The 144,179-nt window shown below is 48.5% G+C and overlaps 1 protein-coding gene across 1 annotated transcript; it reads right to left on the bottom strand.

The window, feature by feature from the left end:
• Positions 1-65,651: 65,651 nt before the first annotated feature.
• On the bottom strand, positions 65,652-142,759 carry ZMYND15 (zinc finger MYND-type containing 15). Its single transcript, XM_086946633.1, has 13 exons — positions 142,405-142,759; positions 139,198-139,420; positions 134,189-134,344; positions 133,178-133,338; positions 128,402-128,536; positions 128,106-128,198; positions 120,541-120,657; positions 114,254-114,342; positions 109,011-109,112; positions 96,122-96,251; positions 91,777-91,835; positions 79,034-79,194; positions 65,652-65,926 (listed from the first exon to the last, which is right to left on the bottom strand). Exons 1-13 carry the CDS (start codon positions 142,757-142,759, stop codon positions 65,743-65,745), a joined length of 1,965 nt encoding a protein of 654 aa, XP_086802759.1. The 3' UTR covers positions 65,652-65,742.
• Positions 142,760-144,179: the final 1,420 nt, after the last annotated feature.

Genomic DNA, 144,179 nt, shown 5'->3' with positions numbered 1-144,179 from the left:
ATGTCTTGATAACGCGACACCGAAGTTACCGATGTGGTACGCGTTATCATGGAACAGCCATTGGGTCTTTTCTCCGCAAGCTGCAACCGGCTCGGCTCGGGCCAGAACCCAGTTCACGCGAGCCCATGCACTCTGCCTTCAGGATTGTCAAGGCCTGCCATAGGAGTGACTGATAGGAACTCGGGTGTCCATTGTATGGTTAGATATAGAGCTACTATACCTAAAGCAAAGGGTGATTACACGACTTCGCCCCAGCTGTCATGCAGCCAGTTGTGTCAAATTTAGGAGGCCAGCCAGGGGTGGCATAATACATGCTGCAGCCCCTGGCGGCCCTGGGTACACCTATGCCCTGCGTTACGGGGTCTGATAAGGTGGCCCAGTACCAATTGGTAAATGCACCTAGGGTACATCTCGTAATTTAGAAAGAGAACAGCCAGGCTGTGGGTCTGATTGGCAGGCCCACAGCCAGAGAAAGTCGTAAACCAGTGAAACAAAAGCAAAAAATCTGGGTGATCATAGGATTGCAGACCCTACTCTCCTACAGGGAGCGCATGTGGAGTGATGAAGTCCGTGATGTCTTCACTGAATTTTGCGCGGGGTCCTGGTGGTCTGTAGAGGAGGGTGCCTCTGAGTGTGGTTTTGGGGTCGATGTGGATCTGGAAGTGAAGGTGTTCGGAGTTGGCGAGGTTGGCGTCAGAGCTGGTTGAGATGCGGATTGATTTCTTATGGACGATAGCGATTCCTCCTCCTGTGTGGCTGCTACGGTCTTTGCGAGTGATCTTATAGTCTTCAGGGATGGCAATGGTGATGTCTGGTGCGGAGGAAGCATTCATCCATGTTTCCGTTAGGAAGGCGATGTCTGGGGAAATGGTGTCTAGTAGATTCCATAGGTCAATGGTGTGCCTGTGGACTGATCGGGTGTTGAGAAGGATGCATTGTAGGTAGTTGGGGTCGGGAATCTGTGGTGTGGCCGTAGCGGGGGTGTTGTCGGTGCCGCTGAATTTGCAGGAGTAGCAAGAGAAAGGTCCATGGGTGTGTCCAGGGGCGGCTTGGACGCAGTTGGGGGCGCGGCCGGGGTTAAGGGCTAGGAGGGTGGCGGCATCGTAGGTAATGCGGGAGGGCTGGGCAGCGCGAGGGGCAGGGGGTATGGCGCTGGGCGCGGTCCAGGCGCGGACGGGCGTAGACGGGCTTACCTTTGGCGCACCTTCGGCGTGTACGTAGCGCGTGGACGCTGCGCGTTGGGACATCAGTCTTAAATGGAAGGTGGAGGGGGAGGGGGCGGGGGAGGGACAGCTGGGAGGCCGAGGGCGGGGTGTATGTCCGAGCAGGGAGGCGCCACAACAAACGTGATGAAGCAAATGGCTGCTAGCAGAGTAGCAGACTAACCAGGTAGGAATGGCCAGTACTACTGAAAGCAATGCGAGGCACAAACTTAAGATGCAGGCGCTACGATGTCAGAGCACTAGAGGTGGCACAGTTACAAAATATGAGCAATGCGAGGCACAAACAATTGATTAATGCAGGCGCTGCGATGCCAGAGCGCTACAAGCAGCACAGTTACAGCTAATCAGCAATGCGAGGCACAAATCAGTCTGCAGCCCAAGCGCTACGATACCACTGCAGGCGGGTGAGGAGATGCGTGGGGGAGCGGCCGTCTCAGGAGGATGAGGAGAAATGTGAATTGCAGAATAGAAGTGTGGACACACAAGAAGTGAGTGAGAGCCAAAGGGGAGGGCTTCTGTTAGAACAAAGGGGAGATGTGAAAGATGAATGGGGGACTGGAGATGTGTACAATACAAATAGACAAACAGTGGAATGGAGAGACGAGGTGAATTAGAAGTGCTGAGGGGCACAGGAGGTGATGGGACCAGAGAGGCCATGAGATAAATGTGAGAGACTTTTCAAGATGAGGGCAGTGAAAAGACAAAATGGCAAGAGGTGATTAAAGGTGAAGTGAGAGGTTGAATGGGGAGAGTTCAGATGTTGTAAAAAGGGGTGAAAAAAATGGCCTGCAAAGTGAGAGATATGGGGTTGGGAGAGAAGAGGAGAGAGGGATGGAAGGGAGGTGGTGAGAGGAAAGCTGCATGGGTAAACTGCTTAACTCTGCACAAAACCGCCAGGTTTTTAAGGGACCCCTGCTTCTCCTGGCCAGGGCCAGGTGAGCTTCTAATGTGGCAGCACGTATTCCTGCGGAGTGGAAGGCCCTTCTCAAAGGTTGACTAGAAATCTTTCTGATGTTAATTGCTGTATTTTGATTATAACAGGTACTGATGGGGTGAAACCTTTCCTCAGTGTTACTGTGTGTAAAAAATGTCAAAATAATGAAGCAATGCTATCCCAAAATGCGTGGCATCACATAACATCACTTACATTTTCTTCACACACAATTTAGTCAAGCCTGTCGCGTAATTTGGTCCTCACCTGCCTCATAATTCTAGTAGCCGTGCCTACAGGTTTAGAATTTTTTATCAGGAAGGGGTCCTTACGCCTCAAAATGTTGACAGGGGGGTCTCAGCATCCAAAAGTTTGAAGATCTCTGGTGTAAACTAACCCTGGGCGGAGTTCGCAGAGTTGCACTACGTGAAGCCACAGGAAGTGCAATAAAACCTCTGTCCGACTACGTGGAGCTCCGCAAGGGGCGGAGTACAGTAGAAAAATGCTGTTGCGGGGATTGCACAGTGCCGGATGCTTGTCCCCACTGTGCAATCATTGCGAACAGCACTATGCACAGCGCACGCTTACCTTTTCTGCCGCTCGAGTAGATTTTTACTCGAGCAGCAGCTTTCTCAACGCGAACGGGCAGTTTCTCAACGCGAGCGGCCGCAAGCATGGGCGACCACTCGCAATGATAAACCTGACCCCACGTATTGAGAAATCTTGCCGGGAGGTTTATTTTCCACGCTCGCACTTGTCAACTTGATGTTGGCGATTGCGAACGAGGAAAAATCTCGCCAGGAGGGAGATTTTCCTCACTCGCCAACTTGATGTTGGTGAAGGCAAGCGAGGAAAAAAAGTCTGCTCTGCTGCGTGAAGTGGAGTTTTTCGGAACTCCGCGAGCTCTGCGTAACGCGGAGTGCGGGGAACTCTGCAAACTCCGCGAGTGGAGCAGAGTTCACCGCCCAGGGTTAGTGTAAACCTTTGTGCTACTGACCGTCTGTATTAACTATGTTTAATCACTCCCTAATGCACTCACTGCAAGGTTGGAATCCCAAATTGTGCTACATTTTATTGTAGCGGCTCCATTGTTCTTTGCACATGGCCTAACTGACTCCGCCTCTGTCCTACCAGCCCTTCCTAGGTACAAGATGGACCTATGTCAGACACTGCCCTTTCCCTTCTTGCTTATGAAGAACACCGCCTGACAAGTTGACTGACCCTGCCACAGCCCTATTGTTGTGAAGTGCCCCCTATTACCATACACAGAGCCCACCGCTGCCCCCTGCAGCAGCAAAGCCCTTATTCCAGATCCCCAAACATCTCATTGGAGGGGCCCCTCCGTGGGGCCACACCCGGAAGCACTGGTCAGTTTGTCCTTTCTTTGCTGCATATGGATGGCAAAGACAACCCACGGATGACTGGGGCAAATGCTCATATCATGGGGCAGAAATCTGATGCTGCTAAACTTACCCTGCGCCCACTCCTGCTGGAACACGCCTCCCAAAAAACAAGCATTGGTATGTGGTATTAAATAAATGGTTTGTGGTGCTCCAGGGCTCCACTGGACCCTCTGAGGGGCGCTGAGCATTGTGAACTATCTGAGCAGATATGGAAGGTCCACTTTATTCTTAACATTAATAGTCTTCTTTCAATTAAAAAAAATAAACACTTCCTATACATTATATGTATTGTGAGGGGAGTACATGCTATCTGAGCCTAAGCATTCTACCCCACAGCCAGCCTCCAAGAGTAAGTCTTCCCTGCTTGACGTCACTTCCGCTTGGATGTCACAGTCCAAAGAGGTGGGAGATATTATGGATGTCCTTATCGGAGCCCTTGTCCAGGTGCAACGAAACTCCCATAGAAAAGCTTGTCAGTGTCACGAGGTCAGAAGTATCACTATGCCCCCTCTTACCCCCGCCCACTTCCTTTCTCACTTGGTTTTACTCCTCACACTCATCTGGTTGACCACAATCCGTCTGGACCGTGGCCCGTATCCTCGCCTTGGTCACCACTGGACCAATTTATAACGTGCACGAATCACCCCAAGAGGGGTATCTTGGGACAGCACCAGGTCACAGGCAAGAGGAGGCTGCTAAGTTAGAACAGTGTTGTCTTGAGTGCTTTCCACTTCTCGTCTCTGTCACCTTCCTTCTCGCGGTGCGAGTCTTTGAACGTTGACGCTTCGCTCCTCCTGCTCAATTCTCTGGGTTTATGTCCTCTTCCCTCTCTCACATCTACTCTTCTATCGCCCGCTGATATTGCTTTTCTCCTCCTTCCTCTCTGACCCCTTTCTCTTTATATAAGTAGCCCTTGTTCAGTTTTCCTTCTCTTCTTCCTCTTTGTTCCCATTGATGTGTCCTCTTTTTATTTCTATCTTCTCCAGACCGTGGAAGACTTCGGCTGCATGGGGTCGTCAGCTCGTGGGTATCTCTTCCCCGGATGTGCCCCCTACAATGGGCTGATAATCCCCTGCTGTTGAGAAGCCTTTGCTTTCATTTGTTCATCACAGCCGCTTTCAGAAGGTGTTCCAGATTCAAATATGTTTGAGATTGGATTCTAAAGCGATCGCTGAAGGGATGCTGTGTGCCGTTCTTCCTTTATTTGACAATCAACCTTCACGCATACTTACCGACGTGCTATGGTTGTGGAAACCCCATTGAGCATTTATTGATGACCGTTGATCTGGAATCTGCGTCCCTGAGTGGAAGAAACGGCGCAGCTATCAACAGGGTTGGATTGGGATAACAAATTGGCCTGGACACCCAAACAAAGTGACCCACAATTGCAGAGCGCAACCTTTCATGAATCATTGTGCGGTTAGCATTGGGACCTTATCTCGTGGAGAAATTTATGGTGAATTATGCTTTTTGAAGTTTCAAAGGCCAGTAGCATCATCCGAGACTAGAAACACCATTATTCCATTACAGATCACCTGTCTTCTAACACATACCTTCAGGTCAATTGAGCTCTCACCCTCAGGTCCCTGAACGGGTTTCGTAGATCCCCAAGCCCTTTCTCACCCTCGGATCTCTGGATCCCCTGTCAGGACCAAAAACTTCCAGTCATTCTTAGGGATTCTCAGTTACTTCTAAGCAACATGGCCCCAGAGGTTCACACTCATCCTCAAGTCTTGTGCTCAGCTCAGGGACCCATGGGTTCTGTGCATCTTGAGGACTTGAGGCCAATCCATTGGTGCCTAAATTACTCACTTACCAATAGGACCCTTGAGCTCATTTCCAATCTTTGGTCCCCTGAGGATCCTGCTCAGGCTCAGATCTCCAAGACTCCAGCTCTGAAACATCCTTTACCCCGCAGTCTTTACAACAAGCAGCCTTTACAATGAAGTCAGTAACCCGCATGGCACGTTATCAAGAGTCTCTTTACTACGCATGTCATTACATCGACTTGCTGTAGGGAGCGCTGTTGGACCAGTGTTGGATTCTTAAGTCCAACACCTCCCGCCGTACTGTTGCCTAGACTGGAGTTGGAATAGTCATTTTATACTATTCCAAAGTTCAGCTCCCCCTAAAGCAAGTCGTTATAATGACTTACGTGCTAAAGTAACGGGTGGTAATTTTGCACGTGGGGTACTGACTGCGTTGTAAAGGTGCGCAGGGTAAATGCCTGGGGCCCCGTCATGCAACCCTCACACTCACGTGCCTTTGGATAACAGCCCATCCTCTGCTCACCTGAGTTCCCTGTTCACCCTTAGAGTCAGTCGCTCTTGCTCACTCATACTTAATAGCTTCAGGATACCTCAGGTCACCGAAAACCATGTTCACCAGGAGATGTTGGAAAGTTTACATTGCCTCGTACTTCCCTTGCTGCTTGGCAGGTAGTCACCACCAGCTCTCTGAAGCTGCTCCTTACTCTCGGTGGGCATTGGGGGTGGGGTACTGTTTCACTTAGGTCCTTGAGCCTGCAGCTCACCCTCAGCTGCCTGGGGATTGTGCTCACTCTCAGGTTTTAAAGGCCCCTGAATGCACCAATGGTTCCTGCGCACCGAACTGTACCTTTACTGGTGGCTCCTTACCCTACTCAGGGGCCCTAAAGTTTCTTCTCGGGGACATTGATCTTCAAAGCTCCAGATAAACACGGCCCCTGAGATTCCTGCTCATCTCCAGGCCATTAAAAGTCTTCCTCAATTCCACATCCAAACGTTCTTGATACCTTCTGAACACGGAGGAGCAGATTTACAAGCCCATTGCGTGGCTTTTGCGCTGCCGTTGCATCACTTTTGTGATGCAGCCGCGGCGTAAATGTTGCGGCCCTTTTACAACATGACACATCTAGGGAGATGGGTCATGTTGTACAGCCCTGCATTCCATTATACTTGCAACAGGTATAATGTATGCAGGGTGGGCGTTCCCTCGCAAAAAGTCATGTAGAACTGCCGTAGTGAAATCTACAAGATTTCACTGGGTCACTCTACGCCTTCACTGTGTCAAAATCGCTACGCCTGCTCAGATCAGGCGTAAGGAATGACGCAGGGCTTTTTGACTGGGTTTCACCCATCTTTTGTGGCGAATTGCTGGAGTTGCGTCACTTCCATGTGCAACTCCAGCAAAGCGCCACTTTTGCGCAACAGATGCGTCAGAATTTCTGACGCATCTGTTAATCCTTGCGCCATGGAGCACTGTATTGTAAATACAGCGCATCCATGGTGGTGCAAGGACATTCAGCACTAATGCAAGGAAACTGACATATCTATGCAGATGCCTTAATAAGCAAAAATATGTCCTTTTTACATAAAAAAAAAAACATTGTTGCAAAAGCACAGTCACTGAGTTTCGCCTACAGAACACTTCAAAAGAAACTGCAATGCCTGTCACATGACCATCTTCTAAAAGTAATGGCAGCCCAAGTATTACCATCTCTTTCCTATGGGCTAGAGATATGGCACGGGAAAGAAACTGACATTTTAAACACAATCCAGACAAAAATATATAAATCAGTGTTTAACCTTTACAAAGGATCAGCTCCAGCACAAATAAGATTGGAATTTGGCTTGCAAAATCAAATATATCAAAGGAAAGCGGTCCTAGCGAAATGGTGCTGGAAGCTTAGATTAGCAGAATTAGGATCACTAAATAACCTATGTTGGCTAGAAATCAAAAAACAATATGATCAACAAGAACCCAATTCTTGGGGTGGCGACTTGCGCACATCCTTAGAAACCCTCAAAATAGAGGAGATCTGGAACAGCCAACTGGAAGAAGCATCCTTTAAAAAGATTTGCAAACTAAATGCAAAAGCTCTATCGCTGATAGAAGACAAAAAGACTCTGGCAAAACATAGACACTCATGGACTGTATTAAATTCGTATAAACGATTAAAACCGCAACCTTACCTCGTGGCACGCTTTCGGCTATCTTTAAAAATGAAATTCATGGCTTTTAGACTGGGCGACCATTTTTCCAAAGACTTGATTCCGTCATGGAAAGATACACACCAGGGACCAAGATGTAGACTATGCGGGTACCATACGGAAACATTGTGTCACCTACTGTGCATGTGCGAGTCAATAAAAGACGGGAGAAGAACTTTGTTGAAACCAGTCCTAAATATGTTTCAGATCCGCACCTGCAGGCAGGCTGTTATCAGCTGGATGGGAGCGGGTTCGAACATTTTAATATGTCGCGGGGTAAAATTTATGAAAATAGTAGAGACTTTGTTTTTAAAAGCTGAAACAACCTAAAAATGGGGTCTGGAAAATAATGTTTTACTTTTTAAAGAATCAGAAAATGTATTTTAAGAAAATGAATTTTATCCTTTTTCTATTAAATTGTAATTTGTATATGTATACTTTATGGTTGTGATAAACCAAATAAAGTTAATTTGTGACTGACTGACTGACTATCAGATGCCTCAGTTCCTTGTAAATTTGCCCCTGACTTTCCTGGTCACTCTGAGGTCCCCTGAGGCTGCCAATGCTTAGGTGGTCAGAAAACTCCCTGCTAAACTTGCTGCATTGATGGCTGTACTTGTCTAAGGCTTTCATCAACCCCCTTGGTTGTCACGTGGAGGCCTGTCACCAGGCGTAATCTTGGGGGTGTAGGACAGTTCGGTACTTGATGACTTTCATGATGTGAGAAGAGTCCTGAGCTGAATCTGCTACGGGAAATCACTCCAAATGGGACCTTCCATTGTATTCTCTGTGTATTATCTCTCACTTTCACTGATGCACACATTCAAACAGTCTTTCTCTCCTTTTTCTTGTACTCATCCCTCCCTCCCCCTTCTTTTCTCCTTCATATCTCCTCCACTCTTTCATTCCCACCTGGTGCATCTATTGGATTTCCTGCTTGTGTCTCTCCAGCTATAATACCGACGGTTCATTCTCTGTCTCCCTCCCACACCTCACACTCATTCCCTTCCATCCATGTTACTCTCTCCTTTATCATTCTCCCACTCTTATCCTCACTCTCACTTTCCATCTCATTTTTCCTTTTCTCTCTCTTTCTTCTACTCTTTCATTTATCCTTTTCCCTTAACCAATAACGTTCTTTCTCTGTTAAAAATCTCCCTTCTCTCTCACTCATCTGTCTACCATGTATCTTTCCTTTCATTCTTTTTCTCACTCCAATGTCTTTATTCCCCACTGTAGGAAGGTGGATACCTGACTATGGTTACCCCAGATTTTTTGCCTGGTGTTTAGCTGGTTTTTTATCTTAGTTGGCCTGGGATCCTGCTAATCAGGGCCCCAGGCTATCTGCTCTCTGTAAAATGGACTCCATGTACCCTAGGTACATCTCCAATTGGATATTGGGTCACCTTGTGAGCCCCTGTATAGTGTACCATAGGTACCCAGGGCATAGGTGCATCCAAGGCCTACCAGGGGCTGCAGCATGTATTATGCCACCCCTGGCTGGCCATCCACATTGACACAACTGGCTGATCACTCAGCTGGGGCAAGGACGTGTAATCACCCCTTGCTTAGGTATAGTATCCCTATACCTACCATTACATATAGACACATATACTCCTATAAGTCACTCCTATGGCAGGCCTTTACAATCCTGAAGGCAGAGTGCTTGGTTTTGTGTGAGATGGTGCTTTAGCATGAGTTGAGCCTGTTTGCAGCTTTCGGAACCATGTCCTTATAGCTGTTCTATGATATAGCCATACCATATACTCTTAAATGCATTATAATCCTCGCTGTTAATGCTAACTTTGGTTTGGCTTTATCAAAACATGTCGTGTAAGGTGTCATACACTTTGAAATACTACCCCCCCCCCCCGTTCAGTCCTGGTGGCAGGGGTAGCATTCCAACCTTCTAGAGGGAGAAGACATGTAGTTGTAGCTTTACCTGGTTAAAGTTAAACAGAGCCTCAGCATCACAAAATGGATGCTGCTGCTACAGACACGAGTCTGACTTCCTGCTGCTGGACGAAACTCCGGCAGGGGATGCCTGGACAATAGGTTTCCTGCCTTGGGAGGTGCTAGCACCTCGCCAGACAGGCTATAATGTATTGGGGCAGGGTGGGTTGAAAGAAATGAGACACTGCTCGGGCACACAAGGTGCTCCATGCATAGCCCGGTTCAAACCAGTTGCTGGGGCACTCCAGCCCCAGCTCTGGTGCAAAACTGGACACAGGGAAAGGGGTGTAACCACCCCCTTCCCAGGTTCCACCCATAGTAGGGACCTAGCAGGTAAACCAGCCCCTTAGATTAGTATAAAGCTAGGAGCTGTGTCTAGAGATATTAGATTATCCTGAACTGAAACTCTGAAACAAAACTCTGGACCTTCGACATTCTACTGCAACTAGAAGACTGAAGAATCTCCCTTGTGGTCAAGGAGTGACCACCCTGTGCAAACAGGCACCATCAGTGACTTGCCGGTTTGCCTTATTGACGCTCCCGCCAGAATTTGAAGACTTAGCGACACAGCCTCTGGACTTCCAGACTTCTCTGACTTCGACCCACATCCACAGCAAAGCTGAGACCCGTGGCGGACACGAGAGATGCGGTACTGGACTACCTGCAGTACCTGCTTTTTGCTAACTTTGCAGCTTCTGAGGCATCCTCAAAGTTGTGCATTGGGACTTGAGAAGCCCCAAGCCCGAGCCGTAAGTGCACCGAAGCTCATCCCTCCACACTCCACGAGTGCCGCGTGGGGTCTGTGCCTGAATTTCTCCTTGATGCGTCTTCGCAGTTGCTAGCCTGTTGGCTAGTGGCCCTCCTGAAGACATCCTTGTGAATCAACGCTGCTTGCCTGGTTGCTCTGGGCTTGCTCCTGCTTTCCTGTAAAGGGGAAGCTCCTCAGACCTTGCTGGTCTGAACAAGAAGCCGATCTTCCTTCCTGCTTGGATTGCCTTTGCTAAGGCTTGTTGACTCCAATCCGGAAGTCGACACGGCCAACAGTGAGATCCTTTGTGGGACAGTCCATATCCAGCTCCTGGTTGTCGTCGATGCCTCCTGGTCTACGTGGCTGCAGAGACAAGATTTGCTTCTTTACCTGATTGCAACTCGACATCGCCTGGTTCCTTCCTGGTTCCTTCCTGGGCACTGGCTAGTGACCCAGACTCTGTCCCCTCTGCTTTCAGGTTCTTTACTGCTCCGATCCACCCTTGGATCCATCCGGACATCCTCCTCCTGGTCGCCTGCAGCATCTTTGTGCAGCTCTCCACAGGATTCGACGACGAAACCCGACACGAAAGAGCACCTATAAACCCGACTTCCCTGGGTGAGGTAACTCGAGTTCTCCGGTGCACCCGTGGGTAACAACTTACCAAGTCTCCTAGTTTAACTGGATTTTCCCGTAGTCCATCCGAAAGTGCCCGAAATCAACTACTTTGTAACTTTTACATTCCCATTGAAAGTCTACGGTAACTCGCGTGTGTGTTTAGACACTGCACACGCATCCTGTGGGACTCCTACTTCCTACCCTTTGGTTGTCTAGTGTAGACCCAGCGATTCTCTAGGCCCTAGGCCTATTCACCTTTCCTGAAGTGGTTCTTATACCACTTACTTAGTATATGGTTCGTGAGGCCCCTAGGGCAGAATTGTATTTGTGCAACTTATAGTATGCTTAATGAGTAACTTGTGCTGTATCTCGAACTCTGACCTCATTAAGAGTGCAGAGGGGCTGTGTTAGTAATAAATACATATATATTTTATATATACCGTGTGTGGTGTCCTTTCATTTGGTATTCAAGGGGTTATTATTGGTAAAACAGCTGGCTTCACATGCTGTCTGAAGTGTTAGTCTAAGACTGCTTTGTCCATGCTACCCCTAGGATAGCTGGTCTATAAAGTTGACTTTACAGCCATCACCATAAGGGTTGTTTGGACTGATACAGGGTGCCCACTAGAATAGTGGACATCACATATCAGACCAACTTCTCACACCCACACTCTCCAATTCTTGCTCCACTTTGAGATTCACTCAATTTTCTATCTTACAAATTCTCCCTTCCTTCTGCTGTACTTTTCTGTGTCACTCACACTCATTTACATCCATTCCTTGAGGACCCTTCTGCCCTTTACTACACCTAATGTTGTATTCTGTTGTGTTCAGTTTATTTTCTGGCAGCAGTCTGCAGACCTCAACATTTGCAGAGTCTCACCATTCTCCATAGACATTCAATGGCTTTTGGTCCTTTTGGTCCTTGTGAGCACTTTGAGTTCTGCGGTCTTCCAAAGGTGATGTGGGAAGTGGAGGGGGCTTTTGTTAGCTCTGGGAGTGGATAGACCCAGAGCCTGATTTCGAGGTGGGTGGTAGTGGAAAAGCCACCCTAGTTCTGGAGGACGTGTTGAACCCAGAGGAGAATCGACTGGTGTTACCTTTACAATACTACTTGTGTTTGTGCAAGTAAACGTCATTGGGGGTTCCACTGAAGAGTCAGCACTTCCTCCAGGTGAAGAGTCGGCACTTCCTCCAGGTGAAGATTCAGCACTTCCTCCAGGTGAAGAGTCAGCCCTTCCTCCAGATGAAGTCAGCACTTCCTCCAGATGAAGAGTCAGCACTTCCTCCAGATGAAGAGTCAGCACTTCCTCCAGGTGAAGAGTCAGCACTTCCTCCAGGTGAAGAGTCAGCATTTTCTCCAGGTGAAGAGTCAAAACTTCTTCCAGGTGAAGAGTCAGCACTTCGTCCAGGTGAAGAGTCGGCACTTCCTCCAGGTGAAGAGCCGGCACTTCCTCCAGGTGAAGAGTCAGCACTTATTCCAGGTGAAGAGTCAGCACTTCCTCCAGGTGAAGAGTCGGCACTTCCTCCAGGTGAAGGGTCGGCACTTCCTCCAGGTGAAGAGTCGGCACTTCCTCCAGGTGAAGAGTCGGCACTTCCTCCAGGTGAAGAGTCGGCACCTCCTCCAGGTGAAGAGTCGGCACTTCCTCCAGGGGAAGAGTCGGCACTTCCTCCAGGTGAAGAGTCGGAACTTCCTCCAGATGAAGGGTCAGCATTTCCTCCAGGTGAAGAGTCGGCACTTCCCCCAGATGAAGAGTCAGCATTTGCTCCAGGTGAAAGTCAGCACTTCTTCCAGGTGAAGAGTCAGCACTTCCTCCAGGTGTCCGCCAACTTCTAAATCAAGCCATACACAAATCAACCACCAGGGAACTAAGGAGTGAGTATGAGGCCCTTATCCACCTGCTCCTCATCCTCACTGACCAGGACACTTCTAACATCCTCTCCTCCATCCATGCTTTGTTTCATCATTCGCTGTTCACTCTTTTCCTCCCTGGCCATCTCCTTTCTTTCCAGTTTTGTTCCCCAGCCTTCACTCTCTCTCTTTACCAGTCTATCATTCAACCCCTCTTTCCACCCAATCTTTCCTCTCCCCCTCTGTTTGTCTCTCCGTACCACCCTCTGTCTCTTTTTAGGTCTCGCTTAGTGATGCAGCGCATGCGCTGCTCGCCTTGGCGAGATCTATTGTCGATTTCTTTGCCGGAGGGGGACAGGACATGTGCACGCGTACGGAGGACAGGTGATGTGCACGCATAAGGCTGGCTGCATTAGCACAACTCCTGCTCTCTTGCTCGCTCCCTCCCTGTGTCTCGTGAAGAGACAGAACAACGTGTTGCTAACATAGAACTTCACACCACGCTCATTCCACATCACAGCCCGAGGAAGCAATCCTAGCGATTTGCCCAGAATGATGGGGAAGAGAAGGCCCACCGCAGGTACCAGCGCCTCGTTCCAGGTAAGCAGTCACTCAGCGCCTTCATAGGGTTCAACCTGCTCTCATAGCGCTGTAGGAGAACCCACACATAGTAGCACTAGAAGTCCCCATGGCTGATCACTCAGGAGCTGTGCAGGACATAAGCATGATCCGACCGGATCCTGAAGCTATTAGTGAAATGGATCCAGGCCGACACCAGTCATTTTACTCCCACCTTGGAGGCAGATTCGGAATGGACTCTTCCCCTATGTATAAGAGCTATGCATGCGTTGTAAGAATGTCAGCAATAGCTGCCTGCGTGAGTACTCACACCAAAAACAATATAAATAGAACGTATTCTTCGGGCAACTTCTATTATTGCGCTAATCATCCCAATGCTGCTTTGTCGTGGAGCTTTATAGCACACATGCGATAGTAAAAGTACGCACCCCCTATACTTTAAATGCTAAATAAGACAATAAGGGTTAGGTGTAGGAGTCACACAGCATCCTTACAAAGAGGCACTATATGCTAACAGCTTGGACTCGATAAAAGTCTGAACTCAAAGCATAACGCAGTGGCGGGGATTGCGTGCACTAATCAAACGTTATCCCTACCCACTGGAACCTTTTTTGTAGCAATAAAGGAGGGGAAAAAACCAAAAGGGTTCTAAACCCATGCCTAGAAGTGTGCACGAGGCTTCTTGGAGCTGCTGCTCACTTTGCTTTATTAGAAGGACTGCCGATTAGTAAGTGCGAGTAACAAAAGGTTCTCTGTGCCAAAAGCAGTAACCCGCGGAGCTATCCACATCAAATACAACTCTGTGACGCAAGCTACACTTTGTGCTTCACAGGAGGCCCATTGACCCTCTGTGCTACTTTACGATGAGCTAATACAGAGGGGCAGATTTACAAGCCCCTTGCGATACTTTTGCGTCACATTTAACATGAGAAAAGTGACTCAAAACGACGCCAGGGGCTTGTAAATCTGCCCCAGGGTCTTTTACTAAAAAAACACACATATCCGGGTGAACTCCATCAATCTCCTTTCAGCTGTGAGTTCTCATCCACCCCCTGAGCTGCTGGGCTCACAGATCTCTGCCGCAGGAGTGCAAACCCCACAAGACATTTTAGTTTTACAACCCAGCCTTACTTCCTGCAAACAAAAGCGGTTCCTCTTATCTCCTGGGGTTTCTTCTCTTAACAGAAATTCTTCTTTCTCAGCCCCAACCACAAACCAAACACTTGTACGAGAAACACAACTTGAAAAAAGCGTTTTCTGGAAAGCATAAGTGTGTGAAAAGGGAAGGGCCGTGAGTTCCCAGCTGCCGAGCAGCCGAGAGGCTGCGACTGACTGCGGGGAGGCCCTGACAGCACAGATTCGGTGTAAGTCAAAGGAATTTCCAGCCATGAGAACCCCAAAGCAGGTTTCTTCAATGCCCTCACTCCACTGCAACCATCTCTGCCTGTGCCCATCTACATACTCAAGGGGGCAATCCTTGCAACCAATAAGGTCTAGTTTCTATTTAAAGTTCCGGGTAAAACATTACAAAAATGCTCCTGGAGAGTAAAAACAACAAGCATTTGCAATGCAATAGGTCTCGCATTTGTGAAACTTTGAGCTACTGGCATTGTAAATAACAAACCTTTTATATATGTGTTGGTTTTGAAAACATATCAATAAAAGGCATTGTATGCCAATCGCTTAAAATTTCTCAAATGCAAGACCTTTTGCATTGCAAATGCTTGTTGCCTTTTGTCTCCCTCTCGTTTCCTTTTTCCTGTCTCCTCTCCCCTTTCGCCCCAGGATGGAGGGTGAATGAAGTTTTTATTTGAATTTTATTTTTTTATAGCAGCACTGCTGAAAAAGGTGTTTTTTCATGCATTTCTATTCTGATTTTTTTCTGTGCAAAGTTATTTAAAACTTTTGTGGTTCTTTGTATTTTTTCTCTCATTTCATTGCACAGTATTTGAATGAAACTCCCAAACTCAGTCAGAGAAAAGAAACTGTCAGCAGGCACCAGCGGCTGGTCAGCCCAATCCTTGCGACCGGATGTGGAGGACAAAGCCCCTCCCTTCACCGAACGCTTGTTAATTGCACTGCTCAAAAGACGCCCTTCCCTCAAAGGCTCACTGCCACCTTCTGGGACCCAGGAGGGAAGGATGAGGGGCACCACATGATGTGCCTTCTCCAGCCCCCCAATTGTCATTCACAAAGGATGAGTAACAGGCCTCATATGTGGCTGCTCGACCCCCGCATAATTTTTAAGAGACACAAGCAGCAACCGCAGGAGTCCATTGACAGTTCTTTAGCAGAAGTGAAGATTTGGCGACTATGATATAAAACTTCACAAGCATTTATGTGATCAGCTGGTGGCCAATTGTTTTGATAGTAAGAAACAAGAAAGACTATTGTGCTGCAAAATCCCTGCTTCTGAAGATGCTCTGGAGGTTCACTTATAACGAAGAAGGGAAGAGGGTCAAAGGATTTATACAACTCCACCAACCCAAACCCCCAAGGCAAAGTATACACACAGAAAAGGGGTGGAGAGATAAGTGTACATATTGCCCCTCCCTTATGCTCCGCCCTGAGTGTGGCTACACCTGGGTGTTTTGTAAGCAGACCCGATGATGAAGCATGTCACACACTTCGGTGTGTGAGTGAGGCCAGTTTTTCAAAACAGATGTTTTTTTCTGTTTTGTGTTGTTATAGATGCTCTGGAGGTTGCCAGGGGCAGGAGGGATCTCTGATTGCCTCAAAAGAATTGACAAAATCGAAGCACAAAGGACAATGGAGAGTGTGGGCGCCTATGCTTTCAAGAACACCGCGCACTCTGCCAACGAAAACAAAGAAATTGAAAAAATGAGTGAATAGCATTGGACCACGTGACACCTGTGGATCGCGAAGTCATGTGGACAGTTCTTGTATTCCCTGGCAGCTGGAAAGACACTCTTGAAATGCAAGAAGATTGGGCACTTTTCCAGAGTGTGTAGTGACTCGTGATACATAAAGAGTAGTTCTAGTCAGCGAACAGCGGACTGAGCATCTAGCTAGCGAGAGTGAGGAGCGAAGGAGTAACAGAGTAGAGCTGTCAGTTCAGATCATGGAGACACAGAACTCGGGGGCATGAAAATGTGATCCAATCTGTGGCTTACAAATTCAAGAGGGGGAATTGGGTACCATTGTCGACTCAGGTTCAGCAAGTACCATTGTCGACTCAGGTTCAGCAAATACCACTGTCGAATCAGGTTCAGCAAATACCATTGTCGAATCAGGTTCAGCAAATACCATTGTCAACTCAGGTTCAGCAAATACCATTGTCGACTCAGGTTTAGCAAGTACCACTGTTGACTCAGGTTCAGCAAATACAACTGTCGACTCAGGTTCAGCAAATACTGTTGTCGAATCAGGTTCAGCAAATACCATTGTAAACTCAGGTTCAGCAAATATCATTGTCGACTCAGGTTCAGCAAATACATTGCCGACTCAGGCTCAGCAAGTACCACTGTTGACTCAGGTTCAGCAAATACATTGTCGACTCAGGTTCAGCAAATACCACTGTTGACTCAGGTTCAGCAAATACCACTGTTGACTCAGGTTCAGCAAATACCATTGTCGACTCAGGGTCAGCAAATACATTGCCGACTCAGGTTCAGCAAGTACCACTGTTGACTCAGGTTCAGCAAATACATTGTCGACTCAGGTTCAGCAAATACCACTGTTGACTCAGGTTCAGCAAATACCACTGTCAAATCAGGTTCAGCAAATACCATTGTTGAATCAGGTTCAGCAAATACCATTGTCAACTCAGGTTCAGCAAATACATTGTCGACTCAGGTTCAGCAAATACCACTGTTGACTCAGGTTCAGCAAATACCACTGTCAAATCAGGTTCAGCAAATACCATTGGAAACTCAGGTTCAGCAAATACCATTGTCGACTCAGGTTCAGCAAATACATTGTCGACTCAGGTTCAGCAAGTACCACTGTTGACTCAGGTTCAGCAAATAAATTGTCAACTCAGGTTCAGCAAATACCACTGTTGACTCAGGTTCAGCAAATACCACTGTTGACTCAGGTTCAGCAAATACCATTGTCGACTCAGGTTCAGCAAATACATTGTCGACTCAGGTTCAGCAAGTACCACTGTTGACTCACGTTCAGCAAACACATTGTCGACTCAGGTTCAGCAAATACCATTGTCGACTCAAGTTCAGCAAATACCATTGTCGAATCAGGTTCAGCAAATACCATTGTCAACTCAGGTTCAGCAAATACCATTGTCGACTCAGGTTCAGCAAGTACCACTGTTGACTCAGGTTCAGCAAATACAACTGTCAACTCAGGTTCAGCAAATACTATTGTCGAATCAGGGTCAGCAAATACCATTGTAAACTCAGGTTCAGCAAATATCATTGTCGACTCAGGTTCAGCAAATACCATTGTAAACTCAGGTTCAGCAAATACCACTGTTGACTCAGGTTCAGCAAATACCACTGTCGAATCAGGTTCAGCAAATACATTGTCGACTCAGGTTCAGCAAATACCATTGTCGAATCAGGTTCAGCAAATATCATTGTCAACTCAGGTTCAGCAAATACCATTGCCGACTCAGGTTCAGCAAATACATTGTCGACTCAGGTTCAGCAAGTACCACTGTTGACTCAGGTTCAGCAAATACATTGTCGACTCAGGTTCAGCAAGTACCACTGTTGACTCAGGTTCAGCAAATACCATTGTCAACTCAGGTTCAGCAAATACCATTGTTGACTCAAGTTCAGCAAATACCATTGTGGACTCAGGTTCAGCAAATACCATTATGACCAATAAGTTGTATATGTAAAAATGGGCTCATAAGGATTTATTGCCAATGGATAGTCCCATGTTGGCCTTTTTAGCTTTCGCCTGCTGTGAAATCTATTGTAATTGATTTATCTTAAAAGGGGCTTATATCCTGCCTTCTATTCTTATTTGTCTGTGGCTTGTCACTTTAGTTTCCCTTGTTTCTATTGGTTGAGCATTGTATTTCCTTCATCAATGCTTGTTTTTGTTGGTGTGCTTCTCTTATCAGTTTTTCACGGCTTGATTAGTCATACTCATCCACCTCTCATCGGCTTTGATGGCTGGAACTACTTTCGCTGAGGGATATGAAAAATTCTTTTTGTGGCAGCATGCCTGCCTACATTCCTCCTACATTTTCATTTATGACTTAACTTTCCCTAGCTGAACACTGAACTTTCCCTAGCTCCAACGCCCGGGACTCCATTTAGCTTTTTTTTGCAATGAATTTACCAATGCTTGGCAAAAACTATTGCATTTAGCGGGGCACTGCAGGATGTTTCATGGCCAGTGCCATCGAGGTGCAGAGGTCCACACCTAGACAGGAGCGTTGGCGCAGAGGGCCACCCCTCACCACACCAGCGCCTGTAGAGAGCATGGACACAGTGAGCATAGGTCACCACACCAGTGTCAGTAGCACAGGTCACATGGGCACAGAGGGGGCACACCTCACCACACCAGTGTCAGTAGCACAGGACACATGGGCACAGAGGGGGCACACCAGTGTCAGTAGCACAGGACACATGGGCACAGAGGGCCACACCTCACCACACCAGTCTCAGCAGCACAGGACAAATGGGCACAGAGGAGGCACACCTCACCACATTAGTGTCAGTAGCACAGAGCACATGGGCACAGAGGGGGCACACCTCACCACAGCAGTGTCAGTAGCACAGGACACATGGGCACAGAGGGGGCACACCATACCAGTGTCAGTAGCACAGGACACATGGGCACAGAGGGGGCACACCCCACCACATTAGTGTCAGTAGCACAGGACACATGGGCACAGAGGAGGCACACCTCCCCACACCAGTGTATGGAGCACAGGACACATGGGCACAGAGGGGGCACACCAGTGTCAGTAGCACAGGACACATGGACACAGAGGGCCACACCTCACCACACCAGTGTCAGCAGCACAGGACAAATGGGCACAGAGGAGGCACACCTCACCACATTAGTGTCAGTAGCACAGAGCACATGGGCACAGAGGGGGCACACCTCACCACAGCAGTGTCAGTAGCACAGGACACATGGGCACAGAGGGGGCACACCATACCAGTGTCAGTAGCACAGGACACATGGGCACACCCCACCACATTAGTGTCAGTAGCACAGGACACATGGGCACAGAGGGCCACACCTCACCACACCAGTGTCAGTAGCACAGGACACATGGGCACAGAGGAGGCACACCTCCCCACACCAGTGTATGGAGCACAGGACACATGGGCACAGTGGGGGCACACCAGTGTCAGTAGCACAGGACACATGGACACAGAGGGCCACACCTCACCACACCAGTGTCAGCAGCACAGGACAAATGGGCACAGAGGAGGCACACCTCACCACATTAGTGTCAGTAGCACAGAACACATGGGCACAGAGGGGACACACCTCACCACACCAGTGTCAGCAGCACAGGACAAATGGGCACAGAGGAGGCACACCTCACCACATTAGTGTCAGTAGCACAGGACACATGGGCACATAGGGGGCACACCAGTGTCAGTAGCACAGGACAAATGGGCACAGAGGAGGCACACCTCACCACATTAGTGTCAGTAGCACAGGACACATGGGCACAGAGGGCCACACCTCACCAGGGTCAGTAGCACAGGACACATGGACACAGAGGGGGCACATCTCACCACACCAATGTCAGTAGCACAAGACACATGGGCACAGAGGGGGCACACCTCACCACACCAGTGTCAGTAGCACAGGACACATGGGCACAGAGGGCCACACCTCACCAGGGTCAGTAGCACAGGACACATGGGCACAGAGGGGGCACACCATACCAGTGTCAGTAGCACAGGGCACATGGGCACAGAGGGGGCACACCCCACCACATTAGTGTCAGTAGCACAGGACACATGGGCACAGAGGGCCACACCTCACCAGGGTCAGTAGCACAGGACACATGGGCACAGAGGGGACACAACATACCAGTGTCAGTAGCACAGGACACATGGGCACAGAGGGGGCACACCCCACCACATTAGTGTCAGTAGCACAGGACACATGGGCACAGAGGGGGCACACCTCACCACATTAGTGTCAGTAGCACAGGAAACATGGGCACAGAGGGGGCACACCATACCAGTGTCAGTAGAACAGGACACATGGGCACAGAGGGGGCACACCCCACCACATTAGTGTCAGTAGCACAGGACACATGGGCACAGAGGGGGCACACCCCACCACATTAGTGTCAGTAGCACAGGACACATGGGCACAGAGGGGGCACACCTCACCACATTAGTGTCAGTAGCACAGGACACATGGGCACAGAGGGGGCACACCATACCAGTGTCAGTAGCACAGGACACATGGGCACAGAGGGGGCACACCCCACCACATTAGTGTCAGTAGCACAGGACACATGGGCACAGAGGGGGCACACCTCACCACATTAGTGTCAGTAGCACAGGACACATGGACACAGAGGGCCACACCCCACCACATTAGTGTCAGTAGCACAGGACACATGGGCACAGAGGGGGCACACCTCACCACATTAGTGTCAGTAGCATAGGACACATGGGCACAGAGGGGGCACACCCCACCACACCAGTGTATGGAGCACAGGACACATGGGCACAGAGGGGGCACACCCCACCACACCAGTGTATGGAGCACAGGACACATGGACACAGAGGGCCACACCTCACCAGGGTGAGTAGCACAGGACACATGGGCACAGAGGGGGCACACCACACCAGTGTCGGCAATCACCATGGGCACAGAGGGGGCACACCTCTCTGGAAGCATGCACCATGGGTGAGCAGAAGTGCCAGCTTCTTTACCCACACCTGTTTATCAAAAGGCAGCAACAGGCCTATAAGCACAACGTGTGCGTTCACAATCACTAATATCTGTAAGTGATTCTGAAAGCACACGTCGAGCGTCTGGACTTGCTGCATGCCTTTGCCTGCGGGCAGATTGTGAGCATTTTTAAAAGTATTTGTGTTAATTGCAGCAGCTGTCATGATGTCTGTACACGACGCAGCAATGAACACGTCTGCTCTCAAGAATGCACACAATCTGCCCGCAGCCGCGCTCTACTGACACAAGGCAGTGGCAGGGCCCAGAGCACGACGCGTGCTCCAGACTCACTGACATACATTAGTGATTCTGGAAGCACTGGTGGTGGCTTCGCTGGACATGCTGCCCCCTCTGCATCCAGGGAACCATCTTCAGAGCTGATAAGTGAACTCATGATTATCAGATCTGAAAGGTTTAGTGACCCCCCCCCCCCCCCCCCCCACCCCCCAGCTCTATTCTGCAGAGAGTCCTGTCCTGATGACCTTGAATAATTCTTGAACAGATTGTTGCAGGTCGCATTTTCCTTCCATTTGTTTTTAATCTGGGTAATGTGTGAGTCTGTTGCAGACAGAGGTGTTTTTGTTTCTTGTAACACCCACAAAAATGTTTCTTATAATTCCAAACAGGATCCCAGATATGGGAAATGGGAGGAAGCCACAGTGATTCAAAGCTGATCCGCACTTGGCCCCCAAAATCCATTTGGCCCAGGGCCCTCAAAGCCCTTAAGATGCCTTGATCCGCTGCTGTGTAGTTAGTTAAGAAAGCAGAGGTTCACTGGCGCCGTGGAATGAGTCGGGTGGCCGCGGTTTCCTAATATATATATATATATATATATATATATATATATATATATATATATATATATATATATATATATATATATATATATATATATATATATGTCGTGGACTCAGACGCTCTGCACTACACCTGTTCATTTCCAACATGACACAACCAGTGGACGCCAGTCACCAACAAGAAGGCCTGCTCCAGGGCCGGACTGGCCACAGCAGGCATCGGGCGTTTGCCCGGAAGGCTGGAAGGCAGGGGGACAGTTTTGGAGCAGTGGGGGCAGGTTTTGTTACTAGGGGGCAGTTTAGCAGTGATGCTAAAGTATCGGCCCCCACTAATAAAAGCAGCAGTGCTGGGGACCGGTTTTGTTAAGCAGTAGTTCTTGACACCTGCCCTTAAGCTGCACAACACTCACATCACACCCAAATTCACATCACTGAGCTGCAGTGACCCCACATTAACACGCAGACAACACAATCTGCACCATTAGTGTATTGTACACAGCATGGCACAAAGGGGCACTGCCCCACAACAAACCACCGCCAAAACATAGCAGCATTAGCATCTTGTGCACAGCATGGCACAAAGGGGCACCGCCCCACAACACACCACCGCCAAAACATAGCAGCATTAGCATCTTGTGCACAGCATGGCATGTAGGGGCACCGCCCCACAACACACCACCGCCAAAACATAGCAGCATTAGCATCTTGTGCACAGCATGGCATGTAGGGGCACCACCCCACAACACACCACCGCCAAAACATAGCAGCATTAGCATCTTGTGCACAGCATGGCATGTAGGGGCACCGCCCCACAACACACCACCGCCAAAACATAGCAGCATTAGCATCCTGTGCACAGCATGGCACATAGGGACACCGCCCCACAACAAACCACCGTCAAAACATAGCAGCATTAGCATCTTGTGCACAGCATAGCACGTAGTGGCACCGCCCCACAACAAACCACCGCCAAAACATAGCAGCATTAGCATCTTGTGCACAGAATGGCACGTTGGGGCACCGCCCCACAACAAACCACCGCTAAAACATAGCAGCATTAGCATCCTGTGCACAGCATGGCACATAGGTGCACCGCCCCACAACAAACCACCGCCAAAACATAACAGCATTAGCATCCTGTGCACAGCATGGCACAAAGGTGCACCGCCTCACAACAAACCACCGCCAAAACATAGCAGCATTAGCATCCTCTGCACAGCATGGCACGTAGGGGCACTGCCCCACAACACACCACCGCTAAAACATAGCAGCATTAGCATCCTGTGCACAGCATGTCAAAAAGGGGCACCGCCCCACAACAAACCACCGCCAAAACATAGCAGCATTAGCACCCTCTGCACAGCATGGCACGTAGGGGCACCGCCCACAACACACCACCCCCAAAACATAGCAGCATTAGCTTTCAGTGAACAGCATGGCACGTAGGGGCAACGCCCCACAACAAGCCACCGCTAAAACATAGCAGCATTAGCATCCTGTGCACAGCATGGCACATAGGTGCACCGCCCCACAACAAACCACCGCCAAAACATAGCAGCATTAGCATCCTGTGCACAGCATGGCACATAGGTGCACCACCCGACAACAAACCACCGCCAAAACATAGCAGCATTAGCATCCTGTGCACAGCATGGCACAAAGGGGCACCGCCCCACAACAAACCACCGCCAAAACATAGCAGCATTAGCATCCTCTGCACAGCATGACACGTACGAGCACTGCCCCACAACACACCACCGCTAAAACATAGCAGCATTAGCATCCTGTGCACAGCATAGTAAAAAGGGGCACCACCCCACAACAAACCACCGCCAAAACATAGCAGCATTAGCATCCTCTGCACAGCATGGCACGTAGGGGCACCGCCCCACAACAAGCCACCGCTAAAACATAGCAGCATTAGCATCTTGTGCACAGCATGGCACATAGGGGCACCGCCCCACAACACACCACCGCCAAAACATAGCAGCATTAGCATCCTGTGCACAGCATGGCACAAAGGGGCAACGCCCGACAACAAACTACCGCCAAAACATAGCAGCATTAGCATCCTCTGCACAGCATGGCACGTAGGGGCACTGCCCCACAACACACCACCGCTAAAACATAGCAGCATTAACATCCTGTGCACAGCATGGCAAAAAGGGGCACCGCCCCACAACAAGCCACCGCCAAAACATAGCAGCATTAGCATCCTGTGCACAGCATGACACGTAGGGGCACCGCCCCACAACACACCACCACCAAAACATAGCAGCATTAGCATCCTGTGCACAGCATGGCACATAGGGGCACCGCCCCACAACACACCACTGCCAAAACATAGCAGCATTAGTATCCTGTGCACAGCATGGCACAAAGGGGCACCGCCCCACAACAAACCACCACCAAAACATAGCAGCATTAGCATCCTCTGCACAGCATGGCACGTAAAGGCACTGCCCCACAACACACCACCGCTAAAACATAGCAGCATTAGCATCCTGCGCACAGCATGGCAAAAAGGGGCACCGCCCCACAACAAACCACCGCCAAAACATAGCAGCATTAGCACCCTCTGCACAGCATGGCACGTAGGTGCACCGCCCCACAACAAACCACCGCCAAAACATAGCAGCATTAGCATCCTCTGCACAGCATGGCATGTAGGGGCACTGCCACAAAACACACCACCGCTAAAACATAGCAGCATTAGCATCCTGTGCACAGCATGGCAAAAAGGGGCACCGCCCCACAACAAACCACCGCCAAAACATAGCAGCATTAGCATCCTCTGCACAGCATGGCACGTAGGGGCACTGCTCACAACACACCACCGACAAAACATAGCAGCATTAGCTTTCAGTGCACAGCATGGCACGTAGGGGCACCACCCCACAACAAGCCACCGCTAAAACATAGCAGCATTAGCATCCTGTGCACAGCGTGGCACATAGGTGCACCGCCCCACAACAAACCACCGCCAAAACATAGCAGCATTAGCATCCTGTGCACAGCATGGCACATAGGTGCACCGCCCGACAACAAACCACCGCCAAAACATAGCAGCATTAGCATCCTGTGCACAGCATGGCACAAAGGGGCACCGCCCCACAACAAACCACCGCCAAAACATAGCAGCATCAGCATCCTCTGCACAGCATGGCACGTAGGGGCACTGCCCCAAAACACACCACCGCTAAAACATAGCAGCATTAGCATCCTGTGCACAGCATGGCAAAAAGGGGCACCGCCCCACAACAAACCACCGCCAAAACATAGCAGCATTAGCATCCTCTGCACAGCATGGCACGTAGGGGCACTGCTCACAACACACCACCGACAAAACATAGCAGCATTAGCTTTCAGTGCACAGCATGGCACGTAGGGGCACCGCCCCACAACAAGCCACCGCTAAAACTAGCAGCATTAGCATCCTGTGCACAGCATGGCACGTAGGGGCACCGCCCCACAACACACCACCACCAAAACATAGCAGCATTAGCATCCTGTGCACAGCATGGCACATAGGCGCACCACCCCACAACAAACCACCGCCAAAACATAGCAGCATTAGCATCTTGTGCACAGCATTGCACAAAGGGGCACTGTTCCACAACACACCATCGCCAAAACATAGCAGCATTAGCTTTCAGTGCACAGCATGGCACAAAGGGGCACCGCGCCACAACACACCACCGCCAAAACATAGCAGCATTAGCATCTTGTGCACAGAATGGCACGTAGGAGCACGACCCCACAACAAACCACCGCCAAAACATAGCAGCATTAGCATCTTGTGCACAGCATTGCACAAAGGGGCACGTTCCACAACACACCACCGCCAAAACATATCAGCATTAGCTTTCAGTGCACCGTATGGCACAAAGGGGCACCGCGCCACAACACACCACCGCAAAAACATAGCAGCATTAGCATCCTGTGCACAGCATGGCAAAAAGGGGCACCGCCCCACAACAAGCCACCGCCAAAACATAGCAGCATTAGCATCCTGTGCACAGCATGGCATGTAGGGGCACCGCCCCACAACACACCACCACCAAAACATAGCAGCATTAGCTTTCAGTGCACAGCATGGCACGTAGGGACACCGCCCCACAACAAGCCACCGCCAAAACATAGCAGCGTTAGCATCCTGTGCACAGCATGGCATGTAGGGGCACCGCCCCACAACACATCACCGCCAAAACATAGCAGCATTAGCATCTTGTGCACAGCATGGCATGTAGGGGCACCGCCCCACAACACACCACCACCAAAACATAGCAGTATTAGCATCTTGTGCACAGCATGGCATGTAGGGGCACCACCCCACAACACACCACCGCCAAAACATAGCAGCATTAGCATCTTGTGCACAGCATGGCATGTAGGGGCACCGCCCCACAACACACCACCGCCAAAACATAGCAGCATTAGCATCCTGTGCACAGCATGGCACATAGGGACACCGCCCCACAACAAACCACCGTCAAAACATAGCAGCATTAGCATCTTGTGCATAGCATTGCACGTAGTGGCACTGCCCCACAACAAACCACCGCCAAAACATAGCAGCATTAGCATCTTGTGCACAGCATGGCACGTTGGGGCACCGCCCCACAACAAACCACCGCTAAAACATAGCAGCATTAGCATCCTGTGCACAGCATGGCACATAGGTGCACCGCCCCACAACAAACCACCGCCAAAACATAGCAGCATTAGCATCCTGTGCACAGCATGGCACAAAGGGGCACCGCCCCACAACAAACCACCGCCAAAACATAGCAGCATTAGCATCCTCTGCACAGCATGGCACGTAGGGGCACTGCCCCACAACACACCACCGCTAAAACATAGCAGCATTAGCATCCTGTGCACAGCATGTCAAAAAGGGGCACAGCCCCACAACAAACCACCGCCAAAACATAGCAGCATTAGCACCCTCTGCACAGCATGGCACGTAGGGGCACCGCCCACAACACACCACCGCCAAAACATAGCAGCATTAGCTTTCAGTGAACAGCATGGCATGTAGGGGCACCACCCCACAGCAAGCCACCGCTAAAACATAGCAGCATTAGCATCCTGTGCACAGCATGGCACATAGGTGCACCGCCCCACAACAAACCACCGCTAAAACATAGCAGCATTAGCATCCTCTGCACAGCATGGCACGTAGAGGCACTGCCCCACAACACACCACCGCGAAAACATAGCAGCATTAGCATCCTGTGCACAGCATGGCAAAAAGGGGCACCGCCCCACAACAAACCACCGCCAAAACATAGCAGCATTAGCACCCTCTGCACAGCATGGCACGTAGGGGCACCGCCCACAACACACCACCGCCAAAACATAGCAGCATTAGCTTTCAGTGCACAGCATGGCAGGTAGGGGCATCGCCCACAACACACCACCGCCAAAACATAGCAGCATTAGCATCCTGTGCACAGCATGGCACATAGGTGCACCACCCCACAACATACCACCGCCAAAACATAGCAGCATTAGCATCCTGTGAACAGCCTGGCACATAGGTGCACCGCCCGACAACAAACCACCGCCAAAACATAGCAGCATTAGCATCCTGTGCACAGCATGGCACAAAGGGGCAACGCCCCACAACAAACCACCGCCAAAACATAGCAGCATTAGCATCCTCTGCACAGCATGGCACGTAGGGGCACTGCCCCACAACACACCACCGCTAAAACATAGCAGCATTAGCATCCTGTGCACAGCATGGCAAAAAGGGGCACCGCCCCACATCAAACCACCGACAAAACATAGCAGCATTAGCTTTCAGTGCACAGCATGGCACGTAGGGGCACCACCCCACAACAAGCCACCGCTAAAACTAGCAGCATTAGCATCCTGTGCACAGCATGGCACGTAGGGGCACCGCCCCACAACACACCACCACCAAAACATAGCAGCATTAGCATCCTGTGCACAGCATGGCACATAGGGGCACCGCCCCACAACAAACCACCGCCAAAACATAGCAGCATTAGCATCTTGTGCACAGCATGGCACAAAGGGGCACTGTTCCACAACACACCACTGCCAAAACATAGCAGCATTAGCTTTCAGTGCATAGCATGGCACAAAGGGGCACCGCGCCACAACACACCACCGCCAAAACATAGCAGCATTAGCATCTTGTGCACAGAATGGCACGTAGGGGCACGAGCCCACAACAAACCACCGCCAAAACATAGCAGCATTAGCATCTTGTGCACAGCATTGCACAAAGGGGCACCGTTCCACAACACACCACCGCCAAAACATATCAGCATTAGCTTTCAGTGCACCGTATGGCACAAATGGGCACCGCGCCACAACACACCACCACAAAAACATAGCAGCATTAGCATCCTGTGCACAGCATGGCAAAAAGGGGCACCGCCCCACAACAATCCACCGCCAAAACATAGCAGCATTAGCATCCTGTGCACAGCATGGCACGTAGGGGCACCGTCCCACAATACACCACCGCCAAAACATAGCAGCATTAGCATCCCGTGCACAGCATGGCACGTAAGGGCACCGCCCCACAACGCAGCTATGGCCATTACCACATTTCAGGGGATGGTAGAGCATGGCTCAGAATGATACCACAGTCTGAAGGGACAGCAGCTCATCCATGGCCATTACCGCGTGCTCCAGGGGGGACAGCGACTCGCAGCAGGAGGGGGAGCAGCTTAGGCTCTTTCTCAACAATAAATGTTGAGTGATAGTCAAGCATCACTTACAGAGGGGAGTGTACCAGAGCCCGGCCCAGCATTACCTTTGTAGGGCAGAGCGATTCCGCCTTCCCTCCATAGGAGCACACCTTTCAGAGGAGAGCCCAACATTAGTTACTGATGGGAGAAAACATCTCACACCCATTGTCAACATCTGGCAGGGATAGGCGAAGACCCCACTGCTACTATCATTCCTTTGGAAGAAAACACTCTGGAAACCAGCATCACATGCAGAGAGGAGGCTAACACACTGTCAGGATCACTGTCAGGCTCAGTGGACTAATGCATCCACTGCAGGGGCCTGTGTTTGACCTCATGGTCACAGGTTCAAATCCTGGCAGGTCCACTCAGCCTTTCATCCATCTGAGGTCGATAAAATGAGTACCATTGAGTTGGGTAACAACAAACATCTGTTATTTAGCGCCAAGATACCCGTAGTGGTGGACGTGCGCTTTACAAATACACATGTTATGTTATCACCCCTCATAGGAGAGACAGTCTCACACCCCATCTCTGTGGCCTTTCATGTGTAATATCACATGCAGAGGTGGCCACCTTACAGCCCACATCATTGTATCAAGGAAGGGCAACCCACCAACCTCTAAGATCTCACACAACCACCATCACCCACAGATGGAGAACAGACCACCTCATCCCACCTCACACTCAACATCACCTGGTGACGGGAGGCCCCTTTTCTCTCCTCCCTCGAAACCAGTCTCTGACTTGCTAAAGGGTCCTAGCTCCCGACCCTCATTTCTACTGAAGTCGGAGTGTGTGGTAGATACAGCCTCATAGTCAAAATCCGCTGGAGGTACCATTTGAGGGAAGAGCTCCGCAAGGGAACCATACCCACTTTGGAACAGGATCTTGCACTCAACGACACCCGCACACAATGGAATGGTCGCTACTCAAAAGTCGGCATCACTAACGCGACACCTCACCCATCCACGCTCTTCCTGGAGAGAACCTCACGGGCACATCACCTACTGATGGGAAAGCGCCTCATAACTAACAAATTCTGATGAAAATGCTTTTCATGATCAGTCACTTTCAGAGAGGGGATCACCCCACAGGACGTCAAACCTGGGCGGAGCTTGTGGTCTTGTACCCTGCGGAATTTCATGGAGTTTTAGGAAAACTCTGTGAAATTCTAGAGTTCCATGGCCTGGCGGAGTTACTTTCACCATTGATTGCCCCCCCCCCAGTGCTCTCTGCACCCCCCTGCTCTCCTGCACCCCATGTAGTAAGGCCTGACCTTACCTGCCATGAGCCTCCTCCTTGGTGGGTGGGCATGGCGCTGCCGGCTGTCCAAGACAGTGCATCCCGGCCGCCAAGGTCCTAGCCGCCACTGCCTTCCTTCCTGGTTCCTGCTCCTGCTGCTGGCTGCACTCTGCCTCCATTGCTCTGGCTCAGAGAATTCAATTAACAGCAAGAACTGCAGTGCGCATGTCGTATTGCGTGAAGGCATGCCTGACCCGATGAAATCCCATGATAAATTCAGGCAAGCCTGACCCGATGAAATCCCATGATAGGGTCAGGCATGCCTGACTGATGAAATCCCATGATAGGATTAGGCATGCTTGCCTGACCGATGAAATCCCATGATAGGGTCAGGCATGCCTGACTGATGAAATCCCATGATAGGGTTAGGCATACCTCCCTGACCGATAAAATCCCATGATAGGGTCAGGCATGGCTTCACACAATATGCCATGTGCACTGCAGTTCTTCCTGTTAATTGAATTCTCCGAGACGGTGTAGCGGAAGTGGAGTGCAGCCAGCAGCAGGAGCAGGACACCATTTGGGAGGTAAGTCCTAGACTCTTCAGCACCGGTAAACTCCGCTCCGCTGCAAGTGCAGAGTTTTTGTAAACTTCACACTCCAAACTGATTGCAAAGTTCTAAAACTCTGCAAACTCCGCTGGCGAAGCGGAGTTCACCACCCACCTTTAGACCTCATGCCTGACCATTTTCAGGGACCAAAAGTCACCTGTGCCATGTCCCTGTCGTTCTCCTGCGAGGTGACATGCCCTCAATGAATGTGACACGCCTTGAACGGCCCGAACTGTGACGTGAAGCTCTTTAATTCTTGGAACCAATATGGCCTCACCTCACTTTCATAATAGAACCATTAGTGCCCTTCCATTTCTGGTGCTTTGCAGCAGTTTTAAGTTCTTCTTAGAGTTTCTTGTTGCTCAAATGTGTGTCATTTCTGATACTTATGTGTCTCTTGTCTTTATTGCTTGATTTTTGCTCACGAGAAAGTGTCACTCATAGTCGTTGAATGTCGCTCATAATTACACTGAAATGATGAAAATGTCACACATAAGCAATCTGAAACCTTGGCAGCTATGTTCAATCAAAAGCCACAGATAGTTCTCTTCTTGTGGTCAAACTTACCACGCCGGTGGTGAAACATGAAGTAGAGAGCAGGTAGCACTGGTGGGGAACCGAAGGAGGCAGAGGTCACCGCTGTACTCCAGCTGCCCCACCTCGAAGTGACCGGTCCACTCGCGAAGCCAAGAGAAGCACAACCTTATATCCGATGTAGGCAACGACCCAAGACTTTCACAGTGAGTGCTTCGCGCAGCACATGCGCTAGCACTGAGGGGTCAGCTGTTTGTTTTTATAGATGTGGACGGTATGTTACACTGTCCACTCCTGCTGCTGTCCCCTGCTTTTGCTCTAACCAAGAGGCTTGAAATGCATCAAGCGGGCATCTGATTTTCACAATATTATGCTTTCTGAAAAGTGTATCTGGTCCCCCTGTCTGAAAGCCACTTTAGTTATCGCTCTGTTCCTTTTCTTAACCATCTCGAAGGAAGGATCATTGGATGTACCTCAAACGTCACTTACTCTCCCCGTGCCATCCCCCTCCCCCACCAGAATTGATAACTGCTTTCATTTCCCTGTATTGTTTACTTTGAAATTCGGACACATGGTTCTAAGTCTGGCTTCACCACTTTCATACAATGTGTGGTCTTGGTCCAATCTTTATATTGCACAACTGTTCAATGAGCTAAAACATAATAAAATATATATATTATTAGGCAAACCTAATGCATTTACCAATGTTTGTTGAGTTTTGACTAGACATGAAATTGTGAAATACAAGGAAAGAGGAAGGAGGAAGTCTATGCATTCATAAAGGTATGAGGGGCCATATTATCAAGAACGGCGATAACATTACATGGGCTTCTATGGGAATTCCCAAGGGCATATTATCAAGCCCATTATCGCGTTTTAGCGGCAGTTTTGTGCCGCTAAAACGGCCATAATGTTATCGCCGTTCTTGATGATATGGCCCAAAGTACTCTAGGATGGTGGAACCAGAGTGCTTCTGGGATTGTGTTGAGGGCAGGCATGTGAATGTCTCTTCCCTTCAGTTTGGTTTGCTGAAGGAACTTTTTTGGTCCCCATAGGATTAGTGGTTCTCAAACTTTTTGGGCACGCGGCTCCCTTGACCTATTGACCGCAGATCCCCATTATGTTACTTTTTTTTGACTGGTGGGTGGATGTAAGCCTGGCCTCTGGAGCTCGTCCATTTTTCTCCCTGAAAATGATTGGGATGAAGCTGGTGAAGGTTTTATAATCATAAATGTAATCCCGCCCTATCCACAGCGGCACCCCGGGCAGTGTCAACGCCTGATTGGAGGGACACAAGGTTCTCAGAGAGGTAAGGTCATGTAAAATACTTATGTTTTAGAGCCACAATGAACATGGGAGCAGCATTGCTTTCAACTTATGGGTAGAAATCTGTGCAGATACCGCCCGGAAATGGAAATTCCGGTCACCGGGAATCTCTGCACATATTTCCCCTCAGTTGTAATCAGGGTCTGAGAGTGAAACTGGCCTTGTCTGCTGAATGATAGGATTACTAAATAGGGAAGGGTAGAGTAAAGCATTGTAGATGTGTAAACTGGTAGGGACTATGTCTGGTGTGAAGGAGCTGACACTCTCCAACATGGTGCTGACACTCTCCAACATGGCGCTGACACTCTCCAACATGGCGCTGACACTCTCCAACATGGCGCTGACACTCTCCAACATGGCGCTGACACTCTCCAACATGGTGCCGACACTCTCCAACATGGCGCTGACACTCTCCAACATGGCGCTGACACTCTCCAACATGGCGCTGACACTCTCCAACATGGTGCCGACACTCTCCAACATGGTGCTGACACTCTCCAACATGGCGCCGACACTCTCCAACATGGCGCTGACACTCTCCAACATGGCGCTGACACTCTCCAACATGGTGCCGACACTCTCCAACATAGTGCCGACACTCTCCAAAATGGCGCTGACACTCACCAACATGGCGTCGACACTCACCAACATGGTGCCGACACTCACCAACATGGTGCCGACACTCTCCAACATGGCGCCGACACTCTCCAACATGGCGCCGACACTCACCAACATGGCGCCGACACTCTCCAACATGGTGCCGACACTCTCCAACATGGCGCTGACACTCTCCAACATGGCGCTGACACTCTCCAACATGGTGCCGACGCTCTCCAACATGGTGCCGACGCTCTCCAACATGGCGCCGACACTCACCAACATGGTGCCGACACTCACCAACATGGTGCCGACACTCTCCAACATGGCGCCGACACTCTCCAACATGGCGCCGACACTCTCCAACATGGCGCCGACACTCACCAACATGGCGCCGACACTCTCCAACATGGCACCGACACTCTCCAACATGGCACCGACACTCTCCAGCATGACGCCCCATGGTGCCATTTCACGGCCCGCCATTGTGTGGCCACTTTCATCACATGCTCTTATCAACACAACATAAATACACATCTGCGTTTTCTGTTCTTTGAATCCCCAAAGCTGACTGGGACTCCTCTTTGTGGTGAAAGCACACGGAAAGGCTTTTGAATACACGCAAGAACAAGCATTGGCATAGCCAACAGGTCTCGCCTTTTGGACCTTATAAGTGTGAAGCCATGCAGCATGTTAACCAGGTTTAGAAGGAGTTTGAATAGCGTACTGTAAGTAGTCACACTCCTGTGACAGGTTATGTGACACCTTCGAACAGTCCTGGCTTTTTAGCCAAAAGAACAATTGGATTCTGTGACTTGTAGTTTTGGTCTGCTCGTTCTAGGTATGACCCCCCCTTAAATCCCAGTATGCTGAGTGTTAGCTAAAACTACTGGCTGGGCTGGCTCATGCTGCATTGGAGGAGTCACAAGCGAGAACCCCTCGTTTCCGCAAGCGCTATGAAGCCGCCGAGCAGTGGCAGCAAGCACTATGAATAACCAATAGGAAGAAGCTTGTACCAGCTAATGCTTGACCAGTGCCATGAAAGTCCACCCAGCCATACTCCGGTGAGACTCCTGTGAGTGTGGGCTTTATTGGGGATCCGCGCCAGCTCTGCAGTTTACAGAAGAGTTTATTCCTGTGTGTGATAGTGAAGGGAAGCCTGTCCTAATGCCAGCCGGCAGCCGCCCAAACCCTGAGAGGTCAGGCAATCATATACAGCATTCCTGCTTGCTATAGGTACAGCTGTGCTGGCGTTGTTGCAGAGAATCCTTTCAGAAGGACATTTGGGCTCCTTTTGAACAGACCTCTGCTGCAGGATGAGGGTCCTGCTCACTAAAAAAGGTGCCCCTGTCGGTCTCAGGGCATGGGGTGCTGTGGGGTAGGGTTCTTTCTGTGGCACAGACAGGTGGGGTAAACACCTTGTCACCTGTGGGCTGTCCCGGCTGTGAACTGCTGGGATCGCCTCTGGAGCTCAGGTAGGTCAGGGTGTGTGGGAAGGGGTTCCACGGCATTAGCAGCCTTATTCATGAAGCCGAAATCGGCTCGCAAAGGGCCAGATTCTGAGAATCTGGCCCTTTCCGAGTGCGATTTTTGCATTTGGGATTCAGCATCCCAAATGCAAAAATCGCTAATTGCGATCTCGCAATTTTGCGAGGAATTACATTTAAGGAATCTCTATTTGAGATTCCTTAAATGCAATTCATCATCCAATTTTTTTTTGCAAATTCGCAATTTCTGGCCGCAATTTACCGTGAGGTCAGACCTCGTGGTAAATTGCGAAAACTCAGAAAAATGCTTTTATATGCATTTTTCTGAGTTGCATGTTACACACACACATGTCCTTTGGACATGTGTGTGTGCAACACCTGTGTAAAATTTCATTTGAGGGGTGCTACAGGGTGTCCTTTGGACACCCCTGGCACCCTTGAAATCGCTATCTTATTTGCGATTAGCAATTTGCTAATCGCAAATAAGGAATATGTAGGAATCTCATTTCTTTATGCAATTTCTACATGAATCCCGTTTTGCGAGCCCTTAATAGCGATTCGCTATGAATCGCTATTAGGGGCTCGCAAAACGGGAGAATGATGAATCAGGCTGTAGGGGCCTAACACAGCCGGCGCAGAACATAGGGACACGACAACTTCTTAGCTCGTCCGTGCTGCCAGGTGATGTGCCCCTGACGTCACATTTATTTATACTCTCCCGGTCCGCGCCGGGCCCAGGGAGTTGTGTGCTACAAATTATAGTAGGGGCCGTGTGGCTCACTACATCACATCTCACCAATGGGCAAACAACACAATAAACTAATATAATTACCTAACGTAACAAACGGGCAAAACCCCATGGAGAAAAGTTTACAGCCTGACAGCCGCTGTTTCCAGCTTGTTAGTCCTTTAGCATACGAAGTCCTTCAGTCTGGTGCTAGGCTGGGGGTTGCTTCTTCGCTGGTGCCGTTGTCCTCCTCGAGGTTCAAGGCTCTCATCTGGTCCTATCTCTGTTCCCGCGCTTGTCAGATCTTCGAGTTCTTCACTCCTCTCCACACTTGATGCTGCTCATGTTGCTCTGGGACTGCTGGGTTATGCTGGCTCTGGCTCCTCGCGGTTTCTCTCATCTCTTCTACCTCTGGCGCGACCACTGGAGCGGGAACCTTTTTGAACCACACCGCATTCCTCACCAACTGGTGCGGGCCTCTTTTTGCTGTGATTATGGTACCTTTCACGTAGGTCACTTCCCACGGCTCTTGTTCAAACGGGGTTTGAAACTTGGACTTTGGGTGTCGATCCTTAACGACAACATACTCTCCCCGACAGATCCTCGTGGGCCGGGCTCTCTGCTTCTGGCTTGCCTTGACATTGGTGCGTTGTCGTTTGTCTTGAGTCCTCACGGGGTCCATTTCGGCGGGCGTCAATCCTTCACTGGTGGGAATGACATCCCTCGCGCCCGCTGCATGAGTAGGTCACTAGGTTAGCACAGGTCGCACAGTGTGGAGTTTGGCGATCGGCTCGCAGAAACCGGTGTAAACGCCCTTCAAGGTCTTCAGCCTGACCCACTCCAATCCTCAGAGCTTTGTTGAGAGTCCTCCTGAACCTTTCCGCATCCCCGTTGTCTTGAGGCCATTGGGGAGTTATTCGGCGATGGTGGATGTTATACAGGGTCATGTATTTGCGGAACTCCTGTCCTTGGAACGGAGAGCCATTATCGGTGCATATTTCCGTGGCCATTCCTAGAAGTGCAAACGTCTTCTCTAGGACTGGCTTGATGCTCTCAAATGCAGTTGACGCCACCACCTCCACCACTGCAAATTTAGAATGACTGTCTACCGTCACCACCGTGTGTCTTCCGTCCGTGGTTCCATGGTATCAGACTGGGTGCTTCGGTGAAGATCGGCGTGGGGTGCGCTTCAGCCCCAGTAATCAGACATGCATGACATCCTCGGACCTTTTCTTCTACCATGCGATCCATCCCTGGAAACCAGACTTTCGCCCTTAGTCGTGCCTTGGTTTTCTCAACTCTTTCATGGCCTTGGTGGGGCAGATCCACCGTCCTCTTCCATAGTTTGGCCGGAATTACCAACTTGGTACCCCAGAGCAGGACACCCTCACATCCTTCGCTCAGTTCCTCGCGGCGCCTCCACAGCACTTGTCGGTACCCTTTCTCAGCTTCGGTGAATCCGCCTGACCCCTGAAGGAACAGCTTCCACTGATGATTGCGTAAGGCTTGTGTCTCCGCTTGCAGACAAGTCAACAAAGAGAGGGACAGCTAGGGCTTAATAGAGGTCCAACGTACTTGCACTAAGTTAAGCTAGAAGACAAAGAAAGGTACGGAGTTCCTCGGTGGCAAGTTGGCCACCTGGTGTGTGCTCAAGATAGTGAGGAGGTGGGGGCTACCTCCTGTCGGAACTAGGACCCTCACACACCCACAAGCTAGGTGTCATGCTTCATCATATGGGTCTGCTCCTCGTCGCGCCGGTGCTGCAATGCTCGACGGGCACCCGTAAAGGGGCTCTCTATCGGAGATCTTTTGTTCCTTGCTGTATAGGTGTCGTGGGTGTGAGGGGCCTAGGGACGTGTAGATGTGGTGTGTGGATTAAAACAGGTAAGGGAATCCTTTGTGATTATTTTTATTCTGAAAAGGTCCCAACCTGGTTAAAAAGGGAAAGGGGGGGGCGACTATTTTGTTTTAATGTGACAAAAAAATTCTCTCTACCCCAGATGGTCAACATGTTTGACTTAAAATCCAAGGATTCACAAAGTACGGAGAATATTTTTGTTCACTTCTTTAATGTTTACATTTAACATAAATATCCTACATTAAAATATATAAGAATGTACAATATTAAAAAAAGAAATCCTTCAACAAAGTCCTCCGTTAGTAAACACAGGAGCCTCTCGAGAGACTGCGCCTGCCTGTCGTCCATGTTTTAAACTTTGTGGACTTGAACCCCCAGCTGCCCCCCCCCCCCCCCCCTCCTCCCTCGGGGATGCCAGGAATCTGAACACGTGTCCGTTCATGTCCAGGGTTGTCAGAGAACGGGTGTTTCTTTCCATCGCCCACACGGCTGGCTGCAGACAGGCACTGTTCCTGGAATGCACCTCGAGTTTCTTGGGGTGCTGCATGGAGGCTTTAATAGCTGACAACACGCAGGAGGAAGTGACGTCAGTCATACGTGATCAGCACTTGTGTGCCTGCTATAGGGCACAATTCACATAAGGTATCATCTACAAGTGTAACATCGAATAACGCACTTTCCACCATCTAACGAGTTCTTCACCCGTGACGTCATGCACTGGTGTAGGAATGAGAACAAACTTCAGAATGTGCTTGAGCGCCTCCCACATCCGGTGCTGCGGACTGAGGTCCCTCCCACGCTCACTCTTCACACCAGGATCACAAGAGCAGAGTGGTGCATCGACGTGGGTGGCCCCGGGAAGGACCACAGGGAACAGAGTGGACATTTGGGGGTGCGAAAGGGAGGGCCGGGACACTTAACAGGGACTGACTCCCTCTGAATGGGGCCGGAGTCCACGTCAACATGCAGTGTGATGCGCTTGGTGCAGGAAGTGTAATGCATGCAGTGTGATGCGCTGGGTGCAGGAAGTGTAATGCGCGCAGTGTGATGCGCTGGGTGCAGAAAGTGTAATGCGCACATTGCATGCAGTGTGATGCGCTTGGTGCAGGAAGTGTAATGCATGCAGTGTGATGCGCTGGGTGCAGGAAGTGTAATGCGCACAGTGCATGCAGTGTGATGCGCTGGGTGCAGGAAGTGTAATGCATGCAGTGTGATGCGCTGGGTGCAGGAAGTGTAATGCGCACAGTGCATGCAGTGTGATGCGCTGGGTGCAGGAAGTGTAATGTGCTGGGTGAAGGAAGTGTAATGCGCACAGTGCATGCAGTGTGATGAGCTGGGTGAAGGAAGTGTAATGCGCACAGTGCATGCAGTGTGATGAGCTGGGTGAAGGAAGTGTAATGCGCACATTGCATGCAGTGTGATGCGCTTGGTGCAGGAAGTGTAATGCATGCAGTGTGATGCGCTGGGTGCAGGAAGTGTAATGCGCACAGTGCATGCAGTGTGATGCGCTGGGTGCAGGAAGTGTAATGCATGCAGTGTGATGCGCTGGGTGCAGGAAGTGTAATGCGCACAGTGCATGCAGTGTGATGCGCTGGGTGCAGGAAGTGTAATGTGCTGGGTGAAGGAAGTGTAATGCGCACAGTGCATGCAGTGTGATGAGCTGGGTGCAGGAAGTGTAATGCGCACAGTGCATGCAGTGTAATGCGCTGGGTGCAGGAAGTGTAATGCGCTGGGTGCAGGAAGTGTAATGCGCTGGGTGCAGAAAGTGTATTGCGGTGGGTGCAGGAAGTGTAATGCGCTGGGTGCAGAAAGTGTAATGCGCTGGGTGCAGGAAGTGTAATGCGCTGGGTGCAGAAAGTGTAATGCGCTGGGTGCAGGAAGTGTAATGCGCTGGGTGCAGGAAGTGTAATGCGCTGGGTGCAGAAAGTGTAATGCGCTGGGTGCAGGAAGTGTAATGCGCACAGTGCATGCAGTGTGATGCGCTGGGTGCAGGAAGTGTAATGCGCTGGCTGCAGAAAGTGTAATGCGCACAGTGCAGAAAGTGTAATGGGCACAGTGCATGCAGTGTAATGCACAGGGTGCATGCAGTGTAATGCACAGGGTGCATGCAGTGTAATGGGCACAGTGCATGCAGTGTAATGTGCAGGGTGCGTGCAGTGTAATGGGCAGGGTGCATTGAATGTAATGCGCACAGTGCATGCAGTGTAATGGGCACAGTGCATGCAGTGTAATGCGCATGGTGCATGCGGTGTAATACGCACAGTGCATGCAGTGTAATGGGCAGGGTGCATGCAATGTAATGCGCACAGTGCATGAAGTGTAATGCGCAGGGTGCATGCACTGTAGTGGTCATGGTGCATGCAGTGTAATGTGCAGGGTGCGTGCACTGTAATGGTCATGGTGCATGCAGTGTAATGAGCACAGTGCATGCAGTGTAATGCGCATGGTGCATTGAATGTAATGTGCACTGTGCATGAAGTGTAATGCGCAAGGTTCATGCAGTCTAATTCGCAGGGTGCATGAAGTGTGATGTGCTGGGTGCATGCAGTGTAATGCGCATGGTGCATGCAGTGTAATGGCAGGGTACGTGCAGTGTAATGTGCAGGGTGCATGCAGTGTAATGCACAGGGTGCATTGTGTTCAGCCAAGCAGAGAGGGCAGCTACAGCCCCTGTGAAGACATCTGCCAACATATCATCACCCTGCACCGGTAGAGAGATATTGATATAGTCGAGGGGTCTTCTATATGAATAACACTTTTGAAGAAAGAAAACACGCGTTTTACGTGATGAAGGACGGATGTAGTTTTAAACTGTAGATTTATTCACCATTCAAAGGCATAGGCGGCCATCTCGGAATTATTGTTATTGTTCTTCGTAACAAAAGCCAAGACCAAGCATGCACAGGTATTCTAATGCACCTGTAGATATTTTACAATTTTATTTGGCAATGCATTATTAATTTACTGTTTTGAGATGACAGACAGCAATTTTCAAATAGTACATCAAGAGATTAATTATGCATTGAATGCCGCTGATAAGTATGGAAGTGAGCGGTTCAGTGGCTGTGTGTAGCTTTCAGACCGTCGCGCAAAATAACAAGCCCAAGCTGCCAGTCAAGGGGACAATGGTAGCAAATGCAAAGTGGATGCCCCGCTGTTTCCCGCCACAGCAGTCAGGCCCGCGTGCCTGGAACCGGAGTAGCCATGAGTCACTGCTCGTTCTGAAACATAACCCCTGTGCTAATGCCATGCAGTCAGAGGCTGAGAGACGCCAGCCAGCCCCTCGTACAGGGGCTTACTGGCGGCCCACTTCACTCCTCAATGCATCACTGCTACTATGGGTGCAGCCCCAGCTTGCCTGCCGAAGGCTGCTCCCAGTGCAGCCACTGCTCCCCTTTACCCCAGTGGACTGCAGCACCCCGCTGGTACGAGCCCAGGCAGCCAGACAAGGTGACAGAGGCAGCACAAGCAAACCGCGCATCCCGCGCAGCAGCCAGTACAGCACCAGAGCCACCGCATTGCTGCTCGTTCTAAATTTAAAAAAACGTTCCAAAGACACAAAATTCAATACCAAAAGAAGACGCAGACAAAGCCTGTTGCAATACTCCATGGGAGTTAACTTTTGAGAACAAGGTGGGACATGCAACAACCATCAGCCATTTGGAGGCTACAGTTTTTGAATGACACAGACAAAAGTCAATCCAAAGCAGAGGGCGGGCTCCAAGCTCATAGAGTGAATACAGCATGTCTCGAAGAGACAGTGCAAGCGCTGCCTAGGCTCGACCTAAAAATAAATAAAGGAGCAACCCAGGCCGGTGTTTGTGTCTACGTGCATTTTGTAATAAACAGCACAAAGTGTTTCTCTATTTAAGCAAACCATGGGTGCCTTGCATTGAGTTTAGATTGCGAAACAACCACTACCGCAGTAACAGATGTAGCATGTAACAAGGATTTGTACTCCTTGGACGGACAGTTGTATGCATTGCACTTGCCTTATTACAACTTCCTGTTCATTGACTCAACTGTCTTTAATCTAGAACAGGGATCTGTAGGAATATTTCGAAGTGATTATATATTCCAAACTCATTATCGGGCCTTTCTGTTGATAAAGTGATCCCGGCCAGTCGGGTTCATGTCGACAGATGAAGAAATGCAGGCAATGAACACGTTTGCTTTACAGGGCAAACAAAAACAGCTCAGCTTTTCCGCATATTAAACTCAGAATGATGTCCTCTATCCTGTAGATACAGATTTGACGCTAATTATCTTCCCTTTGTCTCCGTCAAAGTCAAAGCCGGGTGGGGGGTGTTCTGCATGATATGCGCACGCGCAAGAGTTCAGAACGTTGACAGGATTTTCGACGCTCCTGCAAAATAGAAATTTGCCATACTTTTTTTAAAATGCCATTTTTGAGCTTTGCTTTATTTTTCTACCAATACTAAATTGAGCCCTACCTCTCCTGTGGAAGCGCATTGCACGTGGGTCTGTAATTGTGTGCTTGTTAGGATCTGTGTATATATTTGTGTATCAGTGGTTCCCAAACTGTGTGCTTGGTGCGCGGCGCCCCTGGCTAGTTTTGGCAGCGCCCAGGGGTGCCGTAGCGCACAGATTGGGAACCACTGCCATACAACTATATTTGAGGATAGGTTAGGAACTGTAAAGGGCTTAAAACACAAGATTGTCTTAAAACCTGATGCTATTCTGATGGTACATAAAGTGTGGAACATTCCTTTGAGAGTTAGGGGTCAATTACAAGAACATTTAGAGAAGCTACATATGGAGAAAGAGTAGACTCCTCACTATAGATCTCCTTGATTATTGTAGTGAAAAAGAAAACAGGCGAGCTGAGATTGCCTGTGGACCTTAGATCACCAAACAAACACATTCTGGTAAATTGTTTTCTGCACCTAAAAATCGTTGGCGTAGTTGGGACAGCAAAGGTATTTCTAAACATAGATCTGAGGGCAGCTTATTAGGTGGAGCTGAGTGAGTATTCAAGGTCATTAACTGTTTTCAATCCTCCTTTTGGAGCCTACAGAGTCATCCATATACCTATTGACATCGCGACAGCAGCATCAGCGTTCCAAACAATAATGAACCACCTGTAGTGGAACATAAATGGGGCAAACGCATATCAGGATGATGTCCTAATATTTATGAAAACTATTAAAGAACATTATGATATATATATATATTTTTTAAACATGTTTATTGAGTTGTTGCATACAAAAAACATTACAATCTATTAAACCCACACACACAGCGCACCAAGTCAATTCCACGGATAGCAGAACTCTACACTGAACATGACACAGCCATGATGCCCCTGCGCACAACTCTGAGGAGACCAAGAGGTCTGATTCAATAAATCCAATGATCAACAATGGTATATGTCACACAAGTGTTATCTTCTTTCCAGATTTATTAGAATATCTTTATCTTGATATCTTCTTAAGAATAATACATCTCAGGCTTTGTATCCAAAACAACGTGCATGATTGTAGGTGTGTTCATTATCACACAACCCAATGCATTTCGGGCGGAGCCCATCGTCAGGGGGATACTCTACAACGAAAACAGAATGACTGTCTGTAATCAATAAGTCAAAACGGAGGTAACAAAAAGAAATGACTGCATGCAGCAGAATGGTGAAGTAACAGGCTGAAAAATGCCGAAAATCGGGCGTGACTATAAACCAAAGTAAATGTGTATGACTTCAAATAGGGTAACGGTGGAAAAACGAAAAGAAAGAAGTATAGTGGATGCAAACATGCAAGTGCCTCCACTACGAGACACGGAAGTGAAAAATAAGGATGCACCGGGTGAAAGTCAGGCGTGTGGCTCCATGCTCGCCAAAGTATGAAAAACAATTGCCAGTTACACCGCGAGTGAGCGCGAAGATAACAATCCCAATAGCATGTACTTACTAGTGTGATAGATGCATGCAGACTCCGAGGAGTTCCGAGAAAGTTTGCAACTCGGCGGGAGAAAGGGAGGTGGTCTAATAGCGGGTCATGAAAAGTGACAAGGGACTGAAAAAAGGAATAGAGAGTCCGGAGGGACAGAGTGTAAAAAAGTGTGGGCGCCATATTGTAACGTGCATAGGGTGTAAATAACGGATAGAACCATGGTAAATGCGAAGAGTGCAAGTGTAAACGAAAAAAACAGGCAATGTAAAGTAGAAGCAAATATGGCAACAGCAGGTGTGAAAACAACAGCAATGATTATAGATAACACAAAAATTCAATACGGTCATTGAGCCCCAAGGGCGCCATCGTTGACAAGAAACGGATCCAGAAGTTCTCCCTTTTGAGTAAAAGGGTCTTATTGTTCAATGTAATAGGTACTTGTTCCAATATCTGATATTTGAGTTGGGCCACTGAATGTCTGTTTTCCAAGAAATGGGTAGCTACGGTGGATTTAAGATTACCAGTGCGAATGTTACTTTTGTGTTCTAAGATCCTAGTGCGGATCTTTCTCTCTGTGTGCCCCACGTAGCATTTGCCACATGGGCATTTCAGGACATATATAACATTTTTGCTATTGCATGTAGCGTTGACTCTCAATTTTATGGCGTGGCCTTTCATGGGGTGGTTGATTTGACTCCCTTGGATGCAGTTGCTGCAATTGCTGCAGTTGTGACAGAGTTTGAGTCCAGAATACATGACCTTGGTTTTTGGTCCGCTGGGATCGCTCAGAATCTCTTTAAGGTTTTTGCCCCTGGTGAATGCAAAGATAGGGGGTTCTGAGAATAATCCTTTAAAATCTGCTTCCATTGTCAAGATTGGCCAGTGTTTACGGATGATTTTTTGGAATTGAGTGGATGCTTTAGAGTACTTGGAAACCACCACTATGCGTTCCGAGGGTGTCTTCTGTTTAGGTAGGAGCAAAGTGGCTCTGGTACATTTGTCACTCCTCTGAATGGCCAAATCAAGTATGGGTGTGGGATATCCTCGAGCTCTCAAACGCTCCAAAACTGTGTGAATTTGGGCTTTGCTTTCATCCGGTTTAGAGACTATTCTTTTTACCCGCAAGATCTGGGCATAAGGTAGGTTGTTTTTTAATCCCATGCGATGGAAGCTCTGGTAGTGTAGGGTTGAATTTCTGTCGGTCGGTTTTCTGAAGATGGTCGTAGACCAATCTCCGGGTTCTCTCAGTATTTTGACGTCCAGATAGTGGACGCAGGTTGTGCTGTAGTCCCATGTGAATTGGATCCGTTGTGTCACTTGGTTCCAGGTGTTGAGAAAGGTGACAAGGGTTTCGGATGAGCCTCCCCATAAAAGGAAAATGTCATCTATGTACCTGAGGTATAGGCGGCCGTGTTCAAGCCAATTCTCTTTGCTCAGTATGTGTGTTTCTTCAAATATTCGCATGAAAATATTGGCGTAGCAAGGAGCCGCCGAATTTCCCATGGCCGTCCCGTTGAGTTGTAAGAACCATTTGTCAAAGATGGTAAAATAACTGTGGTATAATGTGAAAATAGTAAGTTCCATCAGGAATATTTTTAGATCATGGTCAATGTCTGATTGAGCCAGTATTTTTTCGATGGCCTCAATCCCTTGATCGTGAGGGATTGAAGTGTAAAGGGAGCTGACGTCCACAGTACACATGATGAGGTTGGAGTCCTTGAGTTGATTCATGATCGGTTCCAATTTGAGTAAAAAATCGGTTGTATCTTTTACAAAGGAATCTGAGGTTGAAACAAAAGGTTGAAAGTATTTGTCCAAGAATTTCCCTACGTTTTCATGCATGCTGGTTCTTGTCGACACTATGGGTCGCATGGAGCCACACGCCTGACTTTCACCCGGTGCATCCTTATTTTTCACTTCCGTGTCTCGTAGTGGAGGCACTTGCATGTTTGCATCCACTATACTTCTTTCTTTTCGTTTTTCCACCGTTACCCTATTTGAAGTCATACACATTTACTTTGGTTTATAGTCACGCCCGATTTTCGGCATTTTTCAGCCTGTTACTTCACCATTCTGCTGCATGCAGTCATTTCTTTTTGTTACCTCCGTTTTGACTTATTGATTACAGACAGTCATTCTGTTTTCGTTGTAGAGTATCCCCCTGACGATGGGCTCCGCCCGAAATGCATTGGGTTGTGTGATAATGAACACACCTACAATCATGCACGTTGTTTTGGATACAAAGCCTGAGATGTATTATTCTTAAGAAGATATCAAGATAAAGATATTCTAATAAATCTGGAAAGAAGATAACACTTGTGTGACATATACCATTGTTGATCATTGGATTTATTGAATCAGACCTCTTGGTCTCCTCAGAGTTGTGCGCAGGGGTGTTCTCTCCCTAGGCGGGAGAGCTATTTCTTAGTGTGCACTTACTACACTGGCCGGCCAGACAGTGTTTCCCCAGCTGCACACTACAACTCTTTAAAAAACACCACCATTTGAATTATACTAGCTGTGCGAGTTCCCTCATATACATACATTTCTCTTCGCCTGTCCACGGACCTCGGCACGCTTTTTACAATGAATTTTGAATCGGTCTCCAGCATGACCGATCAAAAAGCCAGCACTTTTGCTTACACCACAGATGATGCTGACAAGATTTACGGCATGATACAGGAAGAGGTTACTTCCACGAGCAACACTCGCAGTGCAGAGAGCAATCTTCGCCAGTTACTCTACCTACTCAAAAAACAATCCAACCAAAAACTGCATGCCAGCACCCTCATCCGGTACCATCGTGTCCAACGGATCCCCCGTGGCCTACGGGTCCCTTTAAAACCACTCCTCTGCAAGAATAATACTAAATTTGTAGAACGTTGGTACTCCATTCTTAATAAGTGTTCCCTTGATCTGATTTTATTGATCGTGGAAGAACTGGCCAAAACTCTAGAAGAACTTACCCAAGAAATCACTTGCGTGAGAAAGGAACTTGACGATGCCCTGACCGCAGAAGAACTTACGCAAATGCTAGAGGATGTTAACACACAATTGGATAAACATGTACGTGAAACCCAGGAGAGAAAACTGAGAAAGTTCAAGAGAGACACCATTGACTATAAACTTGGGGAGGTGTACACTTGGGCCGAGGTCTATGCCCGCCGTCGCACCAACAAACCGTACAATCCTTACTCATCTAACGAAACCTCTTCATCTGAAGATGATCAAAGAACACGACCTACAACGGATAAACCAAGCACTGATGTCCAAACTCCGAGCACCTCAACCGATCCTGCGGTTCCTTTTTTAGATTTAGGTACCAACCTACAAAAAGATCCCGGGGGGGAAAAACCCGCCGAGGTACCAGAAAAAACTCCGCCTCCAAAAAACAAGAAAACGAAAGGCAGACGATGATCAGCAATGAGAATTTGGTTATCAACATTTCTTCTACAACCTTGTCAACAGAAGAAATTAACATCTTACAAAAAGGACAATCATTCGTTCCTACTACTGGTACCAATACCTTGGAACTCGAAGTGAGTATGTTCAAATTAACCCGCAACATCCGCTTGAAACATTACTTCAAAAACATCAGTCCCACCATCATTCAGGAGGAAGATATGCTCAGAGGTCTACGACCCCACAGCACGTTCATGGCCCCGCAAAGCCACAAAATCATTGATGCCTTTGAGAACTTGGTTAAGCAAGAAATATTGAAACTGCCTTTTTTACAACCAGCCACAGGCGGCAACCTTTCTCGCAAAGAGAGAAACATCCTACAAAAAATCGCGGACAACCCCAACATCACTTGTCACAATGCTGACAAAGGAGGTGCCCTGGTCATCATGGACACCTCTTTTTATGAACAAAAGGTCACAGAACATATCGGAGACACCAATACTTATGACATTCTCCCGGGCGATCCTACCAGGGAGTACACGAAAGATTTGATCACCATCATCAACAGAGCTTTTGAAAATGGTACAATCAATGAGAGAACGAAGAGGTATCTTACACCCATCAATCCGAAACCTCCCACATTGTACATGTTACCCAAACTACATAAACATCCAACGAATCCTCCCTTTCGACCCATAGTGTCGACAAGAACCAGCATGCATGAAAACGTAGGGAAATTCTTGGACAAATACTTTCAACCTTTTGTTTCAACCTCAGATTCCTTTGTAAAAGATACAACCGATTTTTTACTCAAATTGGAACCGATCATGAATCAACTCAAGGACTCCAACCTCATCATGTGTACTGTGGACGTCAGCTCCCTTTACACTTCAATCCCTCACGATCAAGGGATTGAGGCCATCGAAAAAATACTGGCTCAATCAGACATTGACCATGATCTAAAAATATTCCTGATGGAACTTACTATTTTCACATTATACCACAGTTATTTTACCATCTTTGACAAATGGTTCTTACAACTCAACGGGACGGCCATGGGAAATTCGGCGGCTCCTTGCTACGCCAATATTTTCATGCGAATATTTGAAGAAACACACATACTGAGCAAAGAGAATTGGCTTGAACACGGCCGCCTATACCTCAGGTACATAGATGACATTTTCCTTTTATGGGGAGGCTCATCCGAAACCCTTGTCACCTTTCTCAACACCTGGAACCAAGTGACACAACGGATCCAATTCACATGGGACTACAGCACAACCTGCGTCCACTATCTGGACGTCAAAATACTGAGAGAACCCGGAGATTGGTCTACGACCATCTTCAGAAAACCGACCGACAGAAATTCAACCCTACACTACCAGAGCTTCCATCGCATGGGATTAAAAAACAACCTACCTTATGCCCAGATCTTGCGGGTAAAAAGAATAGTCTCTAAACCGGATGAAAGCAAAGCCCAAATTCACACAGTTTTGGAGCGTTTGAGAGCTCGAGGATATCCCACACCCATACTTGATTTGGCCATTCAGAGGAGTGACAAATGTACCAGAGCCACTTTGCTCCTACCTAAACAGAAGACACCCTCGGAACGCATAGTGGTGGTTTCCAAGTACTCTAAAGCATCCACTCAATTCCAAAAAATCATCCGTAAACACTGGCCAATCTTGACAATGGAAGCAGATTTTAAAGGATTATTCTCAGAACCCCCTATCTTTGCATTCACCAGGGGCAAAAACCTTAAAGAGATTCTGAGCGATCCCAGCGGACCAAAAACCAAGGTCATGTATTCTGGACTCAAACTCTGTCACAACTGCAGCAATTGCAGCAACTGCATCCAAGGGAGTCAAATCAACCACCCCATGAAAGGCCACGCCATAAAATTGAGAGTCAACGCTACATGCAATAGCAAAAATTTTATATATGTCCTGAAATGCCCATGTGGCAAATGCTACGTGGGGCACACAGAGAGAAAGATCCGCACTAGGATCTTAGAACACAAAAGTAACATTCGCACTGGTAATCTTAAATCCACCGTAGCTACCCATTTCTTGGAAAACAGACATTCAGTGGCCCAACTCAAATATCAGATATTGGAACAAGTACCTATTACATTGAACAATAAGACCCTTTTACTCAAAAGGGAGAACTTCTGGATCCGTTTCTTGTCAACGATGGCGCCCTTGGGGCTCAATGACCGTATTGAATTTTTGTGTTATCTATAATCATTGCTGTTGTTTTCACACCTGCTGTTGCCATATTTGCTTCTACTTTACATTGCCTGTTTTTTTCGTTTACACTTGCACTCTTCGCATTTACCATGGTTCTATCCGTTATTTACACCCTATGCACGTTACAATATGGCGCCCACACTTTTTTACACTCTGTCCCTCCGGACTCTCTATTCCTTTTTTCAGTCCCTTGTCACTTTTCATGACCCGCTATTAGACCACCTCCCTTTCTCCCGCCGAGTTGCAAACTTTCTCGGAACTCCTCGGAGTCTGCATGCATCTATCACACTAGTAAGTACATGCTATTGGGATTGTTATCTTCGCGCTCACTCGCGGTGTAACTGGCAATTGTTTTTCATACTTTGGCGAGCATGGAGCCACACGCCTGACTTTCACCCGGTGCATCCTTATTTTTCACTTCCGTGTCTCGTAGTGGAGGCACTTGCATGTTTGCATCCACTATACTTCTTTCTTTTCGTTTTTCCACCGTTACCCTATTTGAAGTCATACACATTTACTTTGGTTTATAGTCACGCCCGATTTTCGGCATTTTTCAGCCTGTTACTTCACCATTCTGCTGCATGCAGTCATTTCTTTTTGTTACCTCCGTTTTGACTTATTGATTACAGACAGTCATTCTGTTTTCGTTGTAGAGTATCCCCCTGACGATGGGCTCCGCCCGAAATGCATTGGGTTGTGTGATAATGAACACACCTACAATCATGCACGTTGTTTTGGATACAAAGCCTGAGATGTATTATTCTTAAGAAGATATCAAGATAAAGATATTCTAATAAATCTGGAAAGAAGATAACACTTGTGTGACATATACCATTGTTGATCATTGGATTTATTGAATCAGACCTCTTGGTCTCCTCAGAGTTGTGCGCAGGGGTGTTCTCTCCCTAGGCGGGAGAGCTATTTCTTAGTGTGCACTTACTACACTGGCCGGCCAGACAGTGTTTCCCCAGCTGCACACTACAACTCTTTAAAAAACACCACCATTTGAATTATACTAGCTGTGCGAGTTCCCTCATATACATACAGCCATGATGCCAACAACCCATTCCAGGGCAGGCAGCGGACAACTCCAGAGCGAAAAGGCGATCGAGACAATAATAGAACAGCAATCAGCCCTTGACATCCCCCCCGCGTGGGTCACCCCCGTATCACTCAGTCCCCCGGTCCCACTATCGGGGTAAGCACAGCGAATCACAGTGTATCCCAATACAGTGGCTGACATGGCATCTAAAAAAATCCCTCCCAGGGCAGCTTACAGAGGGGAAGTCATGGCAATAACTACACAAGGTGTCGTCAGAGACCCTCCGCTCAGTGGTTCTGGGTCCCTCGAGGGGACCGGGGATCCAGCTGTTGCCCTGCAATCCTCCACTGGGGGGTTAGTGGCGGCTCTACTGCTAATATAGGTCTGGTACAGTCCCCAGAAGTTTTTTGGGCGGCTCGAGGGGGGGAGCAACTCGCTGTAGTGCTCCGACAGTGTGCAGCAATATAGCATGTCGTGGGCCCAGCGCTTGAGAGTGGGTACCGGGCCTCTCATCCAGCAAAGTGCAACAACCCGCCTGGCCATAAGCATCCCTATATCTACTAATCTACGGGCGGTTACTGGCAGTTTCCTAGAGTGTCCTAGCAGCGCCAGCGCAGGGTCAGGGACCAGTTCCACCTCAACTATCTCGCTAAGCTCAGCAAAGATGGAAACCCAATATTTACGCACACTCGGGCACAGCCACGCTAGGTGGAGGAAATCTGCCTGCGGTGCATGGCACCTTTCGCATTCTGCCGTGTCGCGGAGGCCGTACCTATGCAACCGTTCTGGGGTGTAATACACTTTGTTAAGAAATTTGAAGTGTATCAAACGGTGCATACCATTTAAAGAGATACGCTTAGTGTTGACGCAGCAATAGCGCCACATATCATCATCTATCGGAACCTGCAGGTCTCTTTGCCAGGCCAGACGAGCTGCTGTGAACTGTTGCTCCGTGTGTGCCATTGCTAGTTTATATAATTAGACAAAAGCTTGCGGGGGTCTCAGTCTTTATTATATATGTAACCTCGGGGACTTCCGGCGGTTCTGCCAGGTTGTCGCCCAGTAGTCCCAAGAGGGCACTGCGCACTCTGTGAAACTGGAAGCGCAGTAGTAAAGAGACTTCCTCACCGTCCACCATAACCTGATCCCAGGGTTTGGCCTTCTCATCCTGGAAGAGGTCTCCCGCAAGTTTAATGTTGAGCTCGTGTAGTGCCTTCACCACACCTTTTTCAGCCATGGGGGATAACCATCGAGCCCATTCCACTGGCATACTAGGCGAGTAAAACAGCGCCCCATCCCGGAGTCGCAGAAGGCTGTGCCACGCATGATTTGTGGCAGTGATGGAGTCCATGATCCCTGTCCTGCGGTCCGCTGGACTAAAGATAGTTGTCGGAAGCGAAAGTGGGTTGGCAAAGACGCTCTCCATGCGGACGTGGGGAATATGTCTATCGCCATGTATCCAAGTGTGCAGGTGCGCCGCCTGGGCCACCCTGTATTATAGCTCCAAGTCTGGGGCACCAAGGCCACCCAGGCTGTACGGCAGTGTGAGGAGAGTCCCCTTCGCACAGGCCTGTTTGCCCGCCCATGCCAGTCGGATTATAAGCTGCGTCAGTCTTTGAAAGAAGATCTTGGGCAGGACCATCGGGATGGTAGCAAACAGAAACAGGAACCTGGGCAGTACTACCATTTTCATGATGGATATGTGGCCTAGGAGCGAGAGCGGGAGTCTGCACCAAGCCTCAACATCATCTTCTAGCTTACTAAAGGCTATCCCGTAGTTTTCACTGAACAGGATCTCAGAGTCGGTGTGAAGCCGGACTCCCAAGTACCTAATGGAGTCTGTTGTCCATCTCAGCGGATACTCCATGTCAAATTCCCGGATAGCCGGGGTGAGGGGGAAGGCCAGCGACTTGGCCCAATTCACTTTCAGCCCAGAGAGGACACCGAAGTGCACCACCTCTCTGAGCATTGACGATAAGTTATTTTCCGGATCGCGGACGTACAGCAGAGTGTCGTCCGCGTACATTGAGACTACGATTTTATATGTGGGAAATCCTATGCCCTCGTTGCTGTGGTACTCTCGCAATGCGCATGCCAGTGGTTCTGCTACTAGGGCGTACAGCAGAGGAGATAGTGGACACCCCTGACGAGTCCTCCTGCATATGGGGAAGGAGTCCGTGACTAGATCACCGAGCCGCAAACTGGCTCTTGGGTGGAAATATAGCGCTCCTATCATCTGGAGGAATGGTTGACCCAGTTCCATTCGCTGCAGTACCAGGCGCATAAATGGCTACTCCACCGAGTCAAAGGCCTTTTCCATGTCCAGGAACACTGTGATTGCCTCACGATTTAGTAGTACGTGTTGCTTGGTGCCAAGGATCGTGCAGATATTGTATGTTAGGTTTCTGCTTGGGATAAAGCCAGCCTGTTCCAGTGCAACCAAGAGCGGCGCCAGGAGTGCTAATCTATTGGCCAAAACTTTGGCGAATATCTTGGTGTCTACATTTAACAGCGATAGGGGCCTGTACGAGCTGCAGTCATCGTGTGCCTTCCCTGGTTTCAGAATAGTCACCAAAAGCGCCTTTCTCATGGAGTGCGGCATTTTGCCCTTCACGCAAATGTCATCAAACAGCGACGACAGGTGTGGGAGTAGCTTGTCCTGAAATGCTTTGTAGAAACCCACCGTAAGGCCATCCCCCCCGGGGGCACTACCGGTACGCATGCCCCCAAGAGCCTCTGCGATTTTGCCCTTCTCAATCGGGAGCATTAGAAACTCCCTGTGTGTGTTGGTAAGCGTGGGTAGTTCAATGTGTTCCAAATATTCAGAGATTTCCTCAACAAGGTCTCCGCTCTTGGAGGAGTAAAAGTCAGAGTAAAAGGCACTGAAACAGTGGGCAATTTCCAACTCATCTGTGAGGGCCCTACCCTCCGCTGTCTTTATCTCCGTCACCTGATGTCTCCCCCTTCTACCCTTCATCACTCTTGCAAGGACTGAGACAGGCCTCTCCCCCTCACCGTACACTCGTGCCGTCGCGTACTTTCCCATATGTTTGACTTCCCTATCAGCTTTCTCGTGGTATTCTGTCAGGAGTGACTTTATCTCGTCGTCTACAGCTGAGTCCGCATGACTTTGCTGTTGCTTCTCTAACAGCGCTAGCCACCGTTCCAGTTTAGTCAGCTGCTGCCTAATGGATCGGAGAACTCCTGAATGTTTAGTCATCACTATGCCCCGTATGTAGACCTTAAAGGCCTCCCACACCACTTGGAAGTCGTCTACGGAGCCAGTATTGGCCTCGAAGTAAACAGCTTCCACCAGCTCACCTCTGAACAGAGGGTCAAGCAGGGAGTATGGCGGGAACCGCCATGTAAACGGGGGAATGCCTCAGCTAGGGGCATCAAGCACTAAAAGCACGGGCGAGCGGTCAGACAGCGTGCTTGGCAGGACTCTACAGTCTCGTACCTGTCCCAACAATGTGGAGGACGCCAGCCAATAATCTATTCTGGTGTGTGTGTCATAGTAGGCAGAATAGTGCGTGTACCCACCCTGCTCTACGTGCCTCGACCTCCACACATCTTCCAAGTCCAAACTGGTGAGCACGCTGTGTAGTGTGAGCGCAGCCGCAGAAGGCCTGCGTGGGGGACTGGAAGATCTATCCAGGGCCGGATCAAGCACTAAGTTAAGATCCCCGCCCCACATGAAGTGAGAAACATTGTGCTCACAAGCTATCTGTTCCAGAGTCTGGTCGAAATCGGGGGAGTCATAGTTTGGGCCATAAATGTTGACTATCACTAGGTCCAACCCCTGGCCCGGCACCGCGATATGACAAATCGGCCCGACGTGTCAGCTCTAAGGAGTGCCTGTGTGAGTTTCGATTTAGGGTTTACCCAGGTTAGCACACCCCTGGCATGAGAGGCGAATCCAGATGCTGTGATGTTGCCCTCCTGATCTTTACTACGCAGCATTCTGCTCGTTAATGGAAGATGTGTCTACTATAGAAGTGACAAATCAACGTGCTGACGCTGTATGTAGCTCAATACCTTCCTCACCTTCCGATAGTCGTTGAGCCCCCTGACGTTCCACGTGAGTGCTCTAATCGTGGCGGCAGATCGTGCCGGTCCTGGATTAGCCGTCCTCACCATCATACTTAGTCATGAATTTACAATGGTTCTGGGTACTGTGTGTGTTTGCGTTGAACTGTGTGCACAACTCAGAAACTCCTCCATCCCCCACCCACAGCAGACCGCCCTCAACCTGGCCTTGCAGAACATGCCGCCACCCACCCTGCCCCCCCTAGCTTGAACCCCAAACACCACAACCTCCCAGTGGTCATTAGAGTGCATTGCATGCAGGGACCAAGGTTACCAAACAACCCGTGGACAGTGCACAGAATACTAGTCTCACTACACGAGCTCCTCGTTGTATCTTATAGCATGCACCAGCGAAGGTTTAAGCCATACAGGCCTTAACGTGGTTATAACTGCACCGCGAGCATCCCTTCCACATGCACCTGCCCCCCTTCTCATAACAAAGTAGCAAGTCTCTATTTATAGGCCTTAAAGTCATACCCCCCCTTCATCTTGTTACAGACATCCTTGTGCTTGCCACAGGGACTCCTTCGTCCTAGTCACTGCAGTGGGCGATACGGGCCTCAGGAACCCCCGCTCTTAGCCCGATAATCAACTTACAAGAATCAAAACAGCAAGGAAAATGCCCCAAAAGTTTGTTATCGTCTCTTACAGTTACTCATGTCCCTTTTGTCCTCGAGTGGGGGGGGTGCGTCACTCCTGCTCATCAAGTTGGCTGCTTCCGTCCTCGCCCCCGAAGGCCTGGTCTCGGCCTCACAGCATTCCCTCGTCCAGCCCTTCAATGCCTGCTGCAGGGCTCTTGGATCGGTGAAGAGGTGAGAGTGCCCCTGCCGATTGACACGTAGTTTTGCAGGGTACAGCATCGCGTAATCCAGCCCAAATATCTGAGCTGTCGTTTATACGGGGCAAAGTGCTTGCGGGCTTCCTGAACCCTGGCCGTGAAATCCGGATAGAGCGAGATCTCAGAGCCCTCAAATTGAAGCAATTTTTTATGTCTGGCTAACCGCAGCGCTGTATACCTGTCTCTGTAGTTGAGCAGTTTGGCTATATTGGGACGCGGCGGCACCCCTGGATGAGGGCGAGGTCTCAGCGAGCGGTGTGCCCGCTCAACCACAAACTTTGGCGAGAAGACATCCTCGCCGAGATGAGTGATCAGGAACTTCTCTACGAATTTCTCCATGTTGCCCGTCTGCGTTGTTTCTGAAAGAGCTGTTATGCGCAGGTTACATCGACGTGAGCGGGCCTCTAAATCCTCCGTCTTCTCCTGCAGCGCCAACATCAACTTCTCGATCTTTTTGTGATCAGTGTCCAGCTCCGTTTGAGCCTCCTCCACCTCTGTTAGCCTTCTTTCGGACATATCGAGCCTCTCACCGTGTTTGTCGATACGTTCCGCCATCCTGTCCATCCTATAGGTGAGGGCGTCTATCGTAGACCCCAGGGACGTTATACTATTTTGGAGACCTTTCTCCATGGCCAGCAGCATGGTTTTGATGTCCAGGCCCGCTGCGGGGTCTTACATCACTTGCGCGTTCTCTCCGTCCTCGCCCGGGGCCTCCTGCGATTTCGAGCACCTTTCAGGAAAGGACAGCTTGCTCTGCGTCTTGTCTCCTTTGCCCATCTTACCAGACAAGACAAGGCGTTCCCGCCGTCGCAACCTGCCAACGCAGAAGCACTCCCGCGAGTCAGGGCCTTGTAGGGCAGGAGGGACTCCCAAGTTGCCCTAGCGATCCGCTGCACCTCAGCACAACATCCAGGACCAGAGTGGGTCCGCAAAGATACCCCATGTTGCACACCGGGGCACAGCGCAGCCAAGTCTTCGGGGTCTCCCCTCCTCTGCGCCACCAGAGCACCTCGCCTGGCGCAGGATCGCAGCGCAACAGTCAATTCCCAACACACCGCAGCGCGCCTCACCTCCACGTCCGACTGCTACAGGGAGCGCCAGTTGTAAGGCGGTCACCGCCACCACCATCGAAGGGGTAAAGGCAGCGGAGGGGCACAGGCGCTTCGCCAAGCAGTTGCTGGGTCCCGGTGAGCCAGGGGCAGTAGGGTGTTCCTTGATCCCTATGCCGGTGGAGGGCCAAAGTACAGTTAGCACACCTGCATAATAGTAATGGCAGGAGGCGAGGTACCATCGCGCAGGGCAGGAGTACCTGTGTACTGGCACCAGCAGATTTTTGGGCTCCCCAGCGGCGCAGCTGCATACCACGCAGGCCAGTCACACAGCTTTCAGGGCGCAGCTTTCAGGGCCTGCCGGTCCCCACACTCGACAGTCTCTGGCGCCCCCTACGCCTCGTTCTGCAATGGCGAGGGGTGAGGGCCGGTGCAGTTTTCGATGGGCGCCCAGAATGCACCAGCCGTGGCAAATTATGAAAACTGTTGTTCCGCACTGGAAGGCAGCGGGGGGGGGGAGTGGAGGGCCGCTTACTGCTACTGCCTGAATCGAGCGTTTGTGGAAGCGCACCACTCCAGACACTCCCGGTCCGGCGCTCGGGCTGCCCCCTGGGTCTCGCCGCACTCTTGCCGCACGTACTGTGAGGCAGGGCAGGTAGGCTCCGCACTGCAGGTCGCGGCTCCGAGGCCCTCTGAGCCTCAGCACCACCGCGTCGAGTACCTTCGGGACGCAGGCACCAAATCTTCACCGCTTGGCTTCCGCAGCTTGCCTATGCCCTCGCCTGTCTCTGGGGAAGTTTTGCTCACAGCCGGGTGCAGAGCTGGTGCAGGATACTGAAAGATTTATTTTGCAACGATACGGAGCGTTAGGCTCAAGCGGCCATGTTGGTCGCCGGCAAGCTCCGCCCCCCAATATTATGATACTTTGCATAGAGTTTTTGGGACTCTGAAAGAACAAGGGAATGCCTGTAAAAATAGACAAGTGCCACTTTTTACTGGGGAAAGTAGAATATTTAGGACATCAAGGATCTGGAAACAGGCTTAGACCAAATAAAGATTTGTTAGAAGTTATAAGGGAAGGACCTGTACACCTTATGATAAAGACTGTTTGCTTTCATTTCTAGAGTTATGTGAATACTATTCTGATAATTTTCAATTGCACACAGAACCCCTAAGGAGGTTATAGAACCTTATGGTGGTTATAGGGAAAAGAGTGAAGTCTACAAGGAAGATAAAGAAAAAGAGGCTTTTGAAGAAAATAAAAAGTTGATTCCAAATGCACCCAATCTGCAGCCTTTTTGAAAAGACATTCAAAGTATAATCATAATGGATGCCAGCGCAGTGGGGCTTGGAGCAGTGTTGAGTCAAAACTCAAATGGCAAAGAAAACATTGTGGTGTTTGCATCCAGATATTTGTTGAATGTGGAATTGTCCGATTGCCCTTGGCAGAAACTTTGAATGGATTTTATAGGACAATGTATCAGTTGAGAGCTGATTTAAATTACACTTTCGGTGTTGTGGCCGATTAAAATGGGTGTGTTGCAAGTTCATGAGACAATCAATCATGAAGGGTGTGTTGGCATATTTGTGTGTCGTTTTTCTAATTGAAGAAGCCTCTAGAATTTCAGTGCAAATTAAATCCTGTCAAATGAAGTTGCTCCTGAACTTTGTTAGGTATTAAAAATGTGAGTACAGCCTGGTATAGTCCTCAAGGTAATGGGATGGTAGAGAGGGTGAATCATGTGCTGAAAGAAAACATGCAGGTAGCTCTGCATTCAAGACTGAATGTACAGTAAGCAGTGTTTCAGCCCCTTTAGAATTATCATAATACCTTGCATTCAACCACAGGTGTAACTCCCTTCTTCTGCTACATGTTAGAAACTCAGGGGCAGATTTACAAGCCCCTTGCACCACTTTTGCGTCACTTTCCCCATGTTAAAAGTGATGCAAAAGTGGAGCAAGGGTCTTGTAAATCTGCCCCTAGTTGGGTTCTTCCGAAAACGCATGTTGAAGAGTATCAACCTCAATTGAGTGAGGCGAGACGTAATATAAAGTTGTCTAAAAAAAGAGATTAGTGCACTGTGACATGCTTAATATGGTGAAAAAAAATGACTTTTAGGCTGGTGATCTGTGAAAGGTGAGAAGGCAAATGGGTGTGAGGAAATGTTGGGACTGGATTAGCTCCATTTCTATTAGCTGAAAACATTGAAATGAAGAGGACTGTATAAAGACCAAAGTATTTAGAAGATTTCATAGTGCAGGAAATGAAATGAAAATAGGGCTCCTAGTTTTATGGTATTTATTTGTTTGACAGTTCCGTCTGTATTTATCCATATTTATGTTTTGTCAACTTTATCTGTGTTTATCCACATTTATTTTGGGTTTTGTGAGGAAAAAAAAGCTGAAACTGGTATATTTCCACATTTATTTAACCAGTAAATATGCAGTCATGCTTGAATGCCTGCCAGGTTTCAGTGATATTGCTACAGCGCGGCTCCAAAAATTATTTCTAATCATCACTCACCATTTCCCTGAAACCTTTAAACACATAAAACATGCACCAGTGGGGCCCATAACAGCACATTTACTCTATTCACTCACACTTGTCTTCAAGGCTTTTGGTGAATCACAATGGGGAAATGCTGTAACATTTGGTGGAGCGTCTAAACCCATTTAACTATTTATTATTTACACCTGCAGTTTAAAACAATATTTTTACCATAGTTTATTAAACATTGGATTATTCAGACACACCACCATAATGGCAATGGATCTGCTAGAAAGAAAATTAGGCGTAGGAACATCACAAGACCAGCTTTTAAAATTCAATTTCCCCAATTTTATTAAAAGCAAAACTTTATTATGTCTGACATTTATGCACTAGTCAAATCTTTATTTAATTAAATCTCAAACTTTATTTCAATAATGGTCATTTTATTCAGAGCTCAAGAATAATCGCTTTAGTTTAGATTTCAGTAAAGTTTAGCAAAGAACAGATAGTTGCAACTTCATTGTCTCCTAACATCCCTGTCTAACACCCTCATCTTATCCTTATAGTCCTGCAAAGCAAACAAAGTTAAATAGAACAGAATCTTACATCCAGTAATCGGTCAGCAAACGGGCAGCATCTCCGATAGAAATTGAAAAAACGACCCCTTCTAGTCAAATCCATGGGTTTTTATACCTTAATTCTCCTAACTTAATCTATCTAAAAGTAACTTGTCAGTCCTCATTCAAATTCTCATTGGACAGTTTCGGGGTGGGTGAGCATCATCTCACCATTACGACACAATTTTTTCTATGTGTCAGCGGAAAAATAAAGGGTCTTTGTTATGTTCAGTTTGCGGCCTAGGCGCATCCGCGACTAGCAACATCCATCCTCTTTCCCAGGCTCTTGAGCATTACATCGTCCATGCTTGGCACCCATCCTAGGTTCCGGGCCACATTCAGCATTGAACTTTTCTTGGAAACAAGCAGTTCACTCTGACTTGCAGGTTTTTTGGACCTATCATAGAAACAAACACAAATGCATGTTAGTTATTGAATTGAAACCCATTCTGGTTACCTCCCGCCATACTGATGTTTCCCATTAGTTGTTACCTATCAAATAAGCCACACAAATGCGTTTATACTTACATAATCGACCTTCTCTTTTCACAATACGTGTACAAAAAGCACATTTACATAGCGTTTTGTTTATAACCAAACAGCACATTAGTTCACAATATAATAACATAACACATTAGTTAGGTTTATTGCAACATGCAAGCAAAATTAATATTACCGTGTGTAAAAAAATAAAATAATGTGTGCATCTTACTCTATGGTTGATTATTTTTCACATGCAATTAGAAATCATTAGTGTTATGGGACATTGACTTCAAGAGGGGTACACAAAATGTTGTGTTTGCCACCTTGCTACATCAATATGAACACCCACAGAAGATAAATCAGTGCTCTTAGATGAAAATATGCAAATTTCAGTATCGGCCTTCTGCATATCTACTGCTGTTTAAGCCTCTTTACTAAAATTCCATTTTTTAACCCCTTTACCTGTCAATTCACACAGTCACTGGCCTGCCAGTCATGGCAAAGTTCACTCAAAAAGCACCCAATTTCTGTTTTTATCCACATTTAAAAATAAATACAAACAATAAAATAAATGGTTTCTGTCTGTATCTGTAAAAATCTGTAAAAACGGACAACATGAAGCTTTATTTATAACGCACGCTAATACTCGAAGGTGAACAAAACCTTGTACGGCGGGGTGTGCCTAATGTTTCTTATGATATGCTGTTTCTAAGAAGCGTTTGTTTTAATTTTTGGTTCCAACTTTCAGTGGGCCTTTCAGATTCAAATTTGTTAGATTGGAATCTGTAGCGACCAGTCAAGGGAAAACACGTGCTGTTTCTGCTTTGTTTGACAATAAACCTTCATGCACCGGCTCTGTTTGTGGAAACCCCATTTAACACTTCTTTTAGGCACAGAAGTACAGACAGTTCCACAGCTGGGTAGGGACTGGTTATGTGCAGAAACCTTGACCTATAACCCAGAAGCTAACGCATCCAACATGTTATAGAGTGTCAGCTGGAAGAAAGACCTCCTCAGTGACGTTTGTGGCAGCCTCATAATCAGGCTTTTCTACTTCACGCCAGAACATCAGAAGGGGGGAAGTTTGAGGAAAAATAGGGAAGACTCATCCTCCAAAACGTTTTAGCAGATAAACAAAAGGAAGGAGTCACTCTTAGGCAATGGGATTGTAGTGTGAATCTTGTAGTAAAAAAGAAAAGAGTGGTTTTCTTTTTAAATAACCCGCACCCACCAGGGTTACCCCATGGTGGCATGCTTCATCATAGGGGTCTTCCATAACCTGCTACATGGCTCCGGCTCGCTGCGGGATTAACCGTTCGCCTATGGCTCCGAAGCCACGGATGCAGTGTTAATCCCACAGCAAGGGAGTAGCCTTGAGGAAAGCGTGCCTACAGGTGCCCCCCCCCTCCCCCCCTCCCCCCCCCCCATTTGGACTTTTGTGGCCTAATTAGGGCATATTACATAAGACCAGACCAAATAGGTGCTGTATGTATTTTTTTCATTTGATCTAACTCTACTCTTTCTTGAAGAAAGATCTGACGACTAAAGTAGTAGTAACAGGGAGTAACCCCCTTAGGTCCTGATGAAAAGCCTTGGGGTAGGGCTTAAAACTAGTCAACCAGACAAACTAAGGAACGTTTATCCCCGGAGTCTCTCACCATCCCCATTTGTTAACCATATTGACTAAGGGATTCAATAAAAAATCTTATTCCTAATAGCCAGATATTTTTTACTTAGTCTTTGTATAGAAACAAATCCCCACTCCAGTAGTGATGCAATCAGTATAGGTGTATAGACAAAAACACTCTCAGTGCTCCCACGTATCCGTCGGTCGTAGCACGCTCCTTCCCACAGCCGGTTAAGGAAGAACCTTGTGATGAAACATGCCACCAAGGTAACCCTGGTGGGTGAGGGTTTTTTTTTACCACAAGGTTGACACTACATTCCCATTGCCTATGAGTGGCTCCTTTTGTTCTACTTCATCTCCAAAAGAAGACTTTGGGGAGTTATGTTTCTTGTAACTAGCCGTGGAGGAGGCGTGATGGAGGAATATTTACGGTTCGCTGATAGAGGTTCATCACTGCTGCTCTGAAGGTCTGCACATTTGTCAAGGACACAAGGCAGAGTTTCTCCAAAATGTTGAGACCCCGGCCCAGAAAGGGATAGACTGTGCCACAAACAATGCAACTTACATCATCAACAGCCATTTACAGAGATGGTGAATGTTCAAATTCTCTTCTGCAAATACTGAACCATCGTTCCAAAAGAAAAGAATTTCAGGAAATTCATTGAATTCCTCATCAGTGGAAATATTTATACCCTCCATGGGAGGATAGACTGGAAATTGGGGTACCGACTCAACTTCCAGCGCTTCGAAAATGATGGCAGGTTGCAATAGCATGACGTATCGGTAGCGACCGACCTTGGCACCAATTTGCTCACTCCCTTTTTTCCTTTCTTGGCCTTTTTATTCTTCTTTTCAAAGCTGTTTATTGTTAGAGGTACATGAATCTCCCAAACCATATTCTGCTCTCAAAAATAGACAGCTTTTGATCTCGAAGCCTTGCTGTCTTTTCCTTTTAAAGATAAGTATCCTCCACATTTCTAATATTGAGGCGTCAATCCCAAATACCGATGGACCAGGAATAGGAGTCGTATGGCAGACAAGCGCAACCTCTGAAGTGAGGGATTTGGTTGAGCATCGGTACATTTCCTTTTGGGAGAGTTTAGCACCAGGTACCTGATGAAACCCAGGACGTCACACTCCTGGTTGCTGGGGTTCTCCGGCTGGAACACCTTTCTGTGGTATCTTCCGGACCAGGTCAGATGTGTACAGGTGATCAAGAACCACAGAACCCTACATCTTGTGACTTGGTGCTACCCTTCCGAGAAGTGCTTGTTGGAGTGTGTGGCCACAGGATCCCTCTCTTGAAGTAGTGATAGAGGAACCCTGACCTACAAAGGTGACCTTCTAACCCCAGCTGATAGGGATTGTGATTCAGGCCACCGTTGCTTCGATGCAACAGTTTCCATCAATGGCTTCCTTCAGCGCTGAAACCTTCTTGGACATCAACAGAAGATGACGTGGATGAAACCCATCATAGAAAAGACAACACCTTTCCAGGTGCTGTTTGCTGCTTCCATAAACTTCTGCAGGTAAGGAAATGAAATGAAATTAAATGAAATTAAAATGTATACCGTGCACTACTACCCAAAGGTGTCTAGGTGCCCGAGAGTCAAGACTAAGAGGTGGAAGCTAGACTAAGGTGGAATCAGGGAGAGCTCTTTAATTGTTGAACTGCCAGGTCTTTAAAGATTTTCAAAAGGACAAACGATCTCCTTTAGTCTTAAGAGGAATTGGGAAACCATTCCAGAGTTTGTCTGTGCCTACTATGAAACTCATTCCAGCCCATCTGGATGTTTTGGCTTTGGGAATGACAAGATTGAAAGCCGATGAAGACCGCAGTTGTCGTAGAGGGACATATGTGCAAAATGTATTTGTAGAGGAGTCTGGGCCGTGGCCTTGCTCTGCCTTGAAGGCAATACAAAGAGATTGAAACTGAATCCTTTTTTTCACAGGGAGCCATTGTAGGAGTGATAAGAGGTGAGAATCTGGTTGGAATTTTGGGATTGCAAGCAATAGTCGAGCAGCTGCATTTTGCAGAACCTGCAACTTATTCAGGCCTTTTATCCGAATGTTTAAAAACAAGGCGCTACAATAACCAAATTTAGACAGATGAGGACAGAAATTACAGATTTCTGCAGCTCCAAGGGAATGAAAGGTAGGATTTTCTGTAGGATTTTTATAGTTAGGAAGCAGGAAGATGTCATGGTATTAATTTGACCTTCAAAAGAGAGCTTATCGTCAAAATAAACACCTAGGTTTTTTACCTTCCCACCAGGGATGGGAAGTTCTCCCATCTCTGCGGGCCACCACCTTGGTGACCAAAAGGACCTGTCCTTCCCGAACAAGAGGACCTCTGTCTTACCTGGATTCAATTTAACCTCTTCGACGCTGATGACGGATCCCGGCCATCATGAGTCACGGTGGGCGTGTGCTGATGACGGCCGGGAGCCGCCATGACCACGCCCGCGATAAGAATATTCAGCACTGCGGCGGAATTCGCGCCGCAGTGATGAGGTAAAGACAGTTTCCAGACATCCAGTTTCCCGCAGCGCGCATACAATCCTGAAATCTAAGAGCCGTCGCTTCCAGGTCGCTGGTCCGTGAAACCACAATCTGTATCATCGGCATAGGAAACCACAGAGAAACCGAAAGACTTAATGAGCCTAGCTAATGGTGATACATAGATATTACATAGCGCAGGGCTTAGGGAAGATCCCTGCGGCACTCCACATGGAAGCGAAAAATCCTTAGACCTAAACCCATTCATCCCTACAAACTACTGTCTACTGAGAGAAAAGAGGACAGGAGGTTTGGAGCCCTGCCTCCGATCCCTGCGGCAGCGAGGCGGCCAATGAGAATGGTGTGGCTTACTGCGTCAAAGGATGCGGACAGATCTACTAAAATCAACGCACCCCTCCCACCCTTCTCCATAGTAAGCCTAATTTCCTTGGCCCCCGTGACCAAAGCGGTGTTGACTTCTGAAGCCGTATTGCACTCCTCGAAGCCAATTATAAACTCAATGCTCAGTAGGAGGCAAGTTCTCAGGGTTCAGTCTGAAATAAAAATGCAGCAAAACCAGACTCTTCAGAAGAGGCATGAAATGGAAGAGCAAAAACAAATCACTCAAAATGAGGCGTGGCGGTGCAACTAATCACTGTGTCGTGCATGATCAAAAGCAAAAGGAGGAAGTTGGCTTGAAGGCTGGTGATGAACCTTTAATGGGTGTGAAAGCCTGTCCGTGCATAGAAGGCTCTAACATTCGTTAAAGGTGACTACATTTGCTCTTAGAAGCTTCCTTGGGCCTTTCGGTACCACTGGTGGTACAGACCGTTCCCATCTTGTTCAAAGGCGGGATAGGCCGAGAACAGCGACAAAACAAGGAGCTTGGATCTGCTAAAGATCCACCAAGATTGGCAAGGAATCCCAGTCGAATGAAAAGAACTCCTTTAACCCGTTCGTTGCATGCGTAGGCCAACAGCCGTAGCAAGCACTACCTCGGTGATGCTGCGCATGTCCGTTGGCCGACGCGGCCCCTGGAGAAAGGAAACGTCCGCACTGCAGCGGATTCTATGCCGTGCTACAGGGGTTAAAGATATCCTGGACTTAATGTTGCGTGCGCTGCACTTTGGTCAAATCCGGTCTTGACGACCTTGACTGTCCAGATGAGTAACCTGCTGTGCACCACAAGGTCTTGTGAGTGACAGATAAGTATCTTGGTCATTTGTCGAATGTCTGCTATGAATGGGTTGGTGAGTTCTATCATTAATGGGCGTTATTGCTCTTTTCCAAATGCTCAATAAAACATGTCCTCACACCTCTCTGCAAATATCTTTTCCAACACCTGAAGGATTGTTGGTACAGTTCAACCATTGCTTCACAGACCTCTGATCAGCTGGCCTGTTGACATGCTACCCCCGTGTTCCCAAACTAGTGGTAAAAAAATTGGGAATCCGGTTGGACAATTTGCTAGCAATGGATAACCAAGCAAATAAACTTCCTGGCATCTGTTTCTCTTTGCTCTGAATGCTCTGGAAGATACTGGTATTAATCTCCCAGAGCATCTAAGGAAAGCGGTCATTCAATCCCTCATAGGCTCTGAAACGTTTATGGCAAGCCCCTTTTTGTGTGCTCACCCAAGTACGTAATAAAGAGACTTCAGGCTTTTTCCCCGTCAATGTACCAGAGGCTCTACTCTCAGCACAGTACTCACCAGCGCGGGGAAGCCTTCCGGTAGCCATGCGCTTTACGAAACATAAACATAAGCAGGAGCCGAGGAGCGTCGCCCCACTTAAATTACCCTCAAAAATGAAAAATAAAATTGTAATTCATTACCATTTTATTTTCATCCTCCCGTCCTGAACTGAGTGTCAGAACGGGGCGGGCCGCTGCTGAATGAGAGCAGCAGGGAGGAGGGTGCGCTGTTTGTGCACTTACGTAGTGCGCATGTCCCTTTGACCGGCAATCTTACGAAGGCCAGCTAGACATGCACAATTTGAGACCTCTAACCAAGCTGTCTTAAGACACTTGGGTTAGAGTAAGTGCAGGCCTCAGGGAGCTGGGGAGCGCCGAGTGAGGTCGCTCCCTCCAATAGGACGCTGCTCTCACAGCATGCGATCCGCACCAGAATTGGTGCCCGCACTGCAGCATCCATTCCTCAAATGAGGCCCAGAGGGGAGGACGTCAGCTCAGGTAAGTTTTATTTTTAAAATTTATATTTGCATCATAAGCCACCCACCCCCGTAGATGCCAGCCGCCACTGCGCTCCACCCATTAAGAGGACTCCACCACAGTCTGTTGGTATAACAAAGTAGTATAATTTATTTTGATATGAAAGGTAATGGTGCGGCATCAAGCTTGGAACTGTGGCTTCGCTGCGCCCTCTTCTATTTCCTTCGACGGCAGTTGTTGCGGCTCTGCCGCTTGTCCTTCTTCCGGCGATTGTGGTCGGGCGCTTCTTCCGGCATGGCGGCGGCTGCAGCCACTTGCTGCTGTTGTTGCTGCCCCTGAAATCTAGTGCTGTTTACCATGGATTTGTAAATCAAATGAAAGACAAAGGCATTTGGATACCTGGCACAGAAAAAAACAAAATGGCCATCATTACATTACTTATTTTTAATTTTGCTCATTTTCATCTTATTCCACATGCCCCCTTATGATCCACCGGAAGTCGCCCATATGGGGGGGTTCTTCGTTGGAAATGTTTTAGAAGGTGCTGTGCTCTCCCATCGCACCCCTCATCTTCTTTTACTATGCCGTGGAAAGATGTACCAGGGACGCTCTGAAAGGATTAGATCTAGAAGGTCATTATTTGGAAGTGTCTCTTCGAGTCAGGCCTGTGATGGTAAAACGCATCTGGAGTGTTTTACCTGCTTTTATACTTAACCTTAGGAAAATAGTTCTTGCTTTCTAAGGGCCAGATGTATGCAGCTTTTTTGAGGTAGATAATGGCCTGATTCGCTGAATCGGGCTATTTGCAACTGCAAAAATGCATTTTTTCTAATGTACAAATGCCCAATTTGGGGCCATATGTATCAACATTCGGTTTCGCTATTTAGAAATCGCAAAATGGCATGTATGTAGAAAATCGCTTCTTTTTAGCGATTCCTTAAAATTCCATAATTGCAATTAGAAAATTGCTAATCGCAATTAAGGAATCATTTCCAATTCATTTCTATGGGCCAGGAGGCCCATAGAAATGAAGGGGAAATTGCGAATCGGAATTTGCTAATCGCAAATTGTGAATATTTTCAAGGGTGTCTCAAGAACACCCTGCTGCACCCCTGAAAATGACATGTGTGCGTATATGGCGCACATACATGCCCTAAGGGCATGTATGAGCGTCACATGGCAGCTTTTGATGTTTGAAAAAATGCTTTTTTAAAAGAATTCGCAACTTACCACCAACTAGAAGTTGGTGGTAATTTGCGATTCCTTAATGGCATTTTGGAATGTTTTTTTCCTTGATACATTGCATTTAAGGAATCGCAAAATTTGCAATTCCTTAAATACAATTGCAAAATAAGGAATGGCAAATTTAGCGATTCCTTATTTTGCACCAAAAATGTTTCATAAATACCATTTAGCGAAAATGGGTTCGCAAACGCCAAAATTCAGCGAATTTCGGCGTTTGTGAACCCATTTTGCCTTGATACATATGGCCCTTGGTAACCTATTACTGAATCGCAAACAGGGTTTGCGATTCTGTATTAGGAAGGTGTAATCAGGGCGCCCTTCCTGATAGCGACTGGCAGTGGTATGAATGTTTTGCGACCGAAATTCGGTTGCAAAACCTTCACATTTTCCAGCCGAGATAAAGTAGGCATTAATCCATTCACAAACAGGTAGCAGCCCCAAGGGACCCCTTACCTTTTGTGACAGTATCTAAAACGTTTTTTAAGAGCAGGCAGAGGCCTTGCCACCACTGCCTACTCTTAAAAAATGAAAAGAAAACGTTTACTTTTTCTTTATGGAAAACAGGCTGCATGTCAGAAATAAAACATTGCTTTATTCAAAAGCAATCACAGTCTAGTGATCTGTTGACCCCAGGGGGCCACCATCCCTGTGATTTTAGCGATTCCCAGTGGTTCTCAAGATCTGCCTCATGAATATTAATGAGGTAGGCCTATTTGCGACCCCCCGGGGACCATTAAGGGGCATATGTAGGTAGGTGTTTGCGATTCGCAAACGCCAGAATTCACAGAATTCCGGCGTTTACGAATCGCAAACGGTGCTTTGGTATGTAGGTGCATATTAGCAAAATAAGGAATCGCAAAAATTGCGATTCCTTATTTTGCTCAAGTATTTAAGGAATCACAATTTTGCGATTCCTTAAATGCTATGTAGGAGTGAATTTTGGCTTAAGGAATCGCAAAATACCACCTACTTCAAGTAGATAATATTTTGCAATTTACTGTCATAATGCATTTTTTTAAAAAATTCAAAGTGCCATGTGGCGCACAGACATGCCCTTAGGGCATGTATGTGCGCCACATGTGCTTACAGGCACATTCTGGGGGTGCAACCGGTGTCCTTTGGAACCCTGGCACCCTTGGAATTGCGATTCTCAAATTGCGATTTTCTCATAGAAAATCACAATTTGAGAATGTATCCCCATTCATTCCTATGGGCCTCTTGGCCCATAGGAATGAATGGGACACTCATTCCTTAATTGCGATTCGCAATCTGCTAATTGCAATGAAGGAATGTTAGAGATTCGCAAAAAAATTGCAAATTATTACCTACATTCCATTTTGCTATTCTTAAATAGTGATTCCTTAAAAATCGCTATTTGGGAATTGCAAAATGGAAATTACCTACATATGCCCCTATATGTCTGAAACACATTTGTACATAGCGGATTGCCTTTGCCAAATAGTGATTTGCAAAACTTTGCTATTAGGTAACCGCAAACCCAAAGCAACGTAGATCTGACCCCGGGATCTTACTACCCGCAGTCTGCAGGGGCGAGAGGTGCGGACGCAGGGCTCTATCGAAGGTTCATCATGGCAGCATCCGCAGAGAGCCTCAGGCAGAGCATCCTCCCTTGACTCACCTGCCACAGCTGGGCAAGCGTTGCTTTGGGCTGCTGAGGATCACACCATGCGGCGGTTCATGCTTTAGAAATGTGCAGCAGAAATGTGTTTTGTTTGGATATTTTAATGTAAATATGATGACGGATTTATCCTGAGGCAATAAATGCATACACAAAAGCATGCTCTTCACAGGGCCTTTCTCTCCACCCTGATATAGTGTTGATCTGCATGAAGTTAGGACTGTTGTGAGAAAGTTAAGAATGGCCTGTTAGGTGCTGGCTAGCAGAGGTGACACTCTGAGGCACACTGACTTTTGGAACCTGCTCTCTATTTTGTACATCCGGGGCAGATGTTTCCTTCCCTCGGGGAGACTTTGAGAGGGCAGAGCTCGAGGGGGCAGCTGCAGCATTCCTTCCTTCCTCTGTCTTGTCTCCTCTGCTCAAGAGTCTGCCCAGGAATCCTTTTAAGCTGTCACGGAAGAGGCGAGGAGCGCGTCACCGCATACCTTTCAGGAGTAAAGTGGCCCAGGTGGGAGGTAAACTATAAACAAAGGAGTCCACAGACCTCAGTTTCTCAAAGCAGGGAGAAGCCTGCTGGGCGCACACTGAGGCACGTCTGCAGCTCGGAAAGGGACTGTCGGGCATATTATCAAGCAGGGAGATAGGCAATTATTGCCGCTTTTGCGGCCGTTTTCGGCCGCTAAGCGGCGATTTATTCTATCGCCCTATTAGCAAGCTGTCGCTAACTGATGTTAGCGACAGCTTTTAGGCGATAGCGAGCGGTTTGGGGCCCGCTTTACATGTCAGCGATGTTTATCGCTAATGACATGCAAAGTGGGCGTACCCAACCTGTTAGCGACTGAAAGCAGTCGCCAGCGCCGCTATCGCCTATTAGCAAGGCAGGCGTAGCGATGGAAATATTTGCGCTAAGTACGAATATCTCCAAATGCTAACACCTGCCCAGACCAGTTCTCAGCCATGTTATCCAATGGGAGGTGGATAACATGGCTAAGAGCATTTTGTCGCTAATGCGTGAATATCGCTGTATTATCAGCGATATTCACGCATTTCGCAGCTATCGCTGGATATTGTAGCACAATGGAGAAAAACGTTGCTAATAGCATGTTTTCTCTAATATATCCAGCGATAGGCAGCGATAAAAAAAATGCGCTAAGCGCATTTTGCGATAAATATCGCTATTCCTTGGTAATATGCCCCTGTGTTTCCCCTGAGCTGCCGAACTCAAGGTCAGTTATTTCGAACAGGGCTCCTAGTTTCATGGTATTTTTTCTACTTTTCTGTATGTATTTATCCATTTATATTTTTTCATAAATTTATCTGCATTTATCCTTATTTATTTTGGGTTTTGAGAAAAAATGAGCTGAAACTAGTATATTTCCACATTTATTTAACCAATAAATATGCAGTCATGCTTGAATGCTTGCCAGGTTTCAACGATATGAACACCAGCGGCAGATAATTCAATACATTAATATGAAAATATGCAAATTTCAGTATCAGCCTTGTGCATAGCTATGGCTGCTTAAGCCGTTTTACTAAAATTCCTTTCTTTTTAAACCCCCTGACCTATCAACCCACACAGCTATTGGCCAATTAGTCATGGCAGACAATATTTAGAATTGCTAGAAAAGTAACCCAATTTCCTTTTTTGATCCACATTTAAACATGAATACAGACAGGAAAATACATAATTTTCTTGCCTGTGTTTATCTATAAAAATCCGTTAAAAATGGAAAAGAGGGAGCCTTCATTCTGAAGTACTGATAGGATAGGAATGAGTTCTTTGGTTGTCATTGGGTTTGTCTTTTCCTAGAAAGCTCTGCAGGCCGCACGTGTGATCCTGAGCAGGTCTGACTGTCCTTCCACTGTCTTGGTTCTTCTGCTCTGGATCCTGCCAGGGTTGTTGTGTCTCCCTGATCTCAAGGTATTGGCGATGCCTTTGTTGCTGAACCCTAGCGTTTATCTTGAGTGTGAGGGAATGTTTGAATTGCTCATTCAATGGTGATTGTCTGTTCTCACCTGCACCATTGACACCCTCGCTGAGAGCCAATGAGAACCACAGAGGTCTCAGTACTCGGCTCCATGTGAGTGATGCCAGCTTTGCTTTCCTCATGACTGTCTCTTTCACGTGAGGTCTCCAAGCCCCTCCTGAGCTGTCCTTGGGCAGGGGGGGCACACTACCTGTTTACTTCTTCAACTAGCTATCACCCTCAGAAATGTTCTGCATTTGACTTTGGTCTGTCCCCCCTATATCAATCCAGACACTCAGGAGCTCTTTGAAGGCGATGCCTGGGGATGTTCGTTTGGGCTGGAGGTACAGAGGGAATGTAAGGCACATTGTATGTTTTTGCCCAATTAAGTTCTGATGCTTTTGAGACCAGTGCTCGCCGCCACAAGTACCATCAGAGTCTTAGCAAGGTGCATTGTTTTGATTGTGTTATCAACCATAAGCAGAATGTTATGATGTTATTTCATGTAACATCATAACCTAAGAGGAGAGAGGGGGGAGGAATTGGATGTATCCAGAACACATCTCCCCTCATCGTATGCAAAATCAAAAAAGTGTCCAGTTCCACTAGGCCAGCGGATCGCGTTGTGAACAAGTGGTCAGTCTCACCTTTTCGATGCACAAACCCTCGCCGCCAAGGTGGCATGCTTCATTACCGGGCTCTGCTCCTCGTGGGTGGGTGCTGGAACACCCAATAGGCCCCCAATGGGGCTCTTCACCAGATATCTTTTATGATGTTCATGCCTGGTGTTATATACGGCATAAGACTATGCCTTTTTAGGTCTCGCCTGGCGACGCAGCGCAAAAGCGCTGTCGCCAGCGAGATCTATTGTTGCTGACTTGCCTTGAAAGTGGGACAGGAGATGGGCACATGCAGGGCTTTTGGCGATTGGGGTCTGTGGACGCGCTTGTGAAGACGCGCTTGCATTTAATGTCTCAGATGAGCATGTGTACGCTGGTGCTTGGCGTCGCGTTAATTAGGCTCGAGGCAGGAGTTAACTTGTGAACGCGCACACACGCACCAGCCACCCTCAGCCAGTGAACGCATACTCGATCACTGAACAACAAACACACGCACCAGCCCCCACGGTACAACAGAGCCACATTCACCAGGCTCTTTTGTGCCTGCTACAGGCTCCGTCTCAGGACTCCCCTGGTCTCATCTCCTCCACCTCGCATGACCTGGCACACGCGGGGCTTCCCTCACTCATGGGAGCCCAGCACTTGCATCGGCGGCCTCAGTCGCCACTTCTGACCCAGGGCTTCTCCTTACTCTGCCGCCACGCGGGGCTGACCCTCAAGCATGGAAGCCCTGCGTCACCACTTCTCCTCTCGGCCAGCCACTCCATGGGCGCGGGTCTCCCGCGGAAGGCAGAAGTCCCGCCCCACAGCACATATGACGCTGCCAGACTTCCGGTTTTCGCGACGAATCGGGCTGGCAGCGGTGATACCTTCACTCCGGGCATAATGAGGGGTGAGCTTAATGAAATGTGTATAATAATGAATTTATTTATCATGCGTAACCAGACTAAATACTAGTGCAGGGTGCCATTGCCCCACCACTTCTCGCCCCACAAACAGAGTAGGTGGTACCTTAGGGTAATACGTGGCAGACGCCCCAGCACCGCAATAATAAACTACCCTTAGACGCATCAACTACTGTGACCCCATTGCCCGGGGAGGTGGGATTCAAAATGCAGCTTTGTGAAGACAGCCAAAGTCATTGCCGCGGCCCTGGAGAGGCTCAGTGAAGGGATAAAAGGAGGGCGGTTCTGACCTTCCATCGGAGGCCAGGGTCGTGGACACGGAGTCCTGATCTGAAAGAGATCAATGCACGCGGCGGCCTCCCGATGGATGTTTGCTCACTGCCGATGCTGCAATGACACTCGTCACCGGACAAAAGTCCCCAGGGGTCACTCTGATGCAAGATGCGTCACGATACTCCATAGATCAGGCAAAGTAATTTTATTTATTTTATTTTTATTTTATGCATTTTTACAAGAACAGCTTGCGCACACGGAAATTCAAGTTCGCAAGTCTGCCAGAGGCACAGAATGAATTCATGCAAAAAAGTTGGGGCAAAATCAGTATGGCTTTGGGGTAGAATTTTCAGCTTTCTGAATAAAGGAGGCTCGAGTCAGGCATGTGACTGACTTTTTCCCAGCCCTCTCAACTACCAGACAAACTCCCCTGTCAGTGCTCCTTCCCTTGCCTGGGCGTTCCTTCCTCAGGGATACATAAATCATCACGCAGGGCCTGATTCACAGAACAATTTGCAAACCCGCACCTGCATGTGTACTACCTCAGATGGGCACAAAGCTACAGATTCTTAGAACTCACAAAGTTTTCCAGGAGCAGTACGTGGAAACATTCCTTAATTCTGAATTACAACCACGCAGAGTCATTTGGGCGTACTTGCACGTCTCTTCTCCCCGACCTGGAAATTACTCTTCTCTGTGACTATATCTGACACTGTTGGAGCAGTCATCGGCCTTTAGCTGCCACAAGGGGGTGGGGGCGAGGAGAGGGGGGGCTGGCATATAGGCACTGCCCTGGAGCTCATATTCTCAGCAGAGGCTACTCTATCACCATTCCACCATCTGTGACTTGAAATCATGAGACTTCTTGCAGACTTCTTCATGGATACATTATTTTAGTCCCTCTTGTTCAATATTTACCTGCAGACACACCTGTGGCTTCAAATATTAGACACCGAGGTTCTTGTCTGTCTGCGCAGTAAGGAACCAGCGAGAAATGGCACCTTGCTTCCCGGGTTGCTTTGCTGAAATAAAGCACTATTTCTTAATCAACAAGCATTTGCAATGCAATAGGTCTCACGTTTGTGAGAGTTTGAGCTATTGGCATTGAAAATGACAATGCCTTTATGTATGTGTTTTAAAAACTTTCAAACGGTCGTAAACGCTCCCTTTTCTACTTATAGTCGTTGCTTACGAGAACCAAGGTTTGCGTGTAACTGCACCTCGTTTGCTGCCAGACTTGCTTGTCCTAAGCAAGGACTAGAAGTACAAAGTGCTTATTTACACACCGTTTTCAAGTTTTCAAAACACATAAATAAAAGGTTTTGTCATTTACAATGACAATAGATCAAACTCTCACTAAAGCGAGACCTATTGCATTGCAAATGCTTGTTTCAGAGTTGTGAGGGAGCTGTAATAGACTGGGAGGGAACGGGATCTAACATTGGCTATGGTCAACCCTGTCACTAGAGATTTATTCTCAGAGATTGTCCAAGCCAAGACTAAAACAAAATATCAAAGAACCTGCTGAAAGTGGTAAGAAGCTTGCGGTTCTAAAATGAGGCTGACATGTTTCTGGCCCTGCTAGCTCGGAACTGGTTTGTGGTAATTCACCAGGACATAAAGTTGGAAACCCTAATCTACTTCCTGTGTTCGATTTGTTGTGATGCCCAATAGTGTGAAAATGTCAAAGCTAGAACAATGAATATGAGCTCTTACATCAGATTTCAGGGTGCCGGTGTGACCTATTTATTCAGGGTTCTCAGAAATGGGTAAGACGACTCCTTGCCTCTCTCCAAACAGCAAAAATATTGCCTAACGAGAAGCGCCTTTGAGATACTCAAATGGGTCCATGCTCTAGCCAAATAGGAATGTTGAAGTCGAAGGCCTGTACCAGTAATTTTCTACCCTCAGCAACGTCATTGTTTTAGCAGAGCGCTCAATGTTCCAGTATGGATTGAATTAAAACTGCATTTTTAGAGCGCGTGGCTACTCCCTAGAATGTCCGGGCACTAGCAGGGCATCTCCAGACTTAACAGCAAGGAACACAGTAGTTGCAGAATAGCCAGGTTTTTAGTTGCTTCCTGAAAGAGGACAATTTCACTGTGGCTCGAAGTGCCAGGAGGAGATGATTTCACGCTTGGGCACCAGAGTAAGCAAAAGATCTACCTCCGGTTCAAACCCTGGTGACCTTGGGAATGGTAGCTGGATGGCTGGAGGGGGACCCCAGAGCCCTAGAAGGGAACCCTTCCTAATGTAGATGTAAATGGCGCCATTACCATATATGGCTTTATTTACCAAAACCAGTGCCTTGAATTTAATCGTCTTTTTCACCAGTAGCCAATGCAGGGCCCTGAGATATGAGGACATGTAAGTTTGAGGAGCCAGATTAAGGATTAGTCAAGCTGCCACATTGTGAACCACTTGCAAGCGGGTTAGGAGACCGTCAGGCAGACCCAAGAATAGGACATTTCTATAGTCACCTCTGGAAGTAATTTGGGCCTGGACCACTGTTTTCCTTGTATCAGTTGACAGAAGGGTAGGAATTTTCTCAGGGCTCATAGCAGCACAAAACGGGTGCCTACCAGAGCTTGAATTTGGGGGTTCATAGATAAAACATTATCAATTTTAATTCCCAGGTTTTTTTACCGAATTTTGGAGAGTGGCCGGCGGAGGTGTATCTTGGGGCCACCATGACCTCCAGACCTCAGAAGAAGGATTGCATTTAAGTTGGTTTATTGCCAACCAGTTGAACACCATTAAGAGGCCTGCCCGGATGTTCTCACCCTCAAAATCTGCGCCTTTCTCACATGTAAAGAGAAGCTGAGTATCGTCCATGTAGGATTACTTTGGCTCTGCATGATTCGACTAAATCCGTGAGTGCAGTCAGGCAAACATAAAAAAGTGTGGAGCTCAAAGCCAAGCCCTGTGGAATGCCCACCTTCAGATTCTGAATGGAGGAATGTTGGACTTGGCCCTTCCGGCAGGTTCACCCCTGAACTTTTTGCCTTTTAATGTTACATCATTATAGTGATTTCTGGTCTTTGCTCACTTTAGCACTGTGGCGCAGTGTAAAGTGCGTGCGCGCTCTGAGTGCGTGTGTGAGATTGGCCTGCCCTCCCATGGGAAAGCATGGGGGATATGTTTGTCCATGGTAGTTCCTGATGTGTGGGGAGTGCAGGCTCGAGTTTAGAATGTGCGGACTCGTGTCATTAAATACTGCGCGATGATGTGCGCGGATTTATTGTGTCTAGTGTGGAAGTACCACTTCTAGAAGTTGGTATGTCTGTGCAGTTAATGTGAATTGACTGTCTGGCTTGTGATTGGCTGGAGCAGGTTGGTGTGCCTGCTCCAGGAGTCAGGATGGGTCTGCCCCGGTGGTGAAAGGAGAGATCTGCATGTTGATGGGAGGGAGGAGTGCACCTGGGACCTGAATAGGGCTGGGCTTCCCCTCCACAGTGCTGGCTTCGCCCCCTGTGGTGCGTCTGATGTCCCTAGCCTGTCCTGTGAATAGGTAGAGGGGCTGAGCAAAACAAAGTGCTCCAGAACCAGTTGCATCTGGTTCGCCCCTTGCCTGCACCTTTGGAGACAAAGGAAATGTGTGTATAAAAAGAGGCTGTGACCTCATGTAAAATGTTCTTGTTTCCTGACTTGAATCTACCAGGGGTGTGCTGCTGCTGGGGCCCAGGGGAAGGCTTGCCTCCCTGGGCCCTGCCTAGCCCCTGGATGCCTGGAGTTCTTGCTGGATCCCAACAGGAGGGGGCTTGCTGCTGGTGGGGCCCCCAGGAGGGACAGCCATGGGGGCTGTCTCCCTGCTGGAGTGCCCTGTGTGCTGGCCCCTGGGCCCTGCATTGCCCCTCCTGATGCCCAGGACTGCTGGGACGCTTTGCTCTGCTCTGGGGGAACCTTCTTTGGGGGATTTTGTAGTTTTTGCGTTTATGAGCAGAGCGCTGTCGTGTTCCCTCAGGGGGAAGTGCTCCTGCCCTTTTGTGGCCCCTGTGGGTGCCCACCCCGCTTATTTAATTATTTTTGGGTGCCACCCCTTTTCTGGGAGCCTTAGCGGGTGCCCACCCCGCTTCTACTTTTTGTTTGTTTACCAAGGATGCCCACCCCTCGTTTTCTGATGCCAAAATCACCACCACGGCCATTTGTGGCCGAAAACCGGAAGTCAGGCGGCCAGGCACCTGGAGCAGGGCAGGACTTCCGCTTGCTTCCGGGAAGTCCCGCCGGCCGCCGCGCTGGGATTGGCTGCCCGCTGCCGCTGCCGGAAGCAGCAGGAGAAGTCTTCAAGCGAGGAGGTTGGCAGCTTAACCCGCCTCCTCAAGTGCTGGTACCAAGTCCCGGGGCCCCCCAGGAGGGAGCCCGGGTGGAGCAGGACGGCGACAGAGGCCGCCAATGGCAGCGCGGGGTTCCCATGAGTGGAAGGGAAGCCCCGCGCCGCAAAAGAAGTGCTGCCGGTCCCCCAGCGAAGAGGAGAGCGGAGGAGTCCCCGCCCACACAACAGACCGGTGAGTGGGGCTCGTGTGTTGGTGCCGGAGTAAGGCACAGTGACGGTCGTGCCTTCAGAGCAGCCCTAGATGGCAGTGGGCCGCTCCAACTGGATATTCATTTAAGGAGCCCCCCATTAATTTTCCGAGCCAGTGGGGTCCAGGGGGCAAGTTTCCCACACAGAGCCCAGAAGGGCTCCAACCTTTTGGAGGCACAGTTGTTTAAGAGCCTAGAGTGCTCCCATGGACGCAATCTGTATTTCTAGAGCCTAGAAGGCTCCCACGTGGCTCAGTTTTGCTCCTAAGGGCTAGTGAGAGCCCCTGTTGCAGTATTGAGTTCCCAGCTGCCCAGCAAGTAGTGGGCAGCTGCACCGTTTAGGTTTTTCTTTCTAGGGACATGTCTTTGGACTCAGGAGTGAGTAGCACTCCTTCGCCCCTACCTTGGCCTTCCACAGCTGCGCAGCACTTAGTGCCAGCTGCAGCGTTTGGGCGCTGTTCTTGTCCTTCAGCTGCCCAGCAAGTAGTGGGCAGCTGCTACGTTTAGGTTTTGGCACAGTGGCGCAACCTGGACCTTGATGTGAGTTATGTGCTAATGCTTTGGGTGTTAGGAAATGTACTGTGTGTAGTATGTTTTGCGCACCCTGTGTTCTGATACCTCTAGATATGATTTCTACATAGGAGGTTGTTTTACCTGTTTAGGTTTATGTTAGGGAGATTGTACTTCCCTGTGTGATTTACGCCCCTAGTGTAAAGTGGTGAGGGTCTAATGTAGTTAGACTGATTGGATACTGTGTATGATGGATTTCATGGCACAAACTGTTTTAAGTGCAGTGATTATCAGTGTTTACTGACTGTACGTTCTACGACCTAATGTAACTTGCATGTTTTAGTTCACCTTTACCAGGTTCACTTTGTGATGATCCTGACAGTGGTCCATGTGGCCCTGTCAGGTGTACATAATCCCTTGTAAATATTGCCAGTGCCAGTTGGCACAAAGTACATCCTGTGATTCGGATTCTGATGTGTTTTGATAATACAAAAGCTACTTTTGATGTAACCTTGTGTGGAGTTCCTTTTGTGGGGGGCCTGGAATGTTGTTGCTGGTGGGTGCGTGCGCAAATGCTTTACACATTGTCTCCGGGATCAGCCTTACTGCTCGTGTCACATTGCCAAGGGGTGAGATGGGGTTATCTTTGGAGTGTAACTCCCTTGCACTAACTAGAGTGTTGGTTTCTGCCTGGCTTTGGCGCAAGCCTCAGCCAACCAGAAATCCCATTTCTAACAAGGAAGCAAACAGAGGGATCCAGACTTCCTGACTTCTATTATCCAGGAAGGAGGTCAGCCACTTTAGGGCCATGCCACCAATTCCAATATTCTGTGGTCCCTTCAACAGTCTCTCCTGGGGAACAGTATCAAGAGATCCAGCGTAAACAAGACGGCCCTTCCCCCATGATCTAACTTATCTTTAATGTGCTCAGTGACCTCCAACAAGGCTGTTTCCATGCTGCAACTAGCTCTAAATCCAGATTGACTGGAGTGCAGCAAATTGTTATTTTCAAAGTACCCTGAGATGATGGAATGAACACTTATTTCCAGCACTTTAGAAAAGACTCTAATGCAAATAAGTATGTTTCAGTTAGTGGCAGAATGAGACTCCCTCAGGGCTCTCTGGACACACACTGTAGCTGGAGAAAAAGGAGCTCTGCTTCTGGACTTGAAGAGAAGCCAATGGTGAGATGGAAATTCAAGTACCTGCTTTGTGGTGGAAGTCACAGTATCATTGGATGGCTGCTAGCCCCTCCTTAGCTTTCCATGCAGTACTTACCACTTCCCTCGCAGTACTCACTGCTTTCCATGCAGGACTAATCATTTTCCACGCAGTACTTATTGCTTTTTATGCAGTACTTACCGCTTTTTATGCAGTACTTACTACTTTTTATGCAGTATTAACCGCTTTTTATGCAGTACTAACCGCTTTTTATGCAGTACTTACCGCTTTTTATGCAGTACTTACCGCTTTTTATGCAGTACATACCGCTTTTTATGCAGTACTAACCGCTTTTTATGCAGTACTTACCGCTTTGTATGCAGTACTTACCGCTTTTTATGCAGTACTTACCGCTTTTCACGAAGTGCTAACCACTTTTTATGCAGTACTTACCGCTTTTTATGCAGTACTTACCGCTTTTATGCAGTACTAACCGCTTTTTATGCAGTACTTACCGCTTTTTATGCAGTACTTACCACTTTTTATGCAGTACTTACCGCTTTTCACGCAGTGCTAACCGCTTTTTATGCAGTACTTACCGCTTTTTATGCAGTACTTACCGCTTTTTATGCAGTACTTACCACTTTTCACGCAGTACTTACCATGGCATACAGTTGTCGATCCCCACGATGCGAAAAGGGGAGCGGAACGGGTTCACGGCTGCCTTGCTCATGGTCCCGCCTGTCGCTATGCCCATGATCTGTTCGTCAATGGCACAACTGTACTCGCTGCACTCTGTAAAGTAGGCTGGCACCCGAAGAGACTGTGGAGTCAGAGACAAGAGAATCTAAGGGAAGGGTTCTCGTTCCTTTTAGGGCAAAGGATGAAAACGATCAGAGGTGTTAAATGCAGGCACTACCTCATGTCTTTACCAGTGCATCCCAGGGGCCAGATGTACAAAGCATTTTTGAGGTGTCAAAAGGCCCGATTCACACAATCGTGCCATTTGCAACTGCAAAAATGCATTTTTTATGTACAAACACCAAACTGCAAATCCACAGAATCGAAATGTAAGTGTGTGAATCAGCATTTGGAAGGGTCATGTTTCTGGCGTGCCTTTCAAATACTGAATTGTGTGGGTATGTATTATTGTTTTGAAACCGAATTCTACTCTAAACATTAACATTTGACCAACTCCTCAAAGGAGCAGGTAAAGCCATTCGCAAACAGAAAGCGTTCCCCAAGGGACGCCTTCCCCTTTGTTAATGTTGAAGAAAACATTTTTAAGAGTAGGCAGTGGTCACAAGGTCCACTGCCTACTCTTAAAAAATAAAACGTGGACTTTTAATTTTTTTTCTAAAACGCATCCCATTTTCCTTTAAGAAAAACGGGTTACATTTAAAAAAGTTTGCTTTATTTAAAAGAAATCACAGACATGGTGGTCTGTTGCCCTCAGTAGGCCACCGTGCTTATGATAACTGTCACTCATAAGGTGTTGGACTTGGCCCATTTTCCCCCAAAATCTTTCGTTTTTTACCCCACTGTTTAGGATGTCTCCCCCATGGTAAATAGAGTTGTATAGGCCATGTGAGGTATGAGATGTCCTGGCTACTATGACAATGTAATGCAATGGTGTGCGCACCTGTGATAACCCCCTGTTAGAAATATACCCTGATGAAATGCTGTATTTAAAATGGATGCCAAGGCTATGTGTTGTGCCCTCTGACTGCAGTAGGTTAGCGGTCTAGATGTTAGGTCCCCAGCCATCCCTACTATTGGAGGGAAAGCCTGACACTCAGGGTGCTCTACTCCTCCCCCTGAACCAGTTAGAACTAGTTCGCCTGAGAATTCTAGAAGGCTCTGGCATTGCCTGGAAGGTGGGGTGAGGGGCGTATAAATAAGGGGGATGTGCCACCATGTGCTGAGACAGAGCTGGGACAGGAACATGAGGGGACCTGCTGCCAAGGATACCACCACATGGGCCTGTGTGCTGGACCCTGCACCCATCTTGAACCCCTCAACTGTCCCCAGGGCTAGTGGAAGCCCCACGCTACAGTGGGGGATGGGTAAGGCCTACCTCCCTGTTTTGATGAGTTCCCACTAACTGCTGACCTGGCCCAGTAGTGCCTGCTGCTCTGTCCCCCGGTCCCCTGAAGAAGGAGGGCCCCCCTAGGTCACCGAGGCTGGTGGGACCTGGTGCCACGCAAGCGCTGCACCTAAAAGCGCCTGGAAGCGAAGGAGCGCTTTGGACTGGACCCCCGCCCCCCAGGAGGCGAGGAGCGTTACCCTGGGACTTGCTGCTGGGACTGGCAGCCCCCTAAGCACCACAATCCTAAAGCTCTGTGCATAGAAGAAGCGCTGTGTGTCTGAAAGCGCGGCCCAGCCTATAACTGTGCCCTTAAATGCGCTGACCTGCAGGAGACTGCCTCGTGTCCCCAGAGCGCCATGACCAAGACTGCCCTGCTTTGTGCCTACAAGCGCTATAATCTTGGGAGCGCTGGGCCCACAAAGCGCTGTGTGGCCCAAAGGGAAACTGTGGGCATAAAAGCGCCGCAGGTGCCTACCCGTGATTTGGCACTCTTGGACTAAGTAACACCGTCGCGGGTGCCTACCCCGCATTGTAGCGCCCCTGTCGCGGGAGCCTACCCCGCAGAATTGCCGCCTAAACTCACCGCGCGGCCCGGGCCCGAAAGAGGGAGAAACCTTGCTGCCATCACCGCCGCGTTGAGGGAAGAGGGGCGCCACTGGAGATCGCTGCTGCGGTCCCCTTTGGAAGGGGAGGACCGCAGCGGTATTGAAGAAAGGCCGCTCCAGGCCCGGGAGCGTTCTGCGAGACCGACGTCATCGGCTGTACCAAGAGGCAGGCGCGGCCCCATTGGTTACTCGGGGCGTGCCTACCCGGAGCCGCCTTCTGACTGGCTCTGGTGTCCGGCCCTCGGGGAGCTGCACAGCTATTGGCTGGAGCTGCCGCACCTCCCTCAGGCCACATCCCTATTAGTTCCCGGGCCGAGGAAGAGCCGGAAGGCCCGGGGCCGCCCGGAACACCAGCAAAAGGGGCTCCCAGGAGGGGGAGAGCCCCCATCTGCCCCCAGACCTGCCAGAAGACGCCAGCGGAGTCCCGTGGGCTGGAACCTGCAGCCCGGAGCGAGGAGCCCTGTGAGTGGGGCCGTGTGGGGGACTGCCAGAGGCTTATGAGGAGCTGGGAGAGGGAGAGGGCAACGGGGCACACGGCCGGTGCTCGCCCCCCTTTCGTGTCCGTGTGACTTTCCAACTGCCCCACCTGATAGTGGGCAGCTGCAACACGCCACCTCTGTTGCCTTGGAGCCCAAAAGTCAACCCATTCCCCAGTGAGTTAAGGGTGATGTTCCCATCGTGACTGGGATGTGGGAACTGCATGCTTGAAAAGTTCCCCTGAGGTTGGACGTCCGTAGCCTAGGGATTGGCTCTAATGAGCGAGGGCGTAGACTAAGTTCAGGAAGCCTGGCCCACGCTAGGCAGGATTCTGTTGTAATATTTGGGCTGCGGATGAATTCTTGCAGAGTGCCCTGCACAGGAAATGTTCTACCTTGACGCCAGGAAATGGGTTATCTTGGAGTATCCTAAGAGATGTATTTAGGCTGATAGTATATGCCGCGTGCAGGATATGTTCATGCCTGGGTGCTTATGCTACTGCGCCCCCTGCTCATGATTGGTTGTGTTCGGTGCTAATGCTTTATGCCCCTGTGTTGATGTGCCCTGCTCAAAGAGGCCCGTATGTTTATTAACCCTGGAATACTGTCTGAATGAACCTGCTTAGGCCCATGCCGATGTTGTGCCCACGGGAAGAAATGTGGCCTAATGGGTTTCCTGCCCCATGAGTTAGGTATAGGCCTGAGGTTAATGCTGGGTGGTTAATGTCTCTCTTTGAAGGAGACGCTAAAGTAGGTCACACTGTGCGTTATGCCCAATGCCTTATTTTCAGGTAGGATGCCTGCTGATATGTGCCTACTGACGCTCCTGGGCCCCAATATCAGTTCTGTCTAAGAATTCAGGATTAATGTCTACTGAGGTTCTATGCCCAGTGATGTTGCTTCATGTTTTTTCCCTACAGCCTGGTAACTAACGGACTTACCTTTTTATTCTTTCTCTGATTACCCCTGTAAATAATCCCCCCTCGTATACATTGCCCTGGTGCCCTTTGGTGCCCCACTGTGATTACTGTGTCTTACTTTTGCAGGTTGGAGACAATACATGGGTTATTCTTTTTCATCCAAACCGGGGTTGTGTCTCTTTTTGTGCTCTTCCTGGTGGGTAGTATGTGCGTACTGCGTGGATGCTTCACACATGTCCTCAGGAGTTTGGCCTGCTTGCTCTGCTCCATGCTACCCCCCTGTAGAATTGGCTACCCCATTTCTAACATAAAGTATCGCAAATTACGATGTACATCATTAATATTCATGATGTAGGTTGATTTGCGACCCACAAGGAATCACTAATTATAAAAATAAACATTTGAATCAGTTGGAATAGTGATTTCTTAATTGCAATTTGGAGAAAATCGCAATTTGGAAATTGCTATTCCAATCTTAGTACATCTGGCCCAAAGATTCACTATAATTCAAACAGCGAGGCATTAGAAGCATCGATTTGTGAGTCTGTGTTTGGAATTAGTTACAGTGACTTCAGCTGGCAAACCGGCATTTGTAATTGGTTACCTTGACATGTGGGGCTGTATTACGACCAGTGCTCTTGGGTGCGATGGCTGTTTGCACTACTTTTTGCTCCCCTGGGGGGAGGCTCTGTAGTGTTACAGAAGAACGGGGAGACGCTTGTGCGCCCTCATCTGTAATACCAATAGTGCCGGTGCACATAGAGCGCCAGTCCTATCTTACTGCGGGTTCAATACTCACTGCACCCGCCTGCAGGGGTATCTCTGTACCCTCTTTGAAGTGCAGGCGGGAGCTGCCTCCAAAGAAGAAGACAAACCTTCTCCTTCAGTCTTTCACTAATGCACTGCACCAGGGCGGTGGAGGTTCACGCCGGCCCTAGGAGCAGTGCTTTGCTTGCAATAAGTTTCAAGTTTCAAGTTTCAAGTTTCAAGTTCAAGGATTTATATAGCGCACTACTCACCCAGAGGGTCTCAAGGCGCTTGGGGAGGGGGTTCATTATTTATCAAATAGCCAGGTTTTAAGTTCTTTTCTGAAGGAGATGTGGTTCTGTGTAAGGCGGAGGTGGGTGGGGAGTGAGTTCCAGGTCTTGGCCGCCAAGTAGGAGAAGGATCTACCTCCCATGGTGGATCTTTGGATACGCGGAACTGTAGCGAGGCCTTGATTGGAGCACTGAATAGGGCGCACCGTCCCTGTTTGCACCTGACACACCTGTTTAGAGGTGCGAGGTGGAGCAAATATGGATAGTGTTCTTGTTACGTAATGCGGGCAGTGGCGACCAACTAGAGCATGGAATTTGTTACGTTGACATCGGGGGCCGTATTGTGTAACGTCCCTGTTTGCGCCACAGTGCATCTTTAAATAGGGGCGCCAGGTGCAAACAGGGACAGTGAACCCTATGACAAGTAAAGCACTGCCCCCAGGTCAGCAGTGAACCCGTGCTGCCCCCCAGGGCATAAACACAAAGTCCTGAGCACACAGATTCAATATAACAAGTAGAGTGCTACTATATGTGATTAACAAAAACAAATATCCAACGTTGGTTCCTGGAGTTTTGATGTATATCTCCTTTTATTAGATCATCACACCAATGGTAATTTACAGCCAGCCGAAACGTGTTTCGTTAAAGCTCTGCACATATACAGATGCTATAACTCTTCAGGGCTCAATGGCTGGATCCTTATTTGTTAGGGCCCTGGTCCGGTGATAATTCCAACCTGGAGGTGACGATGTATTGTTTCCGATATTATCGTGTCGCAATGTACGTAGAGGACGCCAGTATTCCACTCCTATGTGCCACAAGTATATACAGGTCCAAATCAGAAAGACGTAAGAATTCCTTCATAGAACATCACACGGGTACGTGTGGTGTATGGGCTCTAGGGTCGAATCACCCTCGCTACACTGGCGTCCCGGACCAGGGCAGTTCCTTAGTGAAATACAGAGCAGCTGTTGAAACAGCTGTCTGTGCAGGTGGCACTCACCTGCACTTTGAAAGAGGGACAGAGATCCCACTGCAGGCAGGTGCACTGAGTGACTGCACCTGCCTGCAGGGAGCTAGGTGAGGGTCCATGGGACCCTTTTCAAGCCTTGCAGGGGTTGCACTAGGGGCAAAGTGACTCTGCACTATCCCGTTGTTGTGCACAGTAAGTGCTGCCTCTCTGTCTGCATCCCAAATAGGGCGAGAACACTGAGGCAAAGTGTTTACCTCATTAGCATAGGGCTGAGCCCCCATGCTAATGAGGCAAAGGCCCCTGAAGACATCGCCGGCACTCTGCGTCTACCAGTGCTATCCGTATTACAGAAGAGGGCGCACGAGCATCTAGGATATCTTCTGTAAATGACTGTGCCCAGGCGGTGCAGAAAAAGAGTGCACAGGCCCCCTGCATACCCGGCACGGTTTATAACAGTGCAAATGGTGGCTCGAAATGAGTGTGTAATTGGTTTCAGTGACATCTGGGCCCATTACGCACAGTGCCCCGGGTGTGTGTGCCCGTTTTCGTGTCTCTGGGACACTGTGGTTCTACAGAAGAGGCGGCAGATGCTTGTGCGGCTCCTCCTGTGATACAGATAGCACCGACGTATCTGAAGAGGATGTTTTATCATCTGCATGGGGGTGTGGCTACATGCAAATGAGGGAAACGCTTTTCTTATGCACCTGCGCAGTATTATGGATGCAGGCACAGAGGTAAAGACGTCGCCAGGTGGTGCACTAACTATGCACCACAAAAAGGCAGTGCTCAGTCAGAGAGAAGCCTTCTGGGGACCCCCGCAGGTACCCCACTATGAGCGGATGCAGTCCCTCACTGAACCTGCCTGCAGGGGGTCTCTGTCCCCCGTTCGAAGGCACTCTGCAAAGTGAAAGGTGGAAAGGCTGCGTCAAGATGTTGTTCTTTCTTTTAGAGCTGTCTTGCCACGGTTGCAGCCACAAGTTTGCAGCTGCCCTGGGGCAGTACTTTGTCTGTAATGGTGCACACTGTCCCAATTTGCCCAGCGCATTAGTTTGAAATTGCGCCACGTCAAAGGGCTTCTTTGTCGCGCGGTTCCTGGTGGCCAACCAGAGTGTGCAGTTGGCAGTATGGAATTGGCAAAAGCAGCATTTAGTGGCCATTCAAAGCGTAGCATTGACACCACCTGGCCAATCGAATGACGGCGTAGCCAACAGGACCTTCAGATGAAAGGGGGATATTATACGTCCATGAAATGCTGTGACCCTAAATCCTAATTCTGAAGGACATTACCACCATTTGGCTCACTGGCGGCTTGAAAATGACATTCTTGGGCTAGATTGGAAAGTTCTTCTCCACTCCATTGCATTCAGGGTCTATTGCCCTATCCTGGCTGACATTGATACACCCGCTGCTTATCTCTGCTCGTCATCAGCCAGAAAAACACTGCTCACTAGGAACAGGGCAGTGAAGTCAGGAAAGGTTTGGAAGTGAACGCCAACAGGACGAGAACACCAGAGCATAGCATTTGAGGCGGAAGAGTATGGGGGAGCTCAGGCAGACCAGGGGGCTTCACTACGTAGGTTGACTTTACATTGACTTTACATTGACGTGATTTAGCTACGCGGCACCCCCCACGGTCCCTGGGATGGTAGGGTTTCTTCATTGCTGGCTGGCCCTGGGACAGAACACTACAGCCTTTGCTCCTTGGCAGTTTCCTACCAAGGACCATCCCTCAGCCCGACCCTTTTCAACACCTACATGACCCCCCTCGCAGACATCTTCAGATCCACGGCCTCAACACAATCTCATACGTAGACAATCAACTCATCCTCTCGCTCTCTGAAGACCCCCTTACTGCCAGAACCAACTTCTGCAACGCCATGACCAATTGGATGAGGGGCAACTGTCTTATACTCAACTCCGACAAGACAGAAGTACTGTTCTACGGGAAGAACACTTCCATCTGGGACCACAGCTGGTGGCCAACTGAACTGGGACCCACACCCATACCAACAGACCTGGCACGCACCCTAGGCATCCTACTGGACAGCCAACTGACCATGAAACGGCAAGTCAACTCAGTGGCCTCCAACTGCTTCTACACCTTCTGCACTCTCCGCAGAATCTTCAGATCGATCCCGACTGACACCAGAAAAACCATCACTCAGGCCCTCGTCACCACCTTCCTTGACTATGGCAATGCCCTCTGCGCTGGCATCTCTGCCCAGCTCCTCAGAAGACTCCAGAGCATACAGAATGCGGCCGCCAGACTCACCCTGGACCTCCCGAAATAGACTCACATCACCCCCACCTCAGACACCTCCACTGGCTCCCCATCCAGAAGAGATGCCAGTTCAAGAGCCGCACTCACGGCTACAAAGCCCTACATGACCTTGGAATGGCCGACATCAACCATCGACTGAAATTCCATTGCCCCCAAGACACCTACGCTCTACCGAGCTATCCTGTGCGCTCACCCCCGTATACACCGCAGCAGAGGCTGCTCCTTCTCCTACATCGCGGACAAGACCTGGAATGATCTGCCCCCCCCCCATCTCTGAACACCCCCCCCCGAGGGAGTTCAGAAAGAACATCAAGACCTGGAATGACCCCCCCATCTCCGAACACCCCCCTCCCTAAGGGAGTTCAGAAAGAACCTCAAGACCTGGCTTTTCGACTGAGTCGTCGCGCCACAGCGCCCAGATACTCTAGGGGGGAACGTGCTGCGCTACACAAATGCTTTTGATTTGATTTTGAATTTTCCTCCTGAAAAAGCCGCTGGACCTGGTTGTGGTTTGGCTGATCCTTGTTTCCTCTGATAATCCCACCCATGCATCTCAGTGCCTTTTATTAAATCGTGGCATATCATGCAACGAAGGATAGCTGAACATTTGCTGTTATTTAAAGTCTGGAAAATGTTTGAGTTTCTATTGCAAGTGGTTGCCCACTCTTTGTCCTCACAATTACACAAGATGTTGTATATTATAGAATTCTTGGTGGTAACAATAACACTTAACCTTTGGCTAAGGTTTCTGTGCATATTTCAGAATTGCACAGTTTTGGCACCTAACCAACGTTTATTCGTTTTATTTTCCATTATTCGGTGATGCACGGTTGTATAAAATTTTAAAAATCAGTTTCCAAGGATGGATTGTTGGCACCGAGTATAAAGTGCCTCGGAGAACATTATGAAAGTTATATTTGTGTGTGACCAGAAGAATCTGTGAAACATATCAATGAATTGCTTTTATAAATCCGCCTTCTTACAAAACAAGCATTGGCATAGCCAATAGGTCTCGCTTTTGGGACCTTATAAGTGTTTAGCCATGCAACACTTGATGTTGTTTAATCAAGGATATTGTGCTGGATAAATAAACACTTATAAGGTCCCAAAGACGAGACTATCGGCTATGCATTGGGGGGCCTTATAAGTGTTTAGGGAGAGCTATTGACTTTGCCAATGTTTCTAAGCTGTGCAGTAGAGAAGTGTGGCTGCTGTGCAGCATGCTGAGAAGTTGTAATTGAAAAGTGTAAGAAGCACTGAGTGAAGCTGTGGTGACGTTGAGTGATGCTGTGCTGGCCCTGAGTTATGCTGTGATGGCCCTGAGTTATGCTGTGGTGGTGCTGCCTGATGCTTTGGTGAGGCTGATTGATGCTGTGGTGATGCTGATTGATGCTGTAGCACTGCAGAGTGATCCTGTGGTAGCATATAGTGATGCTGTGGTGGTGCTGAGTGAGTGATGTTGTGGTGGTGCTGACTGATGCTGTTGCGACCCTAAATGATGCTGTGGTGGCCCTGAGTGATGCTCTGGTGTCGTTCAGTGATGCTGTGGTGGCCCTGAGTGATGCTGTGGTGGCATTGAGTGATGATGTGCTGGCCCTGAGTCATGCTGTGGTGGTCCTGAGTGATGCTGTGGTGGTGCTGACTGATGCTGTGGTGATGCTGATTGATGCAGTGGTGATGCTGAGTGATGCTGTGGCGCTGCAGAGTGATCCTGTGGTAGCATACAGTGATGCTGTGGTGAAGGTGAGTGATGCTGTGGTGGTGCTGAGTGATGATATGGCGGTGCTGACTGATGCTGTGCTGGTGCTGACTGATGCTGTGGTGGCCCTGAGTGATGCTGTGGTGGCGCTGACTGATGTTATGGTGGCGTTGAGTGATCCTGTGCAGGCCCTGAGTGATGCTGTGGTGGTGCTGACTGATGCTGTGTTGATGCTGATTGATGCTGTTGCGCTTCAGTGTGATACTGTGGTGGTACTGAGTGATGCTGTTGTGTTCCTGAGTGATGTTGGGGTGGTGCTGAGTGATGCTGTGGTGGCCCTGATTGATGCTGTGGTGGTGCAGAGTAATGATGTGGTGGTGCTGACTGATGCTGTGGTGGAGCTGAGCGATACTGTGCTGGCCCTGAGTGATGCTGTGGTGGTACTGTGTGATGCTGTGGTGGTTCTGACTGATGCTGTGGTGACACTGAGTGATATTGTTTTGTCCCTGAGTGATGCTGTGGTGGTGCTGAGTGTTGCTGTGGTGGTGTAGAGAGATGCTGTAGGTGCGCTGAGTGATGTTGTGGTGGCGCTGATTGATGTTGTGGTGCCCCTGAGTGATGTTGTGGTGGTGCTGAGTGATACTGTGGTGGTTATGCTGAGTGATGCTGTGATGGTGATGAGTGATGCTGTGGTGGTACTGAGTGATGCTGAGGTGTTCCTGAGTGATGTTTTGGTGGTGCTGAATGATGCTGTGGTGTTCTTGATTAATGATGTGGTGGTGCTGAGTGATGCTGTGGTGGTGCTGAGTGATGCTGTGGTGTTCTTGATTGATGCTGTGGTGGTGCTGAGTGATGTTGTGGTGGTGCTGAGTGATACTGTGGTGTTCTTGATTGATGCTGTGGTGGTGCTCAGTGATGCTGTGGTGGCACTGAGTGATGCTGTGGTGTGCTGAGAATAAAGGAGCAAGATAATTAGTTAAGGTGGAAATAGAGAAAGAGAGTGTGAAAAAGACAGTGGGTGGAGAAAGAGAGAGTGAAGATATAATGCCCAAATTCCAGGCTCAGAGGTACACGGTGGGTGAGAGCTGTGTCCCGTTCAAAAGAAGAGCGTAGGTGCAGCACGTGGGAGAACAGTGGTGGTCTTAGCCTTCGCCACAGGAACCTTGCTGGCATACTCCGTAGAAGACTGGGTTATAGAAGCTGGGACACTAGAGTCTCCTTCCTCAACCTGGAGGAGGTGCAATTTAAAGTACAGAGAAGAAAAAAAACATTACCTTGGTAACAAAGCAAGCTTTGACCCTAAAAAGGCAGCTTTGGAGAATCAGGATTGCTATTACATCCTCAGTGCGAACAGAGAGTAGAAATTTGGTAGCTAATGGATAGTCGATATTAGCAAATCATTCGGAGTGGGAGGCAGCGAAGGGCGAAAGAGATAACGTTGACTGAAGCAAATAAATTAGCCTCTTCTACATACATCTACAAAAAAATAGACTGGATGCTAGAGAACGAGATAAAGACTTAAGACAGGTTTTCAAGTTAACAACTAAATACAACGATAATATATTCAAAACTCCATGAGGAGCAATGAAACGTAGGGCATGGCTGTATGCCCCAGAAGCACAGGTTATGATTAATTCCGGGTCACACAGCTTGCATCACATCTTCTAGGAAAACGATAATAGCTGTGTAATTATCCTGGCGGGTGTCCTGGGATGTTTAAGAGAAAACAAAATACTTGTTGGCAACTCCCCAAACCCACTTAGCTTCCTGTATTCCACAAAAGGTCTTGCACATAAGATAGTCAGTCAATGATTGTAAAAGCTTAACTTATTCGTAGGTGAATATGTGACTTTTTGGAAAGTCAGGCTGGGAGGAAGGATGCCGAGGGAGGTGGGGCTGGCAGAATGAAGCCAAAGGAGTGAGGAGCAGAGTGGGGGCCAAGACATGCGTGAAAGTTAATTGCGGTGCGTGGGTGACGGCAAACGGCAAAAGCAGGCTGGCGAGTGGTGCGCGAAGTGCGCGCACCATGACGAGAGAGGAAAGCCAGATGGCACCTCTGCTCGTCTTTGTGCGTGTAACCGCACGCTCTATGCCAGCCAAAAGCGTGTGGTAGGACTTTTAAAAGCCCACACACTAAATGTCTCGCCGAACAGTGCATGAACTGGTTCAGGCGAGACCTAAAAAGCAACAGATGTAATCCGATTTCTGTTTTTCCTTTTATATTCGCTATTTGTGAATTCATTGATTGTTTTATTGGAGAAACCTTGACAAATCTATACAAATGACCCCTCGCTGAATTCAGAATGTTGTCTATTGTTCGGAAACCTACTTCTTTCTAGTTTCATCCACTGGGTTCACACTTAGTTCACCAGAAGCCACAGGCACTTAGGAGCTACGAAAGAAGGGCATGGTGACCACTGCTCACCAAAGTGCCACGAATGGTGAGCATTTTATTTCCCTCAGCCTCACTCATAAAGATGGGATGGGGTGATTTTTAGCATGTCACACCATTTGGATTTATGCCATTTTTAGAAATAAACGCACACGTTCAGCACATACTTTTTTCGTGAAGTTTTGGGAAAAAAGCTCAATATTTCTATATTTTGCCTTTTTTTCTCGGACAGTGATTTAGCCTAGATATCGATTGTGATTAAAAGTTAGGAAAGATTAACCATGAACTGTCCTAAATATCGAAAGAGGTCTTAGTCCGGAAAGGGACGGCAGGAACAGTTATCGCTAAATGTGTTAAACACAACTAAAGTGTAATGGCGCACATAATTTGTGTTCTAAGACTGGAAACACTTTGAGGCAGATTTACAATCCTCCTGCGCCACTTTTGCATCACTTTTAACATGGGAAAAGTGACGCAAAAGTGGCGCAAGGGGCTTGTAAATCTGCCCCTTTATATATATTTATGACCCATGGACGGATGAAGCGGTTTTTTGGGGCTCTCTAGAGCTGGGATTCCTAGCAGTGCCTTCTCGAACTGTTTCCATCTGCTGTTCACCTTCTGCATGACAACACTGGTGTGTTCAGCAGCAGGTGGGCCAGCACTGGTCCTGTCTGGAAGCTCTGCTACACTCCAGTGGTTTATTACACCCCTGTGACCTTCACACTCCCCTGTTGTGGACAAGCAGTGCAGTGATGTGTGAGCTGTCCCTTCCCTGAGGCTGGTCCCAGTCTCTGTCTCTGATCCTACCTGACTAATAATGTTCACCAGGTGGCAAATACAAAGGCAGCATTTGGCTTCCTGCAGCTGTCTAGTTTATAATATGGTTTACAGGAGAAGGGGTCACAATGTCGGGATTCTTCTCAGTACCATTACCTGTAGTCGTGGCAAAGAGCTCAGCCAGGTGTCCTTCAGGCCGAACCCAGAATTAAAACCTGAAAAGAGAAAAAGTACGTTTCAGAGAGGCTCAGTGAGTGAACACTGCCGAGAGCTTGATTCATTCACACCAGACTCTCCTCAAACGTGCTGCTGCCCATTGCAGTGACTTCTGCAGTTGCTCTACCATCATTCACCCAAGGATACCCCCCCCCTCCCCTTACACTGACAGGATCCATCATTCACTTTGGGATATATGTCCCTCCTACAGCCACAGCATCCATCATTCACCCATGAACATACCACTAATAGCACTAAATGAAGTAGATAGAAATTGCAGGTGATGGAGCAGATGAAGAAATATTGCGCACACCATGACGAAGTAATGTAGTCTCAGGAAAAGTTGAAGCAAGAGAAGAAAGTGGTCTGATGGAAGATGAAGTAACTGAGAAGGGACAAGTAAAAAGAGGGAAAAGTAAAGATAAGACTCAGAGCTTCACAAAGAATATGTGCAGGTGGAGAGGAGAGCACAGACGAGTCACATGAGTCAGTAATGGTTTTTGAGTGGGAGAGCATATAAGGCACAGGAAGGGAGGAAGCAAGAGAGAATGACAGAGTGAATGGCCCAGCCTGGTCCTTCCAGGAGCTGATGGAAGCAGAAAGGAAAGTGCCTCTAATGCAGCCTCTGGAGTGGAGGACACCGGGCCAAGGACGCCCTGGTGAAGACCACGCCTTCAGTCGCACTCCTAAGGGGCAGATACATGGCAGACACCTGCCTGGCTGCTGGGAAGCTCATGTGATGCCCCCCTGTGCCCACTCTGCTGCCAGAGTGGGGCACCACAGGTAAAGAAGTGTAATATTCATTAGTTAAGGGGCTTGGCAAACCCAGCAATCACGAGATAGGCTTTTCTTATCAAATGCCAAGCTGCAGACCATCAGCTCGAAAAGCTGTGTGGCCAAGCCCCCCGCCTTGGGAGTGGGTTCCTAGGACTGAAGGCTGGCTCCTTGCATGGTGGCCTTCCCTGGCCTTGATCACCGGTCCTGGACTGGTAGGATCCTCTGCAGGAAGGGGCAGCACTCTGGCACTGCCTGCCCTTTGGAAGAGCAAGTGGCCGCTAGACCCTGAGCTGCCCAAACCCAACAGCCGGAAGAGTAAGTAAGAAACCTGGCAGGTTGGCATGCAGTCTCTCTGGTAGATTGGCTTCATTGCTTCCCAGAGGCCTGAACCAACCACGAAAGAAGAATCGGCACAGCTCTTCGACTCCAAAATTAAACCACGTCTGCATCGATATAATCGCCCTAATCCATCCACTATATGCAAATCCCAGTAGACTTTGCAGCTATTTGACAGAGCTAGAGCGGAAGACGTAACACCATCTCAAAAAATAAATAAACCATCAAGCCAATTCATGGACGCTATACCCAGGTAAAATAGCCAAAGACCTAAACACACTTGTGCTCCTCTACTCTCAGACAGGGAACATTTCCTGAGTGTCTCAAGACTGGTTAAGTCACCCCACGCCTCAAAAAACCCTCTGGAGATGCGATTGGCCTCAAAAAATTTCACCCGTCTCCAACCTCCCTTTACTGACAAAAATCAGGGAAAAATGTGCAGACGATCAGGTCACCCAACACATGAAAGACAGCAACCTCCTGGACAGGGCTCAAGTCGGGGTACCTACTTATTTTACCGGGTGGACGCCGTCCCCCCTGCCCAAAAGCTGGACTTTCAATTATGGCTTTCCTTGCCCGCATGGCTGCCCCGTCGATCTCCCATGCACAAATTAGTTTGATTTTAACACTAAAGATCGTTGTGCGTTTGCTGTATGCGTGGGTGCATCGAAGGCCTTTATTGTTGTACTGTGAAGCCCCCTCATCTCACCAGAGAGCTCAGGGGAGTCACTACATGAAGAGCAGCGCTGTGTCTGATCTCCACTGATGTGTAGCGCGCCCTGTAATGAGAGGTGACTCCCCTCCGTTACGTCACTTCTTGTCGTGACGTCACTTCCGTTGACACCACCTACCTTTGAGCGCCCCCGACTTCTTTTTGTAAGACTTGTGCCCTGCTCCTGGACGAATACCAATCTGGCTTCAATCACAGCTGCAGGACAGAAAGAGCCAGCTTCACGCGGGGTTGGATTGGGATCAAAACTCGGCCCGGGCACACCAAAAACAGTGGCCGGCATTTGCGTATTGCCTTTCCGCAAAACACTGCTTCAGCGAAGTTTAATAAAAAGAAAGGGGCATGTTTTATTAACTTCACCTAGTTAAAAAAAATGCACAGATAAGTTCAGATTGCACAGCCACACATGAATGCAAGTGAGGGCACTTCTGCTCAGGTCCCCTGCCCCCGCTCAAACAGTATACACTAATGGGCCGGCCCAGGGGGAGGAAGGGAGTGACACCTCGGCCCATCTGCCTCTAGAAAGGCTGGTGGCATCCTAGCAGCATAGATAGCCCCCAGGCTGCACAGCTGGAACTCGGCTACCGGCCCTTCGGCCATTTCCTGAGAGCCCGAGTTACCAATCCGACCCTAGTCTTCGGGGGGTCGATGATGCACACTGAGTCTTGTCTCAAGCATCTCCTGCCTCCTGATTCGGCTCATCCTATCGCACCCTTTGATACAGCTAACCATTCTACGCTCCTTGACACACTCAACAATTGAATGGGTATTCATGGCATGGTTATTAAAGGTTTGAATCATTCCTCATAGTTAGATCGCAGGAGATAAAAACTGAAGACTTTTTCTCGACATCGAATGCAGTAGATCAAGGGGTGCCTCAGCGATCCATCCTTGCTGTGTCCTTGCTCTAACCCTATTCAACCGTTATATCGAGCCCGGTGGAGTCGTACTAGGAGAATCCGGGATCCGCTACCATCGATATACAGATGACGCCCAGCTGCACTTTAAGGTCTCCTCTCACAATGGTGTCTCGCACCCTGTCAGCACTTTAAGCACTGATCAAGACTGAGGGACTTCAGAGCACTTAACACTGAACCCTTACGGAACTGAACTCCTCCTCACTTCTTCATCAAAGCCGCACCTCCTGTCCAATCCTGGATGGACACGCTCTACATCCTATACTGAACAGCAGCCATCGTTGACTGCATGAAATACCTATGAGCTATTAATCAAGCAATCAATCAATCACGGTATTTATAAAGCGCACTACTCACCTGTGAGGGTCTCAAGGCACTGCTATCCTAGATAAAAGGCTAAACCTACAATTTCAAATCAGCACTATGACCGAAAATGTGCGCTATAGACTGTGTCTTCTTTGGGGATCCACCACTACATCCCAGAGAGAGATCTGAAAACTCTTAATAAATTCTTATAGCTCACAAGAATCGACTACTGAACTCCCCCCTGACTGGCCGCCAAGACCCACCTCACTCCTCTTAAACCAGCCCTACCTTCAGCAGCACATTTCATGTATGGGGCGATCTCTTCTCACTGATGCTGGCGGCCCATTGAGGCCAGGGCCATATATAACACATCTTATATCACTCACAGGCCCTATACACATCCGCTCTCGACAACGGGCGGACAAACTCAGAGGGGCAGATTTACAAGGCCCTTGCGTCACTTGTGCGTCATTTTTAACATGGGCAAAGGGATGCAAAAGTGGTGCAAGGGGCTTGTAAATATGCCCCAAAGTTTCCGGGGCGATGAGACAACTGCGGAATGCCGAAGCACTGCTGCTTGAACCCCCAACCGGTAAAAAGGAACGGCTTATGGCACAATCCTTACCTCTGACCCTACGCACCACCACTGTGAGGCTATCTTTGAACCGGAGCTGGAAGCCCTTCTCATTCAAAGACATTTTATCTAATGTCTCCACCTTTTAACACTGAGGGTATAGTCTCAACACTGATTATTACACTGAACGCGACTGCACTTCTACCTCGTCTTAAAGTTGGCGTCAGTAGAAACCCTGTTACTTCTTTAATGTGCAAACTGCTCTGGATAATCTGATTCTCTGCCCTATTTTATGACTTATAATGTAATACCTTAGTTTAGGCAACAGTCTGCTACTTCTGTAATGCACATACTTCCCCGGATAATGTCATTCTATGGCCTGTGTCATGAGTTGCAATTGTGTACCTTATGTAAGGAACTTTGTTTCCTGTAAAGCGCTCTAGCACCTTTGGGTAATGTCAACACTATAGAAAAATTCATAAATAAATAAATAAACGGTGCCACACGTGTAGGGGTCCAGACTTTGCTTCGACTCTGGCCAGCTCTTGCAGCCACAAGGGCAAGTGCGACTGGTAGGATGGCAAGGGGGGTATCCAGCCCCCGGTCACCCATGGCACCCTCACTGCCCCCTCCCCCAGTACTCACCAATCACAATGTCGGGCTTTGGACCCTGCAAGCTGTGGTAGGGCCTGGAGTAAAGCTTCACCTGCACCCTCTTCTTGTCACCCTTCTCCTTCACGGTGAAACTGGGCGTGGCTCTCACCACACCTGACCCCTGGGAATCAAAGGAAAACATGGCGGCATTAAGGCAGACTCTAAAAGAGCCCCGAACATCTACCCCAGGACATGGCGGGGGCACCTCATTCATTAAACCCCTCGAGCATTACTGTAGGGATGACGTGTGATCGCTTTCTGAGCAGCCAACACATGATATGCATTTGTAAGGCGCCCGTTCACTGCTAGGGGTATCTTGGCGCTGAATAACAGATGTTTATTGTTACCCAACTCAATGGTACTCATTCTATCCACCTCAGAATGATGAAAGGCTGAATTAACCTGCCAGGATTTGAACCTGTGAGCATGAGGTAAAACATATGCCCCCACAGTGGACGCATTAGGACGCTAAGCCACCAGACCCGGCTGAACACATAGCACCAGCCGCGCAGTCCGGACATCCTGCCTAAGGGTGAGGGCAAAATCCGTTCCGCTCGCGGATTTTGCAGATTTTCGGTAAATCCGCAATCCGCGAACTCCCGCGAATTTACCGAAAATCCGCAAATCCGCAAGCGGCGGATCCGGGGGCAAAAGTTCAAGCCTTCAAGCTTGAAGTTGTTGTAACTATTTTAGGATGGCGCCGGCAAGCTGCCAGCGCCATCCTAAAATAGTTACTAAGTTAGCTTCAACAGGAAGCACTAATAGATAAAATAAAGCAGGTGCTCGAGCTTTATTTTATCTATTAGTGCTTCCTGATGAAGCTAATTTAGTAACTATTTTAGGATGGCGCTGGCAGCTTGCCGGCGCCATCCTAAAATAGTTACAGGATGATGGACAGCTCACTCAAGGGGCCCCTGCGCACATCGGTGCGATTGCATAGTAACATACACATGGTCGCTGGAACTAGTTGAAGCTCAAATTCAGTGACTCATTCATCAGCCCAAAAACAATCATGAGCGTCGTCGAGGCTGGGCAGGTGTGCCTTCTTCCCAAATCTACCGTCGAAAATCAGCTGTGATGCTGGATAGAGGCCTTTGTATCCTTGACTTTCACGAGCGCAATCCTCGTGCTGTTCCTGTGACCAGGAGCTTCTTTCTCTTCATCTGCTGCTCTGATCGGTCTCTGACCATTTATACACACAAGAGGCACTTGAACTCGCACAGAAGACCCCCCATTTAAAAAGTCTGCAAAATCAGCGAATCCGCAAATTCGCGGATTTTGCGAATACGCAAATCCGCAAATTCGCGGATCGTGAATCTGCAAAATTCACCCATGATTATTCCTGCCACTGCGCCATACTTCACGTCTGTCTCTTTTCATGACCCCTTTAGAAAGTCCCCTGACACGTCATGTTGTCTGTTCCCCAGCAAAGGCCTGCTCAGAAGTTATCCAAGTCTGCTGAGTCAAATGCAGCCTAGCCTGTGGGAACAGGCTGCTGGCGCAATATGTATGGATGTGCTTAGAAAGGGTCGCTGTACACCATACCTTGGTCTCATATTCTAGGAAGTGAGCTGTAAGAAAACAAGTTACTTACCTGTAACTACAGTTCTCCAGTATTGGTATCTTTCATAGATTCACAAGCCTGAATCATTCCCCGTCATCTGGATGGGAGCCCCCGGTAAAATACAAAAGCAGTGCCAAAAATAATAAATAGGCCCAAAGAGGCCAAAGGCTATATCTTAGTAGCCTATCTACGTCCTTATAGAAAAAGGACCAAAATGCAGCTCCAACCAATCAGCTATCAGCACCCTCTAGAACACTCCCAACAGAAGCAGTTCGCCTCATATTTTCCAAGCACAAGTAGGAAGTAAATATCCCCAAAATCACTGAGAACTGGTTCCACGGGGAGGAGGGTGGATGCATGTGAATCTATGAAAGATACCAATACTGATAACTGTAGCTACAGCTAAGTAACTTGTTTTCTTATAAAGTATTGGGGTGTCTTTCATAGATTCACTTGCCTGAATCAGAGTAGCAAGTAGTACCCCAATTTTACTGTCGTTTGCGGAAGGTGGGAGACATGTAATTTAAAACTCCCAATATACATCCACAACCTTGATACCTTGCAATGACAGTGCATAAAAGCAATAATCATACAGTGAATATCAACATGAGAAACGTATAAAATTGAGAAAACATAGGAGCATGAATACTGTAAGCAATTGAATAGTAAAGAACGCTAAAATAAATAAATATTAAAGAAATGTGAAGAATCTGACCTTAGTGAATGAGATGACGCAACACAGCTTGTCCAACCGTTGCATCCTCCTTTTGTGCAGATTAGAGGCAGTAGCGTCTTGTGAACGTGTGGACATTCTTCCATGTCGCAGAACGGCATATCTTGTCCAGTGTCACTCCAGCAAACAAAGCTGTAGATGCAGCAACAGTCCTGGTGGAGTGTGCTTTCGCCTTCACCTTGAGAGGTTTGTTGGCTTTTTCGTGACAGAATTGAATAGCAGATGCGACCCATCTGGCTATTGTGGCATTTGATACAGCTGCTCCTTGTGTCGCTTGACCGGAGGCCACTGACAGTTGATCCGTCTTTCTAATATCCTTTGTCTTTTAAAGATAAAACTTCAAACACCTTTTTACATCCAATGAATGTAAAGTCCTTTCAGCTGGACTGGATGGATTCGGGAAGAAAGTTTGTAGCATTACTGGCTCATTCAAGTGAAATTGCGTGGTTACCTTTGGAATGAACCTAGGATTTGTTCGAAGGATTACATAGTCCTGTGTAAAGGGTAAGAATGGTTCTTTGATCGTAAAAGCCTGAATCTCACTAATCCTTCTTGCAGAGGTAAGCGCCAGCAAGAGGGCTACTTTCCATGTGAGGTATTGGAGTTCTGCTTTATGGGCCGATTCAAACAGTCGTTTTATCAGTTGAGCTAAAACAACATTGAGTTCCCACTCCGGGGGAGGTGAACGCACAGGAGAGAAAGTGCGAAAAAGTCCTCTCATGAATTGTTTTACAAGAGAAGATGAACATAAAGAAGGAAGCTGCGGAGATTTCCTGCATCTGGAAAGAGCAGCCAGGTGAACCTTGACTGACGAAAAAGTGAGTCCAGATTTGGCCAGTGAGAGTAAATAAGGTAACATTTGTTAAGCAAGGGCTTGACCGGGATGAACTTTATTGGTTTCACACCAACAACAAATTATTTTCCATTTTAAACGACATGTCTTGATAGTGCTTACAGCATGGTGTTTAGACAGTATGTCCCGACAGTCCTGTGAAATATTAAGATCTTGGAACTCTAGGAATTCAGGAGACAAGCGTGCATGTGCAGGGATTGCGGATCCGGATGGACTACCTGAGCCCTGTTCCGTGATAACACGTCATTGTTGGATGAAGGGGAATGGGTCTGCCTTGTGACAACAGAAGAAGCTCCTGGAACCAATATTGTCTGAGTCAATGGAGTGCAATCAGAATCAGGCGGCAGACCTCCAGTTTCAACTTTTTGAGCACCCTGGGGATTAATGGAATGGGGGAAAAGCGTAGGCATAGATACCGAACCTTCTCATTGAAAGGGAATTCCCCCTTGACCCCAGCTGAGGGAAGCTGCTGGCATAATATTGGCATTTCTTGTGTTTCTGTGATGCAAACAGATCTAGAGCTGGTTTGCCCCGCGTCCGAAAGATCTTGTTCACCTGAGTTTGTTCCAGCTCCCACTCGTGGCAGCCGGATTGAGACCGGCATAGTGTATCTGCTAGGGTATTGTGCAGACCCTTGACATGTTCGGCCTTCAGGGATATTCTGTGGAATATTGTCCATTCCCACAATTCCTGCGCTTCCCAAAAATATGACCCGAAGCTCCAAACTGTTGATGTGTTGCTACTTCGGTATCTGAGACCAATTTCCCTGGATTTGCAAATCCTGCAGATGACCTCCCCATCCTTCCATGGAGGCGTCTGTAGTCAATACGAAGTCAGGGATGTTTTGCAGAAAGGTGAGCGAGACCTTGGGCAAGATTTGCTGTTTGGGACCACCAACCAAGTGCGTCCACCATACTTGTAGTTATTTGGATAACATCTGTGAAAGAGCCCAATGCTTGTTGCCATTGTTTCTGTAACTCTTCTTGAAGCGGTCTCATCTTGAGCCGTGCTAAAGGGATCAAGTTTATTGCTGAAGAGCACATCCTCAGGAGTGATTTGAATGTTCGAACCGAAACTGACCTTCATTTTGAAATGGTCAGTTTCGCTAATTTTTGAAGGCGCGCTCGACGGTCTTGAGATAAGAATGCTTTGCACTGGACGGTTGTCCAGAGATGCTCCTAGGAATAAAATGAGTTGGTAACAAGTTCGATTTACCCTTGTTCAAAGTGAGCCCCAGCGTATTGAACAGATGGAGACAAGTTGTTGTGGCAACATTGGCTTCCTGCTCCGACGGAGCTTTGAGCAGTCAATCGTCGAGGTATGGGAAAACTTGCATCCCCCGGGATCGTAAATTCGCTGCTACTGGTGCTAAGCACTTGGTGAAAATCTGTGGTGCTGATTTTAGGCCAAACGGGAGCACCTTGAATTGAAAGTGGGTGCCAGCCACTGTGAATCGTAGATACTTTCTTTGTTTTGGATGGATAGGGATATGAAAGTATGCGTCTTCCATGTCCAGAGAAGTCATTAAATGCCCTTCGTTTAAGCATCACAAAATATCGGAAAGTGTTGCCATCTGAATGTTTGTTTCTTGAGAAACTTGTTGAGCTTGCGGAGTTCCAGAATCGGTCACCATTCTCCTGACTACTTTTTGATTAGGAAGAAACGAGAATAGAAGCTTGTTGTCTGCGTTGATCTGCTTCTTCTTTAGTTTCCTTTAGGCGCATGATCAAGACTTCTTAGCGCAATAAGTGAAGACAAGGGGGAAGGGGACCCCTGGGCGGAGTAAAGATGGTTTCTGGACAAATTCCAGTGTGTGACCCTTGGTGACTAGGTCCAGTAGCCAGCGGTCTGAAGTGATCTAGTGCCACCGCAGTGCATAAGCAAAAACGTTTGCACCCACAGGTAGGGAGGTGAAATTGACTGGCACCCTGAGAAGCTCATTGCTTCCTGGCAGAGTCACAGCCTTGTTGCTGTGTTCACTTCCGGCCACCCTGGCTCTAGAAACCAGCCGTCGATGACTGACGGTAAGACGATTGGTTCTCAGACTGGCGATATTGAGGCTGGTATTGACGATATTGTTGATTTAACTGATAGCCGCCCGATACGGTACTGTCGTTGATGGTGGCAGGATAACAGGCGCGTTCATAGATGTCATCTGCGGGCTCGTCGTCAACGGTGTAGTCATTGACGGTGTCCTCATCGACTGCGTCACTGGAATCTTTGTCGATGGTAGCCTCGTCGACTGTTTCTTCGGCGACGGTACGTCGTCGACAGCCTTTGACGATGGTCTCGTTGTGATAGTGATTCTCGTCGACGAGATAGGAGGAGAAATAGCTGTTGTCGTAACAGTCGCCGTCGACGATGGCGTCGTCGACGTAACACATATTGTTGATGATGAGGTAACAGTCGTCGTCGACACAGATTTCTTGAGGTGTTTTCTACTTACAGAGTCTGTAGAAGATGATCTTGGATGCTCTGTGAGTGGAGTAGAAGGCGAAGACGACGCTGGCTCAGAGGAATGTTTAGAACTCCTCTTTTTATGAACAGGTTTATCCTGGGAAGTTGTATGGTGTTTCCTTCCCTCACCTGAGGAGCCTTCTTGAGATCTAGCCCTCTTGCTAGATGTGGAAGCTCAGTCCTCTTCCTCACCCGAAGGAGGAGGACGTTCTTTAGACTTGAGCCATAAAAGTAATCTTGCCTCTCTGTCCCTTAGAGTCTTGTTGGGAAAGGTACAGCAGATTTAACAATCTTTGGCCTCATGTTTGGGGTAGAGGCAATAAAGGCAATCTTTATGAAGATCATCAACATGGACCCTCTTCTTCCCACAGGTCCTGCAGGAGCGGAAGAGACCTTTGTTGTCAGACATGCTTGTTTGAAGAGCTGAAGAGTAGCACACAGGTAGACTCCCTTCCACACGACGTGCGGTGAAAATCTGTGGAGAACTGCTTCTGTTGGGAGTGTTCTAGAGGGTTCTGATAGCTGATTGGTTGGAGCTGAATTTTGGTCCTTTTCCTATAAGAACATAGATAGGCTACTAAGATATAGCCTTTGGCCTCTTTGGCCTCTTTGGCCTCTTTGGGTTTATTTATTATTTATCGCACTACTTTTGTATTTTACCGGGGGACTCCCCTCTCGGCGACGGGGAACGATTCAGGCATGTGAATCTATGAAATATACCCCAATACTGGATAATGATGGGAACGCTGTGTTACAGAAAATGAGCTCACCCGCTAGCAGTGCCTGCTTGCTCGTGTGCTGCTAATCATTCCAGGGCTCGTGGAGTGAGGGCTGTTGTCTATCTGTGCCTCACACATACTGGTGGCGGCAGTAAAACTGGTCCTGTGGGATGTGTTTGTTGTTGTACTGTTCCTGCGTGCTTAGCAAGCTGCACAGCAAGAGGTTTCATTGTATGCCACGCTAGGAGTCTTATAAAACGTTCTTTAATGTACAGTCATCTGTGCGCTATAACACCCCACACCGAAGGCATCTGAACCTTAAAAGCCTAGTTAAATGCCCTCGTGTTGCTAGTTGGCTGTGTAACGCAGCACCAGAGCTCACCTGGGCCTGCAGTGGCAGCCATCCAGGTAAGGATTGTTTAATGCACTTCATCCATACATGCATTCATTGCACTCACATCACAGGATTTCCATTGAGAGTCATAAAGAGTAGAATACTCCTGCTTGTATGTGCCACAACTTACAACCTGTAATGCAGGGGGGCAGATTTACAAGTCCCTTGCGTCACTTTTAGCATGGGAAAAGTGACGCAAAAGTGGTGCAAGGGGCTTGTAAATCTGCCCCCAGATGTTTAAATAGGAGAAATGCGACAATTACGTACCTGGTAACTGCCTCACTCCGAGCCCTTCTCCGTCCACTGCTTCATTAGGCCCTTTGGGTAAGAACCGTGATCTCAGGGGCTCATGGGGGGTGCATCGGAGACCACCAGAGGGTACTCGGGGAGGGTCAACCCGAGGTAGGCCGACATCTATAGCCGAGTTGCAAGGACCCCCTAGTGACGTCTGTGAGGCGGCCAGCTGGTCTGCACCTCTATCATTCCTGAATTGACCACAAGACTTCATCAGAGGGTGTGTTTGGGTCTAGAGTGTTGGCTTCTAAGATGTACTAGATCTCACCGCTTGGCTTTCTGCTGGTTTTTTTCTGTCAAGGTAACGTTCAGTGTTGGATGTATTTATAATCTTCAGTTTTTTGGCTCTTTATTATTTCCGCCTAAATCTCATATTGTGCTCAACTGAAGCGAGGGATGGAAGTTGACCTGACGTGTCAGTTCCTTGCCTGGTAATGGCATCACACCACGCCCTGCTCCCTGGCTTTAGCTCCTGCGTCCCTCCCAGTCCTGGCCAATATAGCAGAGTTTGTGCTTGAGTTGGGCCTGGTCTGCGGACAGGACCATCATGAGGAGGGAGGGGGCTTTACTCAAAGAGTAGGGCTGGTGTCCTTGGAGCCAAGGCTGCCTCATACTGGATTACATGGAGGCGAGCCAGGGATGCTGAGGTATTGCGCCATTTTTAAATTCATACATAAATGTGTCTATCCAAGGCAAATGTTACTGAATATATACATATGTATTTATTTATTTATCTGGAGGGTATTCTGAGCACCCAAAGTTGCCCTCAAAGTGCTTTGGTTGTGAGACATACATGGATTAGCAGATAGCGCTTTGCAGAACTTGGTAATGTGGGACCAGGTGACCCGTCAGGTAAGAGGGGTGAGTTGAAGGCGCCTGCAATGTCCCACATGCGGACAAATCCTTAAAGCACATAGTCCTGCAGGGGAAGGGTGAAGGGGGCGTGCCAGGTTGAGACACTTGAGTGGAGGGGTCTTGTAACATCTGGGTGCCACCAAACATGGAAGGTTTGGCCGCCATGTTTCTTGTACTCGGTCAGGCAGGGAGTCGGGACGCGTCAATCAGCAGACCGGGGGCTGCTGGTCAGGCAGTGCCAGGACACTCAGGGTTGTGACGTATGTAGGTGAGCAGCCAATCAGCGCCTTGTGTAAAGGTTTTAGGGGCATATTATCAACGGCCAGATATAATTATCGCTGGCCGTGCTTAGCGATAATTTCATTATCGCAGGCTATCCCTGGAATTTATCGCCCTGGTAGCGCGTTATTAACAACGTGTTTCTCCAGGGCGATAAAAATTCCAGAGATAGCGAGGCTATCGCCGTTTTGCAGGGAACATCGCTGGTTTGTCGAGACAGGGCAGGACTATGGTGAGGATCACAGAGATCATCAGAGGGCATTCGAGGAACAGCAGAATCTCTTCCAGAAGACGATGGAATGCAGATTGGTAGCATAGTAATGGGGCGGATGATAAATTACTTTCAAAGCATGTTCCTAACTTGCCTGCTTTAGCCCAGGGGGGTGACATCTCATTCCACAGCCCAAGGTAAAGGCGGGGGCGGGGGTGGTTTACCAGGTGTCGAAGCAGGATTAATTTTCATTCCAAATCATTGGCTCGGAAAGTCACTGGGCCTGCCGTGTCTAGTTTTTTAAATTCAATTTTTCGTATATTCTGGAGCGTCGTCAGAGCCCTAACAACATAGAAAAATCAGCATAGAATGTTCAGAAGTAGGTTCACTGTGCCAGTCAGTGGGTCAGAAAGGTGTTCAGATTACATGATCATCCAATGCTTGGCCTCTCTGCAGAGTGCACAGAGCAATGGTCAGTATTCCAATTGCAATTGCGATTTTATGCAAAAAAATGTGTGAAAGGAGGTGCACAGTTGTAAAAATATTGACAAGGCAAAAGTAAAAGAAAATGCTGTGCTTAAAGGTGCGTGGGTGCATTGAGTGTTTGGGGGTGAAGTGAAGCAGACGCGAGGAAGTGCATTCGGGAGAGAGTGAAAAGAGGGCGTTGAAGAAGGAGATGAGGTGTAAGGTGCAGATGGGCGAGATTTGGAGAGAAAAAGGGCGCCCGTCACAGGAGTGAACCTAAGAGGAGTGACTGAGATAATCTCAAGACCGCAGGCCTCAGGGATGTTTAATGCACAGCCTCACAATTTCAGACCTGTGAACTCACATGGTGCCACCCTGTGACACACAACACCGGCTCTAATCACACAGTCTGCCAGTGAGGAGCCGATATCACTCAGTGGCAGGAAAGACGAGCAGATAAAAGGCAACAAATAGTGGTTTTCCAGCTTGTTTTCTGAGGCTTTGAACTGCCGACGCCCACTAAGGGGCGTGGATGTGGCCTAACGGCCAGAGCTGCCAACCTTGGAGCTGGGAAACCAGGTTGAGTCTCGGCATCGGCTCAACATAATGTGATTCTGGTCAAATCACTTACCCTCCCTGAGCCTACCAAAAAAAATTTAAATGAATGTGTCCTTGTGTAACGTAACTGGTGCTCATGTAAAGCGCTCCAATAGCCTTGAGTACGTTCTTGGAAAGTGTCATGGAAGCAGTGTTCACGTGCCAGGCGGACGTCGACTGTGGTAGTGTCACTTGGCGAGGCCTCTGAAAACCGGCTCCGGTGCCTCCAGGGAGATCTGTGAGTCAACACTGCCCTCCAGTGGGCGCTGAGAGTAACACGACTCATGAAACCTGGGTTTATAGTGGTGATGAATGAGGGCTGCGACAACTGCACAAGGGATGAGGGGTCCCAGGGCTTTACATGTTTACATGGAATGAAAAAATTGAGAGAGGGGGGAGGGGATCAATGCAATTAAGGGCCTGTCTTAAAAAAACGTAAGCTGAAAATCTGTGCTTAGCCTCGTGTACCGCCCTACTTGTATTTTGCTGTTTCTGTCATTGCATTGAGATATAGGATACAACAAGTGACATTACACCTTCTAGAAGTCAGGACTATTGGCTTTGCCAATGGTTGTTCATTGCATAAGATATATAAGCAGCGACTATGGCTTGTCCTCGATCTGAAATAGTTGTAAACCAAGGGGGCACGATTCACAGAATGAACTTAAGACTAAATCCTAAACTTACTACTATTTGGTATTCACAGAATGCACTTACTACTTTCGGGATTCACAGATTAAACTTACTACTTTCGGGATTCACAGAATGAACTTACTACTTTCGGTATTCACAGAATAGATTTAAGACTACTAACTTTACGTCCGCACTCGGGCCGTAAATTCCGGCCAAAGGCGGAGTTTCCGGCTTGGGGCGGAGCTTACAGCCCGGAGGCGGAGCTTGCGGCTTGGAGGCGGAGCTTCCGGCCCAGAGGTGCAGATTTCAGCCATGGCTAAATACCCACCTCGGAGAAGGAGAACTGTCTCTGGTTTGAACTCTTCAAAAACGGTTATTTTACAAAATATTGTGCTTTCTCTCAGTACTCCAACCAATCCGCATTCCTCTCTCCGTTTGCTGCCCCTTTGGCCCCTCTCATGCACCTTGCTTGTCATGTAATGTTTGTTTAACATTATATGCACCCCTGATTGATGGAAAATCTGAAGCTCTTACCCCCAGCTTTTCTGACCAAGCCACGCCCCTGGTCCTCCTGCAGAATATCTGAGAGCAGGGAGCGCTTAAGAAAGAGAACTCCTGTGAAGAGCTACAGGTCACAAGTAACCTGTAACAGGCATCAGCACTTCTATCTGCCCACTTGGGGCCACATGTACGACGTCAGGTTTTGCGATTCACAAATTGCGAGTCACAAAACCTGATATGCAACAGTGTCTCAGACACTGTTTGCGATTGCCAAATGGGTCACGAGGGATGTGCCTCATTAATATTCATGAGGGAGGTTGCAATTTGGGACCCATCTGGAATGCCCGGCACTCATGGTGGCCTGCTGTGGTCAGAAGAATACCATGTCTGTGACTGCTTTTTAAATAAAGCAGTTTCTTTTTAAAGGCAGCCCGTTTTCCTCAAAAGAAAACAGAATGAATTTCAAAAACAAAATGAAAAGCTTTCTTTTAATTTTTTTAGAGGGGACCACTGCCTGCTTGGAAAAATTGTTGGCGTCCCCAATCCATAGGGGAGGGGGCACTTGGGGACCCCTTCCAGTTGCAAATGGCTTACCACCAATTTGAAATTGGTGGTAATCCGCAAATGTTTTGCGACTGCATTACCGGGCACAAAACATTCATACATACCAGTGCGACTCGCTATTCAGGATGGACACCCTTCACACACCCATTCCTAATAGCGACTTGCAAGCCCTATTTTGCAAGTCGATAATAGGTTTTCAACTAGCAAAATAGGGTTGGTACATAGGAAAATGGCATTTTACCGGTTGCAAATGGCCCAATGGGACGTTTGCGACTGGTAAAATGCATCACACATTTGGCCGTAGGGACCTAAATGTAACAATGACAAATAGTATTAGTAGTAACGTTAGACTTTTGGTCTAACTTAAACTTTTGGTCTAACTGTACCTTTGTGAATCGGGCCCAAAGAGGAGAATAAGGAGCCATCTACAGGTTCTGACCACCTGAGCTTCAGCTAAGGCCCTGCAAGATCAAAAGAGCCGAAGGTTCATCCCTTCATCACTCACTCGTGGGAGAGTAAGCTGCAGTAAAGGGAAGTAGAAAGCCTAGGAAAGACACGCCTTTGCATGAAGTCTGGCTACTGCCAGGATTATCCGAGTCCAGCGACTGAAGATGGAGCCTTGACTCCAGGGATAGCAAGATACTCAACGTACAGGACGCAAGGGAGATACGTGAGTAATGCACCGCTTCTAACGGCATCCTTCTGAACCTGTGCGACCGAAGGAGGAGCTTCAGGGGTCTCAGACTCCGAAGTCATAAGACGTGTTCGATCTATGCACAAAAGGGCAAATTTACAAGGAGCCTGCGCCGCCGCAGCATCATTTTTCTTGATGCAGCAGCATTGCAGGTCCATGTTTACTAAATCACACAAAGCCACTTTACATGGTCTTTTGAAGGCCTCGTAGATATTAAGTAAGGCAAAGCAGCACAAGTCGCTGCCTTGTGTTAATGTGGCGGTCCGTGGGCGTTGCGATGGGTGTTCCCATGCAACACCTATGGATTTTGATGTATTCCCAATTTTACAAGGACTTTTAAACCTGGGAATGCGTTGAAAGCCTCTGGGGAAGCATAACAAGGAACATATCTTTATTTCTCCTCGCTTTTAACTCTTTTTATGTGTGCAGCATTTTGCATTCAGCATCACACATAGAGGGTTGAAGACACCTCCATTGATTGTTTTTGTGCTGGAAGGTGTCCTTGCCCTCTCAAAAACAATAATTCCTCCACCGAATACACCCTTGCACCATGGTGCAAGGGAGCCTGCGTTGGCGCGAGACAGCCATTGTGCGCCAGCACAAAGGAAAGGACAGGGATGCGTTGTATTGTTGTAAATATGACGCACAGTGTTGTAGGGCAAGCTTGCTTGCAGAGCTGTGTTGCGTCAGTTTCTTGTAAATATGCCCTCAAGAGTTTACCTTAAACTTGAGAATCCCCAAACCAAGCTGTTTTTATGAAACATGTAGTATTATGTAGTACATAGATTCACATGCTCATTATTCCACAGTGTGGGCAAAGGTTAATGACGCATGCAAGTCTACTGCAGATTGCAGTGCTGGAGAACCTTTGTTGGATTCTGCGTAAGCCCAAATGCTCAATATTCTACTGACAAAGTGAAGGAAGTGTGCAAGTCTAGGGATGATTCCAGCACTGGAGAACCAGCCGTGACGGTACTGATGTCCAGCTCCAGCACACGCGGGGACACAACATTACTGCTCCCTATTCTCCCACCTCCATCGCCTTGCCCCGGTTCTGTCGTTCATACCTTTCTTTGTAGGTCAAAGTGTTCCTCATCGACCTCCTGGGGCAGGGCATCCCCAACGAAGTGCAGCTCCAGGGCCACGTGTGGCAACAAGATGGCTAACTCCTGTGAGGGAGGAACTGGGGTTAGTAACTGGACACTTCGAGGAAGGGCAACTTTTACACTGACTGACAGAAGTATGCTTCCTTCGCAGCCATCGAAACCAGGCAACTGAGCAGTTCTCTCCCATCACCTGCCCCTCTGATCCCACAGAGATCTCTGCCACCTGCCCTCACCCGGGCTTGGCCCATACATCTCACTACTGGCCAGAAGTACACACACTCTTCTATTCTTGTACTGGGACCCCCACACAGCCCTCCCCGTGCACCTCAATCCTGTCCTTCAACCCTCTCTGCTATTCCAGCTCCCCACAGACTGGTCTTCCATGACACCTCAATCTTGCCGCAGTAGATCCTGCTATTCCGAGACTGGACCCACACACAGCTCTGCCAGTGGATTTCAACCCTGACTTGGAGTAACACCTACTATTCAAGTACTGGGTCAACACGCTACTCTTCCTCTGGGCCTCAGTCCTGCTATTGCACAGCTCTACTCTTGTACGGCTCTACCTTTGCACCTCAATGTTCACCAGAGTACACTCCGATATTCCAGTTCCGGGCTCCAATGCAGGTGTGCAAGGGCTACAGGCCTCCTTCTATTACAGAACCAAGCTCTTCCAGTGAGAGTATGAATGAAGAATCATACTGCTGTCAGTACTGAGCAGCCTACTCTTTTATTTTTTTATTTGCGGTATTTGTAGAGCGCAACACTCATCCTGAGGGATATCAGGGCGCTTATACCTGGACTGAGACTACCACCAGTTAGCACTAAGGCGGTCCTTAAGGTTTGGGAAAGAGGAAGGTTTTTCGTTTTTTTCGAAACAGGAGGTAGTTAGTGGTAAGTCTTAGGTCTTGAGGGAGCTCATTCCATTTCTTTGCTGCCAGGTAAGAGAATGAGCGACCCCCGGTCCATGTTTTATATATGCGTTTAGTTCTGGCGAGGGCAGACTGGAGTGAACGCAGATTTCTTGTGGGGACGTAAAGTTCAATCTTCCCCTGGAGAATCGTAGGACCTGTCTTATGGAGGGCCTTGTGGGCATGACCAAGCAGTTTGAAGACCGCTCTCTGGCGCATCGGCAGCCAGTGCAGTTTCTTCAGGCACTCCGAGGTAGAGTCGAACTTGCCTTAATTGCAGATAAGTTTAGCCGCCGAGTTCTGGAGTACTTGTAAGCGTGAGAACAGATACTCGTTCATGACCACAAACAGCGCGTTGCCGTAGTCCAGACGGCTCACTAACAAGGCTTGAGTGACGGAACGTCTACAATCCAGGGGTATCCAGGGAAATAGTCTGGGAAGAAGCTTCAAAATGGAGAAGCCTTTGCCACAAAGGGATCGCACATGGTCTTTCATGGACAATGCGTCATCCATAATGACGCCCAGATTCCTTGCGTGTTGTTTCGGGATGGGGGCCATACCAAGTGAGGGTGGCCACCACGTCGCATCCCACACACGTTTGGCGTTGCCAAACAGAAGGATCTCGGATTTTCTGGCGTTCAGTTTCAGGCGATGTTTGTGCATCCACTGGGCCATATCCAAAAGACAATTATGCAGTTTGGATTTAATAATATCTGTTTTTTCATCCAGGGCCACCTACAGCTGTGTGTCATCTGCATAGGAGCAGAGGCCAAAGCCCCACTTCCTTCCAATTTCAGCAAGAGATGACATATAGACATTGAAGATGCAAATCAAGAGACAGCAGGTGTCAAGACCTTGCCATGAGGTTAAGGACAGGATGAGTTAAATATTCCCTGCAGACCCCTGTGTGGGGGTAGACTTCAGGATGTTTTCTTAAATGTTTAGGCACTTAACAGGAAAGGAAGCAGCTTCACGCTCACTGCATCTGAATCAAGGCATTCTTAGAACACCTTGAACCCTAGGACCGAGACATCTCCTCTCGTAGCGCCAAGACTCCCACACCAGGAACGCAGCACCATACCCGAAATACTTTCAGACTGGAAAGAGCTTTCATCAAACCACCCAGAGAACCCAGGGCTGGAAGGGCCCCTCGTATCTGAAACACTGCACAACCAGGAAAGGCTCCTCACGTGGGACACATTTTAAGAACAGGAAAAGCTCCTCTTGAAATAGGAACAGATTCAGGACAAGAAGGGCTCATCTCACCCAGACCACGATGTTAACCCAGGTCAGGAAGTGCTCCGCATATTCAACACTAGGGGGGGCGCAGAATTTGCTTTAGCATAATTATTCCTTGTACCCAGAACACCTTCTAAACACAGGGCATCAAGCGCTCATCATACTCAGAACACCATGAGACCAAGAAGGGTGTCTCATACTGAGAACACCTCCTAAACACAGGGCTCACCATACTCATAACACCACCATCAGACCAGTAAGGGCTTCTTTGTACCTAGAACACCTTCTAAACGCAGAGCATGAAGGACTCACTGCACAGAACATGCTCAGACTCCGGGGAGGGGGGGTTTAGGCTTCTCAAACAGAGAACTAGCTTAGACTTGGGGGGGGGGGGGGTGGTTCATGTTTCTCATACACAGACCATGCTCAGACTCTGGGTGGGCGAGGGGTTTCAGGTTCTCTTACACAGAATATGCGCAGGCTCGGGGGGGGGGGGGGGGTGCCAGGGTCCTCATACTCAGAACACTGGCGCAGCAAGGACAAGGATGTTCCTCGACTGGATTCCGTCCTTCCTCACCAGCTGAACCCAAAGGATCAGACTCCCGCCTTTCCTCTCCGAACCCACAGAGATCAACTGCGGAGTACCCCAAGGATCCTGGCTCAGCCCCACGCTCTTCAACATCTACTTAGCCCCTTAGCCCCTCTCACCGCCATCATCAGACAGCCTGGACTCAGCATGGTATCCTACGCCAATGATACCCAGCTCATCCTCTCCCTCACGAAGGATCCCACACCACCAGACTCAGCTTCCAGGAAGGAATGGAAGACATCGCATCCTGGATGAGCAGCAGCTGCCTGAAGCTCAACTCGGCCCCACCCCCTCAGCATGGGACAACACCTGGGGGCTGGCCGACCTCAGCAACTGCCCAACTCCCACGTGCCACGCATGGAACCTCGGCATCATGCTTGACTCCTCTCTCACCATGACCTGAAAGATATACGCCGTCTCCTCCACCTATTTCAACACCCTCCGCATCTTTCGCAAGCCCTTCAAGTAGATTCCCCCAGACTCCAGAAAGACCGTCACCCACACACTCATAACAAGCAGACTATACTACGGAAATGCCCTCTACACCGGAATTAACAAATCCCTGCTACGCAAACTCCAGACCATCCAGAACACCGCAGCCAGACTCGTCCTCCGCACCCCACCACATGACACGAACACATCACAGACACCTGCGAGACCTCCACTGGCTCCCCGTCGAGAAGAGAGTAACCTTCAAGCTATCATTAAATGAACCCTGGGTGGTGAGGGCTTGACACATGTGCGTACAAGTCGTTGTTCTTGGATAATATTGTTCTCAATTCAAATAGCAACGCTCAACTCCTAGTGGATCACTCGGACAGGCCACAATCCTCAATGAAACAATACCAATAGGAAAGGAACGTATCCCCTTCTTTCAATTCTATCAATCAATTATTGAATTTCTCAAAGAAAGTCCAGTCCATAGGCCATTTTTTCAGTTCCATAGAATTTTTGTTCCAAATTTATTGAAGAAAGAACATCATATAATATAACGTCATTCATTCAATTTTATCAAATCTTTTCAGACAATTTCATCAAATCTTTTCAGCCTACGAGTTTCGTCCTAACCCAGACTTAATCAGGTCTTGTTCAATTCTTGTTGGACCTTTATTCATATCACAAGTCAAACATGCATATTTTTTAAGCGCTCCCATGAATAACCTCTTAGGAAGGCGGGATTTATCGGACCAGCTGCTCACGGGAATGACTTACAGAAGTAGAGAAGAATGCAGCACTTGTAATTGTGAAATAGAGGACTACAGAATATGGAATAAGGAAGATCGTGCGGACTGAGCAAAAACTGTTAATGTGAAACAAGAACACAGTATTTGTGAATGAGATAGTGTGAAAATCAGGACGTCGATCACGGATTGATCGTGAAGAATGTATAAGAATTTAATTACATGAAATAAAGAGGTTATTCATGGGAGTGCTAAAAAAAGATGCATGTTTGACTTGTGATATGAATAAAGTTCCAAAAAGAATTGAAAAAGCCCTGATGAAGTCCAGGTTAGGATGAAACGCGTAGGCTGTGAAGCTTTGATGAAATTGTCTGAAAAGATTTCATGAGATTAAATGAATGACATTACATGATGTTCTTTCTTAAAAAATTAGGAACAAAAATACTTTGGAACTGAAAACATGACCTGTGGACTGGACTTTCTTTGAGAAATTCAATAATTGATTGATAACATTGAAAGAAGGGGATATGCTCCTTTCCTATTAGTATTATAACCTTCAAGCTACTTACTCACAACTACAAATCCCTCCACAACACCGGACCCCAATACATCAACGTATGAGTCTCCTTCCACGCACCCAAGAAAAACCTCTGCTCCGCCGACCTCACCCTCGCAGAAATCCTGCGCATCCGTAAAACCAGAGCTGGGAAGAGCCTTCTCCTACATTGCGTCAAAGGCCTGGAACAAGCTGCTGATCAACATCAGATGCTCCCCACTCCCATTACTCACGCCTCGCGTGCCAAAGAGCCTACTAACTAAGCTGAACAGTAGTCGAGGGGAGACAGCAGTGCGGGGAGGTGGGGCGGGGGAAGTTTTGATTCATTGTCTTATTGTTGGAAGAGGGGGAGTGGGGTATATCTTGCATATATGGTGTACCGCTAGGAGACAGCAATGTGATCATTATAGTTAACGTGCATGAATGGGGCCAAGCACGTGTAACATCGAGTATAGTGATTCGGATGTGTTTCCTTCTTTTTTCCCCTGTCTACTGTACATTGACACCCTAAAGGGATATGCCACATGACGTGTAAAAGGCAATACAAATTTGTTTACAAAAAAAAATCAGATGCTCCCCCACTCTGCACACCTTCAGGAGGAGCCTCAAGACCTGGCTCTTCCGCTGAATCTGAGCTGCCCACCCCCTCCCCCAAGTGCCTTGAGACCCTCACGGGTGAGTAGTGCGCTTCACAAATCCCTGATTGATTTATTGATTGATCCACCTACCCAGAACACCATGATGAGGTCCAGCTCCTTGTGCGCCTCAATAATGTGGATCTTCAGGGACTGCTTGTTCAGGATGTTGAGCTCAGGAACTAAGAGAAAAATGTAGGTGAATAAGGATTAACAGTCGGACAATCTACAGAGTACAAGTTAAGTAACTATCACATTTATACACTTCAGTGAGTCTGGCTCACCTCTTCTTCCCTGGCCTCCTACACTCAGTGGATTCTCACACATTCTAGCTTCAGTGGTCCAAATCCCACTTGAGGTGAATGATCCTTCTAATGTAAGTGCTCTTTACTCAGTTCTGCCCATAATTGCAAGCTGAGGCCAGTAGAAGTCAATCTTGGGACATGTTGGTCACAGGATGATGAGTGGAACCCTCCATGTGGGGCGGCATCAGCAGCTCAAGGCAAGTGGCCATGTGGTCCAGGAATGAGAGTCTAAAACCAGTCATGAGTACATGGGAACTCGCTTGGCTTCAAACACACTAGGCCTGAGCTCCTGCCAAATGAGGGTGAGCGTGCCCAGCACACGGTGAGAACGATGGATAAAAGTGCACCCTCATCTCTGCCAAGAGGCTGAGGTCAGATCTCTTTTGAGGGTGGTAGGCAGGCACAGTCTAATAAGCAAGGGAGTGAACACCTGAAAAAATCAATGTCCAATGTCCAAGCATCCTAATGAAAAAGAAATCAAATCAGATGGATTACAAGAACCCACACAGATACTTTTAAAACACCTGGTATGAAGATATTTATCCTATGGAAGCAGCACCCCCGGGGACTCTTTACAAGGGCCCCATGAGGAGGTGTTCATTCCATACTCCTGGAGTCAATGATACCGGGAGCTTGATACCCTAATGCTCCAGGATTCATTTGGATTCTAGCTGAAACCATGACAATCCCTTGGAAAATGGGGAATTACCGGGAGAATGGATAACTCTGTGTCTGATTCACTTAGTAATTCCTCATTCTCCCAAAGATGTTTGCCCAGACATACCCGCTGCTTTCAGCTTCTGATATCTCCGAGGGCTTTTAAACAATTCTGATCGATTCCTGTAGGACAAGTCACTACTGTTACAGATTACATTGGAACTGAAAGGGACCGCGTAGCGAGGCCCCTATTTGTCGTAGGCAGATCAGGGTCGCGGGAAGCGAAGGACCATGAATGGAATATTCAGAAACCTTCCAAGTCTGAGTCTGAGGTTCCAATGGAGACCAACCATGAGGGACAAGCTGGTCAAGAGTAGGAGGATGGATCCATGGAGCGGACACCCTGGTGGAGAATTCTTCATTCCCAATCAGTCTCCGGAGCATTGCGGAGGACCAGCTGCCCTTCCTCGACACATGCCAGCACCCGAGAGCTGCAGGAGGCCGGGCTTTCATTCCAGCCGAAGGAATTCTGCATCCGCACTGATATCCCTTGTCGGAGCTGCGCGGTAAATTACATGGCCGGTTTCTGGAGGATCTACTAAATACGACGAAGAACCCACCAGTGATGCTTCCTTCTTCATGCTAAGTTCATGGTGGAGTAAAACGCAGTGGTTCACCCTCCTGCGGATGTAGCGCTTCCTTCAGAAAGGAGGATTTTCCATGATCAATGAGCTGCAAAGGAGGCCTCTGGTCTCCTGGCAGAACTCTGGGCTGCAACTTAAGTTCTCAGATTAATGTTTGCAGCAGAAACACCGTCATCTCCTACAATGATGAGACCCAACACATCTCCTCTCTGACGGACAAAGCAAACACCAGCAGAACCAAGTGCACCAGCTGCATGACCATGGTAGCAGACTGGGTGCGAACAATGTCAAACATTCACCCCAGTACAGAGGTTTGGACCTAAATCCATCGTTTTTTTGCTCACCAGGTCATTCCAGTTTGGACCCCGTTTAACCAGGGCAAAACTAGTCCTGGGATGCTTGTGGTCCAGTCCAGGGAGGACCTGGCCTGGCAGTTCAGGCTTGACTGTCACCATTGGAGCAGGGTCAAGAGACTGATTTGCATATGGCTGGGTCCAAACTGAGGTGGCACGGTGACTGTTGGACTGGGCCCTTCTGGTAGGTCCACCCCTACACTTTTTGCTTTTAAATGTGACCTGATGTTAGTTGTTTTTGGCTTCCGTGCACTTGAACACTGTGTCCCAGTGTAAAGTGCGTGCACACTCTGTGTGGTGAGATTAGCCTGCCCTCCCATAGGAATGCATGGGGGATATGTGTGTCCATGGTAGTTCCTGATGTGAGAGGAGTGCAGAGGCGAGTTTGGTATGTGCAAACTCTTGAGAATAAATGCTGCGCGACGGTGTGCACAGATTTAATGTGACTAGTGGAGAAGTGCCACTTTTAGAAGTTGGCATTTCTGTGTGCAGTGAATGTGAATTGACTGTCTGGCTTGTGATTGGCTGGAGCTGGCTGGTGTGCCTGGCTGGTGGTGAATAGGGAGATCTTCATGTAGATGGGAGGGAGGAGCTGCACCTGGGACCTGAATAGGGCTGTGCCTTCCCTCCACAATGCTGGCTCCACCCCCTGTGGTGCGTCTGATGTCCCTAGCCTGTCCTGTGAATAGGGAGAGGGGCTGAGCAAAACAAAGTGCTCCAGAACCAGTTGTAACTGGTTCTCCCCTTGCCCTACAGCTTCAGACAAATGAAATGTGTGTATAAAAAGGGACTGTGGCCCCATGGATGTTGTTTTCTCTGATCCTGACTTGAGGGGGGCCTGCTACTGAGCGCCAGGAGGAAACACCACTAGGTGCTGCCTCCCTGCTGGAGGGCCCTGTGAGCTGGACCCGGGCCCAGCCTCTGCCCCCCTTCATTCAAAGACTCTTTCTTGGACTTTAGCACCTGGGAGCGCTTTATTTTCTGCAATGGGGAGAAGAAGAGCTTTGTTTGTTCCTGGACAGAGTGCTGGATTTGTGCCCTGGTGAGCGCTCTGTCTATGCCCTGCTGGATTGGGCTTTGTCGTCCTCAAGCAGGTGCCCACCCTGCATCTCTCGACTGAAAAACCGAGTGGGTGCCTACCCCGCAACCTGCCCGCCAGGGACTTTGTACTTCGTAAATACCCCTAGCGGGTGCCCACCCCGCCAGGGACTGTGTCTTGAAAAACGGGAGCCTACCCCGTATTACCGCCTGCAGCCGCAAAGCATTGAAACCCTGAGGGCCGCCGCTCTGCCTGCGGCGACCCGGAAGTAAAAGGCAGGAAAGCCGGCATTAGACGGGAGCCCACCCCGTGCTCCGGTGCAACAAGGAAAAGGCTGCCTTGAAGAAGAGTCCAGGAGGGAGCCTACCCAGCATTGGACTGTGCCCAAGGAAGTCTACAAAGTACGCGGGGCTTTCGGGTGGAGAGGAGAGCCCTGCCACCGCAGAGGAAGTTGGAGCTGTACATGCTCCCTTACAGCTGTCCCCAGCGCCTGCCAGGGAGACAGGAGGAGTGTCCCGGGCAACCAGTGTGTTGGAGAATCCGAGGCTCCGACCGAGAGGACCAAAGAAGGACTCTCCCCCACTCCAGCAGAGAGTCAGGTGAGTGAGGGCTCCTCTGCTGTTGTGTGCCTTGTTCGCTGAGCAGACCCATGGGAGAGCGGGCCGCTCCAACGTTGGGGAACAGTTGATTAAAGGGCCCCAGTGGGGGTCCCAAGGGCCAGTGGTGTCCCCCTTTACCTTTGGTAGTGCCCCAGTGTAAGGCTGACTTTGACAGCGGCGCCGCGGTTTTGGGCCGCTGCAACCTCGGTGGCACATTTATTTTAGGAGCCAGAGGGCTCCCGCAGGGGGCACAGTGATCTCCAGAGCCTAGATGGCTCCAACAATGGCATACTGGCTTTAAGAGGGCCCGGAGGGGTCCAGGCTGTTCCCATGTTGTGTGACCATTATTCACAGCTGCCCCGCTTGCGAGCGGGCAGCTGCAACGTTCTTGGGCACAGTGAGTGCCGGTGCCCACATCTTGATATTTACAGCTGCGCAGCAATTAGTGCCAGCTGCCACGTTTAGGCCCAAAACTCTTGCGCACTCTTCTTTTGCGGCTTGCACAGCCTGCCCTGACACTGTGGGACAAAGGGCGTTCGAGCCCCATGGACGGCCAGTTGGCCTGGGGAGTCTTCATGTGTGGTGCCCTCGCTTGGGGCACACTGTTTATGCCTAATGTGATTTATGCGTAATGTGCAATGCCTTTATGCCTGTCCCATACCTCTAACTGTGTTTTATGATTAGGAGGTTGTTTTGCCTAGTATGGTTTATGCTAGTCAGTTTATGTTTTCCTGCGTGATCTATGCCTAAGGTGATTAGTATTGCGTAGTGTGTACCTACCTTTTACCAGTGGTTACTGGTTGTGTTCTACAATTATTATTTTGTGCTTCAGTTATTACAAGTGCTATTTCTACTAAGTGCTGATTCTGACAGTGGCCCACGTGGTCCTGTCATGTGTAAATAATCCCCTGTAAATACTGCCCAGTGCCAGTTGGCACAGTTTATATGTGTGATTATGATCTAATATGTTTGGTATAATACAAAGGCTATTTCTATATGTAACCTTGTGTGGAGTTCCTTTTGTGGGGGGCCTGGGATGTTGTTGCTGTTGTGTGTGTGTGTTGTGCAAACGCTTTACACAATGCCTCCGGGATAAGCCTGACTGCTCATGCTAAGCTACCAAGGGGGCGAGCAGGGGTTATCTTTGGCGTGTAACTCCCTTGCCCTGACTAGAGTGGTGGTCTCTGCCTTGCTTTGGCGCAAGCCTTAGCCAACCAGAGATCCCCATTTCTAACAGTGAGCAAAATAACAATGGATTGGGATGCGGCCCGAGTGTTTACCAGTGGATGAGATCAATCCAAGCATTCCAGCCATCACTATTAAGTAAGCTTAAAAACCAGGCATGGAAGATCAGCATCATCCCATGGCAAGCATTTAAACAGAAAAGATGAAGGCAGCTATTATGCCCCAGGCTTCTTACTGACCCCAGTGATGCACTGATATGTACCCCGACAGCCATATTGTAACAGTTATACTGTGCTACCGGAGGCATGCGCTGTATGTCTGCTAAATACAATGGATGTACCTGAGTGATGTGTTTTCAAACTGTAGCTGTATCGTGACCCAGCCACGTCAGCCCCCTCATGCTCCATCCTGTCTTGAGGAGCTTAAAGACGAGGCTGCAGGGGCTGACTTGCGCCCTTGTCAGTGTTCATGAAAACACACTGGTCGGGTTTTCATGAACACGTCCCTTAAATAATCAGCACTTGTGGCTCTCTGTAAGAGGTAGGGCTGTGCCCTAAAGCCCCTGGGAAGGAGCCACCACTAATAAACCAACCTGCTCTTCTACTTATATCTGTCCTATTGCAAGATAGCCCTACTCTGCTACAGGAAAGAGGACTGAGATGAAAGAACAGGAAGCAAAGACAACGAGTGAGCAGAGCTGCCCAGCCTCAGGCAACTGAGATCTGCAATGGGGCGACCTCGGAAGACATCAGATCTTTTGACCAATGAGGGCCTAGCCTCCTGCTGGTGTGGGCTGCCATGTCATGGAAGGCCACGCAGCTTTGTTTAATCTTCTGAAACAAACCTCTATTGAGAAACAAACAGAAATGCACCTGACTGAAAAGAGGGAGCCCACCAATACTCAGAAGCCGACCACCGTTTGGTGGATGGTCCGCCAGGTGGACACGTCTGATGGCCCAACCACCTTCAGAAACAAACCTGTTGCTCTACTCCTAAATGGGGTGAGGATGCACAAGGCTGGCACGCAGATCAAATAATGCATCTGTCAAACTTGAAAGGACCCCCTATGTCTTTAAAGAGTTGGACATGTAACCATGGCATCACTATCCACTGGAGAGGAATAGCACTCGTTTATTCGCAAGAATTTACTACGCATGCCATTACAACGGGGTTGTTAGAACAACTGCGTTGTTAGTTCACAAACCTTTACTACACAATTCGGAACAACAAATTGCTGTAGGGGGTGCTGGATGTTGGAATAGTATAATTTACTATTCCAACTCCAGTCTGTGCCGTCAGTAGGAAAGGTGTTGGATTTTAAATCCAACACATTCTCCCCCCTAACGCAAGTCGTTGTTCCGACTCGCGTAGTACAGGTATGCAAACTAACACAGTCGTTGTGACAACCGTGTTGTAATGGCATGCGAAGTATCGCATGCGAAGTAAACGCTGTTTACCAATGGAGAGAGCAGCCATTTTTCCACCCCAGCAGAGCATGTACAAGCATTATTTTAGTGCAGAACATTTACAATCCTGTCTTTTCACTCTAGGGCACGTCTGCTTCTGCTGGATGAGAGGAGACAGAGGTTGGTACTCACAGTGCTGAGGAGCCAGGTGAGTGATGATGTGGTAGATCGTTAGCGGGTAAGTCAGGAGGGCCGCCATAGGTGAATCCAGATCCAGTGCCCTCCATTGGTAGTACTCCTTCCAAGTCACTGGCAGGGTCAAAAGAAGTACAGGTGTTACGTCACGTTTATATGTGCACCTTAGACATTCCTACAGAATAATGCACCATGGACAAGGGGAGGGCTGGGAACGTATGTTCATCCTCTGGGGTTGTGACTGGAGGGACGTAGTGACTGCACACACTGGACAGGTTAATGTACCCATGCATGTGCGTGGGGGATGGGAGGGGGGAGGTTAGGGTGCCCAGGATGGCCCATTGTATATATGCACATAACGCCAAGGCTGTTAATGCTGCCCAGGAGGGTTCACCCTCTCTGTGTGCAGAGTCACAGGGAAGGAAAGCATGTCGTACTACAGGGACTGACCCTCTCTCTGTCATGTGCCCTGTGTCTGTGCACATGCCTAGGAGAGAGGAGGTAGCCGGGATATAAAGCCACTGTGTCTCACTGTATATATGTATGTATATTAGAGGGTTGGGCAGGATGCATTTTTTTTAAGAAGTTTTATACAGCGCGAACTTGACCCGAAGGTATCGGGTATCAGAGAGCTTTACATAGCACCAGTTGCGTTACTTGAGGACACAATAATTTTTGTTCGGCACTGGGAGATTAAGTGATTTGCCCAGAATCACAGGATGGTCAGCGTCCTTGCCGAGACTCGAACCCGGTTCCCCAGGTTCGAGGTCGAGCGCCCTAGTCGTTAAATCAACTCCTCTGCCTATTATTTATATATATGTATATTTATATATATATATAAATATATAAATATATATATATATATATATGTATATATATATATAAATATATAAATATATATATATATATGTATATATATATATATATATATATATATATATATATATATATATATATATATATATATATATATATATATATATATATATATATATATATATATATATTTTTGTATTCCAATACGCCCTTGCGCTCAGGCGGGCACTCCCAGTGCCCCAGCATTGGTTTCCTCGAGGCAACACACATCCTTTTAGCCTTCAATAATTGCCATGTCCGACGCGTTTCGAGGACCCCGCCTCTTAATCATGGACTGCTTACGGCAAACAAGGAAGGGCTCACCTGAAATTTCAGTTCGTTTTTATTAGCAACCACTGGGCGTGGCTCACGTTGTTGGCCACATATGCATGCTGGTACTAGTAGTTGCATTCAGGTAAGTATAAGTGTTCTACCTGTAGTAGGTTTCCTTGTTCCTGTCAATAAAAGCACTTTAGTAACCTGTAGTAGGTAGGCTGCCAGTTTGTGTGTCAATATTCGCCATGGGACATCGTTCCTGTAGAGCGGAGTTCTTCTCCTCCCCAGACTTTCACTTTGGAAATGGTGCTCAAGCCTGTTACCACGGCTCGGGCAGCCGCGTTAAATTTTTGTATTCCAATACGCCCTTGCGCTCAGGCGGGCACTCCCAGTGCCCCAGCATTGGTTTCCTCGAGGCAACACACATCCTTTTAGCCTTCAATAATTGCCATGTCCGACGCGTTTCGAGGACCCCGCCTCTTAATCATGGACTGCTTACGGCAAACAAGGAAGGGCTCACCTGAAATTTCAGTTCGTTTTTATTAGCAACCACTGGGCGTGGCTCACGTTGTTGGCCACATATGCATGCTGGTACTAGTAGTTGCATTCAGGTAAGTATAAGTGTTCTACCTGTAGTAGGTTTCCTTGTTCCTGTCAATAAAAGCACTTTAGTAACCTGTAGTAGGTAGGCTGCCAGTTTGTGTGTCAATATTCGCCATGGGACATCGTTCCTGTAGAGCGGAGTTCTTCTCCTCCCCAGACTTTCACTTTGGAAATGGTGCTCAAGCCTGTTACCACGGCTCGGGCAGCCGCGTTAAATTTTTGTATTCCAATACGCCCTTGCGCTCAGGCGGGCACTCCCAGTGCCCCAGCATTGGTTTCCTCGAGGCAACACACATCCTTTTAGCCTTCAATAATTGCCATGTCCGACGCGTTTCGAGGACCCCGCCTCTTAATCATGGACTGCTTACGGCAAACAAGGAAGGGCTCACCTGAAATTTCAGTTCGTTTTTATTAGCAACCACTGGGCGTGGCTCACGTTGTTGGCCACATATGCATGCTGGTACTAGTAGTTGCATTCAGGTAAGTATAAGTGTTCTACCTGTAGTAGGTTTCCTTGTTCCTGTCAATAAAAGCACTTTAGTAACCTGTAGTAGGTAGGCTGCCAGTTTGTGTGTCAATATTCGCCATGGGACATCGTTCCTGTAGAGCGGAGTTCTTCTCCTCCCCAGACTTTCACTTTGGAAATGGTGCTCAAGCCTGTTACCACGGCTCGGGCAGCCGCGTTAAATTTTTGTATTCCAATACGCCCTTGCGCTCAGGCGGGCACTCCCAGTGCCCCAGCATTGGTTTCCTCGAGGCAACACACATCCTTTTAGCCTTCAATAATTGCCATGTCCGACGCGTTTCGAGGACCCCGCCTCTTAATCATGGACTGCTTACGGCAAACAAGGAAGGGCTCACCTGAAATTTCAGTTCGTTTTTATTAGCAACCACTGGGCGTGGCTCACGTTGTTGGCCACATATGCATGCTGGTACTAGTAGTTGCATTCAGGTAAGTATAAGTGTTCTACCTGTAGTAGGTTTCCTTGTTCCTGTCAATAAAAGCACTTTAGTAACCTGTAGTAGGTAGGCTGCCAGTTTGTGTGTCAATATTCGCCATGGGACATCGTTCCTGTAGAGCGGAGTTCTTCTCCTCCCCAGACTTTCACTTTGGAAATGGTGCTCAAGCCTGTTACCACGGCTCGGGCAGCCGCGTTAAATTTTTGTATTCCAATACGCCCTTGCGCTCAGGCGGGCACTCCCAGTGGTTGCTAATAAAAACGAACTGAAATTTCAGGTGAGCCCTTCCTTGTTTGCCGTAAGCAGTCCATGATTAAGAGGCGGGGTCCTCGAAACGCGTCGGACATGGCAATTATTGAAGGCTAAAAGGATGTGTGTTGCCTCGAGGAAACCAATGCTGGGGCACTGGGAGTGCCCGCCTGAGCGCAAGGGCGTATTGGAATACAAAAATTTAACGCGGCTGCCCGAGCCGTGGTAACAGGCTTGAGCACCATTTCCAAAGTGAAAGTCTGGGGAGGAGAAGAACTCCGCTCTACAGGAACGATGTCCCATGGCGAATATTGACACACAAACTGGCAGCCTACCTACTACAGGTTACTAAAGTGCTTTTATTGACAGGAACAAGGAAACCTACTACAGGTAGAACACTTATACTTACCTGAATGCAACTACTAGTACCAGCATGCATATGTGGCCAACAACGTGAGCCACGCCCAGTGGTTGCTAATAAAAACGAACTGAAATTTCAGGTGAGCCCTTCCTTGTTTGCCGTAAGCAGTCCATGATTAAGAGGCGGGGTCCTCGAAACGCGTCGGACATGGCAATTATTGAAGGCTAAAAGGATGTGTGTTGCCTCGAGGAAACCAATGCTGGGGCACTGGGAGTGCCCGCCTGAGCGCAAGGGCGTATTGGAATACAAAAATTTAACGCGGCTGCCCGAGCCGTGGTAACAGGCTTGAGCACCATTTCCAAAGTGAAAGTCTGGGGAGGAGAAGAACTCCGCTCTACAGGAACGATGTCCCATGGCGAATATTGACACACAAACTGGCAGCCTACCTACTACAGGTTACTAAAGTGCTTTTATTGACAGGAACAAGGAAACCTACTACAGGTAGAACACTTATACTTACCTGAATGCAACTACTAGTACCAGCATGCATATGTGGCCAACAACGTGAGCCACGCCCAGTGGTTGCTAATAAAAACGAACTGAAATTTCAGGTGAGCCCTTCCTTGTTTGCCGTAAGCAGTCCATGATTAAGAGGCGGGGTCCTCGAAACGCGTCGGACATGGCAATTATTGAAGGCTAAAAGGATGTGTGTTGCCTCGAGGAAACCAATGCTGGGGCACTGGGAGTGCCCGCCTGAGCGCAAGGGCGTATTGGAATACAAAAATTTAACGCGGCTGCCCGAGCCGTGGTAACAGGCTTGAGCACCATTTCCAAAGTGAAAGTCTGGGGAGGAGAAGAACTCCGCTCTACAGGAACGATGTCCCATGGCGAATATTGACACACAAACTGGCAGCCTACCTACTACAGGTTACTAAAGTGCTTTTATTGACAGGAACAAGGAAACCTACTACAGGTAGAACACTTATACTTACCTGAATGCAACTACTAGTACCAGCATGCATATGTGGCCAACAACGTGAGCCACGCCCAGTGGTTGCTAATAAAAACGAACTGAAATTTCAGGTGAGCCCTTCCTGGTTTGCCGTAAGCAGTCCATGATTAAGAGGCGGGGTCCTCGAAACGCGTCGGACATGGCAATTATTGAAGGCTAAAAGGATGTGTGTTGCCTCGAGGAAACCAATGCTGGGGCACTGGGAGTGCCCGCCTGAGCGCAAGGGCGTATTGGAATACAAAAATTTAACGCGGCTGCCCGAGCCGTGGTAACAGGCTTGAGCACCATTTCCAAAGTGAAAGTCTGGGGAGGAGAAGAACTCCGCTCTACAGGAACGATGTCCCATGGCGAATATTGACACACAAACTGGCAGCCTACCTACTACAGGTTACTAAAGTGCTTTTATTGACAGGAACAAGGAAACCTACTACAGGTAGAACACTTATACTTACCTGAATGCAACTACTAGTACCAGCATGCATATGTGGCCAACAACGTGAGCCACGCCCAGTGGTTGCTAATAAAAACGAACTGAAATTTCAGGTGAGCCCTTCCTTGTTTGCCGTAAGCAGTCCATGATTAAGAGGCGGGGTCCTCGAAACGCGTCGGACATGGCAATTATTGAAGGCTAAAAGGATGTGTGTTGCCTCGAGGAAACCAATGCTGGGGCACTGGGAGTGCCCGCCTGAGCGCAAGGGCGTATTGGAATACAAAAATTTAACGCGGCTGCCCGAGCCGTGGTAACAGGCTTGAGCACCATTTCCAAAGTGAAAGTCTGGGGAGGAGAAGAACTCCGCTCTACAGGAACGATGTCCCATGGCGAATATTGACACACAAACTGGCAGCCTACCTACTACAGGTTACTAAAGTGCTTTTATTGACAGGAACAAGGAAACCTACTACAGGTAGAACACTTATACTTACCTGAATGCAACTACTAGTACCAGCATGCATATGTGGCCAACAACGTGAGCCACGCCCAGTGGTTGCTAATAAAAACGAACTGAAATTTCAGGTGAGCCCTTCCTTGTTTGCCGTAAGCAGTCCATGATTAAGAGGCGGGGTCCTCGAAACGCGTCGGACATGGCAATTATTGAAGGCTAAAAGGATGTGTGTTGCCTCGAGGAAACCAATGCTGGGGCACTGGGAGTGCCCGCCTGAGCGCAAGGGCGTATTGGAATACAAAAATTTAACGCGGCTGCCCGAGCCGTGGTAACAGGCTTGAGCACCATTTCCAAAGTGAAAGTCTGGGGAGGAGAAGAACTCCGCTCTACAGGAACGATGTCCCATGGCGAATATTGACACACAAACTGGCAGCCTACCTACTACAGGTTACTAAAGTGCTTTTATTGACAGGAACAAGGAAACCTACTACAGGTAGAACACTTATACTTACCTGAATGCAACTACTAGTACCAGCATGCATATGTGGCCAACAACGTGAGCCACGCCCAGTGGTTGCTAATAAAAACGAACTGAAATTTCAGGTGAGCCCTTCCTTGTTTGCCGTAAGCAGTCCATGATTAAGAGGCGGGGTCCTCGAAACGCGTCGGACATGGCAATTATTGAAGGCTAAAAGGATGTGTGTTGCCTCGAGGAAACCAATGCTGGGGCACTGGGAGTGCCCGCCTGAGCGCAAGGGCGTATTGGAATACAAAAATATATATATATATATATATATATATATAGATCACCCAAACATCCCTCAAAGAAGAACGCGGAAGGCCAGCGCGAAGAACGCAGGGGCCTCAGAAAAACGCCGATTTCACTGGACTGGTTTGACATACTGGGGATGCTCGAAGCAGGGGGAGATGGGGAGTCTGTGGATTCGATACCTCTGCATTGAACTGTCTCCTACGTTGCTGGGCATCCATGTACCGTACCCAAACGTGGTGCACTGGACAATGATACGGGATACCCCGTGATGTTATTGCTGATGTCCCTGACTGACTGTATAAAATAATACTACTGGAAAGAATGGACCTATGGGTTCAGCCAAGTACGATCTGGTTTATATACGCATATAGTAGGAGTGTCGGGGGGGATTTTTGAGGGCGGAGGGTGGGATTTTTCCAGTTCTTAAGGGGTTTGTTCACTTATTCAGAAATACAACAAAACACAAAATGTATAATGTAACTGCTGATATCATGCCTACAGGAGCACACCTCATTCTGGTTTAGACATACAATAATAACTCTGTACTGTTGCTCTAATCACTATGCTAATAAACAGATTTTCACAAAAAAACTATTCCAACTCCAGCCTGCGTAACAGTAGGGAAGGTGCTGGAATAGTAAACTATACTATTCCTTATGTTACGGCGTCATCTACTGCAAGTCGATGTAATGACTTGCGTAGTAATGGCACTGCGTGGTAAGAACGCAGTCATTGTAATGACGGCGTTGTGATTGCATCGCAGTGTAAAATCCACGATGTAAAGGTTGTTTCCTCAGCTAAGGGCTAAACACAAAAGCAAGAAGGTGTGGTTAAACAAAGGGAGAGGCAATATTTCCTCTGGTTTTTCTCCAAAGTACTGTTTCACTCCTCTCCACTTCGCTCACTTCCACTCCAAAATGGTTTTATCTTAGCTCTCTCCTGGATAAAATAACCTCTACAAAAATATAAGTCAATAGCGGAAAATACATCCCCCTGGTTTTTATTTCAAAATCTCACACTTTCTAGCTGTACAATGTTGCCATGGATGCATCTACCACCTTCTCCCTGGCAGCTGTGGGTTCTTCCTACCCCTGCAGCCTTCTCTCCAACCCCTTGCGGATCTCTGCAAACTTCAGGACCAGTGAGCTCAGGGCGAACCAGGCCTTGTTCCTCGCAGGCTCTCCTGTTGTGGCTCCCATCCAGTGCCAGAATTGCAACTGGTGCAGGGGGGAAGGCACCACTGGAAAACCAATGCAGGCAGGAGGCGAGGAGGCTGGGCACTGGCTTGCAATGGAGGAGGAGGCCAAATAGTTCCCCTCGCCTCTTCCGCAGGATAGATCATGACATCTTTGTACTTCAATTCAAGTTGTTTTTATATAGCACATAGCCTCCCGGCGCTTATTGCAACAACCTCTCCGAATACCCACAGGACCTATATAGTTAGAGCCCCTGCTCCAGGAAAGGGGGTTTTAAGAAGTTTCCTGAAGCCGGCGTCTGACTTCTAAGGGAAGCGGGAGGAAGTTCCAGAGTTTGGGAACAAGACTTGCACTTGTACCTTTTTTCTCTATTTCTGTGCCTGTGCCGACTCACCATGTGGTGCCTTGGTGCTGGCCATTTCTGCTGGGAAGCTGCCAAGCAGAATTTCCTCATCTTTCTTGAGAGGGTGGTAGGGGCCAGTCTTCTCTGTATGAAGATAAAAACAAGAGATTCAAGGCACACATTAGGCCAGATGGCAGCTTGGTTTGTCTCACTCACAGGGTAGCAGAACTGCAAAGAGATATGAGGTTGATTTGTAATCCAATTTTCGTCGAACACTCAATGGGAAGGACTTCAAGTCCAGTTTCACATATAAAGACCTTTAATGTGGAGGAACTCGCCGGACTCACCTGGCGGGAACCAGGAGCGCTTTTCCTGGCCGTGGCGCACCCCCGCGTCGTTCATGCTTTCCTTGGCCCAGTATCCTGTGTTCAGATCCCTGGAAGCCAGAAACATCTCCTTATCGAAGATGTCGCTGGTCACTTCTGAAAGAGAGGGAGCAATGCTGTCACTTGCATTGGTCAGCAGTATGTACTGCTGATCTTCCAAATCACTGACTATCTCTATCAGAATGATTACAGCAGCGCTACAGAGGAGTGAGGAAACCTAAAGTATGCCAGGGGTGGTGTGGAACCATTCATGCCAGGGATGGTGTGGACCCATTCATGCCAGTGATGGTGTGGAACCATTCATGCCAGGGATGGTGCGGAACCATTCATACCAGCGATGGAGTGGAAGCATTCATGCCAGGGATGGTGTGGAACCATTCATGCCAGGGATGGTGCGGAACCATTCATGCCAGGGATGTCTGCTCACCCAGCACTTCAGAACAGCTGTGTGTGAGTGCCCAGAGGAAGAGCTGATTTAATCTTTATTGCGCGCAGTGGGCACGGCGATTGCGCGCCAAAGGCGTGCCAAAGGCGAGCTCGTCTGCGCCCGTCCGCACCTGGACCGCGCCCAGCGCCAGAACCCCTGACCCCGGGGCCACCAAAACACCGGACTGCACTATGACGCCAGCACCCTCCAGGCACTCAACCCAGGATGCATTCACTTCTGCTACCGGGCCACCCCGAAGTGCACCCAATGATCCTTCACCTGCCGGAATGGCAGCTTCACCAGCATCCGGCCCACCAAACCATCCTCCAGAGAATGCAATCACCTCCGATGCATCCTCTTTAACACCCGCTCTGCACGCAAGCACGCCATCGAACTCTTGGACCTCCTCGACTCAATCGCCCCCGACGTCGCCTTCCTGACGGGAGACCTGGCTGAACACCACCCCGGCACCAGACATCGCCATAGCCATCCCAGAAGGCTACAAGATCTCCAGCAGAGACTGCACTAACGGAGTGGGAGGGGGAATCACCATCATCCACAAGAACACCCTCAGAGTCTCAACCAACACCGACGACACCCTCACCACTGGACCGACCACAGTTGCGTCCATTTCACCTTTAGGAAACCCACCACACACCACCGCACCCAACAGATGCCACGCCGCTGCTGGGGCAAGGTCACCGAGGACAAACTGACCACCACCCTCGCCTTGGGACCACCCGCCGACCCCACCAACGCCAACACCGCCGCCATCAACCTCAAACAGTGGATCAACGACTGCGCCGACACCCTCGCCCCACTCAGGACACCCGCCGCCAGCCACACCAACAAGAAAGCCACATGCTTCACCGAAGACCTCCGGACCTCCAAGCTCGCCTGCCGGAAGCTGGAGAAGAGCTGGCTCCGCGACCGAACACCAGACAGCTACACAGCCCACAAGAGCGCCACCCGCAGACACCACCAACTCATCAGGAACACCAAGGATTGCCTTCAAGGACCGCCTAGACAGCAACGCACACAACAGCAAAGAGCTCTTCAACATTGTGAAAGAACTCTCCAACCCCAGCTCCAACACCAACGACATTCCCCCATTGCAAGACCTGTGCGACCACTGGCCACCTTCTTTCACCGCAAGATCACCAACATCCACGACAGCTTCAACACTGCCACCACCGCCTCCGCCGAAGAGTCCAACACCCCTGCAACCACCACCCGCACCAGCCGTCTGAACGCCTGGTCCAACGTCAGGGACGAAGACACCACCATGACCATGAACTCCATCCACTCCGGATCCCCTTCTTACCCATGCCCACACCACGTTTTCAACAAAGCCAGCACAGCCATCGCACACCATCTCCGGAAAACAATCGACATCTCCTTCGAGACAGCAACCTTCCCGGAGAGCTGGAAGCACGCAGAGATCAACGCCCTACTGAATAAACCCAAGGCGGACCCGGAGGACCTCAAGAACTTCCAGCCCATCTCCCTGCTCCCTTTCCCAGCGAAAGTCACGGAGAAGATCGTCAACAGCCAGCTGACCCGCTACTTCGAAGATAACAACATCCTGGACCCTTCCCAATCCGGCTTCCGCAGCAACCACAGCACCGAGACCGCCCTCATCGCCGCCACCAACGACATCAGGATCTTCATGGACAAAGGAGAAACAGACACCCTCATCCTTCTGGACTTATCGGCCGCCTTCGACACAGTCTGCCACCACACCCTAACAGCACGTCTCCATGACGCCAGAATCCAAGAGAAGGCCCTGGCCTGGACCACATCCTCCCTCTCCGGCAGATCCCAGAGCGTCCACCTCCCACCCTTCCACTCCAAGACCACCGAGATCATCTGCGGCGTTCCACAGGGATCCTCTCTCAGCTCAATGCTGTTCAACATCTACATGGCACCGCTCGCCCACATCGCCCAACAGCACAGCCTCAACATCATCTCCTATGCCGACGACACCCAACTGATCATCTCCCTCACCGAAGACCCTCTCACCGCCAAAGCAACCTCCACAGGGGAATGAAGGCCGTCGCCGAATGGATGAAGCACAGCAGGCTGAAGCTGAACTCTGACAAGACGGAGGTCCTCATCCTCAGCTCCACCCCCTCAGCCTGGGACGACTCCTGGTGGCCAACATCGCTGAACCACCCCCAGAGCCCACCGACCACGCACGCAATCTGGGGGTCCTCCTCGACTCTGCCCTCTCCATGACCAAGCAGGTCAATGCCTTCTCCGCTTCCTGCTTCAACACCCTCCGAATGCTCTGCAGGATTTTCAAGTGGATCCCCTAAGGCACGAGGAAAACCGTCACCCAGGACCTTGTCACCAGCAGACTGGACTACGGGAACACCCTCTACACAGGAACAACAATTAAGCTCCTGAGACGGCTCCAACGCATCCAGAACGCCTCGGCATGACTGGTCTTGATGTCCCCCGACGCAACCACATCACACCCCACCTGAGAGACCTGCATTTGCTCCCCGTCAACAAGAGGATCACCTTCAAACTCCTCATCCACGCACACAAAGCCCTACACAACGCCGGACCAGCATACCTTAATGGTCGCCTCAGCTTCTACACCCCCACCCGCACCCTCCCCTCAGCCAACCTCGCCACAGTTCCACACATCCGGAAAACCACTGCCGGCGGCAGATCCTTCTCCTACCTCGCTGCCAAGACCTGGAACACTCTCCCTACCGGCCTACGTAAGACCCAGGACCTGCTGGCCTTCAGACGACTGCTCAAGACCTGGCTCTTCGAGTAGCATCCCCCTCCCCCCAGCGCCTTGAGACTCTTAGAGGATCAGCAAGTTCTTCATTGCCACTTTTCCCACCTTATCCTAAGACTTAGACCTGCACACCAACAACTAGAGGCACACTTTCTCAAGTCTTAAAGTCCCTACACAACACAGTACCAGTATTCACTCCCACGCCCTGACTCATTCCATTCCTGTTGCAGAAAAGCATGCAACATATTTAACTTTGTTCTTCTGCTGAAGAAGGCTTGTAATGTTTTTCTAAGCCAAAACTGTTATTCATATCTCTTGACGTGTAGATCACGTGGTCCTGTGGCCCGCTTTCAGTAAATCATGTAGGAATTTTACTAGCAGTACAAGGAGCTTCCAAACTTGCATGCACACACTCCCTAGTTCCCTTCGCCATATTATTTTTAATTCTTTGCAGGAAGCATATAATTAACATAGACTTCGATCTGTCTCTGCATATGAAATAAAAATATATAACATTTTACTGCTTTATTGTAATTTGTTTGTATTTGTCCCAGATAAAAATCTGAATAATTGTCATTTCAAGCATTATTTAATGGGCTCCAATATTCATTTACAAGTGAGTAAATCACCCCTTGCTTATAGTCACTAAGATTATTTGAATGCTGCAGAAGGTATTCTTTTGAAAGAGTAAAAACCCCACTTAAGCCCACATTTTCAGCCTTTAGGAACACCCCTCTGGGTCTCAACCCCAATGTAGTCTAGCGAATTAGTGCGTGGTCCCCCCTTCTTTATGTCATTGTACCATCTTGAATGCCAGAGGGAAAGTGGCATTATGAATGACATACGTGAAGTTCCATTATACACGGGAGGGATGATGAGGCCTCAGGTGACTGCGGATATCATGTGACATTGAAGGGGGTTGAGATCATGAAACACTGAGGTGTGACTGACCTGAGATGTCAGTGAGGAGGTAGAGTAAAGCATGAGTTACTAAAGGCCTTATATGGATATTGGTGGAAGGGTTACTCCTTCACCATGGTGACAGATATCCTGTTCGATTAAATATAAATTCCATAGGATATAATGGGATTTATATTTCTGCGGACGAAAAAGGCGAGGATGTGACAGTGTGAGTGGACGCGATCGAGAAGAGTACACGAAGGCGCAATGGAATGTCAGCAGCTACTGAGACGGTGGGACCATGTGACATTGAGATGGGAGGTGCAAGAGGAGGTCATGCAACCCTGAGTGGGAAGAAATGTGAGATAGAAGAGGAGCTCAGGACACAATAAGGTGGTTAAAGGGGTTGTGAAGAGCCAAGGTGGAATTAACCTTAGGGATACCAAGGCAGAAGGTGAGGGTGAGAACAGAGAGTTGAGATGGGAGATGGGGGACGGCCAGATGGAAATCCAAGGAGGAAGGTAGAGCAATGACCATGCTGACCTAAATGACACCACCTAGAGAAAGAAAAGATGTTGAATGACAAATAAAGATAGCCATATGTAAAGGACAGCGGCTTGCAGCTGTGGTGGTCCACAGGCTTGCGATGTCTTACCAGCTGTATATTTGAAGGGGAAGTCAGACAGCTCCTGGACGTGGCTCATATACCCGCGCATCTTCTCGCACCAGTACTGGTGGCTAACGTCCTCAGGGCTCTTCTTCCAGTCGATCTTCCTGCATCGCTCGGAGCAGTAAAGGACAGCCTTACATCTTGTACTGTACAGGAAGAGGGATTGTCAGTCAGGCAGGGGAGGCATTGCCAGAGGGGCGTTTGACCTCTTACAGTCCTCGGAAAAAGGGTGAATTAAGGGAACCTTTCAACAGCTACCACTGCTGAGTTGTGAAATATTGCTCCAGGTTATAGGACAGTGATGACATCATTTGGTGCAACCTGATTTTTTCAACACAATATATCACGGTCAATGAGACTCGTCTGGTGGCGGGGCTATTTATCAACCTCAGGTGCTCTGAGTCAGATGCGCTCAGTTGTTCAACCCCTACTGCGCGTGCTGGTCTAAAAGTGGGGCTCCCTGGAGTAGTTGCGTACCACAGATTCTCAACCACCAACCATATGTCGGATGCCTCTGAAGGTATTCCAGAAGACTTTGCTGATGGGGAGATTGAATTTTTTTTTCAGAAGGGGTCATCTAGAGCAGGAGATTCCCTTGGATGGATTTGTGGTCACAAACCTGAGAAGACACCCATAAGACTGAACACAGTTTGACATGGACTGCAATAAGTGGCAATAAGAGAAGGTGATCATTGGAATATCAATTTACAGATCATGAAGCATTGGTTCAAATTTTCTTAAGTATCATTGCCTTTGAACACCTCGTCTGTGTCGGTAGTTATGCTTATAACAGACTATACTTCATGAACAGATAATGTGCCTCAAGTTGGCAAGTCACCTCTTCTGTGCGCCACTTCTGGACAGTCTTCCAGGGGCATACCCTGCCATTCCATGTGCACCTTACCTGGGCGTCCAGAGGGCATCTCTCTAGATACTGGGCCCCCGCACCCATCAACAGCTGAACAGCCAGCCCCTTAAGCGAAAGTCTTGCCTTACCATGGAGCCAGTTGGGTCTCAAAGCTGCGCCTCTTACATACGTGACACCCCTTCACTCTCATGGCGGGGAAGGCGAAGTTCGGGCGCTGCGACCAGGCGCGCAATGGGTTCTTGGCCATCTTCACGCCCAGCTTGGTCACAAGCTGATCCAACAACCTAAAGAACACAGGAGAAGAGCAACAGATCAAAGTAATGAATTCCCATTCGCCGTGCAGGTTTGGTGGGTGGTGCACTGGTTATTACGGGTGCTACCAGTTTGGGAGCTGACATTACAAGGCCCGTTTCATGCTGGAGGTTATCTGGCTGATATAAAACGTATGTCTCTAGTTTCTAGGTTTATGTAGAGCTTCAAATTGGAAATTGAGAGGTTGGAGCCTTGCGTTCCATGGGGTGTAGAGAAGATGCACGCTTCCCTTTTGATAATATCAGAGTGATGTATTACTTCCCATTGGATAATATCAGAGTGATGTCTTACTTCCCATTGGATAATATAAGAGTGATGTCTTACTTCCCATTGGATAATATCAGCGGGATGTCTTACTTCCCTTTGGATAATATCAGAGTGATGTTTTACTTCCCATTGGATAATATCAGAGTGATGTCTTACTTCCCATTGGATAATATCAGAGTGATGTCTTACTTCCCATTGGATAATATAATGTTGCTCTCATGCCCTTCTGGATAATATACAGCCTGACTAGGAGCCTGATTTAGATCTTGGCGGACGGGGTACTCTGTCACAACGTTGACAGATATCCCGTCCGCTGAAATATACATCCAATTATATCCAGTGGGATTTATATTTCAGTGGGGGAGGATATCCTTCATCTTTGCAACGGAGTTGACCACCGGCCAATATCTAAATCAGGCCCTAGGTCTTTCCATTGAACACAGTAAGGGCAGAGTCTCACTTCTCATTGGACAGTGTGAGTTTGGTGCCACTTCTCATTGAACAGTGTGAGTTTGGTGTCACTTCTCATTGGACAGTGTGAGGTTGGTGTCACTTCTCATGCTTTTGGTGTCACTTCTCATTGGACAGTGTGAGGTTTGCGTCACTTCTCATTGGACAGTGTGTGGTTGGTGTCACTGCTCATGCGGTTGGTGTCACTTCTCATTGGACAGTGTGAGGTTTGCGTCACTTCTCATTGGACAGTGTGAGTTTGGTGTCACTTCTCATTGGACAGTGTGAGTTTGGTGCCACTTTTGGTTGGACAGTGTGTGGTTGGTGTCACTTCTCATGCGGTTGGTGTCACTTCTCATTGGACAGTGTGAGGTTTGCGTCACTTCTCGTTGGACAGTGTGAGGTTGGTGTCGCTTCTCATTGGACAGTGTGAGGTTGGTGTCACTTCTCATTGGACAGTGTGAGTTTGGTGCCACTTCCGGTTGGACAGTGTGTGGTTGGTGTCACTTCTCAGGCGGTTGGTGTCACTTCTCATTGGACAGTGTGAGGTTTGCGTCACTTCTCGTTGGACAGTGTGAGGTTGGTGTTGTAAAGGATTGCAACACGTTGTACACTTGTTGAGAAAGTATAAAACATTGCCTAAGTGGACCAGGTCATTGTTGTTTGCAAGTCACTTCTTGTTGTACAGTGTGAGGTTGGTGTCACTTCTCGCTGGACAGTGTGAGGTTGGTGTCTCTTCTCGTTGGACAGTGTGAGGTTGGTGTCACTTCTCATTGGACAGTGTGAGTTTGGTGCCACTTCTCGTTGGACAGTGTGAGGTTGGTGTCACTTCTCGTTGGACAGTGTGAGGTTGGTGTAACTTCTCGTTGGACAGTGTGAGGTTGGTGTAACTTCTCGTTGGACAGTGTGAGGTTGGTGTCACTTCTCGTTGGACAGTCTGAGGTTGGTGTAACTTCTCGTTGGACAGTGTGAGGTTGGTGTCACTTCTCAATTGACAGTGTGAGGTTGCTGTCACTTCTCATTGGACGGTGTGAGGTTGGCGTCACTTCTCGTTGGACAGTGTGAGGTTAGTGTCACTTCCCATGGAACTGCTAAGGATAGTCTCACTTCTTATTGGGTAATGTAAGGTTCATGTTGGCTGAGGCGGTAGATGTAAGGTCGGCCCTCTACCTAGGATGTACGGGTCTGCAGGAGAACCTCTAAGTGGATATTTTATCATTGTTTTCGTTTCTCTTCCTATTGGTTATTTAAAGTCTATTTTAGGTGGGGGTGCATTTATAGTGTAAATGTGCTATCTAATGACTGCCTCAGAGCACCTACCATAGGCATGGCACCAGAACCACTAGAAAGGACCATCCACTTAGACTCAATGTCTCTAGCATCGGTGCAGCATCTCGCTGCGGCTCTGTGAGGAGATGGGTTCCACTCTTGGATGTCACACAGAATGTTCTCTATGCTAATTTTGTGTTTTGTCTAAACTTAAAAACCTATTGGTATATGGAAAATGTTTGTCCTGTTACTAGTGCCCCCGTCTTTGCTAGTACAATGTCTCAGATGTTTATGTTTATGTTTTCGTGATTTGTATTGCGCAACAAATACCCGAGGGTGTCTCGGCGCATAAGAAACTTCCTGGGACAAGAGGCCAGCTGTTAGAATCATTGATCAAATAGCCAAGTTTTCAGTAGTTTACGGAAAACAATAAGAGTAGGGCTGGTTTTTTTGATGGCCAGTGGGAGGGAGTTCCAAAGCCTGGCAGTCGCCACTAGAAAACGTCTGTCTCCCCAGGTCGAGGTTCTCGTGCGTGGGACTGGTAGGACACAGGTGGAGGATGAGCGCAGGGATCTTTTAGGGACATAGATCCGAAACGTGTTCTTTAAAAACCGAGGTCCAGTATCATTGATGGCCTTATAGGCGATACAAAGCGCCTTAAACTTGATCCGGCTTCTGACTTGTAGCCAATGCAAGTGACGTATGGCCATAGCGGGTGAGTGGTATTTAGGGATGCCAAGTAGGACTCTGGCTGCCGCCTTTTGGATGGACTGCAGCTTATTTAGGATCTGGTCTTGCGTGTTGTGAAAAAGAGCGTTGCCGTAATCCATTTTGGAGAAAACAAGAGCGGTAATCAGAGTTTTACCTGCTGATGCTGGCAGATATGGAAGTAGCTTCTTTATTTTCCTCAACATGTAGAAGGAGGATGAGACCACTGTGTTCACATGGTGTTTGAATAACAGCCTGTCATCGAACATGACTCCAAGGTTTCTGACCTTGGCCACTGGAACTGGCGGTGGACCCATTTCACTTGGCCACCAGATGGAGGACCATTCCGGGGAAAGGTTACCAAAGGTCATAACCTTGGTTTTGTCCGAATTTAATTTCAGACAATAACTCGACATCCATGAACAGATGGCTATCATGCCCTCCTGGAATCTTGAAGCAACAGCTGGTCCATCCCTATGCACAGCCAGCACCAGCTGGGTGTCGTCTGCGTAGGTGGTTAGACACAACCCGTGTGCTTTGATGACCCTCGTCAAGTCCGCCACATATATGTTAAATAGTGTCGGGCTTAACGAGGAGCCCTGGGGCACGCCACAAGGTAAGGCGAAGAAAGGTGAGTAGAATTCATCTAACTTCACTGCCTACGTGCGGTTGGCCAGAAATGAGTCGAGGAGATCTTTAGCCAGGTGGTTAACCCCTAAGGATGCGACACAGTCGATCAGGATAGAATGATCGACCGTGTCAAAGGCTGCGGATAGATTTAGAAGTATAAGGAGCGCCGCCCCGCCCTGGTCTAGGATGGCCCTTATGTGTGTGAACCTACAAACTCACACACTTCGGCTTCCTTACGCTACTCCATCCTTTCTGTGGCAGAAGGCAGAGGCCCGCGTGTGCTTGAATGCTTGACGATTATAGAAAAGGACGTGTTCCAGAGATTTAAGACAAAGTGCCGCTTAACAGTGGACCAATGTCCATTGAGCAGTGCCATAAACAACAAGTAAATATCATGCAAATACATATCTATTGTGTGGAAGCAAAGAACTGTAGAAGAATATTGGTGTAGGTTAACAGGTCAGGCGACAGTTGCACCGTCAAGCCAGACCTAAAAATCCATATAAGTTAAGGACTGTCCTCCTCCATCTGTGCTGCTGCCAGTGAAAAACAACATACATTATCTAGTTATCTAAAACGCCGTAATAGCTTTATGATGTTGTGTGTGTGCCCTTGAAAGTTCAAGCTTAGGCAGCTGGATAAACAACATGTCAACAGTTGCATGGTGAACAAGCACTGTTTTTTGTGGAAGCACACAACATCAGTCCAATCAAAACATGTACTCCTAGCTCTCAGCATGTGGGCGGAGCCAAGGCTCCTCTCTAGTGATGCTCACATAATTGTCTGGCGACCTCTCCGCTGTCAAGCCAGACCATAAAAATCCAGTGGGGGGATGGGAGCACACTGCCCCACATCCCAGCAGAGTTCACCCCTTTGCATTATGGTCATTGCAGTTCACAAAAGTATCACTTTCGTGAATATTAGAGTAGTATTTCATAATAGATGGGGCAGATAGTGCTGTTCATCTCTAGATACGTGTGTTTCTGGATTTTATCCTTCATCAGTAGAGATCAAACAAGAATGTTATTAGGCATTGCTGAGAATACTGCCACAGTTCTTTCAGGCCTCAGTACCTCTTACAGGTGCATCTCCAAAAGCTCGTCGGCTCATTGGCTCAAGGGAGCCTTTTTAAACCGAAGTGGGGTGAGAGCACACGGCCTCACATCCCAGTATTCAAGAAAGCGCTAATTGTGAACTGCATTCACCATAATGCAAAGGGGAGAACTCTGCTGGGATATGAGGCAGTCTGCTAGGATTCCCACTTCTGCATAACAACCCAGTGTGTGGGGATCATGGGAATGTTTGAATTCACCCATGTCCGAGTTCTCGCCATCCTCTAACAATGCTCTCTCAAAAGCTCAAGAGACTTTGTGCAAGAATGCTTCGAGTGGAGCATAACTGGGGCAATCAGAAACCAGGGTACAGTAAAGGAACATAAAGATTTCTGTTACCAGGTACATCCCAATCTAGCCAAAGCCATGCCCAGGCTTTTCCTCCTCACCCATGCACAACGATGTCTCCGGTCGTGACCTGCTTTGGCCGGTGAGGCTCGCCCGCCGCCATCGGGAAGGCCATGCTGTAGCACAGCAGGTTGAATGCCCGCCGCGCCAACATCTTCTTCTTCGGACATTGACAGTTGCAACTGAAGAGAAAGTCAATGCCCATGACGGTGCCAGTGTCGTCCGTCACCAGTAGGAAGTAGTCCAAGTGGAACAGGTCTTCTTCTGGAAGGGGAGAGAAGAGCAGTGCGTTAGCGTTGAAGAACAAGCACTGTGCAGGAAGAGCTCTTAGACAGGCAGTTCATTTGTAGTCTGTAGTATAGGAATACAGCTGAACCCTGCTAGGACAGTGCTTAATTTGAGCACGTGGTTCCCGGTGCTCGGCACTGGTACTTAATTGTCAACACCAGCGCTTGTGACAGTCTGCCACAAGATGGCGCTGCCTGGCTAATTTAGAGATGACCGCAACAAAAGTTAATTATTAATTCAGTACACATTAAAAATGACTATTTCCTGCCGCCCAAGCCATTCCTATAGCTTTGGGGCCTGCAATAGTCTGAACTGTCACACTTGTAGGAGTGTGATGGTTTGTAGTTGAATTGTTCCTATCACTGGCAGCATCGCAGGGTCAATGGGCGGTGTAAGCTGTAGTGGCCTCCTGACGAAAGCCCTGGCACATATATATTTTCTTTTTTACAAATTAAGCACTGCCTGTGAGTCTGGCTGATCTGTGCAGGTGGAAGAGAACAAGCAGTGGTGAGGTCGACAAACGCTGACAGAACAGTTTGATTCCATAGATGTTCATCGCAGAATACGAGTGTGAAAGCCATCTTGTCTGCTTTTGGTGTGGAAATGCTTCTTACCTGTAGGCACTGTATACTTACCATCTTCTCCAGTTCTGTGTCATCCATAGCTGGGTCTTATATGGAAAGGAGTTAGGCCTTTACCCCAGCAATCATCTAAACAATCTATAGATGTCTTATTTATACCTCTGTTTCACTTGTAGCCCTCTTGGAAGCCTCCCTTGCCCCATGGCTAAAGGAGTCCACAGCAATTGCTCCTTTAACCCTTCATATTCGGCGTCTAACTCTAAACCTCAAGGAGGGCATCTTGTACCCATACTGGGTGTTCTTTCTCATCAAGCGGGGGTTGCAAAAGAAAAAATTCAAACCAGGCACTTTTTCCAAGCAGGACCAATAAAACGCCTGCCAACACTTAGTAACGACCCGAAGACGCCACAAAAACATCATCAAATGGTGGTTGTCAATGAAATAAAACCGAACCAGGCCCTCTTTCCAAGCAGGACCATGATAAGCCGCTGACACCAGTAACGGTCCGAAGATGCCAAAAGTATGAGACTCTCCTACATTTGGCGTCTTCAGGCCGTTACTTGGAAAAAGTGCCAGGTTTCGATTTTTTTCTATTGCAACCCAATTGCTTCACATGTTTCTTTACAAACTGACTTCTTGCAGGAAGGACATATTGAGCGTGGCAGATTTGCCTTGTATAACAGTCTACTAATTCAGGACTTGGACATTTTTCGAGCCTTGAAAAAGTCCTGTGGATGAAACACGTGTCGGCTGTTTTCATAGCAAAATTGTTCATGCCATGTACAGGATTTGGATGTGAATTAAACAGAGAATTTGAAATGACCTGCTCCTTCGTTCAACTTTCTTATCAAGGATTCTACAGAAACAGCAGAGAGTGTGCCATGGTGCTTTATTGTCAAGTTCCGCACTGTCCTGCAGTACGGTATTTTGCACCTTAGGTGAACACCACTTAAAAGGACTTCCTTTTTTCACTTTGGATACTTGACCTCTTTATTTACTATCTAATATTACAGAATTGATGTGCAAGCATTTAGCGTAGCCACCTTTAAATCATTTGGTCAGTAAGGGGGGGTGTCGGTCACGTTGTCTACCTAGGATGTTGTCAGTGTACCGAGGAGGTCCTATTCAAATGGGTGATGCCCTGTCTTCCTAGAGTGGACCTCACATTCTTCGTCATAGATGACCAGGTCCTATGACCTCCCTGAGGATCAAGTGTTCCGGGTTTGAATTTGCTCAGGGGGCGTGTGGATTGGTCAGTGGTCGGTGCATCAATCTTGAGGCCATTCGACCTTTAACACCTTAATCTCTCATTGTGAAGCCCCAGCATGTACATTGTATATGTGCCCACCATTGCACCCTAGGGAAGAACAGTCCTGAGGTCCTCGAAGGGTGTCCAAGGGTAGTAACTCAGCTATCCCAGCATCGGAGCCATGAACAACTCTGCAGCTAACCCTAGTTTCTCAGCATTAAAAGATGGGGCGCCCTTGGAGTAAGCCTCCCAAGATGGGTGTGGTGTAATAAATATGGTGTGATGTGAATGACCTTTCTGAATCTAGGTTTGTTGAGACAGATGGAGCGCCCTTCCTTTCTGTCTTCCATTAAATGTTGTACAGGCCACAGTTTCTAGTCCTCAAATCTCACTGCTTGCTGTCTGTGGACCGTAAACCACAAACTACCTGCCCAGCACTGCTCGGATTATGTTTTCATAGGTTGGGCTCCACTTCAGGCAGCTCTGGGCAGTACTCTGGTCGGAGACCTTGACAATTGTTTGATCATTGTCATGACCTCTGATATGCCCATAGTTACTCAGAAGGCAATCACCTAAGACGCGGCTTGCACCACATTCTGGGATGGTTGTCAAATGAGCAAATTGGGACCCTGGGAAAAGGGCAGTATTGCTAATGGTGATGAATCCGTTCCTGTAGAACTTATACTACTGATAAGTAACTTTTCAAAACACTGATAGCAGAAACTCCCACAAAAACCGAAACACCACCCTGCCCGCGTCATCTATCCTTTGTCGGACCTCTACTTTCCATGGTCCCCGCCAGTGGCCATGTTTGGCAACAAGGCATGGTTCATCTATCTTAAGTGATGGAAGTCTGGCTAGAGTATGCTACTTGATGTTGTCAAACCTACATGGAGGGCTCTTTTTGACAGCATCAGCCCCTGCTAGCCACACAAGTTTATGTGATCTAGAAGAAGGAGTATTTAATGAATGAATATGGTTTTTCGAGGACGCCATGTTTGTTCCCCTCTTGAGCTGTAAGTTGTCACTGCCTAAGAAAATCTGAACATATATTGAAAACAGTGCCCTTCTAGAGTAACTAATTAAACAATCTCACTTACACTTCTGTCTGCTCCAGAGGTCTCACGTACCTTCCTCCTGTTCCCCTTCGCAGTCTTCCTCCGGTTCGTCGCCGGTTAGGCTAACGAAGCTGATGAACTTGTCGAGGTCCTCCAGGCTGAGGGCCTCCTCGTTGTAGAACTTGTCTTGGATCTGCTGGTCAGGGTTCTTGACCCGGAAGCTCAGGCTGTGATTCCGGAGCACGTGGACCACCCATTGCGCCTGGTCCGCAGGGAGCTGCCGGATGGTGTCCTCCAGCTTCTGCTGCTTCTCCTCGGCTCGCAGTCCCTGGTTGTCCGCATGGTCCATCAAGTACTTGCGATACCAGCTGAAGAGCAACTCAGAGAAGTCTAGGATGGGCTCGCGGTACCCGGTCACAAACTCCATCGCTGAGGAAGAGAGTGGGTTAGGCTTGAAGGATGGAGAGCTGGTCTTGGCTTCCTTGGTGAACATATATGTTGAAGACAGAAGGATTTAGTGGGTGAAGGAATGAATGATGAATTAGAGGAAGATGTGAGCAAGAGGGGACTGATGCAGGTAGGAAGAGAAGGTGTGAAGCAGGGAAGGATGACATAAAGGAAGCAATGGGATCTGTTTTGGTTGGAGGAAGGGAGAGAGGCAGGAATACATGAGATTTTGCAGGACTACGTATTACAAACGACTATGGAGAGAACCTGGAAGACAGGAAAAGGTGGACTCCTGAGAGAATAGAGGAAGTATGGGGCTGCTGAAGAAAGAAGCCATGAAACAAGAACAGCACTGGAGTAGGATGGGAAACATGGAATGGACTGTGAAATAAAGCTGCCATGGTTCTGGTTTCTCCCAGTGGAAGCAATGCCCTGGGAACTATTTGTGAGGGATGAAAGCCTGAACCGAGGGAGCTGTTCGAACCAGAGGGCGTGAGTGCGGCCCTGGGAGCAGGAGGCAGTGGAGAGGGGACAGCCTGTGTATTCATGGAGTTTGCATAGTGTCTGCTTGGAAGCACAGTTTTGTATTATTGAGGGTACCCTTGAGCGCCAGACCCCAGGCACCCCCAGACCAAGCCCCTGTTCTTCTGAGGGGTCAGACTATTCCTCAGAACATGAGCTCTTGTCCACACATCCTGGTACCACAGATGTCTGATGCCTTCCCTTAGAAGTGCTGGCCTTAAAATGGGATATAGTGAACCATTATTTCACTAGCTTAATACAAGAAGGTGGCTTGGGGAGGAGGTGTATTGACTGACTCTGGTTATAGCTGATACCTTTCTCATTGCTCTGTTTAATTTTAGTTTTATGTCTGGGGAACCAGCTGTGTCTGCAAGAACTTGGATTTCTTGCAGATCCTCCAGGTTCTCATCACAATCACGTGCCTGATGAAGACACTGTCAAGCCATGGACCTTTGAACCCTGGACTATGGGCCAACCACTGATGCTCGAGACGCACATATGGTGCAAAGCGAGTTCAGGGCCTTGTCTCACCGTCTGCCTTTTACTCTCAGCTTCTACGCTGCATCTCGAGTTACTCGCGGGACACATTTCTCTTAAGCCTGTTTGGTCTTCCTAGGGAGGTGATCTGGGTCTGGAGGCCAGTTTTCCAATGCTAGATGCTTAAAACTAGAATATACAAGGGGAGGTAGAAGAGCTATCATCAAATCACCAATCAGGGCTCTTCTTCATACTGAAAGCACTGGTGCTCCTTTCAGTGATTTGGTTTCTCACTTGACTCCTGTTGTGGTTTCCAATGTTCTCTTGTGGTACTAATGCACTGGAGCCAGGGGCCAATGTGTGTCTAAAGCCCAAGAGTGGGCGTAACGCAGCTATCCCTG

The sequence above is a fragment of the Lissotriton vulgaris genome, chromosome 12 (assembly GCF_964263255.1).
Source record: "Lissotriton vulgaris chromosome 12, aLisVul1.2, whole genome shotgun sequence".
Taxonomy (NCBI): Eukaryota; Metazoa; Chordata; class Amphibia; order Caudata; family Salamandridae; genus Lissotriton; species Lissotriton vulgaris.
Note: the sequence above shows the minus strand (reverse complement) of the source record. Positions and strands in the feature narration are given on the sequence as shown.

Excerpts from the sequence above, each read along its gene's own strand:
- ZMYND15 (XM_086946633.1), bottom strand. The coding sequence starts at position 142,759 with ATGGAGTTTGTGACCGGGTACCGCGAGCCCATCCTAGACTTCTCTGAG. Across the intron at positions 128,537-133,177 it reads CCCCTTCAAATATACAGCTG|AAGTGACCAGCGACATCTTC; the intron begins GTAAGACATCGC and ends CCTCTCTTTCAG. Across the intron at positions 128,199-128,401 it reads GCGCTCCTGGTTCCCGCCAG|AGAAGACTGGCCCCTACCAC; the intron begins GTGAGTCCGGCG and ends ATCTTCATACAG.